The following is a 144,179-nucleotide window of genomic DNA, read 5'->3' as shown; positions in this document are numbered from 1 at the left end:
TGATGAGTTCTTCGTTTTCACTTTCACCAGGTTCTTTTGGACACTATATATTTTATTCAAAATAAGAAGAAGAAAAAAGACCAATTGGAGAAGGGATCCAACAGTTGACTCCCCCCAATCTAACATGGTCACCCTTCTCCATCAACACAAGAACCATCCAATGAAAATCCTATTTTGAACCCATCCTTGGACGCATACTTGTTTTGATCGCAAATGCACAGTTGCCTAATAGCAACACCTTCCACTCTTTGTTGCAGACTCATGTAACATGGGGTAGAAACAATAATGATAACAGATGGATAACTACGCCTGTAGAATTTGAAACATACCCGAATTCACCAATCCTCGGTCTGAGGCACAGTTTTGCTTAATGTTTTTCAGCCTGTCCAGCATCAGGAGACACAATGGGCTGATACTGAGGTGGCAATGTTGGAGGTGCAGCTGCCTGTGAGTAGTAGACTTGTGGGCGCGTAGGATCAGCATACTCATATCCAAAGTTGCCAGCCAAATTTGCGACAGGCTGCGGTGAGGGGTGGTGGTGCGATTGAAGGACATGGTGGTATGCCATCCCAGCATATCCAGGTGCTGGAGCAGGCGTAGCGGCAGCTGTTGTTCGATAAACACCAGGTTGTTGCAATTCAGGCCTTACAGCCATCTGAGGAATTGGCACGGTCGGCTTTGGCGTTGTGTCAACAAGGGTGGGAGGTGGCAAAGTGACTTGTGCACCAGGAGGCATGCTATATGGCTGATGTGCATTCTGCTGCATAGGAAGGTAATACATCCCCGTATTTGGGTCGAATGTAGGTGCCTGTTGCGGCCTCGGCACAGTCTGGGGTGCCTGCTGAGGAACAGGATGGTGGTAATAGGACTGGATTGGAATGAAGGTGCCAGTGGCAGGGTTGTGGATGAAATGCTGATTTCCAGCAGCAACAATCTGCTGAGGAGCTGGTTGTTGTGGTTGCTGCTGCTGCTGCGGTGGCGGATGTTGCTGCGGTGGCTGAGGCGCATGCATCTGGGTAAGGACATATCCAGGTGGGACCTGTGTTGCGGCGGCAGCCGCGGCAGCGTCCGGAGCTGATACAGGGAGGCGGTAGCTGGCAGCTTCCGTTCCCACCGGCATGTCTCGTTTCAAGTCGGCCGGAGGAGATCTATCATTATAGTAGACGGCTCTGAAACAAGTGACCAAACATACAAGGAAAGCAGTCTCTCATGTACTAGTGGATAATCAAGGTCTAACAATATGTATACGTTTTATAAAATTGGTCATGTCAGCTTACCTGTTGGTGGGATCAACAACCGGCGGAACCTCCTGCTTGAGAGGTTGTGGTTTCCGACCTCCGCCACCGTGATCGGACTTGTCATCGTCAGAGAACACTCGACTGGACGCCTCAGAGGGCGACATGCCGGTCATGGCAGGGATCGGCACCTGCTGTTGAGGTTGTATGTATGGCGGCAGCTGCTGCTCGGAGATCCCCATCTGCGCGAAGTGATCCTCCACGGCGGTAGGTTGCATGATGCGGGCGTCCGACGGGCGGTCCTCCGGCCGCACGCGTATAGGCGGAAGATTCGATAGCGACGGGGCCGAGGAGGTAGACCCGAACGAGGAGTTCTTGTCCAGCATCGGCGAGTCTGGCACGGATTGGACGTCGTGCGGGTGCCTCCCTGCACCGACGGCGGCAGCGACGGCGGTGGCGCCGGCCGGGAGCTTCGGCTGGCTGGCGCGCTGGTCCTCCGTGGGAGCCGAGTTGGTCACGCCGCTGCGGGAGTGCACGGAGAAGTCGTCCTCGAGGCCGAGAAGACAGTTGACGGAAGCTGAATCGGTGGAGATCCCCCTCGGGATGCCGTCGAGGGAGCCGGAGATGGCGCTGTTGAGGGCGTCGACGAACCAGTTCTCGGACTTCGAAGAGTCGTCGAGCAGGGAGCCGAGCGAGGACGAGGACTCAGGCTGGGCGGGGAAGAGGAAGAGGCGGATCCGGGAGGTGCGCGAGGATCCCCCGCCGGAGGAGGTCGCAGCGATGCGGTCGTACTCATCGACGAGGTTGTCGAGGTCCTCGTCCGTAGAGACGGAGATGAGGGAGTCGAGGTCCTCGTTGGGCAGCTGATACTTGAGCGTGAAGGGGTGGCCGCCCAGCAGGGACCGCGAGAGGCGCGCGTGGACGTCGGCGAGCGACGCGTGCCGGTCCACGGCCACGATCCGGGTCTCCCCGCCCACGTAGCAGAGCGACTTGTCGGTCGGGCGCGGGACGATCCGGCCCCCGAAGCTGCACATCAGGCGGAGCCGGGCCCCCGCCGCCGGCAGCCGCCGCCGCCGCCGCCGCGGAGGACGGGAAGGGCTCGTCCCACGAATCCCCACCCCGGCTGCGTGGAGAAGACTCCGTGGACTCGGGGTACCCGGGCCCAGGGCCGGGGCCCCCAACGCCGGCGGCCGTCGCCGACGGCAGCGGCTCCATGAGCGAAGCGAGCGGTTGAGGAGGGGAGGGGAGGGTGACTTGCTGCTCTGGCTGCGCTTGTTTCCTTCGTGGGTTTTTGGGTGGGGATTTTATTGAGATTTTGGGGGAAAGGGCGAATATATGAGGGGGAAACCAAAGAGGAAGCGAGGATGGGGACGGAAGGACGAGGGCGTAGTGGGGCCCGCGCCAGGAAATATCGCTGGTTAGGCCGCGTTTAGCTCGCGAAAATTTAGTAATCTGGGTGCTGTTTATTTCTCAAAATTTTGCAAAATATTTCAAGATTTCCCGTCATATTGAATCTTTGACGCATGTACGAAGCATTAAATATAAATAAAAAATAAAACTAATTACACAGTTTATACGAAATTTACTAGACGAATCTTTTAAGCCTAATTAGACTATGATTGGACACTAATTATCAAATAACAACGAAGTGCTACAGTACCATTTCCCAAAAAAATCCGTCCACTAAACAAAGTCTTGGTTACTGTAGCACTTCCGTTTTTATTTAGCCATTAGTGTTCAATCATGGATTAATTAAGCTCAAAATGTTCGTCTCGCGATTTCCAACCAAACCATGCAATTAGTTTTTTTTTTTACATTTAAAACTCCATACACGTATCGTAAAATTCAATGTGATAGTTACTGTAGTATTTTTTAGAAAAACTTTTTTGAAACTAAGCGAGCCTTATTACGGGAGGCGGTTTTGCGGCCTGTGATCGGTCCCCCCTGCCCCCTCTCGCGGCGGCGGCTGCTCCCGCTCCCTTGCATCTAGCTCGGTTTTTTCTTCTCCTCGCTTTTCTGTCGACGCCATGGCGAGCGCCAGCTAACCTGCCGAGTTGTTTTTCTTCTCCTCGCCATGCGGCGTCTATTATTTGATTGATTATTGTTATTTATTATTCTAATTCTAACGGAGAACTGCATGCTAGCTTTGGACTAGCCCACCAGAAAATGACCCTCGATTAGTGAAAGTGTTATATAAGCCCTCGAGTAGTCGAGCTATGCCAAATGCTACAATGTTACATACTCCCTCCATCTACACGCCATAAGATCTGTGCAAATCAAACTAGCTTAGTTTTTAAAAGTTATAGTAAAAAATATTAATATTTATGTCTCGCACCGGTAGATTTAATATAAAAAATATATTTTATAATTAATTTAATAGTACTTATGTTGTACCGTAAATATTAGTGTTTTTTATATAACTTTGGTCAAGCTTTAAATTATTTGACTACTCGAAAAGTGAAAATTTTCATCCTTTTGAAGATACAGGGAGTATGTCTCGTGGGCAATATCGCAATACCAGTATCACATTGAGATTGTACGGCACAGTGGTGGGAGTTTAGGCCTTTAGTGATTAAACCTTGAATCAATTGTTCAAAAACTTTTATCTAACTCATTTGCATTCTCCCATCTTTAGATTAAGAATAACAAGAGCCATGCTCTTGAGATGAGGGAAATAGGAGGTGAGACAATAGACGATCTCGATCTATAGTTCAAAATTTAAGCAATACATTAGTTTTATCGGGTAATGGTTAATTAATTAAATTTAAAAATCATCCTGAATTGCTTAATGAAACAAGTGACACGATATACAAGATTGGGACTCATACCGCCTCATAATTACAAACATAGCCATCAAAATCTTCTATACTCATTAGGTCGACGCTCCTTTGTGGCAATTGCCACCAAGTTATGTTCACCCTAACCTAACTTTGGCTAGTGTGGCATCTCCAACCTGTCTCGTCGCCTTTTTACTTGGTACAGCTATGTATTTATTCATATACACACGCACACCTCACGCACCTCTAGGTATACATCTAGGCCTACAACTATATACAGCTAGAAAAAAACATATGTTTATTGAGATTAGTAGGTTGACGACAAACATGTATGAACTAATTATTGTGGGCATCATGCATGGGAGCCAACAAAACTCATAATTAGGGCAAGCCCTGGTGAAACACTAAGAATCTGTCCACTGATCGATTACTAACGGATGGGTAGCCACCAGACCCACTAGCCGCATCCTCGTTCTGTTGGCAGCTCAATACTTATTGTCATTTTGCATATGGGTCATATGCAGGAGAGAAATGAGTATGTAAATTGTCACATGACCTTCCTAATGCAAGTTTGCAGACATTACAAAACACACCAACACATGCTTGCTTTGAGATATTGTTGGTTTTCAATTAACCTACTTATGAGTTTTAAGGTAGGAGTAGATTATTGTATTTTAAAGTAGATTAAGATCTTGCAAAGGCAAAATGAGAACTATTAGAATGCAACTACACAAGTTAAATCTTATAAGATCATCTTTTTTCTACTTCTATTCATCTTAACACGGTGTTTGCGCAGATGATCATATAATTTTTTTTCCATCTAAACTACGTACAGACAGACAACCAAACATACTGTAAATCTGTAATCACCTCCATGCTTTCAGGTCATCAGGTGAGCTTGGCTCCTGATAGAAGCCAGGCTTGGATCTTCAATTGTAAAACAGCATCAGAGTATTATACGAGAACAAAAACCCAGAACAGGAATCGAGGCCTCGATGGCTCGATGCCATTCCTTTGCTTTCAAGCACACCGGGTCGGCGTCGCTTTGCGCCTGGTCCGTCCGCGCCAGCTCGAAACATCAAATCCGCAACAGGGTTCGCTGCATTTGACACCCAGCACGAGCACGACCTCAGAACCGTCCTGCCAGGCTTTCTCCTCTGCTCGCAGCGGGCCAATGGAAACCCGCCCACAGAAAGCCGGAAAATACACATGCAAGATCCAAGCCCTGCGATTGGACGCCTTTCACCTCCTCGGGAATTTCAAACCGCTGGGAGGGTTCGCGGAGCGATCAAATCAGATCCATCGGTGACGATGAACTGTAGCGTAGCGTATTGTACAGTCTTGTACTAGTAGTAGAGTGATTAGAGAAGGCTTCAAGCGAAGGGAACTGAGGAGTTGTTTCCAGCTTCTTTTTTTTTTTAGAAACCGGATTTAGAGCCCGTTTGGCCGGGCTCCTAGCGGCTCTGGCTCTGGCTCCTCTGACTCCTTCCCTGTCCATCTCCTGTGGTGACACTGTTCATCAGAGCCGTTTTTCTCTCTCCTCCTTTCCTCTCTCACCGACAGCGCCGGAGCCGGAGAAGCTCGTTTTTTTTTCTCCTCCGGCTCCAGCTCATGCGCGCTACAGTGTGGGAGCCAGAGCCGGTGGGAGCCCGGCCAAACGCGCCCTTATATTTCATGTAGATCTCTTAAAGTTTACATTCCAGTTCTTACAAAAACATCCTTCAAAAAAGAAAAAAGAAAAATTACAGCTTAGTCATGTAAGATCCCCCGGTCCTCTTCGCCGTCGGTGGTCGGAGCAGCCACTCGACAAGCTCCCGTCGCACCAAAGGTTAGAGAGGAGACACACCGAGTGTGCAGCTTGAAGCCGAACTCCTTCCCAACGAAGAAACATCACAATTTTTCATTGCCACCAAGAGTAGCACATCGATATGCTTTCTAGACGCTAAATGTCCTGGCTGAACAAGATAGCCACCGGCCATCACATCGCCAGGAGACAAGGAATCTGACGCCTTAAGAATCGCCAGCGACCCCAGCTCACCGGACGACGACTCAACCCGAAGGGGGAATAAACCACCAGAACAGGTGGGAACCAAAAGCCAACCCGATTTCTTGGAGCGTTGGTACACATACCTCCCAAGAATCCCGTCGGAAAGGCCAGCGTCACCCGTGCCAATCTCGAAGGAGACGAGGGAGGGAGAAGAAGACCCTACAAGATCTGAAGCAGCCAGAAGGTCTCAAGATCCGGCAAGCTTATGCCTCAGCGGCCCTTCGCTAGCACCAGAACACTCACCAGCGAGGTGGAAAAGAGACCGGTGAAGCTTATTCCCTAACGGCGTCATGGCCTCTACCAACAGCACGCCGTCTGAACCTAAACTACCTAAGCTCGGAAGGACTATATACAACAGCCACATCAATCCTCGTATGCCGATTCGGCCGCCGGATTGGAGTGAGAACGGAGGAAATCGGCGCCGGAACTGCATCGCCTCTCCTTCGCCTTCTCTCACTGTAGCGGTGGAGAGGTTTGGGAAGGGTCTGGACATAGGAGTTGTGCATGCAACAGTATTATAGTTCGATGATAACATTGATATGAGGCGGCATAAGTTAGGCATCGCGTACAGAATAATGTACTCCTGCTATGCTACGCTAGCGACCAGCTGGGGGGAACCAATGCACAGTTCTGTTCGGCTGGTATTAAAGTCGGCTAATAAGCCGGCTGAAGCTGTTTTGTTGTGAGAGAAAAATACTGTAGATTATAGCTGATAAGCTGGCTAATAAGTTGAAGCGAACAGACCTAAGCGTGGCAAAAGCGTACGATACGACAAGCCAGCTGAACTAGTCATCGGCCTTCAGGCGGGTATGCTTCCTTTGTAGTTTAGGTCTTGGATTGGAAAAGGATATAGCTAGATACTGTACCTTGTTATGAACTCGTCATGATGGATGGGTATATATATAAATATAATAATATCCATTTGGTAAACCTAAACGCTGCTAACCGCTGGTGCTAATTGATTGGTCAACTTGGGTGATGCAGGAGAAGCGCCCCCACCCCCCAACCCAAAAAAAAAGAACAATATCGCTTGCTGACGTGTCCCGAGATGATACAGCAGCATGACAGAATTCAAGGGAGACAAAAAATAACAATTTTTGGCTAACGCCGAAACAGTAACACACCAAAGGATGCAGTGGATCGAGCAGGCAAGTCTCTCTCTCTCTCTGGTTGTATATTTGTCTCTGGTCTCTCACATCTGATGTCGCCGTCTCTCGTCTGTCGACGAGCGAATGCTTGCACGCATGCACTAACGGAGGGCACGGCTTTGAGCTCAAGCTTTTCCCATTAATCAAAGGTTTATATTTGTCATCGGCGCAACAAAACGAATCAGAATCATCGCCTAGGGGGTCAAAGCCAAGCACTACGAAAAAGCAACGCAACTGCATGCCGGGGGAAGAAGCATCAGCGCGTGCACGAGCACGAACGGCGCCGGCCGGCAGGGGGAGCCGGGGAGGTGCGGCGTGGTCGCGTCCAGCCACGCCACTCACTCACTCGAGGGCAAGTCGCTGCGTCGGCCCATCTATCTACCATCACAGTCCATCGGAGATCACCATCGCCGGCCCTACATGTGCGATCGTGTGACAGGTAGCCAGTGGGTTACGAAGAAGCCCGGGCACAGTGACCGCCCGCATGGAAACGCCAGCAGGCAGGCTCGCGTCGACCACCAGGAAAAAAACGTCGCGTTCAGGCCAGGCGCCCGAACCGACCCCCCGCGCGCTGGCGATGGCGAACCGACGAGCGCGCCCGACGCCGGCCCCGCCGTGACCGCGACGCCCGCTTCTCATCCGCGGCGATCCCGTACGTTGCGCGCGTCCGCGTGTGCGTGCGATCGCGGGGAGGGCGCCGGGCGGTGGGGGTGCGAGCGCGACCGCGCGGCTGCGGCTGTTGGATGGCGCCCGGCCCGCCCCGGATCCCGGACTGCGCGCCAGGCCGTTGGGCGGGCCGCGGTAGGAGCACGACTTTGGTTCCGGCTGTCCAGATGGCTTCGTCGGAACGGCCGAGCGTGATTCCAGCTCAACTTGACACAGATCGCTTGCAGTTGCAGGGGAGAGGATCCAGATGTCACCGTTTAAAAACCCAGGGCCCTTGCACATCAACACTGTCAGGTTTACTTAGTTTTTTTTTTATTGTTTATACGACCAGAGTACCTACTACTACTACTAGTCCTGTGTGGAATTCCAGGAGAACAACCATACTGTGTTTTTTCCCTGTTCGTTCATAGAGTCGTAGAGATCAGCCGTCTAATCAGCTGGTAGAGTGCGAGGTGACAGTGTTAGGGGGTAATTGTCTTGCCACGCGCGTCCGATCGATAATGATGTCCAATTCGTCCCATGCCGGCTCGTTTCAATTTCGATACAGACTTGTAGAAAGAGAAATCACAAGAGTAGTTCATACGGTGGTTGAACGGAACGGAGCGAGACGAAACTAAACAGTGGGTTGAGATACCCGTCCAAATCTTGTGAAATTTTTGCATTTTGATCCCTTTTAAAAATATTTTTTATAAAAAGACCTATACCAAAACGTTTGCTGAAAATAGACTATTTTTAGACGTCTTAGAACATGACGCCAAGGTATGAGGGTCGGCGTCGACTGACACGACGCCGAGGTCTTGCCACATCACGGACGACCCCGGTCGACGGCGACACGGTGGCGCATGGGGTCCGACACGTCGGCGTTGTGTCAGCCAACGCCACAGGCCCAACCTCGACGCGGTGGGACTACATGCCGAGCTATTGGCACCATCCGGCGTGCGGCCCAGGCGGCCCAACAACGCTTCGTGGCCCAATAACTCGGCGCGGTCCGACTCAACGCCGAGGTCTGGACTCTTGAAGACGCGCCGCGGCCCTCTTCTTCTTCCTCCCTCCATTCTGAAAACACCGGCTCTGCTCTCTGTTCGTCTCCCCCCACGGCCTCCACGAAACCCTAACCCCCAAATGCGACCCTAGGTGCCCGGATCTCGTCTCCCGAAACTTTCTCGAGGTAATGGTCCCTCTCCTCCTCCAATCTATCCGCGTAGATGTGCTTACATTGTCTCTAATCATGTGGAATCATGGGTGTATGGTGTTTTGGTATATGTGTATTTGCATTTGCAAAATGTATGGCTTAGGTTGATTGAGTGCATTGTTGTTTAACTATTTTATGTGCTGAACATGTTATGTTAGTTTGGTTTCTAGTTATTTTGGTCATTAGGGTTCTTTGTTTATTGTAGGTGTCATTAGGGTTAGTTATTTGTTGGTCATTAGGGTTAGTATGTATTTTAGTTATTTGTTGGTCATTAGATTTTAATTTTTTATGACTAGAAATGATTATGTTGTTGGGGTTGAAAAAGATGAAATGATATATTTTAGTTTCTACTTATTGGATTGAAACTCGCATGATATATTGATATGTGACACTACTTATTGTGTGATGGTTGTAGATGGATAAATTAGTAAGGTTGCATCATGGAGGCCGTATTGTTAGGATAAGAGATGATAGTTTGGAATTTCTGGACATGTGTGAGGAGTTGTTGATTTTTTCTGAAACACCATCTTTGACCCAGTTAGTGGAGCGAGTGAAGGTTAAGTTAGGCTGTGTGGGGGTATTAACCCCTATACCCTTATGGCTACGTTTGGACCGGCCCGGACCAGGGGGTCTGGCCCACTAGAAGATGACGTGCGGCCTAGCCAATCTGTTCGGAGTCCCGCGCAAGGAATCAAGGCGGATTTGGAGATCAAGCAAGATCCTGGTCGGTTAGAATAGGAATCCTTATCCGGCCACCTATGACAATTGTAACTGGTTAGGATTAGTTTCCAGATCTGTAACCCTGCCCCCCGGACTATATAAGGCGGGTAGGGGACCCCTCTAAAAACATCTCTCGTTGACATACAACAATACAATCAGACGTAGGACATAGGTATTATGCCTTCACGGTGACCGAACCTAGATAAAACCTCGTGTTTGTCTTGCGTCACTATCTTGTTTGTAGCTTGCGCATCTGTCTGTCAATAAACTACTACCTTGGGCATACCCCTAGGTAGACTGCTGACCATATTTCGTCGATAGTGGCACGCTAGGTAGGGGGTGTGCGTACTGCTCTCTAGGCAAACAAGATGGTCATCATCCCTGGTTCCATGGCTACGCCGAACGGCCTCACGTTCACTATCAGCCAGATCACCTGGACCACTGGCTCCGACGACTTCATCGCCATGACCATGGAGGAGGCGCGGATTCAATCTGCGTCGACCACTGCTTCACCTACATCAGCTACAACTCCGACCACGGTGGATCTGGCTCTGGCCACGCCAGCATCGTCTTCAGCCATGCCGACAACCCACTGTTCGCTTCCTCGCTACAAAGGGAGGCAGATCGACAACACCGACCTGCTCGACTCCATCGATCGGGTCAGCACCAAACTTGTTGAAACCCTAGCTCTGGTAAGTTCGATTCAAAGTCAACCTAATGAGCAGGTAACCACTACCCACAACAAATCTACCCGACCAGCTTGGGCCAGTCGTCCTGCACGACTCGGTACGGATCTTGTGGTCACATCTACTCCTGAAGGGCGCTCCGTTCATCGCCGGCCAGCCCCCGCGATGGGTCTCCGGCTCTCCGAGTACGAAGCCTCGATGGAGAACTACCATGCCCAGCCCTACGGCCTGCGCAACTTCGTCAACATGGTCCAGATTGAGGATTATCAAGAAGGATCAGTCCACACAGTTCAAGAGGGTGGCTCAAGCTCCTCGTCCGACATCGTATCTAATGGCTCCATCCACACCGAGCTCTAGCATCATGACAATGAAGGCGTTGAATACGATCTGGATATCCCAGACCACGCCTCAGGGTTCCCACGATTCCCATCCTTCCCACCAATGCGAGGAGACTTGATCAATGTTGTCAGTAATAACGAACCACCGGCAGTTGGTGAAACAGAACAAGAAAGGCTAGCACACGAAGCACGCAATATTGACTGGTTTGATCACCGACAAATCGAAGCCGAGGCAGAAGAGGAGGCATGACGCATAAGGGTCCAGCCACATGACCTTAACAATGCCTTTGATAGGGTGGGGGACAAGCAGGTCTTTAGGACTCCAAGCACCAACGTAGCTGTTGCTATGGCGACAATGCAACGATTACCCAATACCCCAGAAACCCAGGTAGTTCATGATGATATACAAGCTTACCTGATGGCTGCTATGGCACAGACCGCAGAGATTGTAAATCAAGCACAGGCTCCATCCGTCTTAGTTGAATCAAGCCACTGCCGCCAGTACTCAAGTCGCTCATAGCCACCCAACCAACGTGGCTCGCACAACAATGATCCATCAGACAACCGTCAAGGCGGGAACGGTGGCCATGATGGTGGTCGGGACGACAACCACCGTGACTACTGGGACGACAACCGCTGAGACAACCGCGATAATCTCCATGATAACCACGGTCGTAGGGTTAACCAGGGTGGCAACTGAGATTACCGTGATGGCAATAACAATCTCCGCCACTACCTCGGAGAACGCGATCTACGTGATCACATTAACCAAAGAGCCAACGATCGTGCATCCCACAAAAGCTATCGCCATATGAAATATGATACTTGTTGGTGTTTTGGACTGTGGGGGTCCTCAACCAACCAGTGAATTTGTTCTGCGTGTTCCCAATCTTGGATGGTGATGCAAAGAGACACAAGGTTTATACTAGTTCAGGCAATCGATGCCCTACGTCTAGTCTAAGAGATCGATCTTGTATTCCTTGCACCGAAGTGCTCGTAGTAGGGGGTTACAAGCTAGGTGAGAGAGGGAGCTAGTCCCAGGTCTCGACAAGGTGTCGTGTGGGCCGCTTGAGACGTTGCTCTCAGGCGGCTGGGATGTGTGCGTGTGTTACAATGTGTTACCGGGTCTCCTTCCTCTCTCCTAAAATGGCCCAAGTCCTCTCCTTTTATAGCATGAAGGGAGGACAAAGACGGTACATGAGCTAACTATATGGTGTCGTGTGAATAGAGGCGGCGTGTCCGAGCCCTGTAGCCTGTTCCTGTGGCGGCGTGGTCGTTGGAGTGGTCCATCCTTGGAGCACTGGGGCAGCATGGTCGTCCCATCCGATCCTATGCGTCGTGGGAGCCCTAAGACTGCCTCGGAGTGGGTACGGCGGTGAACATGCAAACCACTATGGACGGACTATGCGTGAGGCTGAGACTTGGTCGGTGCCGAGGCTGCACCGCAGTGGAGGGGTCTCGGTAGGCGCGAACCCCAAGATAGCCGAGACCTAGGTGTACAGTGCTGAGGCCTCGAGTGGGTAGCTGATCGTGGGCACAGCGTTAGGACACAGTGGTCGGTAATCCCCGCCCTGTCCCAGCTGGTATGGTGCTGATCGTGGACACAGCGTTAGGACATAGTGGCCGGTAATCCCCGCCGTGCCCTGTCCCGGCCGGTGTGGCGCTGATGCGACCTCAGGTCCCATTGGTCATTCTGTGGCATTGAGCCATCATCCGGCTGAGATTGCAGGAGTGGTTGAAGCATTAATGAGACATGACGCACTGTCGGGAGGGTCGGTCGAGGCGAGGGGCGACGGGCTGCGGGCAAGCCGGCCTCGAGCGACACGGAGAATGAGGCCTTGAGCGAGATGGAGAATGAGGCCTCGCGTGAGATGGAGATCGGACTCCTTGCCGAGGCATGCCGCGAGAGGCCTCGCGTGATATGGAGAATGCACCCCCTACCGAGGCCTTCCGTGGAGAGCCTCGCGCGAGGCGAAGTTCATGTCAGGATGCCGAGACCTCCTGCTCGAGGCTCGAGGCAAGGAGGAGGAGGGCCCAGTGGGCTCGGTCGTAGCGAGTGAGGGGCCCACGACTTATCTTCTAGTTTTATTTTTTGATGGGACTTTAGCGACCCTTTTGATTGTTCGCTCGGGGTACCCCATTGTAAGGTACCCGACAGTAGCCCATGAGCCTCCGGGGGAGTGCGTGCACTCTCCCTAAGGGTTTGCCTAGGCTTGGTTCGTACCCGCTCCCGTAGGAATTGGGTTTTGTATCTTGGGGTTCCGGTGGGTGCGTGCGAGCGCACCCGCCGGGTGTAGCCCCCGAGGCCCTGGAGGAGTAGAGTTACTCCTCCAGGGGCTTTTTTATTTTTGTGTTGAACGAGTAGTTCTTATTGCATTTTCCGAGCCCCTAAGCGCAAGTTCGGGTTGTGGGGGTCTCGGCGAGGCTATAGGAAAAAGCCCTCTAGCCTCCGCATAGAGCGAGAGGTTCGTCAGGGGGCCCCCTGACTTTGGGTATGACCCTCACGCTTCCTTTCACTTAGAAGGAGGGATGGAATGTGCCAGGCTACCCTCGATGGGCACGAGCGTGGACACTTCCGGTGAGCTGTTATCAGGTAGTCCAAGTGGAGGCCCGATCCCTGTTCGCTAGGGGACGGCTAGCGGTCCAGAGACGCACTCCAAGAGTACCAGAGGGTTTCTCTAGTGGGTGCCGAGGCCGTTCGCTGGGCCCTGGTGGCTCGGTGCCTCCCTACGGTGGGATCCCATTCGGATACTTCCCTGCCGGTCTCGGACACGACTTAGGATGCCCCGAGCGACTGTTCATTCGAGCCTGGGCCATTTGTAGGCTCGCCCCGAAGTCGTCCCTGACTTTGTTGCCCTGGGGCGGCTATTGAAGCCTCTTGGAGGCCCAGCCTTCGAACCCATGGACCGTAACAGGATCGGTGCCCTTTATCGTGTTTTGTAATGAAACCTCTAGCGTGGGCTTGGACCATTTGTCTTGGTCTTCGGGTGCAAGAGGAGCCCCCGAGCCTCCGCTTAGAGCAAGAGGGCGATCGGGGGTCCCTTGACTTTTTCATCCAACCCTCACATGTCCTTTTCGTTCGGACGGAGGGTTTGTTTGCCGAGCCTATTCTGGTCTCGACAAGGTTGTAGGAAGAGCCCCTAGCCTCTACGTGGAGCGAGAGGGTCATCGGGAGTTCCCCTGACTTTTTATACGCCCCTCGCGCGTGAGGGTTTGTTTGCCGAGGCCCCTTTTGGGCGCGAGCCCGAGAGTTGGGGTCTCGGCGTATTTGTAGGAAGAGCCCCCTAGCCTCTGCACAGGGTGAGAGGGCCGTCAGGAGCTCCCCTATCTTTTTGTTCGACCCTCACGCTTCCTTTTCACTCGGAAGGAGGGTTTGTTTTGCCGAGCCCCTTTGAGTGCGAGCTAGGGTCGCTGGGTCTGGGCAAGGTTGTAGGAAGAGCCCCCTAGCCTCTGCATAAAACAAGAAGGCCATCGGCGGTTCCTCTGACTTTTTGTGCGACCCTCATGCTTCCTTTTTGCTCAGAAGGAGGGGTGGAATGTACCTCGCTACCCTCAGTGGGCACGAGCGGTGGCACTTCTAGTGAGCTGTTATCGGGTAGTCCAAGTGGAGGCCCGAACCCCGTTCGCTAGGGGATAGCTAGTGGTCCAGAGACACACTCCAAGAGTACCAGAGGATGTCTCTAGTGGGTGCCGAGGCCGTTCGCTGGGCCTCGGTGGCTCGGTGCCTCCCTACGGTGGGATCCCATTCAGAGACTTTCCTCCAGTCTCGGACACAACTTTGGGTGTCCCAAGCATTTTGCTTGCTTGGGCCTCGGCCCCATATGGGCTCGCCCATGGTCGTCCCTGACTCTGTTATCCTGGGGCAGCTATCGAAACTCTTTGGGGCCTAGCCTTCGAACCCCTGGATCATAATAGGTTCAGAGCCCGGTTCCTTCATACAAAAGGAATAGGCCGCAGGGAATATCTTCCCTATTGGCTCGGCACGAGCGGCACGCCTTTTGAGGCGGTTTCATGGGGAGTCGAAACGACACCTGCTGTCATAGTGGCCGAGCGTGGCGTGGTGGATGGGACGTAACTGTCCTCGCATTTAATGTGGGAGACATGGGCGCGTGGGCCGGCAAAATCGGCTCGTGGTTAACCGCACCGGATCGGGGGAAAACCTCCCCGATTTCGTTGCATGTTCGTTTCGCCTCCTCCCTGCATAAATACTCGAAGAGTCTTGCCCCTCCTCGTCTTACCTTACCTGCATTAGCACCGCCCCCGTCGAGCCATCGCTAGAGCAGCGGGTGCCGGGAAGAAGAGGAGAGAAGAGCGAGCCTAGGGAGAAAGCGAGAAAAAAGCGAGAGCGTGGGAGAGAGAGAAAAAACTCACCACCGCACCCGATTCCTCCATCGCACCCATGGCCGGCGACATCGTCGTTGTTGAGGCGGACCCCTAGGACCCATCAGACATCACCGAGGAGACGCTTCAGTCGCTTGTCGACGGTGGACTCCTTCGCCCGGTGACAGACCCCGCCAGGCCAGAGTGGATTGCTCTGTACAGTGAGCCGGAGTCGAGGCCTTGCGATGGCTTTGTCATGAGCTTCGTCTCCTTCCACGAGCGTGGCCTTGGCGTCCTGGCGGACCAGTTCATGCGGGCGCTCCCGCACTACTATGGCGTGGAGCTCCACAACTTCAATCCCAACTTAATCGCTCAGGCGACTATCTTTGTTGCCGTCTACGAGGGGTATTTAGGGATTGCTCCCCATTGGGAGTTGTGGCGGATATGTCGGGTAAGAGGAAGGCGACGAGGGTTGGCGGCTGCACTCTCCAGGTGCCCCAGGACCGCTAGCACCTCTACATCCTGGCCCAGCTCACGTCCTCCAACCGACGGTGGTACACGAGCTGGTTCTACCTTCGTAACGATGACGGAGGACTTCCCCCTTACACTGGGCGGATTGTGGGGAGCCGCCCAGAGAGATGGAAGTGGGGCGTCCCGAAGGACGACCAGCCCAAGCTGGAGCCGCTCCTGGAGGGGCTGGCGAGGCTGTGGGGCCATGGCCTCACCGTGGCTGTGGTCATGGCCGCCTTCCACTGCTGGAGGGTGCTGCCGCTGATGGCTCGGTGGCGGCGGCTATTTGAGATGAGGCCGGGTGAACCTATGGAGGGCATCCGGATGTCCTCCTCCACCCTCTCCGATGAGGAAATTCTTCGTCGGGTGGGGGAGACGGTAGAGGCGATGTTGAAGGGTGGCAACTTGACCCCCTTCGCGATGTGACCGTCGCGGGGGTTCCTGTCGCTGGTAAGTCGTGTGCCGCTATAGCCTCTGAGCCTCCTCAGTCTCCCCTTACCCCTTGTTCCCTTATGTGTGTTTGTCGTTCCTTCAGGGGATGAGGGACGTGCGCTCCTCTCCGCCGCCCGTTCCCGAGGACGCGGGGCGACGGGCGATCAACCACGCTCACACCGATGTGCAGAAGAGGCGAAAGGACACCAAGGCAGCGAAGCACACGAAGCACATCCTCACGCGTGAGGAGCTGGATAAGCGCCGCCATCAACAATGGAAGGATGGTCTCCTGTTGGAGGAATCCCTGTCGACGTCGTTGTCGACGGAGGCCTTGGACGAGAACGATAAGGGCGAGGGAGGGCGAGGTCCCCTAGACCACCTTCCTGACATCATGGAGGTGGCGCTCGAGGCGTCGGCAAGCAGCCCGGCACCCCCGAGAGGGGGAGGAGAAGCGGACCTAGGGCCAGCGGTTGTCCGCTCTGGTGCCGAGGCCGACACGCCTGAGGCACGGGCGTTAGGCAAACGCGTCGTTAGCTCGGTGGGCTCGGTGGCCGTGGTGGAGCAGGTGGTGGTGGAGGCGGCGCCACCGCCCCCGCAGAGGACCGAAGGGGCACCGAGGTCCGCTGAGGACCGACCGGCGCCGATGGATACGGAGGTGACGCCTCTGCCACCGCCTCCACCGTTGTGGATGAGGTTTGCCGTGGCGAAGCGGTTGCCGCCCCATTCAAAGTAAGTGTATTTTTAGTAGCATCATAGTGCCTTCCGTTTGCTTTTTTGGTCTCACGCTGACCCTGTAGGTTAATTTTCCTTAGTTGGAAGCGGCCTACGGACGACCTTCCCTTGGCACCCCTTAAGGCGCTGAAGGCGAGCCCTGGCTCCTCCGCCCACTGGGTGGCGGAGGCACAAGCCGCCATCCACCGCGGTGCGGCGTCGGTGAGGGTTGACCTGAAAGAACCGGCCAGCCCAAGGAGGGGCTGCCGAGGCGGCCCCTACACCAACGAGAGAGGGAGTGCTCCCATCCCATGGGGGCAAGGCTCAAGAGTCGGATGGGGCCAGGCGTGCCCTTGGTTGCCGAGGCCCCCGGGGTCTCCAAGGCTGAGGCGATGGAGGACAGGGCGCCCAAGACCGCTGAGACCTGCAGTGGCCACGGCCGGTGTTTCTGTGTCCTCTGAGACCACGATGGCGGAGGCTGGAGCCCCCAAGGCCATCGAGGCCATAATTGCAGAGGCCAGAGCCCCCGAGATCACCAAGGCCGTCGTAATGGTGGCGGGCCCTCTGTCCAGGAGGCGGAGATGAAGGCGCTGGAGGCCTCGGTGGCGCCCTTGGCTCAGGGGCCGCTGTTGTTGTGAGAGAGCGCCTAGGAGGTGGAGGTCTATCCGATCTCTTCCGACGATACCTCCTAGGCACGGGAGGTGGTCGACGCCGAGGATGCCGGTGCCATGGAACAGCCGGCGCCGATCTTGGACGAGGGAAGTTCGGCCCTCGTGCGGGCATGACCCAAGCCTTGCGGGTGGGACCACCCATGGGTACTGTGGTGGAGCCGGGACGACCCTGAGGGGGAGCCTCTATTCACCCTTGAGGACGTAGCCGAGGGCGGGTGCTGGGGCACCTTCGAGCAATACCGCCAGCTGGCGGAGCGATCACTGTGGATGGCCTTGTCCGTGGTGGCCGACAAACTACCTAGAGTCACCCAGGTTCACGTTTTCCTTTCTCGCATGATGTCGTTCTTTTCTCGGTTTTGTCGCAATTGATGACCTCTGTTCTGCTTCCTCAGGAGCTCGAGACCCGGTCCCTCAGGAAGTTGGCCTTTCTCCGACGGGAGAGGGGCATCTAGGACCAGCTTCAGCGGCAGAAGGGCCTTCTTGCCGATGCTAACGAGCTTCTGTCGGCGCGAAGCGCGAAGGTGGAGGACCTCCGCCTTCGCTGTGCCGACGCGAAGGAAGAGGCGGCCACAGCCCAGACGTAGCTCGCCCCTTTGGCGGCATGGGTCAAGGAGCTGGAGGAGGAGCTTACCCGCACGGTCAGTGATCGGGATGCCTTCAGGTCCTAGGCCAAAGAAGCAACGGCCTTAGGCAAGGCCCTCGCCGGGCAGCTGGGGGCAGTGGAGAGTGCGCACCAGCTGACAAAAGGCGCTCTAAACGAGGCCCTTGCTGCGGTTGAGGCCTCGCAAATCGAGGCTATGGTTTTGAAGGGGACGGACGAGGGTGAGTTGCAGTCCCCTTGTTTTGTTTCCTTTTCCTTATGTTCGCTCCCTGGCTTCCTTGTATGACGCAGAGCTAGGAAGTGAAGCTTCTAGGGCGGCCGAGGCCTCTCAGGCCGAGGCCCAGCGGTTGAAGGAGAAGGCCGAGGCCTGTCAGGCCGAGACCTGACTTTGGGAGCAGAAGGCCAAGGGTGAGTTCTGTGGGCTTCCATCCCTAACTTAGGTTGTTCTTTCTCTCGCTCGACCTTATTCCATTTTTCGTAGTGTAGAGTCAGAGGCAGAGGCAGAGATCATTCGGGCTGCCGAGGCTTCCAGCGTGGTACAGACGATGCTCGAGATCGAGATCGGGGAGCACAAGGCACTGAAATGTGCTGCCCTTTCCGCCTACGAGGCCTTAGAGGTCGAGGGGGTTCAGTCAGGTAGCTCCCTTGGGAGCCGCTTGATTGCGCTGAGCAGCCAGATGCGTGAGCGGCTCCGAGGGGCGCTGCACACGGGTGTCAAGCGGGCGTTGGCCGTCATCTCCTCTCACTACCCTAGCGTCGACCTCCCGGCCATCAGTGATGGCTATGTTCTGCCTAACGATGATGAGGAGGCCGACGCGGTGGTCACGAAGCTGATGGAGGCGGCGGAAGACCCTGGCACAGCGCTGGCGATGCTCTTCGAAGAGGAGGTGGTTCCTCCCCTACCATCTGGCGGTGCTGAAGGCCATGAGCCTTGATCTGGGCCTCGGGGGCTATGTAAAAATAGAATAGGGGTTATTTTTTGTATCGTAACGCTTGTGGCCATCGAGGCCTTTATTTTTGAAGTATTTGTGTTTCTTAGTTGTTTTTCTTATGTTTTCGAGCCTCTGCCCTCTGTTGCTCCTGATAGGATTTCATTTGCAAAACACCCCCTTGGGGCCTAAGCCATCCCTTGAGCGAGAGGTAGTGAGGGAGTGCCGTAGCTCGGAGGCGTAGGCCGTCTCGCGACTCTACCGGCCTCTTGCTTAGGAAACAGACCTTGGTCCTGAGGAGTTTTTACAACTGATTCGTCAGAGCCTGCTAGGGACTTGGCGTAGGAATTTTTGTGAAAAACAACTGAAGAATGGTGCGTGGGACCTAGGGGACACCTAGGGGGGTCCCCTATCTAGCCCTCGAGGGAGGCTTGGTTCTGCCGAGGTAGAACCGAGTCTCCCTTGCCGTGTTACTGTATTGCCGAGGCCTACGATGGGTTCGGGGGGTTTCTTGAAAAATTAGACCAACTAAAGAACGCTTTTAATTGTATTTCGAGAAACGACATATACAATGCTTGGAAATTTAGGGATAAAAGCGACGTAGCTGTTCTATGTTCCAAGCGTTGGTGAAGACTTTGCCCTTCTCGTTGGCCAGCTTGTAGGTCCCAGGTTTCAGCACTTGGGCGATGATGTACAGTCCTTCCCATGGCAGGGTTAGCTTGTGGCGACCCTTGTTGCTCTGTGCTAGCCTCAACACCAGGTCGCCTACCTTCAAGTCTTGGCCTCGGACGTGTCAGGCCTGATAGCGCCACAGGCTCTGCTGGTATTTGGCCGAGTGTAGTAGCGCGACGTCTCGGGCTTCCTCCAGTTGATCAAGGGCGTCCTCTCAGGTGGTGCGGTTACTTTGTTCATTATAGGCTTGCAGCCTTGGGGAACCTATATTCCAAGTCGGTGGGGAGGATGGCCTGGGCCCCATAGACTAGGAAGAAAGGCGTGAATCTCGTGGCTCGGCTTGGAGTGTTCCTCAGGCTCCAGGTGACCGATGGGAGTTCGGCTAAGCCATTTCTTGCCAAACTTTTTCAACTGGTTGTGAATCCTTGGCTTGAGGCCTTGTAGGATCATGCCGTTGGCACGCTCTACTTGGCCATTGGTCCTTGGGTGTCCTATGGCTGACCAGGCCACACAGATGTGGTGGTCGTCGCAAAACGTCAGGAACTTTTTGCCTGGTGAACTGTGTCTCGTTGTCGGTGATGATGGTGTTGGGGACCCCAAACCTGTGGATAATGTCAGTGAAGAACAGCACCGCCTGCTCGGATTTGATTCGATTGATCGGACGAGCCTCGATCCATTTGAAGAACTTATCGATTGATACCAGTAGATGGGTGTAGCCCCTGGGGGCCTTTTGTAGAGGCCCGACCATGTCAAGCCCCCACACTGGCGAACTGACCATATGATGGGGATGGTTTGCAGGGCCAGGGCCAGGAGATGTGTCTGCCAAGCGTAGTACTAGCATCCTTCGTAGGAGCGTACTAGCTTGGTAGCGTCGGCAACCGCCATCAGCCAGTAGAACCCTTGGCGGAAAGCGTTCCCTATGAGCGTCCGAGGCACCGCATGGTGCCTGCAGGCACCTGCATGTAAGTCCCAAAGCAAGGCTTGGCCTGCCTCGGTACTGATACACCGTTGGAGGACACCTGAGGGACTTTACCTATACAATTCGTCATTGTAGAGGGCGTAGGTCTTGGCTCGGCGCGCAAGCCATCGCGCTTCGGTTCTGTTGTCAGGAAGCTCCCCCCGATCAAGCCAATCGAGGAACGGGACTCGCTAATCCGCGTCCTGATCAGTCTGCGGAGGCTCGGCATTGACTTCCATGACCTCAGGCTCGGTCAAGGGGGTCTCGACAGTAGAGGGGGCGTCAAGCTTTGCCGTGGGTTCCATAGGTGGGCCCTCCTCTATTGCTGAGGTGTAGCCAATGGAAGGTTTGTGGAGGTCTCTAACGAAGATGTTCGGGGGGGACCGGGCCCGTGCCGAGGCCATCTTTGTCAGCTCGTCGGCGGCCTTGTTGTACTTCCACGCGATGTGATTTAGTTCGAGACCGTCGAACTTGTCTTCTAGGTGTCGTACTAACTTGCAGTAAGCCTCCATTTTGGGGTCAAGGCAGTTTGACTCCTTCATCACTTGATCTATGACGAGCCGCGAGTCACCTCGGACGTCGAGGTGCCGCGCCCCAAGTTCGATGGTGACTTGTAAGCCACTGATGAGGGCCTCGTATTCGGCCATGTTGTTGGAGGCGGCGAAGTGGAGCCGCACCATGTAGCGCATGTGTACTCCGAGGGGCGAAATGAAGAGCAGACCCATGCCCGCCCCGATCTTCATCAGGGATCTGTCGAAGTACAGGGTCCAGCACTCCGTCTGAATTTTGATAGGTGGCAGTTGGGTATCTGTCCATTCAGCCACAAAATCGGCCAAGACCTGAGACTTGATCGCCTTTCGAGGCGCAAAGGTCAAGGTTTCCCCCATAAGCTCGATAGCCCACTTGGCTATCCTACCTGAGGCCTCCTGGTTATGAACTATCTCGCCCAGGGGGAAAGATGATACCACAGTCACTGGGTGCTGACTCGAAGTAGTGATGCACAGTTTGCGCCGGGCCAGGACCACGGCATAGACCAGCTTCTGGATGTGGGGGTAGCATGCTTTGGTCTCGTAGAAGCACCTCGCTGATGAAATAAATTAGGTCATTGGGTGGGTCAGAGTATGCCCCTCTTCCTGCCTTTCTACCACTACGGCAGCGCTGACCACTTGGGTCGTTGCGGTGATGTAGAGTAAGAGGGCCTCGTCCATGGCCAGGGGTATCAGGAATGGGAGGATTCGTGAGCAGTGCTTTGAGTCTATCGAGGGCTTCTTCAGCCTCTGGGAGTCCAAGAAAAACACTTCGGATTTTCTCAAGAGTCGGTACAGAGGCAAACCTTTTTCACCTGAGGCGTGAGATGAAGCAGGCTCAGGGCCGCAAGGCATCCCATGACCCTCTATACTCCCTTGAGGTCTCTGATTGGTCCCATGCTGGTTATGGCCAAGACCTTCTCTAGGTTGGCTTCAATGTCGCGTTCTGAGACTATGAATCCCAAGAGCATGCCTCGAGGGACCCCGAACACACACTTCTCGGGATTGAGCTTGATGCCCTTCTCTCTAAGGCATTTGAAGATTATCCTCAAGTCATCGACGAGAACCTCAGCCTTTCTGGTCTTGACCATGATGTCGTCTACGTAGGCCTCGATGGTCCGCCCAATGTTGTCGCCAAAGACCTAGGGTCATGCACCGCTGGTACGTGGCACCTGCATTTCTAAGGCCGAAGGGCATCGTCGCATAGCAGTACATGCCGAATGGTGTGATGAAAGAAGTCATGAGCTGGTTGGACTCTTTCATCTTGATTTGATGGTAACCAGAGTACGCATCAAGGAAAGACAGGGTCTCACACCCTGCAGTGGAATCAACGATTTGATCGATTCGAGGTAATGGGAAGGGGACCTTTGGATAGGCTTTGTTCAAACCGGCATAGTCTACACACATTCTCCATTTCCCATTTTTCTTCTTGACTAACACGGGGTTAGCCAACCACTCTGGGTGGGACACTTCCTTGATGAACCTGGCCACCAAGAGTTTCTGTATCTCCTCACCGATGGCCCTATGCTTTTCCTCGTCGAAGCGACGCAGGCGTTGCCTCATAGGTCTAGATCCGGCCCAGATGTCCAGGGCATGCTCGGTGACCTCCCTTGGTATGCCCGGCATGTCTGAGGGACTCCATGCAAACATGTCGGCGTTCGCATGGAGAAAGTCGATGAGCACGGCTTCCTATTTGATGTCGAGGGTGGCATTGATCCTCAGCGCTCGGTCGTTGGGGCAGGTGGGGTCGACCGGGATGAGTTTGATGGCCTCAGTGGGCTCGAACGCCCCCGCGCGACGCTTGGAGTTAGGCGCCTCGCCACTGAGTTGGTCGAGGTGGGCGATGAGGGTCTCGGCCTCCACAAGAGCCTCAGGCGTACTCGATGCACTCGACGTCGTAGTCGTATGCATGTTCGTACGCGGACTCAATCATGATGATACCACTGGGGCCTATCATCTTGAGCTTGAGGTAGGTATAGTTGGGGACTGCCCTGAACTTGGCGTAGCATGGCCGCCCCAGAATGGCGTGGTAGGCTCCCCCTGAACCCGACTACCTCGAAGGTAAGGACTTCCTTGCGGTAGTTGGAGGGGGTGCCGAAGCAGACAGGGAAGGTCGATGCGCCCGAGGGGTCGCGTGCGCTTCCCTAGCACGATGCCATGGAAAGGTGCGACGTCGCCTCGGAGCCACGGACCGGTCAATCTCCAAGAGCTCCAGGGTGTTGGCGTAGAGGATGTTGAGGCCGCTACCTCCGTCCATCGACACCATGGAGAGTTGGGTGTTGCCGATGATCAGGGTCGACAACCAGTGGGTACTACTCGAGATTTGGAACATGGTCAGGGTGGTCATCTCGATTGAAGGTGATTGCCTCTCGAGACCAGTCGAGGTACTGGGGGGTGGCCACCTTGACCAAGAAGACTTCTCGGCATTCCCTCTTGCGCTACCGCAGCTGTAAGGCATGCCAAGGGCCCACCGAAGATCATGAAGGCGTTGCGTACCTCGTGGAACCCAGTCGTCCTTGTCTTCGTCCCGGCCACCGGCTGCCCTTCTGCTTGGCGTTTTTGTCGAGGAGCCTGAGCCTGGCGTAGTAACGCCGCAGCATGGTGCAACCCTCAAGAGCGTGCTTGACCGGGCCCTGGTGGTAAGGGTAGGGTTTCTTGAGCATGTCGTCGAAGAGCCTAGGGCCTTTGAAGCCTCGGGGGTTCTTGCATTCTGCTGGCCACTGACTAGATCAGCCTCCTAGGACCTCCTACTTCCCCAGGCACCCCTTTTTCTTTCTCTTGGGGAGGTGGGAGGCTGAGGCCTCGGGGGCCTCAGTCCCTCCGCTTACCCTTGGTGTCAGTGTCAGGGAAGATGGCTCCAACAGCCTCTTCACCCGAGGCGAAGCTGGTGGCAATGTCAAGGAGCGCGGCACATTCCGACCTAACTCTTGAACCAAGTCCCGACAAGTGGTGCCAGAGAGGAAAGCCTGGATGATCTCCGAGTCGCCGACGCTGGGCAACTCGGTGCACTATTTGGAGAAGCACCGGATGAAGTCTCGAAGAGACTCGTCAGGCTTCTGGCGACAGCTCTTAAGATCCCAGGAGTTCCTAGGGCACACGTATGTGCCCTAGAAGTTCCCGACGAAGACCCTAACCAAGTCGCACCAGTCGTGGATTTGTGAGGGAGGAAGGTGCTCGAGCTAGACTCGCGCTGAGTCTAACAAGAGTAAGGGGAGGTTGCGGATGATGACTAGGTCATTATCCATGCCACCTAGCTGGCAGGCCAGGCGTTAATCGGCAAGCTAGAGTTTAGGGTTGGTCTCGCCGCTGTACTTCACGAGATTGGCTGGTTGCCGGAACTAGGCAGGGAAAAGAGCAGCGTGGATGGCCCTGCTGAAGACCCAGGGGCCTGGCGGTTCAGGGGAAGGACTGCGGTCCTCCCCACTATCGTAGCAACCGCCTTGATGTGGGTGGTAGCCTCGAGCAGGCCCCTCATTGTCATGGCCTCGTCACCTGCTGACCACCTCATGGTCTCCCTGTACCTCACGTCGATTGCCGAGGCGGTCTAGAAGCATGGGGACCCTGTGGGCTATCGGTGCTCGGTCGGGCTCGGGACAAGCCGGGGCTTCCCTGTCCTACTGAGGCGGTGCCGTGGGTAGGCTCGAGGCGCCCCCGTGTCGTCGAGAGGCGGAACTCTCAGCCTGCTGAACCGCGGCGGTCTCTAGGAGATCCCAGAGCTCACCGCGGACCCACCGCCCCTCCATGGTAGAAGGCTCGGGCATTGCGCGGACCAGCATTGCCGCAGCCGCGATGTTCTGGCTAGCGCGATTGAAGACTGGTGGTTGCTCACTCCCTTCATCGTCATGGATGCGGTGATGCACATTGCGGGCCCTCCGTCGGGCTCCCCTGCCTTCGCCGCAACCTCGTTGTTCCTGTTCGAGAGAGTCTCAAAGCTGCTGTAGAAGGAGTTGGTCTTGTTCGACCTTGGCCTAGAGCTCATGGTGCTGTTCTAGGTCTGGGCACTGAGGTCGTGCAAGAGCAATGTTCTTATTTTGTGTGGCCGATAGGACGGCACGTGGAGGTGTGGCGGCGCCCGCACCTGGGCGAAGCGGGGAACGGCTACCTGCCCCCTCGTCCTCTTCACCCACCCTTGGCATCTCGAGCCCGACGTGAAAACACTCATGAGTGGGGTCGTAGGTGCCTTCGTCGTCAGAGTCGGAGTAGCCGAAGCAGTAGTTGCTTGTGGCCAAGAACTGGCGCAAAGCCCCAGGGTCGTGGAGTCCAGAGAAATCCACTCCGTGCCATGCCTTGTCCTCATCCGAGGAGTCAGCGTGGGTGCTCAGGTCGAGAGCAAAGCGCTGGTGGCGTTCCGAGGGATGCTCGTGAGCGGCAGTGTAAGCGTAGGCATAAGAGGTGGCGGCATTTCTCAACCCAAAGGGGTATGGGGATGGTGCTATTGCTAGATTCTGCTCCGCTAGGGTCGGTTCTTCAAGGAGTGGTGGAGCGGAGCTTGACGACTGGGCATCGCTGCATGCCACCAGCAATTTTCCTTTGTCCAAGCTCAGGCTAGATAGGTCCCCAGCCAGAGACCCTATGCCAACAGCTGGTCATAGGATATCGGCGGGGGGTGGCATGCTGCCCCAGATTCGCGTAGCGTCGGGGTGGCCTTGCTCATGTCATGCCTGGTGGGCGCGGCGAGAGCGGCCGCCTAGGCGCCACCTGCGCCTGGGCTACCAATGCGTAACTTCATTGTTGGATGGTGGGGCTCGAGGAGTGAGGAGTACCATGTCGTACTCATGCCCTAGAGACATGAACTCTAGGCTCCCGAACCAAACCATGGTGCCAAGACGCAATGGTCGTGCGGGGTCTGCCATGCGGAACCTGTTGGGATGATGAAACTAACACGCAGAGGCCCCTACCTGGCATGCCAACTGTCGGTGTTTTGGACCAGGGGGGTCCTCAACCAACTAGTGAATTTGTTCTGCGTGTTCCCAATCCCGGATGGTGATGCAAAGAGGCACAAGGTTTATACTGGTTTAGGCAATCGATGCCCTACGTCTAGTCTAAGAGATTGATCTTGTATTCCTTGCACCGAAGTGCTCGTAGTAGGGGGTTACAAGCTAGGTGAGAGAGTGAGCTAGTCCTAGGTCTCAGCAAGGTGTCGTGTGGGCCGCTTGAGACGTTGCTCTTAGGCGGCTGGGATGTGTGCGTGTGTTACAATGTGTTACCGGGTCTCCTTCCTCTCTCCTAAAACAGCCCAAGTCCTCTCCTTTTATAGCCTGAAGGGAGGACAAGGATGGTACATGAGCTAACTATATGGTGTCATGTGAACAGAGGTGGCGTGTCTAGGCCCTGTAGCCTGTTCCTATGGTGGAGTGGTCGTTGGAGTGGTCCAGTCCTTGGAGCACTGGGGCGGCATGGTTGTCCCATCCGATCCTATGCGTCATGGGAGCCCTGAGACTGCCTCGGAGCGGGTACGGCAATGAACGTGCAAACCACTGTGGATGGACTGTGCATGAGGCCAAGACTTGGTCGGTGCCGAGGCTGCACCGCAGTGGAGGGGTCTTGGTAGGCGTGAACCCCAAGATAGCCGAGACCTAGGTGTACAGTGCCGAGGCCTCGAGTGGGTGGCTGATCGTGGGCACAGCGTTAGGACACAGTGGCCGGTAATCCCCGCCGTACCCTATCCCAGCTGGTATGGCGCTAATTGTGGACATAGCGTTAGGACACAGTGGCCAGTAATCCCCGCTGTGCCCTATCCCGGCCGGTGTGGCGCTGATGCGACCTCGAGTCCCGTTGGTCATTCCGTGGCATTGAGCCATCGTCCGGCTGAGATTGCGGGAGTGGTTGAAGCATTAATGAGACATGACACGCTATCGGGAGGGTCGGTCGAGGCAGGGGGCGACGGGCTGTGGGCTGAGCTAGCCTCGAGTGACATGGAGAATGAGGCCTCGAGCGAGATGGAGAATGAGGCCTCGCGCGAGACGGAGATCGGACTCCTTACCAAGGCATGCCGCAAGAGGCCTCACGCGATACGGAGAATGCGCCCCCTACCGAGGCCTTCCGTGGAGAGCCTCGCGCAAGGCGGAGTTCATGTTAAGATGCCGAGACCTCCTGCTCGAGGCTCGAGGTGAGGAGGAGGAGGAGGGCCCAGTGGGCTCGGTCAGTAGCGAGTGAGGGGCCCACGGCTTACCTTCTAGTTTTATTTTTTGATGGGACTTTAGCGACCCTTTTGATTGTTCGCTCAGGGTACCCCGTTCTAAGGTACCCGACAATACTACCCATGACCCTCTGGGTTTGAAGCAGTTTACTCCATACCTTTGCCAGGTCATATGGCCCAAGAACTTCAAGCTCAAAAAAACTTTAGAAGTACGACTGGTAAGGAGAACCCCGAATTATGGGTCATGCTCTACGAAAACCACGTGCAGATCAGCCATGGCTGACGAGCACGTCATGTCTAATTACTTCCCAGTCGTCGTCAGCCATGCAGGCCACCAATGGCTGGTCAGCTTGCCGGTGAACTACTTTGATTCTTGGCAAGAGCTCAAGCAAGCATTCATCGACAACTTCATTGCTACTTGTGAGCAACTCGGCAACAAATATGATCTACAGCGGATTCGAGATCGCAAAGATGAGCCACTGTGCGAGTACGATCCGACAGCTTCTTGGAGATGCGCATCAAGGTCCCAGTCAATCTCCTACAATGAGGCAATTGAGGCTTTCATCACTAGTCTCCTGCTTCCATGATGCCCTAAGGGACAAGCTCCTCCATAAGAGACCTGAATTAATCATAGCGCTCCTGGCCACTGCTAAAAAATATGCGGATGCCGATGATGCTAAAAAGATAATCATCGAAGAAGCAGCAAGGGTTCCATGCTCCGACCACCGCCCACACCACGATGACTACCGCAGCAACCATGGTCGAATGACAATTTTGATCGCCACAACCAGCGCAATGATTCCCGAGACCACCGCGACCAGCGTAATCAGCGGCGTAATCACTAGTGACTGATTACAGGGGCAAGCGTGCTCGAGAAGACGACGGTGAGGTCAACACCATTAAAAAAGGTGGCGGACGATGCAACTACAAAGAAGACTATGCCAAAGCATTGAAAGGACCCTGCTAGCTCCATCCCAAGTCAAACCATACCATAGAGAATTGTCGTGTCCTCAAATCTATCTACACGCGCCAATAGGCTCTAGATACATCCGACAAGCCTAACGACGTAGGGGAGCAGCAGTAACGAGGACAACGATGATGAAGACGTAGATCCCCATCACAAGTATGTCAAGCCAACCTGATCGCGTCCACACCATCATTGGAGGCAAAGTGTCCATCAAGACCAAACGAGAACTGCAAGCTGCTCGCCCAGCGTTTGCTTGAACATGGCCAACGCCGACAACCTCATTGCTAATCTGTGGCTCCCTCCTTGGTCTCACTGTGAGATCTCCTTCAGCAGAAAGGACCAATGGGCTTGCAATACCTGAGCCAGGACATTTTCCTCTAGTTCTCAATCCTTGTATCAACAAGGTTCAAGTTTGATCAGAGTGCTGATTGATGGCGGACAGTTCCATCGATATACTATTCAAGAATAGTTTGCCAGCCTTGAAGATAACCCAGGCTGATCTCAAGCCATATGAGGCACAATTCTAGGGTGTTCTCCCTGGACAGAGCTCCACACCTCTCGGACAGATCACGCTACCTATGTCAATTTGGTACCCTGGACCACTTCCACACCGACTACATTAACTTTGTGGTTGCTGACTTTGACGGCACCTACCATGCTATCCTTGGTCGACCAATGCTCACCAAATTCATGGCCATACCTCACTATAGGTATTTGGTACTCAAGATGCCTACCGAGAAAGGGGTTCTAACTCTCAGGGGCAATGTATACGTAGCTTATACCTATGAGGATGACAGCTTCAAAATAGCGAAGGCTCACGACCTCTCTATTCACATGGCCGAGACCACGCTCGACGCCAAGAAGACCCCAGCCGACCACATGGAGATCCCAAAGCTTGAGGCCCCACGCAAGAATGTCAAGTCCAAAGAGCACAAAGCGATCCTGCTGGTCGATGGTGATCCCAACAAAACAGCCCTTATTGGGGCTAACCTGGATCCTAAAGAGGAAGATGCGCTCATCAGGTTCTTGAGGAGCAACGTGAGTGTGTTCACATGGAAACCCGCTGACATGCCTGGTGTACCTTGGAACTTGATCGAGCACTCCTTAAATGTCGACGGTAAGGCCAAACCTATCAAGCAGAAGCTACGACGTTTCGCTCGCGACAAAAAGGAGGCTATTAGGGTAGAAGTTACATGGCTTTTGGTAGCCAGATTTATCAAAGAAGTGTATCATCCGGAGTGGTTAGCCAACCCGATTCTTGTATGCAAAAAGAATAATGAATGGAGAATGTGCAGTTGATTACACTGATCGCAACAAACACTACCCTAAAGACCTCTTCGACTTACCTCTCATAGACGAGGTCGTAGATTCAACTGTCGGTTGCGAGTTGCTTTCCTTTCTCGATTGCTACTCTGGTTATCACCAGATCGCTCTCAAAAAGGACGACCAGATCAAGACATCCTTTATCATGCCATTCGACGCTTACTGCTACATGACCATGTCGTTTGGGCTCAAGAACACCGGGGCTACCTACCAACACGCCATACAGGCCTACCTCAAAGACAAGATAAAAGACAACCTTATCGAGGCTTATGTTGACGATGTAGTTGTTAAAACCAAGGAAGCATACACCCTTGTTGACAACCTCGAATGTACCTTTGCAGCTCTTAACACATTCTAATGGAAATTAAACCCAAAGAAGTGTATCTTTGGTGTTCCATCTGGTATATTGCTCGGCAACATCGTCAATCATGATGGCATACGCCCTAACCCAGAGAAGGTAAAAGCTGTCTTGGACATGAAGCCACCCAAAAAGGTAAAGGATGTTTAGAAGCTTACTGGATGCATGGCTGCCCTAAGTCATTTCATATCAAGATTAGACAAAAAAGGACTACCATTTTTCAAGCTGCTCAAAGCATTCGAGAAGTTTGAGTGGTCGGAGGAAGCGGACGCTGCCTTTACATAGTTGAAACAATTCCTTACATCACCTTCGGTCCTCACTGCTCCCAGAGAAGATGAAACCCTCCTGCTTTACATTATGGCAACCAATATATTTTGTCAGTGAGGTACTCAATGAATCCAAGACCAGGTACCCACAGATTCAGAAACTTATCTACGCCATACTAATCACATCCGAAAAGTTAAAACACTACTTCGATGGATATCGCGTGGTGGTCATGACTGAGTACCCTCTAGGAGACAACATTCACAACAAGGATGCAAATGGGCACATCAGTCAAATGGGCAATGAAGCTATGCCCTTTCTCCTTGGAATTTGCAAGCCGTACTACGATCAAGTCTTAGGCACTTGTTGATTTCATCAGTCGAGTGGACAGACTTAAGCACACCTGCCTCTCAGGGGCCTGGTGAGTATTGGAAGATGTACTTCGACGGCTCTCTCAACATCGAATAGCATAGTAGCAGGAGTCCTTTTCGTGTCACCATCCAAGGAGTAGCTCCGATACGTCCTCAGGAATTTATTTCCCGGCGTCTAATAATGCCGCCGAGTACGAAAGCATGCCTACATGGTCTGCAGCATTGTGGTCGAGCTCAGGTGTCAAACAGTCTCTATGTCTATAGAGACTCAGCTCTGGTCATCAACCAACTTAACAAGGACTAGGGATACGACCAGCGAAAAGATGGATGCATACTGCAAATCGATCAGAAAGCTAGAAGGCGAGTTCTATGGCATCGAAGTACTCACATGTGGTCTAGGGACAAAAATCAAACAGCAGATGCGCTATCAAAGTTAGGATCATCCCGAGCCAAAGTCCCACATGGCATGTTTGTTCAAGACCTGCTCACGCCTTCCATCGAAGAAGAAGATCCTACGGTCGACAAGCCTCTAGACCAGCCATTGGTGGCTACGATTCTAGCGTCAAACACCACCGAACCACCTCTGACCACTAAGGAGCCTGACTAGAGAGTGCCTTTCATCAAGTACCTAATAGATGGTAGTGGTTATATCAATCGTACAAAAAATGAACGACTAATGCGTCGCAGTAAACAGTATCTACTAGTCGATGACAAATTGTGGCGCAAGAATGCAAAGGAGGAAATCTTGATGAAGTGTATAACCCAAGAGGATGGTGAACATCTTCTAGACCAAATCCACTCTAGCTCCTATAGCAACCATGTGGCCTTGAGAACGCTGGTTGGCAAGGCTTTCCAAGCAGGGTTCTATTGGCCATCAGCCGTAGCCGATGCAGAGAAGCTAGTCTGCCATTGTGAAGGTTGTCAGTTCTTCGCCAAGAGAATCCACATACCAGCACACGAGATTCAGACAATACCAACCTCTTGGCCCACATCCTCAGCCTTGTCTGGATCTACCTCCTTTGGGTATCCAGCCTCTAGGCGCTTGAGATCGATCAAGGGGTAGTGAGCACGTACCATGCTTAGCACATGTGTGCCTGTGTACTCACCTGCCTCCTTCACGAACTCCTAGAACCATCCCCATGCCTTTCAGCATCTCTCAATCAATCCTAGCTACAGCGTCCTTGGCACGTCCTCTGCTAGCACCGGATCGATGAGGTTAAGGACCGACAAAATGGCCGTTGCCACCTCCTAGCTCCATTTTTTTCAGGTGCCACGATCCTTGGTGATCTCTTGGCACTACACCTTCCAGCTGTCATGGTCTTTTATCACGGCCTCTAGATACTTCTTCGCATTGATTTTTATAACTGCAAACCATACATGCTGTTAAGATGCTATATTACGCCAAACTACGGCAGGCAACAAAAATGGGCAATGGGGTTTGGAAAACTTACCTTTTAGCTCCTCTGTCATCTTGGTTGTGCGGTCCTGCTGCTACGACTGGTCTTGCTCCAGTTTTCTGTTGTCCTCTTTTAGGCGATCACACTCCATGACTGCACAACTGTTCTTCTCGTGGAGATGGACCACTTCGGCTTCTAAGCCTGCACTACAGCTGTTACTAACAACAACGCAACAGCACTTGTCAGTAGTCGTTGTGATAAAGTGGCTACTTACTTGTTCTTTCCTACTCTTTTATTACTGAGCTAGATGACCAAGTTTTGGTTCTAGGACTCTTGCACCGTCTTTTCATGGTTGGTGGCTTCAAGTCGCTAGGCGCAAGCGTTCCACCTCCATCGTCAGCTCCTTGTTGCTTGCAGCGATCCCCTCGATCTGGTCGAAGCATTTCTTGTGGTACCTTGTGGTCTTCATTAAGTCCTATGTGCATATAGCTAAGTAAGATAGCTGTGACTAGACAGTGAGATCAGGGGGTGAAGGGAAGCTTACCTGCACTTCTGTCACCAGTCGTTTCCCTGCCCATTCTACTTTCTTGGTTTCTTTGACCTCTGGGATTTCCTCATGGACAACCCATTGGTCGTTCTGCCAACACGACACATACACATGTTTTTGCTTGTCCTACGGATGGCCTAGGACCTCCTCCACTTCGTCCTCTTCAGGCTCTTCTTTGGGTCTCGGTGCTGGTCCTAGCGTCAGCAACTTCTGCAATCATCAAAGCCTTCCCACGGGCTTCAACGTCGGTGAATGTGGGCTATGTTCTCACCTCCGATTGTTGCTCCTTGGTCTGCTCCATCACCCTCAACGCTGAAGTCTTGCCCTCAGCAGGTCTAGTGCTCAAAGCACTCATGCCCGGCTTAGTTGGTCCCTCGACCACCTGCTCGGGGACTGTTGTCTGACTGCTCCCTTGCTGAGGCCCCAACGGATCTTCTGCTATGGCTTCCTCGGTGGCCAGCTGCTGGGTAGTCTGCTCTGAACTTATTTGTGGAGCCACAAAACTTCCGGCTAGCTGGTCTAGACTTTCTGTGGATGCTGAACTAGTACATCCAAGAAAAGTTCAGAAGGCAACCATATTCAATGCAAATTGCTAACTTATAATAAGGTTACAAATACTTACATGTTAGAAGCGCGAAATGATGTGGCGAATGCGCGTCTCTTCGACCGCACTTGCTCCATGTGTTGTGCGGGTGACTCCTGGTCTCCCTCTACATCCAGCGCTATCGCTGGGCCTTGGTGCCCGACACCTCCACCGCTTGTCCTTTGCACTACAGTGGTCGATGGTGTGCTTGGTCGGGTTGTCGCTCCCGTTGTCGGTCATGTTCCTCGCCCAGGTACTCCCGAGGTCGACCTGGCTACATCCTTCACCGCCATCGGCAATGTGGGTCCCATAGGCGCAGAGGAGACACCCTGCTCCATTGACTCCAGTTGTTTCCTTCTCTTTCAAGGGACAAGTCGAAAGGTGTCTACATCCTCTCCCTCCTCTATGTCATCGTCCGACCAGGAAAAAAATCAGCCTATCGATGCTTGCTGGCAGGTTTCTCCTTCGGGCCCTCCTCGGGCTCATTGATACTTAGCTGCCCCTCGGTGAGCAGGGTGGTTGCTAATCTCTTCTTTGGCTATTTGGGGGCAGCTGGCCGCTTACCAGCGGCTAGGGCCGCTACCTCCTCTCTAGCTCCGAGCACCAGCCTAGTCGACGTCCTCGTCTTCGATCTCGGACGCTGGTCTAGGTGGTGAGACCAGCTCCTTGTGGCCACTCTACTCTAGGGGGTGGCGATGCAAACACTATCGCTCTATTCTGATCATTAACCTAGGGTAGCACAAATGGGTGAACACAGTAAGTTTCCACTTATCCTACCACAATATAAACTATGGGTACAGGGCAAGACAAGTTACCTTTGGGGGAGGTCAGGGCCAGCTTGAAAGCGTGCTCGATGTCGTTCAATCTGGCATAATTTGGATCAGCTAAGTTAAATAGCTCTCCAATTCTAGATTTGACTTTGATTTTGTCAAGCGCCTCCTGCCTCATCCTCGTCGGGTCCGCGCTACCTTGATATTCATAGCCAGGATGTACTCTCCTCTGGTAGGGCTAGATCCATCGGCTGATGAAGTTCCCGACCATGCTTGGACCATCTAGTCTCTTCCACGGGATCATTCCAAATATTTTTGGAATCTGTTCTAGGTGCTCGGGCTTCTCTGACCAGCTTGTCCTCTTCTTCGGAATGTACCCCACATCGCACAATGTAATCGTGTTCGGCTCTTTGTGGATGTAGAACCATTTCTTGTACCAGTCGTCTAGCGACGTGTTCCATGGGCAGTGTAGGTACTAGGCTTTCATGCTGTCATGGAGGTTGAGGTACACACCCTCGGCTATCTTCGAACCACCACTTCCTTTCTTCCGCAGACAGAAAAGATGGCAGAAAAAATCAAAATGGGGCTGGAAGCCGCCATATGCTTCGCAAAGATGTATGAAAGTGGCGATATGGAGGATCGAGTTGGGATGCAGATTGCAAATCCCAATCTCATAGTAAAGATAGAGCCCCTGAATAAAAGGATGTACTGGAACCCCAAATCCCCACTTAAAGAAGTCTTCGAACATCACTGATCTTACCTGGTTGTGGATCGGGGTACCCCTCACCCTCTAGCGCATGCCATCCTGTGAGCTCCTTGTTGTGGAGTACCCCCATGGTGATGAGGTCTTCAATGGTCTGCTCGTTGCTTCTCGATTTCCACCACTCCTTCGCCATGACTCCTGCTCTCTTCTGCGCATCGCTTTTTGCCATGATTCTAGCCTTGCTGATGAACGAGGAAATGGCGGAGGATTGATTGGAGGTAATTTTGGAGGTATTAGGGCTGGCGAGAGGAAGAAGATGGTTGCGGCTGCGAATGGCAATGGGGTTCAGTAAAAAGTAACTTACCTATCTTATACTGTATTTAACCCAAGAGTTATGCCATTTCGTCTACCCGAGATTCTTGGAAGACATGCGCACACATGCCGTAGACGGTTGTTTTCATAGCCTCGAGATCTATGCCAATATATGCGCCTCTTCGTTGCCCATGTGGGAGGGCCCACGCTGACACACCTACTTATAGGTGCCACATAACTGTTTTCTTGAAAAGACAAAAAGACAGAATGACGTGCTATACTCGTCTACTTCTTTGATCAGACGTGTCAGATTGGACTTGACAGAGCAAGTAAATAAATAAATACACAAAAAATAGTACAAGTGGCATATGGTTTTTCGCCACACTTCTCGTGCAAGGGGACTGTTGTAACAACCCGGGTTTTTGGAGAAGCCAAAAATACAACCTTTTTAAAAATTTTCCTGTAATCGTGTGAAGCATGTAAACAGTTAGGTCAAACACTGAGTCAAACCCGCTAACGAAAATGTTGCATGCATATAGAATTGTTTGTAGAGATTTGCCGAAAGCTCTTTTGTTGCCTCATGCTTGAGTCTTGGTTTCATTTTGGAGAAGCACAATCTATAGCAACTCCCTTAGGATTCCTCGCAGGATTATTCTGACTCTCCCGTGAACCTCTCTCATTCTATAAAAACCTAGGACCAACGAGACCAAGTCTCGACTGTTTCCCTTCTGGAACCTTCCTAGAATGCTCACCTGCCTGTGCCTCCAAATGATCGCCATGTCATACCGGCTGTCACATCAATGTCACGGACATCGGTGCATCATCACGAACCCTAGAACCAGTTTAGGAAATCCCTATCTCCTTAATCTCTTGACCAACAGGTTGCACTGCATGCGTGCATGCACCTATACCTCGTAACTTAGTTACATGAAGCATGTAAGGCTAAATCAAGAAGTGGCACGTATCCATCCTGTATCACCCAATGTCATGCTCCTAATAGTCCAACTAGGTGAACAGACATGCCGGCTGGTGTGCTTGTTCCTCTAATCACGTGAGCTCCTTGCTTCCTCTGTATACACAGCCATGCAAGGACTCCATATGTGTATATACGTGTATACATGCCAATGCCTAATAGCAAGTATCCGGAGCCCAGCTTTCCTTTCGACCTATCACCATCGCGGCTCAGCCAGCCACAACAGGCCGCTACCCAATCCTCTCTCACATGCATGCTCTTGTACGTCATGCCATGGGTCCCAAGTGTCACCGCAAGGAGGAACTAAAGCTACGAGCACTGTTGCCTCCAGTCGCTTTTCCCATCCCACGTCGTCTCCTTATTCCTCCGTACAAGCCCTGCTCTTCTGCTGCCGTCAGGAGCCATAGCGTCTGACTCTAGATGCCCCTGCGAGACCCCAGCTGTGAGCCCCGCTGAGCCGCGCCTCGCGCCGCGAATCGTGGAAGCAACCGCATTGAGCCTGGATGCCCTTCTCGAAGCTTCTCGCGTCGCTCACCTACCCGTGGCCTTAGATGCGGGCCACGTCGCGCCGACCATCAAATCAGCGGCACGGACGCCGGCGCTCCACCGTGAAGCCCTAGCCTTTGGGCTACAAAACCCCCGGCCAAGGCCTCGCCCTCACCATCTCCCTTCCCTGCCTGCCACAGACCTCTCCCTCTCATCTTGGCCTCACCTCCCTCCAAAGCATCATCAGCAAGCATCGACTGCGTCCATGGCGTTGCCGTGGAATCCCAGGCTCGCCCCGCCTCAGCGCAGCGGTAGCTGGCTCCCACGATGAACTCCGCTGTCTGAGCCGACCATCCACGGCACTGCTCCGTGCTCGCCTCCACGCGGAGCAGTGGTCGCCACTGGCCGTGCTTCCGCCGTAGCCTGGGCGTTTCGCCACTCCTCTAAGCCACCGTCGTCCTCGCTGAGGCGTCACCGCTGACACCGCAGCCATGGTCTGGCCATCCCAAGCCATCCGAGATGCCACACTTCTCCGAACTCCTGTCGCCGCAGTTGACCCTATCCATGACCTCGTCGTGCCCATGCATGGGAACGCCGTCGTGACCTCGGCGCCGAGCCCGCTTCACCTCGGAGCAGCGCGCCTGCGCTGTGACGACGCCACCATCAAGCTAGCATCGCGCCACCACGTCCACAGCCGTGACCTCGCCATGGACCGTGTCACCACTCCCGCATCGAGCCACCATCACCTCGTCGCCTCTCCACGGCAGCACCTCACCCTACACCGCCATCCTCTCTTCGCCGCCACCAATGGTGAGTCACCGCAATCCCTTGCTCACCATGAATACCGAGACCCACCGTGGCGCCGTGCGCTTCCATGCCGGGGGAACATGAAGGTAGAGCTCTTCTGCTCCTGGACACTCACATCATGAGCACGCACGAGCAGTTGACTAGCCAAGCCAAATTGACATGCGATGTTGGAGAACGCTGGCGTGATCATCATGACCGTCATGGTCAAGACCATGCCCCGTCAACTATCGCCGTTGTATTCCAGCCGCCCTAAGACAGTAGAAGCAACGCGAGCCCCTGGACCAGCCTTGTCTCGATGTGAGACGTACCGTGCGCTGGCTGGATGTCTGAGCCAAGCCCGGGAGCCGACACCCATCCCCGCCTCACCGGAGTCATGTGCTCCCATGTCGCCCCCGATGGCAGAGATGCCCCTGCCCTCTTCGGCCACCTCACGTCATGAGGACACGCTGTCGAGAATCACCCTCACTAATGCCTCATCGTTTGCCATCACACCGCTGACCCACGCTGCATGCCATGACCTTGCCAACTACGGACATCTTTGGAAACCTACAGCACTGGTTCGTTCTCGACCAAGCGACAAGACCAAGATAGTGCCCTTCCTGCCCATCACCGTAGATGCGCGTGTCGCTGAGCAGCCCTAGCCCCAGACCCTGCCTTGATGAGCGGCTTGTGGGAAAGTACCAAGACCAGCCGGCCCAATGCCCAGCACCAGCACCCTCTCTTCTCTGTTGGGCCGACTGCGGCAGCTGCAACATCGGCCCAGTGGCCCCGTGCTAGCCCCCTCTCTCTTCCTTGCAGTTGGGCCAACAAACAGGCCGGCCTACCTTTCCTCTTCAGCGTAAGCCAAGCCCGTCAGTAGCCCAGTAGTGGCCCAGTAGAAACCGTGGCCTCCCTCCTCTTTTTTTAGGAATGGATTTAATCTCCTGAAATTCATAGAAAATTCATATGTTGTCGAAAAATTATGAAACCAGTTTCATAATTTTTCTAAAGATGAGCACCACGATGTGGACCAACCCTTAAGTACTCTTCGACCACCTCGGCAACCTTTCCGACCACTTTGGCAATCTCACCGACCACATTGATGACCTCTCCGACCTTTCCGACCATGTTGGCAACCTTTCCGACCACTTCGGCAATCTCACCGACCATGTTGATGACCTCTCCGACCTTTTCGACCACGTTGGCAACCTTCCTGACCACTTCGGTAGTCTCATCGACCACGTTGATGATCACTCTGACCACCTCCATGAGCTCTCCGACCACCTCGGCTAGCCTTCTGACCACCTCGGCCAGCCTTCCGACCACGACGATGATCTCACCGACCACCTCGGTGACATCTCTGACCACCAACGAAAGCCCCTTCCCACTCATTCTTATACTCGTTCGTCCACTTACAATACATGATCTTGATCTATCTATATCTATCTACACCATGCCCTTGTGTAGGTCTGCATATCCCCAACTATAGAATGTGCTACTCCTCAGTCGTGTCGAGTTGTTGCGTCTTCGGTCGTGTTTGGTTCTTATCGCTGATTGTTGGTGTTGTTGCCTGTGTGCCGAGCCTTCGAGCCAGCTAAGGGATCATACCTCGTTCGGACGTTATGATCACGGGATCCATCTCGCCATGACCGTGATGCCAAGTGTAACTCGACCCAGTCGCTTTTTAGTTGGCTTCATAGTACCACGAGTGTTAGCTCCTGCCTTCGGCCCTTGAACATGGTCGCGATGGATTCGATATCGATATCAATATCGATGCGGATATCACCTGCTCACATCGAGCCTTTCGCGACTTAGCCTATGGGAGATGACCTAGTAGATAACAATCGTGGAACGATGGATGCCAACACATGTTGGTATAGCATGTGGCCACTGAGTTCGCCTCGCCATGACCATGGAGCTACTGCCACTCAGTTGCTTTTAGTTGCTTCTTCAGTGCTCAAGACCTTGTATGCTTGTACCCTGTTTGACCATCACGTTTCTCCGATTCTCACGGTGACAACCGCACTGCTTCGGATCTGAGAGGTATCTCAGTGCCAGTGCACCCAGGTCGGGTACCCTACGAGTGGTCTACGCACTTAGGTGTTTGTCGCTCCTTCCGATGCCCTGTCTTCTGTTATGGCATGTGTGCCGGAAGGAGTAGACCTCCGTTTTATGCTGTTATTGCCCTATTAGCCCACTCTGTTCGATCCCGCCTTGTCCATGGTGATTGGATCAAAGACCGGACTATCTCTTTTTAGTTAGCGAAGCTATAGTCTATGTCGTACCTTAGGACCCGTGCGTGTTGACCCGATCGGCCGTCTAGAGGCATCTCTCCCGAAGATGTGTCTGAGAACATGACATGGATGTGCATAGCTAACCCCACTTCTTTTGTTTTGCTGAGCAACTCTCTTGTCGGTTCCCGATGTTATTGTGTCAGTGTGGATCAAGGGGAACCGTTGATGTCCAATCTCTTTGCGCTACCGCATTCTACCATAGCGGGCGAGCCGAAGTACGTTGGAGCTAAGTAACAATAGTGTTAATCATTCTTGTATGATACTCATGTCCAATTGTGACTTGCAGGATAAGACTATAAAGAACCGAACCCCATGTCGTTCTTTCCTTACTTGGCCCGTCCTCTGATTCCCGTCAACTCCATGATGCCCGAATCGAAAGACCGTGAGCCATGGTGCTTGCTATGGATAAGCCTTGGTGGCTTAAACCAATTATCCTACAGCCGTTCCAGGCTTGGCCATGACTTAAGCTTATGCTTAGCAAACCACCACTTGTGATTCTTTGGCCTGAGGAAATCAGACAACCGCCAAGAGGGCTAAGCCGTGTATCTCTTATTGCCTCAGCTGGTGTTATTGGATTTTCCTGCAGTCTTGTCGTCTTTTTGAGTGTTGAGTGCTCTCTTGCCTTGCGTGTCGCTTCGCGGAGTAGCTGACGAACGGACCAAGAGAACGTGGACAACGACAAGGACTGCGGAATGGAGTCAACGCAGGAGGAGGTGACCCCGCTAATAGAACACCAACGAATGGAGAATTGTACCACTACTACCTCTACATCGCAGGTGTCATGGCAGCACCCTCTTTTAGAGAATCCTATTAGACATTGCATAATATCTAGAACTGCTAGCGCTTATAATTATTCCTTTGATAGTACTTTGATGCATGCTACTACCTGAGCCATTATTACCCTAATGCAACCCACTCTATCACGTCACCCTGCTTTGCGCATTCGCTCACTTATATATGCTTACTTGCCTGCTTGCTTGCATATTACACCACTATACTTATTATTAACTCCACTTCGCATTATATCTGGGATGTGATGTTGGTGGTGAACCCTAGGAATGGTTTGGCTATGGGTGCCAGGACTTGGTGGTGTGTGAGCAGTGCTGCGTGTGTCTTGGGTGCGTGGAGAGTGAGGGTTGTGTCGACCGAGCTAGGAATAATGACGAGCCTAGGGGCGAGTCTTGCCATGTGGTGCTACCTGGGCATTTGGATGTGGAATACCTGTGGCAGGTAAATGGTAATTAGAGGTGTCCTTGGGTGTGAACCTCGGAGAGGTGAAGCCTGGGGTAGAGGTGCTGTGGTGGCACGTAAAATGGAAACCCTGATGGAGACATTCTGGCTTAGTCAAACCCTAAAGACTTACTAGAACTCAGACTCACCGGGAATCCTTTACATCCCACTCGCCCTATATGGTGCGGGATGGTCGAACTACTTGGTAGAACAATGCCACTACTGCTAGGCAAACGTGTGCAAGGAGGTATAGGGTACGCGGCTTGCCCCCACACCCTTCTGAGACTTTAGGAGGCCTTGTGGACCTGGCTCTTGACACCCGGACGGGCCCTGGCTCTATCTACGACTCACAGTATCAGCCATCCCAGACTAGACTTGGGAATGTTCCAGGGTTGAGAGGTAGGGTGGCATCGTTCTAGGCTAGCAAGCGGTCCGGAATCTGCCTAGACGGGGCACCGTCGAGGATGGCTATCTTGTGGGTATGTAAAACCTCTGCAGAGTGTTTGGTTGATCGATCGATATATATGCCGACTTGTCGGCTATGGACCTTTCCTGGGTTTCGCTTAAACTAGATAGGAGATGAGTCCTTCCTTCCTCTCTCTAGGTTTGGGGTATTTTCCTGGCCGTGAGCCAGGAGCTACGGGCCAGTTGAGACAAGTGCCTGAGAGGGAGTCGGCCTGTCGACCCGAGTGTGTGAGATGAGATGTGGTGATGGTGGTGTGGTTATGGTTGGGATGGGATGGTGGATGGATATGGATGGATGTGGATGTGTGTGGCTAGGAATGTGTTAAAAACTAGGATATTATTATTACATTACTACTGTTACTTACTTCTCATGCGCTAGGGATGCAAACCATAGCCAAATGTTAGGATTGCCAGATCCTCTTGTTTTATCTTTTCCACTAAAGCTCATCGGTGCTGACCATGGCCTGCACACATCTGGTGGTGTGCAGATTTTCCTGCTTCTCAGAGATGCTGACTTTAGAAGGATTAGGAGGTCTCGTGCCTACGCTCAAGTTTGGTTCGGAGATGGAATCTACGCTGCACTACGCCAACTCTGATGATGCCCTGTGAAGGGGGAGCCTTCACTCGATAGTCTTCCTGCTAGATTAACTCTAGTAATAGGTGTGTTCCCCAGTGATGTAATATCTTGTATTCTCATAATCTTACGATGTATGACTATGACATTGACTAAAATATGATAATATGATGGAATCAGTTCTTGGTTTATCGTATTATAATTCATTCTGTGGATTTTCCCTTCGTGGAAAAATCGAGGATGTTTCAGTTGGTATTAGAGCCATACTTGACCTTAGGACGAGACCTTTAGTACCAAACACTAGTGTAGAAGCCAAACATTCTATCTATAGTGGAGTCATAGCTACTAACACTTGATTCCCCGTCTCTACCTTGAATTCTACTACTAGCTGACTATACCTGATCTAAAAAGTTGACCACTAGGAAATGATTCCCTTTGTCATCCATGCAAGATTGATAGATGTGTGAGACTCAAAGGCTTAGGAGTCACCTTAAGTCAACACTATGTATATAGGAGTTGTAATGCTGCTTGAGTGCTTGGATCTTTTTGCTTCTTATGCTTCTTGTGATTATATTGCTTGAGTGAAGAATATAAAAGCTATTTTATTTACACAGTGACTCTAGGACCCTGGCTAACCTAGCAGGCTATGAACCAAGACTGCCATATGACTAGACAAAACCTCTAGAGATCCTTGGACACCCCGTACAAATTTGGATTGAGTTATCGAAGAAAACAAAAGGACGACAATTCCTTTTGCAAGGTTCTATGGAACAACTACCCCGATCAAGAAGCAACACCCTGCCTCTTGACCGACCGAGCAACACCTTAATCTCGGGGATGAGATTCCTGTAAGGAGGGTGGACTGTAACAGCCCGGGTTTTTGGAGAAGCCAAAAATACAAACTTTTTAAAATTTTTCCTGTAATCGTGTGAAGCATGTAAATGTTAGGTAAAACATGAGTCAAACCCGCTAACTGAAATGTTGCATGCATATATAATTGTTTGTAGAGATTTGCCGGAGCTCTTTTGTTGCCTCATGCTTGAGTCTTGGTTTCATTTTGGAGAAGCACAATCTATAGCAACTCCCTTGGATTCCTCGCGGGATTATTCTGACTCTCCTGTGAACCTCTCTCATTCTATAAAAACCTAGACCAACGAGACCAAGTCCCGAACATTTCCCTTCTAGAACCTTCCTAGAACTGCTCACCTGCCCGTGCCTCCAAATGATCACCATGTCATACCGGCTATCACATCAATGTCACGGACACCGGTGCATCATCACGAAACCCTAGAACTAGTTTAGGAAATCCCTATCTCCTTAATCTCTTGACCAACAGGTTGCACTACATGCGTGCATGCACCTGTACCTCATAACTTAGTTACATGAAGCACGTAAGGCTAAATCAAGAAGATGGCACGTATCCATCCTGTATCACCCTAATGTCATGCTCCTAATAGTCCAACTAGGTGAACAGACATGTCGGCTGGTGTGCTTGTTCCTCTAATCACGTGAGCTCCTTGCTTCCTCTGTATACACGGCCATGCAAGGACTCCATATGTGTATATACGTGTATACATGCCAATGCCCAATAGCAAGTACCAGAGCCCAGCTTTCCTTCCGACCCATCACCATCGCGGCTCGGCCAGCCATAGCAGACTGCTACCCAATCCTCTCTCACATGCATGCTCCTGTACAGTCACACCGTGGGTCCCAAGTGTCACCACAAGGAGGAACTAAAGCCAGTGAGCGCTGTTGCCTCCAGTCGCTTTTCCCATCCCCACGCCGTCTCCTTGTTCCTCCATACAAGCCCTGCTCTTCTGCTGCCGTCAGGAGCCATAGCGTCTGACTCTGGATGCCCCTGTGAGACCCCAGCTGCTGAGCCCCGCTGAGCCATGCCTCGCGCCGTGAATCACGGAAGCAACCGCACTAAGCCTGGATGCCCTTCTCGAAGCTTCTCATGTCGCTCACCTGCCCGCGGCCTTGGATGCGCGCCATGTCGCACCGACCATCAAATCAGCGGCATGGACGCCGATGCCCCACCGTGAAGCCCTTAGCCTTTGGGCTACAAAACCCCTAGCCAAGGCCTCGCCCTCACCATCTCCCTTCCCCACCACCATAGACCTCTCCCTCTCATCTTGGCCTCACCTCCATCCAAAGCATTGTCAGCAAGCATCGACGCGTCCATGGCGCCACCACGGAATCCCGGGCTCGCCCCGCCTCGACGTAGCGGTAGCTGGCTCCCACGATGAACTCCGCTGCCGAGCCGACCATCCACGGCACCGCTCCATGCTCGCCTCCGCGCGGAGCAGTGGTCGCCACTGACCGTGCTTCCGCCGCTAGCCTGGGCGTTTCGCCACTCCTCCAAGCCACCGTCGTCCTCGCTGGGGCGTCACCACGACGCCTGCAGCCATGGTCTGGCCATCCCAAGCCGTCTAAGATGCCACACTTCTCCTAGACTCTGTTGCCACCTCAACCCTGTCCATGACCTCATCGTGCCCACACACGGGAACGCCATCGCGACCCCGGTGCTGAGCCCGCTTCGCCTCAGAGCAGCGCGCCTGCGCTGTGATGAGGCCACCATCAAGCCGGCATCATGCCACCACGTCCACAGCCATGACCTCGCCATGGACCGCATCGACGCTCCTATGTCGAGCCGGCGTCACCTTGTCACCTCGCCATGGCAGCACCTCACCTTGCACCACCATCCTCTCTTCGTCGCCACCAACGGTGAGTCACCGCAATCCCTTGCTCGCCGTGAATACCGAGACCCGCCATGGCGCCACGCGCTCCCATGCCAGGGGAATGCGAAGGCGGAGCTCTTCCGCTCCTGGACACTCACATCATGAGCATGCATGAGCAGTTGACCAGCCAAGCCAAATTGACATGCGGCAGTAGAGAACACTGGCGTGATCATCATGACCGTCATGGTCAAGACCATGCCCTGTCAACCGTCGCCGCTGTATTCCGACCGCCCTAAGATAGTAGAAGCAACGCGAGCCCCTAGACCAGCCTTGTCTCGATGTGAGACAGTACCAGTGCGCTGGCTGGATGTCTGAGCCAAGCCCGAGAGCCGACGCCCATCCCTGCCTCACCGGAGTCACGTGCTCCCATGTCGTCCCCATGTGTGGAGATGCCCCTGCCCTCTCTGGCCACCTCACGTCAGTGAGGACGCGCTATCGAGAATCACCCTCGCTGACGCCTCTGTCATTTGCCATCGCACCGCTGACCCACGCTACATGCCACAACCTTGCCAACTACAGGACATCTTTGGAAACCTTGTAGCACTGGTTCATTCTCGACCAAGCGACAAGACCAAGATAGTGCCCTTCCTGCCCATCACTGTAGGACGCGCGCGTCACGAGTAGCCCTAGCCCCAGACCCTACCTTGATGAGCGGCTTGCGGGAAAGTACCAAGACCAGCCGTCCCAATGCCCAGCACCAGCACCCTCTCTTCTCTGTTGGGCCGACTGCGGCAGCTGCAACATCGGCCCAGTGGCCCGTGCTGGCCCCCTCTCTCTTCCTTGCAGTTGGGACGACAAACAGGCTGGCCTGCCTTTCCTCTTCGCGTAAGCCAAGCCCGTCAGTAGCCCAGTAGTGGCCCAGTAGAAACCATGGCCTCCCTCCTCTTTTTTAGGAATGGATTTAATCTCCGAAATTCGTAGAAATTTCATACATTGTCAAAAAATTATGAAACTAGTTTCATAATTTTTCTAAAGACGAGCACCACGATGTGGACCAACCCTTAAGTACTCTCCGACCACCTCGGCAACCTTTTTGACCACTTCGGCAATCTCACCAACCACGTTGATGACCTCTCCGACCTTTCCGACCACGTTGGCAACCTTTCCGACCACTTCGGCAATCTCACCGACCACGTTGATGACCTCTCCGACCTTTCCGACCACGTTGGCAACCTTTCCGACCACTTCGGCAATCTCACCGACCACGTTGATGACCTCTCCGACCTTTTCGACCACGTTGGCAACCTTCTCGACCACTTTGGCAGTCTCATCGACCACATTGATGATCACTCTAACCACCTCCATGAGCTCTCCGACCACCTCGGCCAGCCTTCTGACCACCTTGGCCAGCCTTCCGACCACGACGGTGATCTCACCGACCACCTCGATGACATCTCCGACCACCGACGAAAGCCCCTTCCTGCTCATTCTTATACTCGTTTGTCCACTTACAATACATGATCTTGATCTATCTATATCTATCTACACCATGCCCTTGTGCAGGTCTGCCTATCCCCAACTATAGAATGTGCTACTCCTCAGTCGTGTCGAGTTGTTGCGTCTTTGATCGTGTTTGGTTCTTATCACTGATTGTTGGTGTTGTTGCCTGTGTGCCGAGCCTTCGAGCCAGCTGAGGGATCATACCTCGTTCGGACGTTATGATCGTGGGATCCGTCTCGCCATGACTGTGATGCCGAGTGTAACTTGACCCGTCGCTTTTTAGTTAGCTTCATAGTACCACGAGTGTTAGCTCCTGCCTTCGGCCCTTGAACATGGTCGCGATGGATTCGATATCAATATCAATATCGATGCGGATATCACCTACTCACATCGAGCCTTTCACGGACTTAGCCTGTGGGAGATGACCTGGGAGATAACAATCGTGGAACGATGGATGCCAACACATGTTGGTATAGCATGTGGCCGCGAGTTCGCCTCGCCATGACCATGGAGCTACGCCACTCAGTTGCTTTTAGTTGCTTCTCCATGCTCAAGACCTTGTATGCTTGTACCCCGTTTGACCATCATGTTTCTCTGATTCTCGCAGTGACAACCGCACTGCTTTGGATCCGAGAGGTATCTCAGTGCCAGTGCACCCAGGTCAGGGTACCCTACTGAGTGGTCTGCGCACTTGGTGTTTGTCGCTCCTTCTGATGCCCTATCTTCTATCGTGGCATGTGTGCCTAGAAGGAGTAGACCTCCAGTTTTATGCTGTTATTGCCCTATTAGCCCGCTCTAGTTCGATCCCACCTTATCCATGGCGATTGGATCAAAGACCAGACTATCTCTTTTTAGTTAGCGAAGCTATAGTCTATGTCGTACCTCGGACCCATGCGTGTCGACTCGATCAGCCATCTAGAGCCATCTCTCCCGAAGATGTGTCTGAGAACATGACATGGATGTGCATAGCTAACCCCACTTCTTTTGTTTTGTTGAGCAACTCTCTTGTCGGTTCCCGACATTATTGTGTCGTGTGGATCAAGGGGAACCATTGATGTCCAATCTCTTTGCGCTACCGCATTCTACCATAGCAGGTCGAGCCGAAGTACAGTTGGAGCCAAGTCACAATAGTGTTAATCATTCTTGTATGATACTCATGTCCAATTGTGACTTGCGGGATAAGACTATAAAGAACCTGAACCCTGTCGTTCTTTCCTTGGCCCATCCTCCAATTCCCGTCAACTCCATGATGCCCGAATCGAAAGACCATGAGCCATGGTGCTTGCTATGGATAAGCCTTGGTGGCTTAAACCAATTATCCTACAGCCGTTTTGGCTTGGCCATGACTTAAGCTTGTGCTTAGCAAACCACCACTTGTGATTCTTTGTCCTGAGGAAATCGGACAACCGTCTGAGAGGGCTAAGCCATGTATCTCTTATTGCCTCGCTGGTGTTATTGGATTTTCCTGTGTCTTGTCAGTCTTTTTGAGTGTTGAGTGCTCTCTTGCCTTGCGTGTCGCTTCGCGGAGTAGCTGACTGAACGGACCAAGAGAACGTGGACGACGATAAGGACTGCGGAATGGAGTCAATGCAGGAGGAGGTGACCCCTGCTAATAGAACACCAACTGAATGGAGAATTGTACCACTACTACCTCTACATCACAGGTGTCATGGCAGCACCCTCTTTTAGAGAATCCTATTAGACATTGCATAATATCTAGAACTGCTAGCGCTTATAATTATTCCTTTGATAGTACTTTGATGCATGCTACTACCTGAGCCATTATTAACCTGATGCAACCCACTCTACCACAGTCACCCTACTTTATGCATTCGCTCGCTTATATATGCTTACTTGCCTGCTTACTTGCATATTACACCACTATACTTATTATTAACTCCACTTCGCTTATATCTGGGATGTGATGCTAGTGGTGAACCCTGGGAATGGTTTGGCTATGGGTGCCGGACTTGGTGGTGTGTGAGCGTGTTGTGTGTGTCTTGGGTGCAGTGGAGAGTGAGGGTTGTGTCGACCGAGCTAGAATAATGATGAGCCTGGGGCGAGTCTTGCCATGTGGTGCTACCTAGGGCACTTGGATGTGGAATACCTGTGGCAGGTAAATGGTAATTGGAGGTGTCCTTGGGTGTGAACCTCGGAGAGGTGGAGCCTGGGGTAGAGGTGCTGTGGTGGCACGTAAAATGGAAACCCTGATGGAGACATTCTGGCTTGGTCAAACCCTAAGGACTTACTAGTACTCAGACTCACCGGAAATCCTTTACATCCCACTCGCCCTATATGGTGCAGGATGGTCGGACTACTTGGTAGAACAATGCCACTACTGCTAGGCAAACATGTGCAAGGAGGTACGGGGTGCGCGGTTGCCCCTACACCCTTCTGAGACTTTAGGAGGCCTTGTGGACCTAGCTCTTGACACCCGAAGGGCCCTGGCTTTGTCTACGACTCACAGTATCAGCCATCCCAGACTAGACTTGGGATATTCCAGGGCTGAGAGGTAGGGTGGCATCAGTTCCAGGCTAGCAAGCGGCCAAAATCTGCCTAGACGGGGCATCGTCGAGGATGGCTATCTTGTGGGTATGTAAAACCTCTACAGAGTGTTTGGTTGATCGATCGATATATATGCCGACTTGTCGGCTATGGACCTTTCCTGGGTTTCGCTTAAACTAGATAGGAGATGAGTCCTTCCTTCCTCCCTCTAGGTTTGGGGTATTTTCCGACCATGAGCTAGGGGTTGTGGGCCGTTGAGACAAGTGCCAAGAGGGAGTCGGCCTGTCGACCTGAGTGTGTGAGATGAGATGTGGTGATGGTGGTGTGGTTATGATTGGGATGGGATGGTGGATGGATATGGATGGATGTGGATGTGTGTGGCTGGGAATGTGTTAAAAATTGGATATTATTATTACATTACTACTGTTACTTACTTCTCATGCGCTAGGGATGCAATACCATAGCCAAATGTTAGGATTGCCAGATCCTCTTGTTTTATCTTTTCCACTAAAGCTCATCGGTGCTGACCATGGCCTGCACACATCTAGGCGGTGTGTAGATTTTCCTGCTTCTTCAGAGATGCTGACTTTAGAAGGATTAGGAGGTCTCGTGCCTACGCTCAAGTTTGGTTTGGAGATGGAATCTACGCTGCACTACGCCAACTCTGATGATGCCCGTGAAGGGGGAGCCTTCACTAGATAGTCTTCCGCTAGATTAACTCTGTAATAGGTGTGTTCCCTAGTGATGTAATATCTTGTATTCTCATAATCTTATGATGTATGACTGTGACATCGACTAAAATATGATAATATGATGGAATCAGTTCTTGGTTTATCGTATTATAATTCATTCTATGGATTTTCCCTTTGTGGAAAAATCGAGGATGTTTCAACTATCGTGACTATCCTTGTGCTTGGGGACTGCCTAGACCATCATCGTGCTCGAGGACTGTCTAGATCACCATTGTGCTCAGGGACTGTTCAGACCACCATCGTTCTTGGGGACTGTCCAGACCACCGTCGTGCTCAGGGGACTGTCCAGACCACCATTGTGCTCATGGGACTGTCCAGACCACCATCGTGCTCGGGGACTGTCCAGACCACCATCAGTGCTTGGGGACTATCTAGACCACCATCGTGCTCGAGAACTGCCCCGACCACTCTCCTAACATTTCTCGGAGACCGCTCTCCTCGGCTACATGTGATTTGCACTCACATATAGTTGAGAGGCATTTATTTAGACCTTGCTATAAGGCTAATACCTCACCTTCCAGCAAGCTCGAGGACTACATCGATACGATGCACCTACCGGTGCATCTCGTATTGCTTGTACGACGATTGGATTCTCAACTTCAGTGGGAATTCTTTTTAGACCCTAGCACCACATGCCTACGTCACTTACTACCAGGCTCAGGGACTAAGTGGGCACACTTCATCCTTGCGGTGAATGTGCTTATTTTATCGACCCCTACACTCTGACTTTGGCCATAATTACTATTGTACAAGAGTCACTTACATTTCTTTTCAGAAATACAAGTGGGCACACTTCATCAGGAAAGAATCTTTTTTCTTTTTTCTTTAGAGCACTATGCATTCTTCAGGACAATTAGAATCTTCGGCTATAGTCGTGGTCTACTGCTTTCTATTCTGACCAAAATATTAGCACATTCGCTTGGTCAATATTTCAACCAGTTGGAGATGACATGAAGACAGATCGCATTAGTCGAAGGAGATCAAATGGTGTGTCGCAGCATAATACATGGTGCTCGAGGACTAGCTGTGGGGGTATTAACCCCTATACCCTTATGGCTAGGCTTGGGCATGGCCCGGACTAGGGGGTCTGGCCCACTAGAAGACGACGCACGGCCCAGCCAATCTGTTCTGAGTCCCGCGCAAGGAATCAAGGTGGATTTGGAGATCAAGCAAGATCTTGGTCGGTTAGAATAGGAATCCTTATCGGCCACCTATGGCAATTATAACTGGTTAGGATTAGTTTCTAGATCTGTAACCCTGCCCCCGGACTATATAAGGTGGGCAGGGGACCCCTCTAAAAAATCATCTCTCAATGACATACAGCAATACAATCAGACGCAAGATGTAGGTATTACGCCTTTACGGCAGCCGAACCTAGATAAAACCTCATGTTTGTCTTGCGTCACCATCTTGTTTGTAGCTTACGCATCTATCTGCCGAAAAACTACTACCTTGGGCATACCCCTAGGTAGACCTGCCGACCATATTTCGTTGACAGGCTAGAATGAAGGAGACGTGCATGTTTAGTTTGAAGGTGTCATAGATGTTGGGTCATCAAAGGGTCCTCAGATCAAGCGGTTGCTTAAAATTACAAGCGAGACTAAATGGAATGATTACAAGGCAGTTGTATTGGCCTCAGAAGTGCGATCTTTGGATTTAGTAGTAAGTAAGGAGTCCGGCTTAGGAAATAATAACTTCGAAGCATGCCCATCTTCCCCCGCTCACATAGGTTATGGTCCTTTGTCTGAAGAAGAAATACTTGTCACACAACTAGGCTATGGTGGTGGTGAAGTGTTTGGATCGCTCGAGCGTGATGGAGGTTGGTTTGAGGGTGGTCGAGATGAGGAGGAGAATGCGGTTGCCGATGGTGAGGGCAATCATGATAGTGATGAAGAGGATGATGATTATGTAATTGGTGATGTAGAAGAAGGTTTGGACGACGCTAGCGGAGACTTTTCTATTGAGGATGAGCTTAGCGATGAAGATGATCTTAGTGGTGAAGAAGACTTTGGTGATGCTAGGGCTACAAACCAGTTTTGACATGGAGATAGCTGGAGATAATGAATCCTTCGTAGAAGAGATAGCCGAAGACTCTAATGACGATCGCCCTGTTGGTCATCTCAATTTTAGGGAAATAGAGATATTGTCTAGGGTCTTGCCTTGTAGAGATCCACTAGTTGATGATTTTGAGGACCTTAGTCATGGTCACTAGGGCAGTAGCTGATGTTGGGCCAAGTGATACAATAGTGCCTGATGTTAGCAGGTTGCCTCATCATACAGAAGGGCATATTGTTTGCTACCATGGATGAGTTGAAAACATGGTTGCAAGAGTGCTCCTATTGTACACAACCGACCTTTTAGGGTCATCAATTCATTCAAGGAGAAGAGGTACACTATTGCTTGTGAAGAACAATAGTGTGGTTGGAGAGTATGTGCTAGGAAGACGAAGGTAGGCAAATGGAAGATTACCTCAATGAAGCAACCACATGTTTGTGCCACTACTGAGGCAGAAGAGAACCATCTGTAGCTCAATTCTAGGTTTATTGCAAGGCAGTTATGTCCCCATGGTGAAGCATATGCCAACCATTATGGTGCCCGCATTGGTTGAGATCATCTTCCAATGGTACAATTACTATGTCAAGTATGGAAAAGCATGGAGGGCAAAGCAGCGTGCACTAGAAATAATATTTGGAAATTGGGAAGAAGCTTATGAGTGCCTCCCTGTAATATTGAACACAATGAGGGCTGTAAATCCTAGGATGCACTTCGAGTATTTACCTAAGGAGGGTGAAACAAGGAATGGTAGCTAGGTATTTGGAAGGGCCTTTTGGGTGTTCAGGCTAGAGCATTGAAGCATTCAAGCATTGTAGGCCCGTCGTCTCAATTGACGGGACCTTTCTTACAGGGAAATTTGAAGGCACAATGCTTGTTTGTATTGGGACAGATGCAGAAGACCAGCTTGTGCCATTGGCCTTTGCGATTGTTCGGAAGGAGGACACGGATAGTTGGTGTTGGTTTCTCAGGCTAGTAAGGCAAGTGGTAATTGGTCTGGGATGTGATGTTTGTGTGATATCCGATAGGCATGCTGGCATTCTGAATATCGTAGAACAAGAGATTCCTAGGTTACGGCCAAATACATCACCGGTGGTGCACCAGACACCTTGCTCAGAATCTTATAAGGCGTGATCACACAAAGGACAACTTCAAATTATTTGAGGAGGTTTGCAGGCAGCAAGAGGATTAATTATTCAAAGACAAGCTAGATGCCCTGAAGTTAGCCACAAATGTTGATGGCAAGCAATTCTTGAGCGAGTTGATGGCGTCGAAGGATAAGTGGTCACTTGCATATGACATCGGAGGTTGGAGATGGGGCTTCATGACTAGTAACATGGTAGAGATGTTCAATAGCCTTCTAAGAGGTTGTCGTGGTCTGCCTATGACTGCTATTGCCTCATTCACCTTCTATAAGTTGAATGCTTGGTTCATTTCGAGGAAGAAGCATGCGAGGTCTCTATGGACAATAGGCAAAGCTTGGCCACTTTTAGCATCTCAGGAACTAGCTTTCTCAAAGAAAAAGTCTAAATGACAGAAGGGTTCATGTTTCGATCCGATCAACCATGGATATGAGATTCTAGAGGGTGGTGGAACTAACATTGGTGGTGAAGACCGGGGTGCTCGAAAACATAAAGTAGTGATCAATGAGAACAAGTGTACGTGTGGAAAACCGACTATATACCATAGGCCTTGCTCCCACATGAGTATAGCCTATCGCCTTTGTGGCAGAACCTCCTAAGTTATAGGGCCCACATGCATCCTGTCACTGTCCGACTGACCTTTGACATCTATGCATATGTTTCCATTAACTTAAAAAGACTGTCGGGTGTCCTCGGGGAACCCCGAATCATCCACAATTTCCGAGCAGGATCACGTTACAGAGTCAATGCAGTATTACAACATTTATTCAAATATATGTACATCAGAGTAAAATAGCGGAAGTCTTACGATAACTTAGTTTACAAACTAGTTGTTTCAAACCTTACAAACTAAGTTCGATAATTATTACAAACCATAGTAGTAGTGGAGTGGCATAATTAATATAGACATATCACACAAAATAAACATCCTGCCCAAGGATCACACATTTACTTCTCGTCGTCAGAACGAACGATAGTCATGCAACACGATCCAAAACAGATCTGCTCATGAGGCTCACCTGCAACAAGGGGTCAATGAACCCTGAGTACAAAAGTACTCAACAAGACTTATCTAAAATATTAACTGATAAACTCAGTAATGCAGGCTCAAGGATTCAAGATATAGCTTTAACAATGATCAAAGTTCTTTTGCGTAAAAGCTCTTTTAACAACATTCTTTATATAGAAAACTTCTCAAGAATTATATACAAAGCTGACACGATCCGCACTGAGATCATGAAACTTCATATTCAACACCTTCACAAGCCTTATTCAAGTTCCGGTTATTAATACTACGATGATGAACAGTGAGTTGAGTCTCCTTAACCGAGGAGCAACGACGATTCGAACCGATTAAGAACCCAGCTAGGGATTCCAGACCACACAACATATGCAGGTCCCCGACCTACATATACCAACCTACCCTCGGATCCCCTAAAACAAGAATGGGTCCGCGCCACCTGAGAACATAGTACTCCACCATTCCAGCCCATGGCCACGTGGGTACACGCTATTCCCGCCATCTCTCCACTCCCAGTGCACGAGTAGCCATTCTCGTAATAGAATTGCCAAGTTCAGGCTTACCGGAGTATGTGGTTAGTACTACAAATTCTCACCTCATGCAATTCAACAACGGACGTGCCTTAATCGACATAGGTGGAAAGACCCTGCTCACAAGACCTCCATGTCTGATGGCTCACACTCACTGAGTCCGCCCGGTCTAGATTTATTACTCCACATTCCCATATCACATGCTAACATAATTAACCAATGTTCCATTTAAAACTTGCAGGTGGCAGGTAGTCACCCGACTTTCATCGTTCTACGCATAGCTAAGCAAAACTAGGCATATACGAGTTGAAAAACTGGTAATATGGTAAACATAGAATAACAAGGGTGGTAATGCACCAATTAGGCTTTTACTTAACTCCTAATCACTTAATGCAGTAACGGAAAGCAAAAGCGAAATTAATTTGTAAAACATAAGGTAGGGTTGTATGCATCCGGGGCTTGCCTTCGTTGACGGAAAAGTCCGGTTCCTGCGACGTTACACAAGGATTCGATCCGACCTCAATAGACGGATTAACCTCCTCAACTAGCTTGATTAACTACCACATTTTCACCTTCGTTCACTACACGTAATAACAATGCCATGTTTAACCTGATGTGGAATACGAAACATGATGCTCGATGATGGATGCAAAATTAACAATTTGAATACAACTTTCCTTCGCGGTACAGTTGCAAGTCAAACAACAAAATATTTTTCATAACACATACATCAATTGCCAAGGACCATCATCAACTAAGGACCCTAAGGTCATCACTCAATCCAAAATTTCAAACAAAACCTAAATCATTAAAGGTTACTATTTGCTTTTATGAATTAATTATTTAATTCAAAATTATGAAATAAATCAACTTATTCTGATTGAGCTAAAATTTTTTGTAAATGTTCATTACCTGATAACTAAGTGGCAAAACAATTTTCATAATTTTTTGATAATTAATTAAGCCTAGAAAAATCATGAAAGTCATTTATTAATTAATTGAGCAATTTTTATCATACCCCAAAATATTGAAAATCAATATTTCAAATTTTTTTTATATACTATACATCATAGAGAATGCACACAAAAATTTTCATAATTTTTGGAGCTCTAAATAATTCTACACAAAAATAACAAATTACAGTACTATTCATTTAATTCTGAAAAATAGAAAATCCACTTAGAACGATGAGTCACTGACACCCGGGTCCCACATGTCATCTTCAACCTCCGACATTGACCACGGCAGCGATGGCTCTGACCGGCGAATTCTCACCGCCGGTGAGACTAACGGTGATGGTGAAAGCACTACCATGTTCCCTACACCACTACGCTCCGATTGGTGGCACAAACGAGCCTCGACACTAACTGGACCAAGCACCACGGCGGTCATGGCGGACAGGACGGCACGGCCATGCTACACCGGCAACACCAGTATGGTAGTGATTAAACAAAGGACACAGGAAGCATCAGGAGCTCACCCCGAACGCGTTGGAGCCAAAGACCGAGCCGGAGGAGCAACAGCAAGGGGGTTCGACGATCAGCGCGGGCACGGCGGAGCAAAACGTCGTCGGTGATGGTGTACCGGTGACTGCAGTGGTCAAAATGAACAACCAACTATGGAGTAAGCACCACAGTATCGAGACGAAGCCATAGGTACATAGAGCAAGGACAGCAGCTCACCTGAAGGGCGCTGACCATGGAGATGCGCTTGCGACGGGAAGGTCGCCGGCCGCGAAGAAGAAATACGTGGACAGCGAGTTTTCGATGGAGATAAACTGAATTGGCAGGGCAGTTGGACGCGTAAGGTTAAGGTGAAGCTAGGACTAGCTTATCAGCGACGGTGGAGCACGACAACGACGGTATGGGCTCGCCGGAGTGGAGCAGCGGCTGATGGGAAAAAAACAGAGGGCGAAGGAAGAACAACGACGACGGCGTCAGAGCTTTATAGGGCGGCCAAGGAAGCAAGGAGAAGCCACTGACGATGCCTTTCCCGCGCCAGCGCGAAGCCAAGGCCGCCACGCGCACGCCTGGAAACAAGCCGAAGCTCGCCGGCTGGTGTAGCGCAAGCGGTGAACACTGTTCACAGTAATTACAAGTTTGCCATTCGCCAAAATTCACAAATTACTCTCAAATTTTCATAACAACTCAAAAATCTCCAATAACAAAAGTTGTTCAAAATCAAAAGTTCTACAACTTTGCTTATATAACCATCTCCTAATTCGGTCTAGATTTTGAAATGAACTTTTGAATTTGAATAGGGAAATTTAACGAATTACGCCTTTTTGAATTACTCAAAATTTTTCTAAACAACTTGAAAAACTCCAAAAACAAACTTTGTATAACATGCCAATCTCTACACTTTTGCTTTTGGGCTCAACCCCAAAATATACTTAGATTTTGAAATGGATTTTTTCAGGGCAGGATTTAAATGTCGAAAAGCGGGGTTTTCTTGAAAAATTCAAAACCCAGACAAACTTTGAACTTGAGTCAAACTAATACAATTCAACACTCATTACACAAATGTAAACTTGTTTTAGTAAATGCACATCAAAGTTTTCACCAAATGCCAAATGCTTTGCAATGCATATGATGACATGTCAGATTTTAATATTTAAACACCCGAGGTGTTACAATCCTTCCCCCTAAAAGAAATCTCGCCCCGAGATTCAAAGCCATAGGGTAAGTAATGGAAAAGGAAATGTGTCAATCCAAAACATCCAGAACTTGTCCATAAAACAACTGAGGTTCCTTTACAAAACACAACTTGTACCACCGAAGTCAACTAACATTACTCTATTCTATATTGACGCTAAAAACTCTGGAAACTTTTCTAACAAGTAATCTTCTGATTCCCAAGTAGCTTCCTCTTCTGAATGTTGATTCCATTGTACTTTATAGAACTTGATTGTCCAGTCTTCGAGTAACACGATCTTTCTGATCTAACACTCGTATAGGATATTCAGAATAAGTTAAATCCGGTTCTAGTTCTACTCCTTCAACTTCAACATTCTAGTTCAGGCACTCGGAGACACTTCTTCAATTGAGAAACATGGAACACATCATGCACAGCTGCGAGATGTTCAGGTAGTTTCAAATGATATGCTACTTTTCCATACCTTTCCAAAATTTGACTATGGTCCAATATATCGAGGCTCCAACTTTCCTTTAACACCAAAACGGGTAACTCCCTTCATTGGTGATACTTTCAGATATACAAAATCTCCTTTATTAAATACCAATGGCCTCCGCCTTCTATCCGCATAACTCTTTTGACGGGATTGAGCTATCTTCAAATTATTCTAGTATTTGCCTAACCTTGTCTTCTGTTTCTTTCACAAGGTCAATTCCAAAGAACCTTCTTTCTCCAGGCTCAGACCAACTTAATGATGTTCTGCACCTACGACCATAGAGTGCTTCAAATGGAGCCATTCTAATGCTTTCCTGATAACTATTGTTGTATGAGAACTCGGCCAAAGGTAAGCATTCATCCCACTTATTGGAATAGTTAAGGACACAACACCTTAACATATCTTCAAGTACTTGATTGACTCTTTCAGTCTGTCCATCAGTCTGCGGATGATAAGCTATACTATACAGTAGTTTGGTACCTAACGAAGCATGCAAGTGTTTCCAAAAGCTGGAGACAAACTGTGTACCCCTATCTGACACAATAGTCTTGGGTATTCCATGGAGACTCATGATTCTTGCTAAGTACATTTTGGCATATTGGATCGTAGGATATATTGTCTTGACTAGGAAGAAAATGTGCTGACTTAGTGAGTCGATCTACAATAACCCATACTGAGTCAAATCCCTTTGATGTCTTGGGTAGACCAACAATAAAATCCATACTTATATCCTCCCACTTCCAAGATGGAATAGGTAATGGTTGTAATTCACCAGCAGACCTCAAATGTATAGCTTTCACCTTTTGACAAGTATCACACTTTGCTATATATCTAGCAATCTCTATTTTCATTTTAGTCCACCAGAATCTTTGCTTCAAGTCATGGTACATCTTGTTACTTCCCGGATGGATTGATAACCTAGTAGCATGTGCCTCATCTAGAATTGACTGCCGCAACTCAGGAACTTTTGGTACCACCAGGCGATCCTTGAACCACAACACATCTTCATTGTCAATACTAAAGCATTCCAGCTTTTCCATTCTTGACTCTTTCCTTGATATGGGCTATACCCTTGTTTTCCTTCTGAGCAGCAATAACTTGATCTCGAATAGTGGCTTCAACAATTATGTTGGTCAAACTTCCTTGTTGAATTACTTCTACATTCAACTTTTCCATTTCTTGACATAAATTCAAACCCATTGTTCTCACTGTCAGACAATTGCAATAACTTTTGCGACTGAGGGCATCTGCAACCACATTTGCTTTTCTAGGGTGATAATGTACTTCCAAATCATAATCCTTAATCAGTTCTAACCATCTTCTTTGTCGCATGTTCAACTCTGACTGAGTAAAGATATACTTTAAGCTCTTGTGGTCTGTATACATATGACACGTATTACCAAGCAGGTAATGCCGCTAAATCTTTAGAGCATGAACCACCGCTGCTAACTCCAAGTCATGAGTCAGATAATGTTCTTCATGTTGCTTAAGTTGCCTAGATGCATAGGCAATGACTCGGCCTTCTTGCATCAACACACATCCAATACCAATACCTGAAGCATCACAATAAACATCAAACGGCTTCTCGATGTCAGGTTGGGCTAACACTGGTGCGGTGGTTAACAGTCTCTTCAAAGTCTAGAAAGCCTCCTCACAATCTGATGACTAGACAAACTTAACTTGGTTCTTCAACAATTCAGTTATGGACTTTGATATTTTTGAGAAATCTGGAATAAACCGACGGTAATACCCCGCCAGACCCAGAAAACTCTGAACTTGATGAACTATGGCTGGCGGTTTCCAATCAAGCACATCTTTCACTTTGCTAGGGATCAACTGCAACTCCTTCGGCTGACAAGACATATCCAAGAAATTGCACTTCCTTAAGCCAAAAATCACACTTGCTGAACTTGGCATATAATTGATGTTCTCTCAAGCGGGTCAGAACAATTCTAAGATGTTCCGCATGTTCTTTCTTATTCTTGGAATATACTAGGATGTCATCAATAAACACCACTACAAACTTGTCTAGCTCAGGCATGAATACTGAGTTCATTAGATACATGAAATGAGCTGGAGCATTTGTCAAACCAAAAGACATTACCAAGTATTCATATAATCCATATCTTGTGGTAAATGCCTGTTTTGGGAATATCTTCAGGCTTTATCTTGATTTGGTGATATCCTGATCTCAAATCTATCTTGGAGAAAACTTTGGCTCCGGCCAATTGATCAAAAAGCAGATCTATCCGAGGTAATGGATACTTATTCTTGATGGTCACTTCATTCAATGGACTGATAGTCGACACATAACCTCAAAGTCTCATCTTTCCTTTTTCACAAAAATTGCCGGACATCCCCAATGTGAAGAACTAGGTTGGATAAACCCTTTCTCAATCAATTCTTGTAACTGAGTTTTCAACTCGGCCAATTCCTTAGGTGGCATCCTATAAGCTCTCCTGAGAAATCGGAGCTGTTCCAGGTTGTAACTCTATATTGAACTGTACATCCCTATCAGGTGGTAGACCAGGTAAATCTTCAGGAAACACATCCGGAAATTCACACACTACCTGGAATATCTCTAATCTCTTTGACAGCAGTTGCACAAATCTTGCCCACTGATTTTCTTAGGGTTGGAAGTTGGATAAGAAGTTGAGAATTATTATCAGGCAAACTCACTCTTAAGGTCCTATTCAAAGCATCTATAACAGCCTTATGCTGATACATCCAATTCATTCCCAAGATTACATCTATATCCTGATCCTTAAGGATAATCATGGTAGTGGGAAAAATATGCCCACCCAGGTTTACGGGTACCTGGTATACCATTTCCTTAGTACACAGACGTCCCCCGGGCGACTGTATAAAGAAACTTTCCTTTGTTGCCCCTAATCGAAATTTCATGCTTCACGACAAATGTTCTATTGATGAATGAATGCGATGCGCCTAGAATCAAAAAGTATGACTATAGGGTAATTGGCAACAGGAAACATACCCATCATCACTGGCTCCCCTTCCGGAATTTCTCTAGCTTGAATATAGAACACCCGTACTGTCTTCCTCTCATCTTTGCCCTTCTGAGCATTCTGATTGTGGTTCTTATTTGGTGCCTGACCCTGTTGTTGATTGGCAGGAGCCTTCTGATAATTTTGATTAGCCTGCCTAGGATATGGACATTCCCTAGAGAAATGACCAGTCCTTCCACAATTGTAACACGGATAGTTGTGACCCTGGGATGTTGGAGCATTGCCACCAGAAGCATTGGTTGACTATGAACTCGGATAGGTTATAGCAGGACAGATATTTGACTGTTGCCCGGCTTGGAACTGCGGCGGACAATAAGGAGGACGATTATGCTGTACTAGATGATAAATCACCCTCTGCCTCTTCTAATTTCCCCCAAAAGATCCAGACGGCACACTCTTTTTCTTTTTGAGCTCCTTATGCTGCCGATACTTTGACTCTGAAGCAATTGCAATATTTACTGCCTCATGATAAGTAACATTGGTGCAAGTGGTCATCATAGTCTACAACTTGGTATTCAGGCCTCTTATAAACCACCTCTTCTTCTTAGGCATCGGTATTGACATGTTCGGATGCATATTGGGACAGATGATTAAATCTTCCCACATACTACATCACGCTTTAATCTCCTTGTTTCAAAGCAAGGAATTCAACTAGCTTCATAGCCATCACTCCTTCGGGAATATAATGGGCTCGGAAGGCTGTACGGAACTCAGCCCAAGTTATTGGAATGCTAGCTGGTTGCATAGCCACTAAGTTTGCCCACCAAGCACTTGCTGCTCCTCTAAGTTGTTGGGCGGCAAATGTAGGTTTCTGATACTCCGTGCATGGGATAAGGTCAAATTTCTGTTCCATGGTTCGAAGCCAGTCATCAGCCTCCAGTGGTTCATCTACCTTGGTGAACACCGGGGGTTTTGTATCCGTGAAATCCACATATGTAGCCTCCTATCGGTTATGGTGGCATCCATGGTTTCTGTACATCTGATTCTGATTACTCTGAGCCATCTCATGAAGCAAACGAGAATTTTCAGCCGTCACATTGACAAGTGCAGTTATAGCATCAGCTAAATTGGTTGGAACTGGTGGTGGATCTAGAATACCATCCTCATCTTGTGAAGTTCCCTGGAATAAACGAACCCCGTGTATGACGCATCTGCTCATAACAAACCAAACTTTATTCACATGTCTTTATTGAATTGTACCAAAGCTTACTCTATACACATTACATAGAGTTTACTAATGTACAAACAAACCCATGAGTACGAAAACAGAACTACATGACTTAACTAGAGCTACTATTATACAACTCTACTCTTTTCCTCAATTTCTTCAAACTTCAGGCTCAGTATCCATTCTGGAATTATTACCGCCTTCATCATCACTTTCATCGATCATTACTAATTCTTCAGGATCTTCTTCTTCTTCCTCTCCCGATTCATCATCATCGGCAAGGATGACACCGGGGTCCATGGCATCAGCTTGAGGCTCATGATTCAGATTTAGTAAATTGCTAAGCCTATGAACTTCCTCATGTAGATATGTATTATGTTCTTCTAAATCTTCTACATAGACTTCTAGCTCATGAGTTCTAGCTCTAGCTACATTTTCCCTGTGCCAAGCTTCATTTCTTCCTTCCACCGTACGAACTAACATACTTTCGTAGTTCCTATGCACGGTGGTGAGCTGCCTCAATTGACCCTGTAATTCTCCTATTTGTATAACATCCAAAGCCCTATCTCTAGTAGATTGTGCTAACTCCATAGAAACCCTCAGTATCTCTGCCTGGGGATCAGGCCTAGTACTGCTACTGCTAGCACCATCATTTCTAGGGGCAAGTTGGTGACGAGGAACTCCTTTGGGTCCGGTGGACTTACGGGGCATCATCTTGGCATGAGCCATACTGTCGGAAGCCAATTTAATCCAAGTAAGATCATTTGATCAAAATCCAAAAAGTAGCTAAGATGGATTACATTCCTCAAACCAGACTCACTACTCAACTCTAGACTAAGAGGTGAAGGAAGTAACGAGTGAATTATTCATGATGCATGCATCGTTCTTACGAACAAAAACATCAAAGTTTATAATGCACATAAACAACATTTATTTTTATATAGGGCATAGTATGATTACTACTCCACCACACAAAAACCTTTTAATCAAATAGGGAATGGTGAGAAAGAAATTAGATAAGTCAGAAGCAATTTAGACCAAATTATCAAGTTAAATTTAGTCATCCCAAATCATTTTGAAGTTTTTGTAAAACAATACAACAAAACCCATGTAACGTTGCTCTGATACCATTCTATGGCAGAACCTCCTAAGTTATAGGGCCCACATGCATCTATCACTGTCCGACGACCTTTGACATCTATGCATATGTTTCCATTAACTTAAAAAGACTGTCGGGTGTCCTCGGGGAACCCTGAATCATCCACGATTTCCGAGCAGGATCACGTTACAGAGTCAATGCAGTATTACAACATTTATTCAAATATATGTACATCAGAGTAAAATAGCGGAAGTCTTACGATAACTTAGTTTACAAACCAGTTGTTTCAAACCTTACAAACTAAGTTCGATAATTATTACAAACCATAGTAGTAGTGGAGTGGCATAATTAATATAGACATATCACACAAAATAAACATCCTGCCCAAGGATCACACATTTACTTCTCGTCGTCAGAACGAACGATAGTCATGCAACACGATCCAAAATAGATCTGCTCATGAGGCTCACCTGCAACAAGGGGTCAATGAACCCTGAGTACAAAAGTACTCAACAAGACTTATCCGAAATATTAACTGATAAACTCAGTAATGCAGGCTCAGGGATTCAAGGTATAGCTTTAACAATGATCAAAGTTCTTTTGCGTAAAAGCTCTTTTAACAACATTCTTTATATAGAAAACTTCTCAAGAATTATATACAAAGCTGACACGATCCGCACTGAGATCATGAAACTTCATATTCAACACCTTTACAAGCCTTATTCAAGTTCTGGTTATTAATACTATGATGATGAACAGTGAGTTGAGTCTCCTTAACCGAGGAGCAACGACGATTCGAACCGATTAAGAACCCAGCTGGGGATTCCAGACCACACGACATATGCAGGTCCCCGACCTACATATACCAACCTACCCTTAGATCCCCTAAAACAAGAATGGGTCCGCGCCACCCGAGAACACAGTACTCCACCATTCCAGCCCATGGCCACGTGGGTACACGCTATTCCCGCCATCTCTCCACTCCTAGTGCGCTGAGTAGCCATTCTCGTAATAGAATTGCCAAGTTCAGGCTTACCAGAGTATGTGGTTAGTACTACAAATTCTCACCTCATGCAATTCAACAATGGACGTGCCTTAATCGACACAGGTGGAAAGACCCCGCTCACAAGACCTCCATGTCTGATGGCTCACACTCACCGAGTCCGCCCGGTCTAGATTTATTACTCCACATTCCCATATCACATGCTAACATAATTAACCAATGTTCCATTTAAAACTTGCAGGTGGCAGGTAGTCACCCGACTTTCATCGTTCTACGCATAGCTAAGCAAAACTAGGCATATACGAGTTGAAAAACTGGTAATATGGTAAACATAGAATAACAAGGGTGGTAATGCACCAATTAGGCTTTTACTTAACTCCTAATCACTTAATGTAGTAACGGAAAGCAAAAGCGAAAATAATTTGTAAAACACAAGGTAGGGTTGTATGCATCCGGGGCTTGCCTTCGTTGACGGAAAAGTCCGGTTCCTACGACGTTACACAAGGATTCGATCCGACCTCAACAGACGGATTAACCTCCTCAACAGCTTGATTAACTACCACGTTTTCACCTTCGTTCACTACACGTAATAACAATGCCATGTTTAACCTGATGTGGAATACGAAACATGATGCTCGATGATGGATGCAAAATTAACAATTTGAATACAACTTTCCTTCGCGGTACAGTTGCAAGTCAAACAACAAAATATTTTTCATAACACATACATCAATTGCCAAGGACCATCATCAACTAAGGACCCAAGGTCATCACTCAATCCAAAATTTCAAACAAAACCTAAATCATTAAAGGTTACTATTTGCTTTTATGAATTAATTATTTAATTCAAAATTATGAAATAAATCAACTTATTCTGATTGAGCTAAAATTTTTTGTAAATGTTCAGTACCTGATAACTAAGTGGCAAAACAATTTTCATAATTTTTTGATAATTAATTAAGCCTAGAAAAATCATGGAAAGTCATTTATTAATTAATTGAGCAATTTTTATCATACCCCAAAAATATTGAAAATCAATATTTCAATTTTTGTTATATACTATACATCATAGAGAATGCACACAAAAATTTTCATAATTTTTGGAGCTCTAAATAATTCTACTACAAAAATAACAAATTACAAGTACTATTCATTTAATTCTGAAAAATAGAAAATCCACTTAGAACGCTGAGTCACTGACACCCGGGTCCCACATGTCATCTTCAACCTCCGACGTTGACCACGGCAGCGACGGCTCTGACCGGCGAATTCTCACCGCCGGTGAGACTAACGGTGATGGTGAAAGCACTACCATGTTCCCTACACCACTACGCTCCGATTGGTGGCACAAACGAGCCTAGACACTAACTGGACCAAGCACCACGGCGGTCATGGTGGACACGACGGCACGGCCATGCTACACCAGTGACACCAGTGCTGGTAGTGATTAAACAAAGGACACAGGAAGCATCAGGAGCTCACCCCGACGCGTTGGAGCCAAAGACCGAGCCGGAGGAGCAACAGCAAGGGGGTTCGACGATCAGCGCGGGCACGGCGGAGCAAAACATCGTCGGCGATGGTGTACCGGCGACTGCAGTGGTCAAAATGAACAACCAACTATGGAGTAAGCACCACAGTATCAAGACGAAGCCATAGGTACATAGAGCAAGGACAGCAGCTCACCGGAGGGCGCTGATCACGGAGATGCGCTTGCGACGGGAAGGTCGCCGGCCGCGAAGAAGAAATACGTGGACAGCGAGTTTCCAATGGAGATAAACTGAATTGGCAGGGCGGTTGGACACGTAAGGTTAAGGCGAAGCTGGGACTAGCTTATCAGCGACGGTGGAGCACGATAACGACGGTACGGGCTCGCCGGAGTGGAGCAGCGGCGACGGAAAAAAAAACAGAGGGCGAAGGAAGAACAACGACGACGGCGTCGGAGCTTTATAGGACGGCCAAGGAAGCAAGGAGAAGCCACGACGATGCCTTTCTCGCTGCCAGCGCAAAGCCAAGGCCGCCACGCGCGTGCCTAGAAACAAGCCGAAGCTCGCCGGCGGTGTAGCGCAAGCGGTGAACACTGTTCATAGTAATTACAAGTTTGCCATTCAGCCAAAATTCACAAATTACTCTCAAATTTTCATAACAACTCAAAAATCTCCAAAAACAAAAGTTGTTCAAAATCAAAAGTTCTACAACTTTGCTTCTATAACCATCTCCTAATTCGGTCTACATTTTGAAATGAACTTTTGAATTTGAATAGGGAAATTTAACGAATTACGCCTTTTTGAATTACTCAAAATTTTTCTAAACAACTTGAAAAACTCCAAAAACAAACTTTGTATAACATGCCAAGCTCTACACTTTTGCTTTTGGGCTCAACCCCAAAATATACTTAGATTTTGAAATGGATTTTTCAGGGTAGGATTTAAATGTCGAAAAGCGGGGTTTTCTTGAAAAATTCAAAACCCAGACAAACTTTGAACTTGAGTCAAACAATACAATTCAACACTCATTACACAAATGTAAACTTGTTTTAGTAAATGCACATCAAAGTTTTCACCAAATGCCAAATGCTTTGCAATGCATATGATGACATGTCAGATTTTAATATTTAAACACCCGAGGTGTTACAGCCTTAGACGTGTTGACGCTGAGGTCCCTCCCCGTATGGCCAGCGGAGTTCTCTTTGAGGAACCTAATGAGCACCTAGGAATCCTCAGTTCGAGCCATTTCTTGACGAGAGTCAATGGCCTACTTATGATGGCCCCAAGTATGTGGCTGATCTTGGTTTACTCTAGGAAGAGTAGAGGACCTAGGTGGTGGAAGCGGTTCAGGATGGACATGGACCGAGCCATGAAAGGTAGATCAACCATGAGTAAGGTTGGGACACATTTTGTAGAGGACACCCAAAAGAGTCATTGCTCTGGTTGCCATAAGACGAGGCCACAATAAGAGAAAATGATCCTGAACTACTTAGACAACTAGGTATCCACCAAGCTAGCTACTTGAATTGCTTTGTGTAATAGTGCATTGGTTTACTTTTGTTTTTTATTGTTATGTTACTTTGTACCACATACACATGCTTTAACTTATACTAATGCTTTGGCATTCCTTATGTTGCAGGATGGATCGGTTCCCCCTTCTTGATCCAAGGTTCGATGAGCACCACCGGGCTCAGAGGATCAAGAACAGAGAGGTATATTCAATAATTCGTATGAAACAGTGCATTATTCATCTTTTGCTCTATAGTCCATGCTCTTTATAAAGTGAAATGAACTAATACTTTTTCATGCTTGTCTTTTTTTTGCAGGTTTTGAATGTGCTGAGGCCAATGACACATGAGGCCTCTACGACCATGGTCTACGACGAGAGGTACATGCCCCTCCTGAAGCTAGCGAACCTTGCTACCATTGCTCATGTTTGTCATCGAGGCACGCCACCTTTCAACCCAGCGGCGCTGATGGCATTGATAGATCGGTGGCGTCTAGAGACACATAGCTTTCACCTACCGTGCGGGGAGATGATTGTCACTCTCAAGGATGTTGCCATGATCCTTGGAGTCAAAATCTAAGGATTCCTAGTGACAGGAGACACGAGAGTCTGAAGGATGGCAGCAGCAGGTTGAGCACTTCTTAGGACTTCCCCTAGCGGCAGTTGAGGATGGCAAGAAATGGCGCAGCAGTGGGGTGTCCCTGAGGTGGCTTCGTCAGTAGTTTTGGGAGTGCCCACCCAACGTAGACACCCAGACCATGACATACTACTATCGGGCCTACTGTCCTGCACATGTTTGGTACGGTTCTCTTCCCTGATGGCACTGGAGACACGGCGTCCTGGATGTACATCACTGTGCCTTTAGAACTGGGAGGATGCCGGCAATAGGAGTTAGGGCTCGGCTATACTTGCCTTCCTGTACTGTCAGCTTTGCGAGGCTTACCACTGTCCTAGAGGCGCACACGCTACAATATCAGGGTGCATCACACTATTCTAGGTAATAAAGCAAAGTTGTATAAGTTTCCACTACAATTCAATATTTTTTCTTAACAAAAGTGATTAACATGCAAGTTTCCACTCTTTTTTGTAGATTTGGATGTGGGAGAGGCTTCTAGTTGGGAGACCTGCATTAGCTTGATCCCCCACAACCTTGGTTTCCTTAAGGAGACACAGTTGTCACCCCTACCATGGCACACCTCTATGAGCGAGCCCACTGGAATTTACCACGTGTCACGCCACGCATACATCAGCTTCACCAACTGAGCTAGGACACCCTTTTGCCACAGCATGTAAGTTTCCCACCCTTTTGGCCTAATCAAGGATATGTGTACAAATTGAGTGTCAACTAGTTGATGATGACGTTGTGTATAGGTTGAATGGCGCCCATATCGGCGGAGGCAAGTCATGGATCTCAACTTGAGCTCCTTGTGCACGGTAGATGAGGACATCTGGACGATGAGGACCCCCCTTATTTGTTTCTATGCAGTGGAGTACCATCTCCCTCACCATGTAGCACGGCAGTTTGGTAGGCTGCTGCCTTCTTCCGCCCAAGGATTTCTCCACCAGGTTGGTCAGCTCCACAAGTATGTAACATGCAATATTTTGTTCGTTTCACATGAATGAATCATTGAGTAGGCCTTCATATTGCCGCTATGGTGTAAAATTTGCAGGTTCAGCAAACAAAAAAAGAAGAAGATCACCAACTGACAATTGGAGCACCAGCGCTACATTGATGAGTGGATGTTGATGGAGCAGAACAACATGGGCATCCACGCCATCCATTGTGACAAGGCATTCAATGATTACCTTGTTTGGCTTGGTCAATGAACAAGGCTTCAATTGAGGGCTGCTTGGATAGAGCAAGACATTGCTGACATTGCGAGCGAGGATGAGGGCAACAACCCATATGACCAAGCTACCCGAGAAGGCAGGCAAGTTGAGATCACCCCTACGTTAGCCAGAGCTGTAAGTGATACAACTATTTCCATCTCTAAGGTCTTTACTGTGATGGAGACTTAAATTCTTGTTTTTATTGCATAGAGCACGGAGATAATGAGGATAGTGGCTGAGCAAGGAAGGGCATTGATGATTCCTGTGGGCGATCCTGATGAGGCCTCCATGTTACGACAGCACATTCAGGTAGTCTCCTATCATTCAGTTGATGTTACATCTTTATATAGTTTTGCGACCAACCCCACTTACAATAGTGCTTTCAAAATGCAGCGTGCCATGCATCGCCTCTGAAAGGTAGCTGCACGCCTTGGATGTAGACGTGCCCCGGATGTGGCAGTCCCACAACAGCTTGGTGCTGGACCTTCTACTGCACATGTTGGAGGGACTTCATCTTCACATGGTGCACATGTTGGCGGGACTTCTTCACATGGTGCAGCAACTAGTGCAGAGGGTGGTCAAGGACATGGCCTTATGATGATGAAGGAGAACACCAGGGAGAAGATGATGAAGGACAGGGAGAGTACTATGAGCATAAGTATGATGAGATTGGCATGTCCCAGCTTGAAGATGCACCCCAAGGAACTCAAGGCCCCTCCGGTTCTGGACGTCCACAGAGGACGCTTAGACCAGTGGACAGGTACACTCCTAGGTACCTATCCGTTTGGGAGGGGAAAGCGTTACGCTCGCCGTCCATGTTAAGGTACATCTTTTGATATGGTAATCATGATACTTGGCTCATATTTTAGCAAACACCAAATAGCTATGTGAAGGTAGTCTCATTAATGGTTTCTAACTTAGCTCAATATCCGCTAAAAGTTGTGAAAATGGACTACTGTAGGAAAAAGAGAGACAAGGAGAAAATGATGGAGCATTAGACAAGGAGCGAGCTAAAAGATCCAAAGACTTCATATGCTTCTTTTGTGCATGGACTATGTATGCATTGGACCTTATATAATGCACTATGTATGGACCTTGTACTATGTTTGGACTATGTTGGATGATTGATGAAGCATATGTATGGACTATGTATGGATGTTGAATGTGTTGGACTACGTTGGATGTTGAATGTGTTGGACCATATGTATGTATGGATGTTGAATGAATGTGTATGTCGGTGTGGTCATTTGTTATGTGAAATTCTGTATGCTCATGTATTCTGTCATGTATTTTGTGTATTATGTGTTATGTGTATGCTCAGTTCATTGTTTTTTGGTGAACCCAGGAGCTCGGCATCAATTGAACACACGCCGAGGGTGGGCACCTCAGCGTTTAGTCAATTGATGCCAACCCTGGTGCATACTAGAATCATTTGCCTCGAAGCGACGAGATGCCCAAGCTTGGTGTTTCGTAAATTGACGCCGAGCCATTAATCTCGGCGTGAAAATATTAAACGCTGAGGTAGGCGTGTGGGCTGACCCAATGACGCTCGTGGCCCAAACGTCAGCGTGGCTCGACTTGGCGCCTAGCTATCCGATCTTGGCATGGGCCGACTCAGCGCCGAGGTTCGGCCGAAACCTGGCATGGGCCGTGGTGATCCAAACCCTAGGGTTGGCGTGGGCCAACTCGACGCCGAGCCTCAGCCCAACACTTCATGTAAACGGTCGAGCCGAACCCTAGGGTTGGCGTGGGCCGAATCAACACCATGGTCTACCTCGGCGTCGTCTGACTTGACGCCGAGCCTATAAATCATAAAAAAGAAAGAATAAAGTATTAAAGACAGAGGTCTTCTAAACCTTTGGTATAGGTTGAAATCCTATTTGCATGATTCAAATGAAAAATCTTTCTCAACGATTCCTCTTCTAGTAACACGAGTTATACTAATAAGAGTAGACATGCTATATTTATGTTTGTTCCTGCAGGAAAAACCGAAGGTTGGTTCGATTTCAATCCCCTATTTTTAGAGAGAGTCAAATCTTTTTTTAGTTTGGAAATCAACCATAGTACATGAAACTTAGAGATAGGTAAACTGCAATTTATGAAATAGCGAATGCACAACGATTACACTCACATCAAAACTAACAATGGTATGTCGCAAACTAAACCTAGCATGCCTTAGGGGATTGAAAAAAACAAGTGATACAGACATTGCAAAGGTACTACGATTACACACTCACATGAAAACTAATAATGGCATGTTGCAAACTAAACCTAGCATGCCTTAGGAGATTGAAAAGAACAACTCATACAAGCATTCCACATTCGGATTGACTAACAAAGGTTGGTCCTAATAATGCTCCCACATATTGAACTGAGTTGCGCCTTCCCCATAGTATCCTCCAGTTGATGGCGGCGGTGGAGAAGGAGGCCCGTGCTTCTTATGGTACGGGCACTGGCAGTACGGATTATTGCATAGTGCCTCCTCTGCATCATTGCTGTTGTCGTCGTCCGACTTGTCCCTGTTACCACTTCCAGGGCCATACTCTAGGTCAAAGATGCGTCCCTGTAGATATGTGATGTACTGTTGATGGGGATAGATAGGAGGGTCGACCCATCTAGTGAAGCCACAGTTATCTGAACAGCTTGAATCCTGAAAACCCATCTACCAATAAGTACTACTACAAACCAAATGCAAATCTAAAAAAGGAGAGAGTTCGAAGGAAATACAAATCCTCACGGGCATCTGAAGAAACGACGACCTCCACCGTCACAGTCGTTGTACATCTGCACAATGCAATCTAAACCGTGGTGGCATTTTGGCCAATCTTCAATGCGCTTGTCGTATGATCTAAGAGGTCTCTCACGGGTGAAGTCACTCTTCCTCTCCAAAGGAAATTCCTCTATTGGTTCTTCAAAAGAATCAGGACCTAGAGAACCCTCCCACACAATCGGAGGTCCCTTCCTCACCCCCTTTCCTCTCCCTCCGCCGAAACCCTTTCCACTCAAGGAACCTCCGCTCGACATTTGCTAAAACTAAACCAGAAAACAAGTTGTGTGGATGTGGAGCAAGACATGAAGCACTATATATAGAGATGAAGGCAGGTTCACCATGAATGCTACTTGACAAAAAACTTGTGTGCGTACTCATTTATTGAATCTGCAAAGGCTAGATGCTTCATCTGAAAAGCCTACAACCATGACTGGTCATTTCATCTGAAAAGGCTACACCTGTGTTTTGTCACTTCATCTAAATGCAGTACATCACTCTGATATTAATTTATTGCGTATACAAATACAACAGTAAACGAATCTAGGCTTTTCAGTGAGTTTTCAAATAGACTTTTCATTGATTGCAACAGTACTTGTAGCCCTTTCAGTGACTACAACATCACAAGTAGCCTTTTCAGTGATACAAACAGTAGCACTACAGTCCTAGGATAGTTAACGAAGTACAGGGCATAAGACCATCTGAAATAAAAGTATAGTGTATTACAACATAATAAAAAAAGTCCAGGGAATAAGTTCATCTGAAATAAAAGCAGAGTGCATTACAACATAGTAAAAAAAGTCCAGGGTTACACGACATCGCTCATGAATAAACCAAATACCTACTGAGTGCAACGAGGCCACTTTCCCTTTCTCTGGACATCGGGATTCTCCTCCATCGCTGCCTTCGCTCGGCGCACACGCTCAAGCTTCTTCTCCCTCTCCGCCCTGTACGCAGCAACACGCCTCCTTTTCTCCTCTTCCTTATGCTCCTTTTCTATAGCCTCCTATCTGCGTCTCTGCTCAAACCTCACCTTAACCTCCGCATCCCACTCCTTCAGGCCTTCTAGATGCTGCTTGTCCGACTCCTTGATCTCAGTGTCAATCCACTGCTCAAAGTCACACAGTGGTGGAACGGTCTGCAAGAAAAAAAAAATTGTTACAAAACAAATCAATAAGCAATACTTAATATCACAAGAAAATTAATTAACACACAATAAAAATTCCTCACAATCGATGTACGGCGCTGTTGCTTTGTAGGTTCCCATGCATAATTGGGACACATCTAGTACCTCTGACTATATGTTTCCTCATCTTCAGAGATGTCTACCTTGCAAGGATCACCACAAAAGCATATGGGTCGAGAAACACCTTCAGGGAGAGGCTTTAGGTCGTAGGGATTTACCCTCTGGCGACCATAGCTACAATTGAAAGAATTTAGTCATATTAACGGAGAACCAAACCTAAACCTAGAGTTTTCTATTTATTGCACAAATAATGAATAAACATTGGGATTACCTTGGAATACGAGCTTTACCACGCCTTGGCATCCTAACATTACGTAGAAAAAAAATCAATCCAAAGTACCTTGCAACGAATGTAAAGCTACTAACACTAAATCACCATAACTCCCAAATAAGCTTTTCATTACCAACCCTAAGCAAATTTGAATCCCAACAAACACAAAATTTAACTCAATGATTATAAACCAGAACATATACAACAACAACAACCGTACATTTGGGTCATTCAATCATTTGAACCACCATACATTGCACGAATGACATGAACATGAACCAAACCTATAATGCCAAGTTAAAAAAAACACAAACAACCGAATCTAAATGGATGAAATGAAAGAGGGAAAAGAGGAGTACCTTGGCAAAACGTCTAAACCCTCGATCTGGCCTCCCAAGAGCTGGATTTAGTATTTAGGGTTCGTGGGAAGAGAGAGGGAGTGGGAAATGGCCACCTGTTGGTTCTGAATGGAGGGAGGAGGAAGAAGGGGGCCACGGCGCGGCCTCAACTGACCGAACCTCGGCGTTGAGTCGGGCCGCGCCGAGGTTAGCGTCTCGGCGTCAGCTGATCGCACGCCGACCTCTTGGCCCACGAAGCGTTGTTGGGCCGCCTGGGCTGGGCGCCGGATGGTGCCAAGAGCTCGGCGTGACTCCCCACCACGTCGAAGTTAGGCCTGTGGCGTTGGCTGACACGACGCCGACGTACTGGGCCCCATGCGCTAGCCCCGGAGTCATCGGTGACGTGGCAAGGACTCGGCGTCGTGTCAGTCGACGCCGACCTTCATACCTCGGCGTGATTTCCTAAGACGCTTAAAGATGGTTTATTTGTAGCAAAAGTTTTGGCACGAGTCTTTTTATAAAAAATGTTTTAAAAAGGGACAAAAATGCAGAAATTTCACTCCAAATCTTTGGCTGCCTGTCTACACCTCTCCTTTTCTTTTTTTTCAAGAGCAAGTGCGGCTACTTCTCTCTACATCGTAGTTGCAGCAGGCTGAGACGTTGCTGACCAAAAGACGAAGGATCATGTCGCGCGCGCGGCGCGCGTAATTGTCTTCCTGGTCTTGCTTAGGAAAGCACTTCCTCTATGACTTTGTTACGTGGTTAACGAATAAGGACAGTCTGATGTTTGCGTGACCTACTGTTGTGCCGTCCCAAGAGCAAATCCTTTTGTGTTTTTATATAGAAGGCACAAGAAGGGGAGTTAAGAATCCGACGATGGCTACCTGTTCATGCTTAATTTGGCCGTGACCTCTGGAGCATGCAATGCTGATGCAACGGCTCGCTTGAATCTCCCCGGCCGTGTGCAAGAATGCCCAAGCAACTCTACAGGGGGAGAGGCCGAAAGTTCATTTTTAACCTCTAGCCTCTCTTCTCAAAATGGTCATAACAAAAAAATTTAGAGGGACTCTGGGATCAGTGTTGTCGGTCACACCTGGACTCCACCCGCATGCCAAAATTTTTTGGAGGAACTCTGGGATTAGTGTGGGGGTCACACCTGGCCTCCCACCCTCGCTAGAGATTAGCGCAGGGGAGAACGAGGGTTTCCACAGGAGAATAAGAACGAGAACGGAAGAGAAGGCGTAACACTGGGCTCTAGCAATTAATTCTGGAATAAGTTGCCATTAATTCATCTCCATACAGTGTTGCCTGCCGGGTATTTATACACCGTACCCGAGGGCGAGGCGAAATTACACAACGGCATACTGACATGGGCGACACGCTTACATTTCCCCAGGGGTACACCTCCACAACGGCGCCATCAGCGCCGCCTCCTGATCCGCCGACGGATGTCTTCTCGAGGCTTCAAACTTTGACCCGACGGCGAACCTACAGCTCCACAAGCCGTGGTTGGGAGACCATCGCCCTGGTCTATCGAGGCGGCACGCCGAAGGTGCTTCCCCCGACAATCAGATCCATCCTTGCTCGTACATCAAGTTGTCATGATCTTCAGATAAAGCGAAAGGCAGTCATACTATACAGAAAGCAACCTCGCAACGAAACAACTTGGATATGTACCTATGTAAGTGCGAGCATAGAGAGAGAATTGTCTGCAGATCAAAAACGAAAACATTTGCTATATTCGGAAGCAAATGTATATAAAGTATGAAGTGGTTATGAGCCTGCTTGGCATAGTTTCACCAATACTTCCATGAGCTGTTCTGAGCTATTTTCTTTTTGCCAAACACTGTTTTTCATAACAGCTTACGAGATACCTTTTTACACATTTCTCACAAAGGAACGGAGAAAGGTGAAGATAAAAAAGTAGCTTTTTACACATTTTCCTCTCTAAGCCATGCAAAAGTTGTCGGTGAAGCAGTTTCATCAAACTTTTTTTTTTCAAAATAGTTTAGCTTCATTGAAAAAGCTACTGATTTGCATTTGTTGCCCTGTGGGCAATACGGTTTTATTATCCCCGAGAATTGATTTGAGTACTTGTCTGCAGATTTCAAATCGAATGTACTGTAAGCATGATACGTATAAACAGATGACGTACTGCAGTTCAGCACTCGGTCTGCAAATGGAAACTGTCGATCGGATACAAATGCCCGTAATCCTAGGCGACCCAAGAAATATCTCCGCGACGGAACACATTACCACCAGACGATAGCAGCGTCAGTAGCTATGCTATCCGTCGATAGATAACTTATCTATCAGCGTAGTGCCGAGTACTCCACAGTGGCAACTGGACTTGCAACAGTCAATAGGCGACCTTTGTTTGTTGACCTGAACGCGTATCGCTCTCAGTGACTGACTGCAAATAAATCGAGAGGCAATTAGTCAGAGGTTTCTGTACGTAGCACTCACTAGTACTAGTATTTCTTCGTTGCAGAATCGTATGCAGCTCCCAGTCTCCGCATGCATGCGTGCATCGTCGCTACCAAACCAAACAGAAGGGCCGGCCACGAGGCCACGACCGTCGCGAGTGCCGCGGTCAAAAGTCGCTGCTGGATGGAGCATCGACCGATAATTGGGAGGCAGCAGTAGCGGCGGCGGTTGGTCTTCATCCTATCCTATGATAGGGAGGCGTACCTGGACCTGGGACGTGGCCGCCGGCTGGGGACGACGGCCTCCCACCTGCTCTGCTTCTCCCTCCCCCACACGCCCCCGTCTCCCTCTAATTCTATTCTACTAATCCCCTTTTTCTCGGCTGAAAATGAAAACTACGGCTCCGATTCCACCCTCTCTCTTTTTTTCATTCAGGTTTGCTGTGTGCCTTTTGCCAGAACACATTAACCGTCCTGTTCACTTGGCTTATAAATCGTATTTTTTTAATTAATAAATAGTATTTTTCTCTCACAACAAATCAGTCAAGAGTATTTTCACGTGGCCATGGCCCAATCGGGTGTGTGTGGTGGTGGGAGGGTGATGGATCTGTGGGAGCAGATCACCTTGCATGTGGGACAGTGAGAGCCGTCGTTCCTTCGGCGGCGGAGAATCCATCCTTTGGAGCAAAGCGACAGCGAGACGCGAGACGAGACGCTGAGGAAGCAGGCGTATGCTGATATCCCCCCGTATCCAGAAAGATTAGTTCCAACTATATAAATACAAACTTTGATCTTCAGGCCTTCAGGGCAGTATCCTGTATGGCACGCCACGGACGAGCTAAGAATCGTGCGTGTACGTATCCGAACAGGGGCCCATTTGTAATGTAGTAACTTACTTTCTGGGACATCCAATCCAAGGGCCGGGCCTACTACCTAGCTTGGGGGGCCGTGCTTCCACGCACGACTGCACGAGCGCGCGTGATCAGGCAAGGGCATGTTCACTTGGGGCTTATCGGCTAGAGTCTATAATATTTTTTTCTCAAAATAAATCAGTTAAGATTAACTTATCAACCAGCTTTAATATCAGCCGAACAAACCCAAATGTCTTCCTCGTCACTTTTCACTTTGGGAACGTCTCACAAAAAAAAAACTTTCATTTTGGGAAGTTATTACTTTTGCACGTAATAATATATACTCCACATGGATTAAGATACCTTGGGTGCTGAATTGCGCTAACTAAAGGCTGATTTGTTGCGGCTCCCACACCGGCGGCTTCTCCACGAGCTTCGGAGCCAGAGCCGGCAAAGCCATATTGAACGCATCATATGTGAGAAGCGCTTCTGGTGCTGGATAGGAGGATCCAGAGCCTAAAAAAGTGGCTTCGCCTCGGAGGCTCAGACGCCGGCGGAGGAGCCACGAGCGCTCCTAACGGGCCCTAAAAAATTTTCATCGAACTTCGCTTAGCCTATTTTACTGTGTCTAACAAATGTCTATCTAACCGCATCAAATTTTGCACTCTAGTTTTAACCCTACTCTGGAAATACTTAAAAACAAGAATTGCATGAAAGTATAGTGAGGTGACAAAACTTGATCCCCTACCCCACCCCCACCCCCACCCCCAACGGAAAAACTACTCGTAGTTTGCTGAGCTTTTGTTTGACGATTTGAGAGCATAAAAAAAAAGGAGAAACGGAAAAATGATAACCCATAGGCCTCGTTCGGTTTACCCCATATTCGACTTGTTCGGCTTCTTTTTCCAACCGGAACAGTGCTTTTTCTCACAACAATTCAGCAAGAACAGTGTTTTTCAGCTAGTTTCAGCCAAAATTTTGCAAGCCGAACATGACGTTTCAACTAAAATTTTGCCAGAACAGTGTTTTCAGCTAGTTTCAGCCAAAATTTTGCTAGTCAAAGACATGCTGGCTGAGGGCGAGGCATCCAGTCACGCCCTTTTTGGGGGCTATAAGGGGTCTGGCAGTTGGGCCCTGCCACCAGCATGTCTTTGACTGCTGAGGTGGAGTGCCACGTAGGCAAAACCAGGGTCCAAATCCACCTGGGGGTAAAACAACCGGTTTAGTAATTTTAATGCGTTGAATACCTAGTTTTATATGTCAGGGGTTAAGTAAGCAGGAGTTAAGTAAGCCACTCAAGATATGTCAGGAAACTAGTTAGACTTTTTCCAATACGCGACCATGGTTCCAATTGCAAAATAGCGTTTTGGTGCAGGCACCGAGAGGATGGAGTGGATCCCGGAGAATAGCTGTTTCACAACACAGTTTGGTGTATCAAAACCTTGTTTGGCGTTTAAATAAAAAAACATATTTGGCAAGTGGGATGTGATAGTTATTTATTTTGCGAGTACAAAAGATAAGACATGCACAGATGCACTATTAGGGCGCGTTCAGTTCCCAAATTTTTTTGAGTTTGACTGCTGTTTCGCTACTGTAGCATTTTCGTTTGTATTTGGTAATTATTATCTAATTATGGACTAATTAGGTTTGAAAGTTTCGTCTCGCGATTTCTCACCTAACTGTGCAATTAGTTTTGTTTTTCATCTATATTTAGTACTCCATGTATGTACCGCAAGATTCGATATGACACTTTGAGTTGAAAATTTTTGGAATCCTTATTCATCCTGTTCTATGCGGTCCACGTCTGCGAGAGAAAGTGATCCCCGGTCGAGACTTTTTTTTATTCGTAATAATAGCCAACAGACGTTATACTTGTCATCTGAAATATTAGCTACGTGACGCCGTGACGGGAAAAATACATAATACCGGACGAGCAGAGCTGTTAACCTGTCATCTGAAGCTGTTGCATTGCATCCAGATTCTTTCGAGGCGAGACGATAAGAGACTCGCTCGTGAGAGCCATTAGGCCAGGACGCACGATGCTTTAGCCGTTGACTTTCTTTCGCTCTTGTGTTATTCATTCATTCGCATAGTGGTACATGTCATTGACATTCGACCGGATTAGTTTCTTTAATTGTCAGATGCGACGAAAGCCAGATGTATGCGCACGTATCTATGTTCTTATTCCCCACCAATGCAGCGGCTCCCCACCGTGGTCGCACAGGATGGAGATGGAGCACTAGTGGAGGTAAGTGTGCAGCAACTCCTGTTTCCTCCCATCATTGCAGCACAAACCTCTGAATTTTGGCTGTAGATCACTTAATCTAGAGAAGCTCGCACATATATATATATATAGTATGGGCTCTAGTAATAATCTTTGGCGCTGAAAGTGACATGCTACAGTTGTAGCTTTGGATTTGCTGGAGGAGGGAGATGATAGATCGAGGGACAAGAAAGCACTAGTCATCTTCTTGGAAAACAAATTCTCGTGCTGTTAGCTAGTTTGGTTGCTCCATCAGCTCCTAGTCTCCTATAGACCTTCAAATTATGAAAGTAACCGGCAGGCGAGCTTATTTTAAGGACATACTAGATAATAAGGATTCGCCATGGTAAAAATGATGAGCTCGGTAAAGCGAATCTGGATATGACATGTGGCTCGCTTTTGCGCAAGCAAACGAAATGCTTTCCGTAAGCCAAAGATGCAACGGCGCGACAACGCTGAGGTGGATCCTACCAGGCAGCATATCCCCCGCGGCCCCACCTGTCACAAGGCAACTCGAATCTCCCGTCTCCCTCTATCATGCAACCACGCCTGAGCATATTGTTTCTAATCCCGCCGTAATATCGTCCTACTTGCTACACAGGAAGCGAATGAATGTCTAGCGTGTCAGACTTGAGAGGGAGCAGTAGTGATCCCGCGCCGCTTCGGACGGACGTGGTCCACGCCGCCGGCCGCTTCTCACGTGCGTCCTATATACTAAGTTCGATCTATTTTCAAAGTATTCAGATATAACCGTGGTAACATATAAAAGAAGATAACGTGGTAACATATAAAAGAAGATAAAAATAAAATATTTGAAATAGACGTATGAAATGAATCACTTACGAAAACGTGTTAAAACATTTAAAAACCATTACAAAACATATGTAACATTCAGATAAAACACTTGCAAATATACATAGGAAACACCTAAAAACACTTAAAATGCATGCTTGCAACATGCATGTATATGCAACATCTAGATCTATTTTTGCAACATCCAGACAAAATACTTGCAACGTTCGTCTCGAACAGATGATACACTTGGAACATACGTGTATAGATATTACAACATATGCAACATCACGATCTACTTTCTCAACATCGATATATAACATTTGCAACATATCTCACAAGCATCGAAAACACCTAAAACATACTACTCCCTCTATTTCTTAATATAAGCCATATAAATTTCTAAAGAAAATTCTAAAATATAGGTACGTATCAGCTCTCACGCCGATTAGTTTGGAAACCTTCTCACCGTATATAGCACATGCCCCAATCAATCCCTTAGATTTAGGAAGCAATCTGATTGGAAGAGAGAAGATGGCCTGATTTTCTTTTTTTTCGATCTCACATCCTTCTTCAAGTCGTACGTTAATATTAGTGCTAAAAACTATATGGTTTATATTAAGGAACGGAAGGAATATTACACTTTATATTTTCAGCGAAGCATCTGCTCGCTGGTCGGATAAACGGAGGCCCGTGGAGATTGTCTGTGTGGAGCTCGTAGAGCTAACGAGCCTCTAGCATGTCGTGCTCTCCGGGCACAGCACGGCCAGTGGCGGGAACGGCGAGGGCGAGGACATGGTCCCACGGGGAGAGCGAGCGGGCCGAGAGAGGCGTGGGCGGCCAGAACTTCTCGTACAGTTCCACGTGCGTGGGGCCAGCGTGCACGTCAGAACTTACGTGGCAATGTGTACCAGCGAGCTCTGCCGTGCTTGTGCAGTCTTTCGACTCGTTGGCTCGGTGCACTTCCAGCCAGTAGTTGATTACTTGATTTGGTCAAGCTAGGCGCAAACGCTACAGGGCAGTAGGGCACGTTTGTATCCCTCACTTGTATTTTGCCTTGTCTGGCTGGATCAAAGATAAAAAAAAAAGTGATTGGTTTACTTGCTCACTGTTTCAGTTCTTATGCTTTTATTAAATCTTTTGTTCCCCAAGTCAAGCAAACTAATTTCGTTTTTCTTCCCCAAGTCAACCAAACGTGCCCCTCTCTCTCTCTCTCTATATATATATATATGCATCAGAAAATAAAAACAAACAGACCAGAGTGACACGCAAAGTGAGGTCGTTGGTAGGCTAAGTGGGCTAGATTGTTATGGACTACGGAGTAGTGCCCAACATCGGCCCGCGGGATGCTCTAGCACTTTCGGCCCAGCGCGAATCCGGTTCTTCAGTTTGGGCTTTGTTCCAAACGTGCCGCATGGGCTTCGGTTGATTCTACGTGGCTGCCACCGCCAAGCGTCGAGCAGAGAAGACACCCGTTGCGGCGCGTCGATCTCCAACGCCGGCACGGAGCTCGACTCCACACACACACAGCCCCCGCCGCTACCGCGAGGCTCGATTTTGAACTGAACTAAACATTCTGGAATTTTTTTTAGGGTTCCGAGGTCTCTCTTTCTCGCGTTTCCCCGTCTGGTCTTCCCCGTTCGCCGCGAAAGCGGTACAGAGGCCGCGATCTTTGCCGCCCTCATCCCTGCTCCCGTCTCGCCTCCTCTCCTGTGCCTCTCTCTCTCTCTCTCTCTCTCTCTCTCTCTCTCTCTCTCTCTCTCTCTCTGCGCTCCCAGGGCACCAAAGTCACCTCCATAATCAGGTGAACTGTTTTTCCTCTTTTTTATTCATTTTTGTTTTCCTTCCAGAAGGTATTGTTGGTTTGCGGCTTTACTCTCTTTGTGCCGTCGGTGGTGCCAGTTGAAATGTAGTTCTTTTGTCTCCGATCATGGTCGGTCGCACTGCGATTTCGCTTCTTGTGAGGGTTTGGTGCTTGCGGCGGTGGGGATTGGTGTGGATTTTCGTCGAACGGCGGTGGGGGATATTTGCGGACTTGCGGTTTTCTCTTTGCATTGTGTCCCGTGCCCCCTACATAAATCTAGGATGTGACAAGTTCTCTCGAAGAACATAACTGAAACAAACCTAGCATCACTCAGGCCCCGTTTAGATGCTCCCCAAAACCCAAAAATTTTTATGCACCGTCACATCGAATCTTACGGCGCATGCATGGAGTATTAAATGTAGATGAAAAAAACCAATTGCACAGAGAAATCGCGAGACGAAACTTTCGAACCTAATTAGTCCATAATTAGACACTAATTGCCATATAAAAACGAAAGTGCTACAGTAGTCAAAATCCAAAAAATTTTGGCCCTAAACGGGGCCTCAGTTTTGGTGACACGATCGAAGCAGACTACTCTTAGCAACCCATTCAGATGAATATGCTCTGTGCTGCACTATGCCACTTCATTGCAATTTTGAAATTTTAAGCTGATGAAACTCATGTATATGGCCACAATACTGTCTTCAGTGTATTGAGATTCTTCATACACTGGTTGTATTCATTTATTGCCAACAATACAGGATGCGGGAGGCACAGCTGGGCTCCCACACGATTCAGACCCACGGAGTGAGACTGGCCAGAAAGCACACGCACGACTGGGTTGTTCTGATTCTTCTGGCTGCACTGGTGGTTGCCCTGCATTACGCTCCCCCGTTCAGTCGATTCGTCGGGAAGGATATGATGACTGATATTAGGTACCCGGTGAAACTAAGCACAGTACCAGCGTGGTCTGTCCCTGTATGTTTCTGAACATTTTGCTTCCAATTCTGTTGTCTGATAACTCACTCCATTCAGCACTGATGTGGGGCGTTCAACCTTTTGCTAGATGATCTCTATACTCTGTCCCTGGCTCGTCTTCATATCCATATATGTTGCCAGGAGAGACGTTTATGATCTGCATCACGCAGCACTAGGTTGTTTGAAATGCCCCTGTTATCTTCTGTCTTTAATTATTCAACGCCCAGACTTGCTGATTAACACGTTGCTGAGTAATTCGTTCGTGTATAAATCCTCCAGGTGTCCTTTTCGCTGTGCTGATAACTGCAGTTTTTACTGATGTGATAAAGACTGCAGTAGGGAGACCAAGGCCAGACTTCTTTTGGCGATGCTTTCCTGATGGAAAGCAGGTATACTTCCATGTGTACATTTGTGTGTATATAGTTCATTTCATCCCTAGAGATGCTTTTCATAGTTTAAGATTAACACAGTGCTTCTATGGTACGTTTGGTGCAGTTATACGATCAGGTGACTGGTGATGTGATTTGCCATGGTGAGAAAAACTTCTTAACGGATGGACGCAAGAGCTTTCCTAGTGGCCACACTTCGTGTAAGTTTGCACTAATAAATGCTCATAGACTCTAGCATTTAGATGGATAAGCTTGCTTGTCCAAGTGTAGAGCTAATAATTGAGGTATAAAATACCGGTACTAGATTGTCAACAAATGCTGCGTTCATTAGCAGTAGTGGCACGGATCTAAATATTTTACTGCATCTGTAGCGATGTATGCCTGGACCTTGACCCAGAAAGTTTGTATCCTTATACTTTGTCTTTGTTACTATTTGTATAATTTCTTCTTATCTCAACCAAGTGATTATCACGAGCATAGAAAACTCAGAACGTTGTAGCGACTAGTACAGCTATGTTTTTTACGCCTGATTGGTCAGTGTCTGAAAGTATTTACATTCCCATGGTCTTTTGCTGGTCTTGGATTTTTATCACTCTACTTGTCAGGCAAAATTAAGGCCTTCGATCGCCAAGGTCACGTGGCCAAACTTTGCATAGTGATCCTTCCACTTCTTCTTGCTTCACTTGTTGGGGTTTCAAGAGTAGATGATTATCGACACCACTGGGAGGATGTGTTTGTTGGCGGCCTTATTGGTGTGTGCCTAACCTCTTCTTTTTTCTTCTGGATTAAAAGCTTCGATGCCAATAGTAAGCAGTAACCAATCTGAATTGATGTTGTACAGGATTTATCACGGCAGTGCCGTGTTACTTGCATTTCTTTCCTCCTCCATACCATGATCAAGGTTGTTCAATATTTCTTACTAAACAAATTCTTTTCAATAGTACTGCTTTAAGGGTTTGCCCTGCTATCAGTGATCCTCTTTCTTGAACATTTTCCATTGTTAGTTTTGTTTCTATAATTTTAATTTTCCTTTTTGGATATGACGGTCTTTTCTTTTCGCCTTCAGGCTGGAGACCATATGCATACTTCCACATGCCGGAAGAACTTCAAGCCGCAAATTCAAACAACGCACAAAACTAACAGTCCACAGGTGGTCATCAAATTGCCATGTCCGAGCAGCAGCATAACAGGACATCAAGAAACGATTTGGAATCTGGAAGCGTGTAACATGCCTCCTGCACTTTTACTGAAGTAGCAGCGATGTACATTGTACAGTAAGTGCAACCTAACCTTCTATGCGTGTACTCGACATGTGTTACAATATAGAATTAGAGATATATATAGTTTCTTCTTACCCAGTGTTACACTGGCTTCATCTTGTGTGAAATCAGAAGCTAGTAAGGCCTAACCTAGATGTTCCAGGCCTACCTGTGGCCAAATTAGTTGTAAGAGTTGCTAGTGGAGGTACTGATTAGGAACTTATTCCAGTTATGAAAGAGCAGCAGAAAGTAGAGTTGAAAATGACAAGCACATCTCCTAAACATTCTGGTCCAGCTTGCACCGTCCAATGGGTTCCAAGGCCTATTCTTCTGTTCGTAGATATACGGCCAAATATATTTGTTTTGTCTCCCTATTTGGATGACCAAATGGATTCCTGGTCTTATTTTTTTTTCTCGAACGTGCCTCAGGGTGTTCATTAAGCAGGAGGAGAAGATAGTTTACTTGAAATTACAAATAAACGCCATGGTAATCCATCGATTACCAAAGCACAACGGCTCACGGGCAGCAAACGAATTTGATTTACATACTACTATGCTTGCGACGGGAATGACCCATGGAGACTACATCAGTGTTAGCGAGGACAGGAGGTGCTTGTATCCTGCCAAACACCACTCCTCGGCCTCGTCCAAGATCGAGCAAGCCAGACCAGCCGCGTCAGTGAAAACTCCATCAAAAGTGTGCAAGTTCCTCTCCTTCCACAGTCTCCAGCCAACCAGGAAGAAGTGCGAATCGAACCCCTTTCTCACCGCCCTTCCTGGTCTTATTCATAGTTGGGTTGAACAGATCAACACGGATCGAGATCTTAGTTGTTAAGGTAGAGGCAAAAGCACCACCACTGAATCCTGTACTTTACAACGGTGATAGCAGCAGCTGCGGTCTGCAATATCTTAGTATGTTACCTGTTGAAAAGCATTCTTCGGATTTTTAATACAGTTCCCCCACGCATAAAAATTGCTTTGCATTTTGGCATATCGTGTTAGTGTATGAAGTCTTTGCCTTTTCGGCGGAATCACACGGGACTTTCCGTTCGATGTGTCTAGCCACAATGCATTATTGTTATTCATTAGCCATGCTTGATATTTACAGCAGTTAAAGGATTCCTATATAGAAGCCGCTTGCTCAATTAAACGTTCCAGCAAAAACAAAAGCGTGCAGCAAAGCGAGGCTTTTATATTCACTTTTTCTGTCCAAGCTGATGAGTATGTGCAAGATGAGATTAATCTAGCACGGTGGCTAAACATGGAGCATAAGCATAACTGCCGCATGACTTGAAAAGAAAATGGATGACCATGTTTAAGAAGCTAACTGACGAATAACTTGAAAAGACGGCCAGCTTTCAGAATTTATGAGTGGGCCAACATGAGTACATGCGTCGGGCAAATATGCGGAGAAAATCGTTTAGGCGCCATGGATATATTTGTGGTTGTCGACGACAATGTAAAGAGACTGAAAATAGCAAAGGGAAAAGGGAACGCGCGGAAGCTATGCACCTTTTTTTTTTTTTTTGAATTACCAAGTTTTGGGTTACACAGCGAGCGGTTTTCTGCAGCTCTAAGCTGTGCTCGATCTTCTGCATCTGCCTGAAGCCCTGAACCCCCCCCCCCCCCCCCCCCCCCCCCCCTCTCATTATACAACTTCAGAGTTCAGATGGAATTGCATTCATACTTGGCTGCTAAAACAACCTTGCTATGCATTCTCTGTGAACAACCTATCGTGGCGTCTGTGCTTCACTGTTGACAGCCGTTTGAACGTCATGGTTACAAGCTGTTTAAAAGGTGTATCATATACAGGTATCCATCACTTGCGTCTTGTGAATATGCTGATTCAGTTCAGGCAGATACTTTGTTAACTTCATCACAGTGAGCACAGTCAAACGATATGCCAAAACGCTGAGTCCTCTTAGCTTAGCTTGTGAAAGATTTCACTTTCACAGGCAGGCTCGAGAGCTTTGGAATGCACCTACTTTGAGCCTGGAATTCACTGTGCTTTCAAGTAGCTTTTAGAAGTAACAAAAACAAGACCCACGTATAATTATTTATGTGACAGATTGACAGTACAGGAAGAAAGTGAGACCAAGGCCACTGCTTACTAAGAGACAGCCTCTGCTTACTACACAAAGCAAACTGAGAGACAGCCTCTGCTAACTAAAGTCCCCTTGACCCTGTTCACCCCTTCAATGGACAGGGCAGGGCAGCGACATGGAGGCTCCGATCCACTCTGCGTGCTCCACTCCTACTCTCCCCTCCAGGTGCCTCTGCTGAGTGTCTTGAGCAGATGGAAGGACTGACAAAAAAGAAAGAGTAACAAAGCTAAAAACACTCACTTCTCTGCTTGTTATGACAGCTAATTGTTGCTCGACTCCTGCGTGCGCGCGCGCTCGAGCATGGACGACACTAATACCTTTCGTGATCGGCAGTAGCTGTGGCAGGCGGGTGGTGGTACAAATCCGCGGCGGCGGCGTCCTCTCTGTGGGCAGGCTGTTCACGCTCGTAGTAGTTGTGGGCGACGCCGCGTGCTCCATCGGCGGCGGCAACCGTGCCGTTCCTACCGGCGGGCGGCTTCAACGTCCCGTCCGCCTTCTCCTGCGTGCCGGTGGCAGCGGCGCCGGCCCCGGCGGCAACGGTATACGCGGGGCCTCTCCTCACGTCGTTGGACACCTTGCGGTCCGCCTCGGCGCCGGCAGCCGCCCCGTGCGCGGGGTAGCTGTTGCCGTTATAATAGTGGCCGCCGTTGCCGTTGTAGTGGTGGCCGCCGTTGCGCTGCGCGGGCTGGCCCCTGCTCGGCGGAGGCGCGCCGTGCTTCGTCGGCGGGGCGTGATAGTGGTCGTCGTCGGTGCGGGGCGTGCAGAGCCAGCAGTCGATCGGGAGGCACATTCTTGGATGCGGCGGCGACCGGTGTTGGCCCTCGACCTCTCTACCCGGCTGCCTTGCTCCTTGTTGCTTGCTTGCTTGTAGTGGTATAGTGGCAGAGAGGGAGACGGACAGGTGTTGGATCGGAGTTGCTTGCAGGCCACTAGCACTAGTCTTGGCGTTGCTTCTTGGTGGTCTGGTACGATACTGGTGTGCCGCTGCGGGGGCGCATATATACGGGCGTCGGGTGCCGAGCAGCTTGTACGTGAAGCCGTACGTGAGGGCGACCGAGCAACAGGCCAACAGCCGTGTGGCCGTGTGGGTGTGGACACGGAGGGGAAAGGCAGTTAGGCGCGGGCGCGCGGCCAGGTGACTCGGACTCGCCGGGGCTCTCCTGGTCTGCCACAGGTCGTATAAACACGTCCGTTCCCTATGTACACCAGTTCAGTTGAGTTCACCACCGTGTCGATTCGATCCAGCCTCGGTTCGGTTCACACGTCGACGTCGTCCCACCACAAACACTGTCGTGGCGAGGGCGAGGTGACCTGACGTCGGGTCGGTCCCGTGCGTCGTCGTCATCGACATTCGACGACAAGGCCGGCCGGACTGTGTGTGATGGCCGAGTGCGCGTCCCCGTCGCGGGTGCCTGGCCGGCGGGTTCGCGGCAGCCGCCCAGCAGCGGCGGCGTGATGCCGCGGAGGGTTCAGCTTCAGCAGGTGGGAGGGAGGCCGGTGGTGCGGCCCGCTGTCAAGTCCACATCTTCTCGGCTCGATGGTACTACCCCGTCCATAAAAAAAAATACAATTCTAAGATTCCAAAGAATCAAACGGTTTAAACTTTGACTAAAATTATATAAAAAGGTGCTAACACTTATAAAAAAATAAATACCATTAGATTAGTTATAGAATATATTTTTATAATAAATTTATTCGAAGACATAAATGCTAGTATTATTTATTATAAATTTGGTCAAACTTAGGCTGATTTGACCAACACAGTTCCTATAATTGTATTTTTTGGACGGAGGAGTGCTCGCCAGATAAATACCACATCCCATCTTGCCAAATATGTTTTTTAACGGCGAATGAGGTTTTCAGCATGGCGAATGCCCGGACGTCCGGACGGACACCCGCGTTCGGACGCCGGGCCTGCTGCTCCATTTCACATGTGTTCGCATGCTTGCGGAACCTCGTGCCTTCTCATACGGACACTCACACCCGCATGCACAACAGCACAAGGGGCCGCGCGCCCCTGCCTCCGTCTCGCTCCGCGTCCCGCGCCCAGGACCCCCGCGCCCCTGCCTCCATCCCCCTCCGCTTCCCACGCGCATGCACGACGCCCTAGCAACTGCAGCAGACGGGTCCCGCTACAACATGTGTAACACCGGATCTACTTTTTGCAACATCTAGATAAAATACTTGCAATATACGTCCAGAACAGCTGAAACACATGCAACGTACGTCTGAAACACTTGCAAAACACCTAATAGTCATTGCAAAATATATGGAACATCTAAAAATCCTCCTTGTCCATGATACTTACTTGCAATCAATTCATAGTCTTCCCAAGTAGCTTCTTGGTTGGACCAATGAATGAGCACTTGGGGTACCGCTGCATTTCGCCTTTCACCATGCGACGAGATATGATAGCTATTGGCTTAATCCGAGGTTTCCCTTCTAGGCCCACCAACGACAGTTGAGGAGACATTGCTTGCTCTCTTCCTAACCTCGCTTTGAGTTGCTTCAATGAAATTGGAAAGGAGGATGGAAGCAATGAGCGACCCTGACTTTATTAGGTTTATGAAAACTCGCTATTCAACACTTGCAACATACGTATGAAACACTTGAAACGTACTCTTACAACATGCTTGTATATGCAGCATCTAGATAAAACATCTGAAACATACGTCTGAAAACACTTGAAAACATACGCTTGCAACATGCGTATATTGTCATTGCAACATATGCAACATCTCAAATATACTTTGCAACATCCAGACCAAACACTTGAAACATAAGTCTGGAACGCCTGAAACACGGCGTCGCCGACGGCCACGGCCTACCTGGTGGGGAACTACGGAAGCCAGCAAGCTCAGGTCAGGGATGTCGGCCCGTCGCTCCTCCTGCGATTCTCCCGTGTCTGCTCGCTTCCCAGGCTCGCGCTCGTCGACGCGACTTCTCTAGCGCTGCTGCTGCTCGGCCGCAGTCGTCCAACATTGTCCACTCGCGGGAGATGGGGCGCGGCGCGGCCGGGATTGGGGTGCGGCGTGGTGGGGGAAGGGCACAGCGTGGCTTAGGACGGACGTATGTGCGGTGACACCGCGCACCGATGCGAGTGCGAGTGGGGAAATTTTTAGCGATGGAAGATGGAAGGGACGTAGAGGTGCCGTTGGGCCTGTCTGCTTTGCAGACCCAGGAAGGCAAGCATTTGCAATGAGGTTTTGATACACCAAACTGTGACGTGAAACAGTTATTCTCCGGTTTTCACTCTATGTCCCCATTATGGTCCCGTTCGGCTTGCTGAAACTGACTGAAAAAGAAGTCGAACAAGCTGGTTTTAAGGTAAGCCGAACGGGGCCATATATATTGGACCAATACCCTATTTTAGAATCCATGATTTAGCCTGTTCGTTTGTTGGTTTCAGCCAGCCCAAACCAGCCAGCCAACAGTGTTTTTCTCTCACAATAAACCAGCACCAGCCAGCTCAAACCAGCCCAGAAACCAACCAGCGAACAGACCGATTATAGTTATTATTCTTCTATGGCCGGAGGGAGGATATTACCCTACCGCTGCATGCCTGCCGATCTCGAGCGTCAACTGCGTAGTTCCACCAGGCTATCGCTAGCACGCATCGCGAACATGGTTCCATGCGACGACGGGCGGGCTCCTGCCGTGCCACAGGGGCACAGGGTGCACTGCATCCTCGCTCGTGTTTCACGGAGAACCTGACCTTATTATTCAACAGGCCATGTTGAATGGCCTAGACTTTGACCGCTTGACCATTTTTGCATAATTCATCGTAGTAGTAGTAGTGTGTTGCCTTCGGTTGGGGCCAGTTTAAGTTCCTGCACCGCGAACGCTTCAGGCTCACTCAGGGGAAATGACGTCATCGGCCTCCAAAAACAATCACGCAAATGACGCCGAAATTTGCCCGAGACACTGGGCAACAAGCCAGCAAAGAGAGACAAATCGCACTAGCATTAGGCACGAGGGCCTGCCTATAGCGGCGATGCATATATATGCTAATAATATCCGCGCACTAAACAAATGGATAAGATAATCACCAGGAGCGTAGCATACTAGCATGGCGATGTGTTGCCGCGCGCCTGGCGCCTTTATTATTCCCTGCTGGCTGGGCGGAAGGAATGATTGGAAAGAACGAAAGAAAGGGCGATCGACGAGTAGATCCGTGGCGCCAGAAAGGAAGGAACACTTGGATCGCAGGCGAACCGGAGCTTGCCAACAAGGCGAATAGGCGATGGATACGCACTGAAATGGATCCCGGCCGGAGGTGATTGTCCACCGAAAGTTTTCATTAAATTGTAGATGCTCTTCATGAGCAGTCATTACCAACAACATCTCCCAAGAAGGTTCAACCGTTGGCATCTTGGCTGAAACTGGCTGAAAAATAGTGTTCTGACTGTTACGGATGAAAAAACAAACCGAACAAGCCGAATATGGGATAAACCGCTATAGTGCGAACCGCATTGGTGGAGGTTATGATAATTTACATCGCGTGGAGATTGCGCGGGATTAAAAATGTGAAAAAGAGAGTGTAATATTCCTGCAAAGTGGTTATCAGAGAGGAGCTGTCTGTAAACTAAACTGTTACAAGATCTCTTTTGGAGTTCACTAGTAGTATGGCATGAAGTTAGTGCTGCGGCAGCATCTTGGTTTAAGAAGAGAGATAATCTCGTGGAAGGATTGTTTGGATAGAAAATTCCTTTTTTGCATATTCATTGGGAGTTGGATTGGATGGAACTTGGCATATACGAACAAAACTAGCGGCGCCAGCCGGCCAGAATAGGAAAGGCTGCCATGCTCATATATTCTGAAGAAAAGTGCTGATTTCTTGGATCAGGTACTCATGTCTCTATATGCTTATTCCTTAAGTCATTTTATTCAAAAAAGTAATTATACCAAGGCAGGTACTCGCAAAAAAAAGTTTATTTCAGTACTGCAACAAAGGTCTATTGAGGGTACGAAAATCAACAAAAGCATAGCTAGTGATTCTTTAATGTAGGAATTTCATAGGAATTGTGTAGGAATTTCATAAGAATAGGTTCAGAAAAACACATGAAATAGGAAAGTTTCCTACAATCCAAAGAGAAGCTAAAAGTACATATGTATGATTAATTCTTTGCATTAGAGTTAGATTGCTTTATACCTTATGCAGCACAACCCAAGCAAGATAGACGTATTGTGCATGGTGTTTTGTTGTCCTATACAGGCAAGACACATTTTTGGTAATAAAATTATCTTTAGTTATTACTTTCTTCGACCCAAATTATAAGACATTTTGATATTTCTAGATTTATAGCTTTTATTATGTATCTACATATAACATATGTCTAGGTATGTAGTCAAAGTTATGAATCTAAAAAATCCAAAATGTTTTATAATTTTAAATGGAAAGAGTATCACTTTGTCACATATTTCTAGTTACAGGTATCGGGTTGACAATATTTCATTTTTTTGTTCCCATTGCTAGTGGAAATCTATATTATTTAATACGATCAAATCTAGCGCAGTAGTTAGTACTGCATTAGGCTGGCTTTGAGAACAAATCTGGCGTACTAGTAAAATGTGAAAAAGGGTATTCATGGAAAGTGGGTATAAGAGAAAAGCTGCTTCTCAATTAAACAGTTAATTAAGATCTGTTTTGGAGTTAACTAGGACATGAAGCTAGTGCTACATAGCATCTTGGTTTAAGAAGATATCGTGGAAGGACCGTTTTGATAGAAAATTCCTTTCTGCATATTCAGTGCGGGTTGGATTGAACAGAACTTGGCAATTGGCATAGAGATGAACAAAACTGGCGGGGCCAGATTAGAAAAGGCTGTCATGTTCATATTCTGAAGGGAAGAAGTACTGATTTCTTTGATTAGTTATCGATGCCTATATGCCTCATTATATTCGAAAAAGTAATTATACCCAAGCAGGTCCTCGCAAACATAATTTATTCCAATACTGCTATAAAGATCTATTGGGGATACGAAGATCAACAAAAGCATAACGATTCTTTGTTGTAGGGTAATGAGCAGAGTTATAACCCACCGCAATTGAAGAACGTCACCAGATCGAGATTGATTATCAGGAAGGCCATGTTTTGGTTCCCAAGAATTGAGAGAAATTGGAGAGCAATCTAATAATGAAATGAAAAACACTTTTTATATATGGTTTCCAATCAATAGGATCCAACACATGCCCTAAGGTAATTTGGGTTCTGTAAGTTGAGGAGAGAAGCAGTTCTGGCTGCAAAGGCTAGAGCTGCAGCCTCTGCCATGATGACTGTTGACTGATGAAATGTTTGAGATGCTGGCCTTGATGAATTGATTGTGCCTGATACAGGTGGTTATTGATGATGAGCACACCAAGTCCTGCTTCTATGCTTGCTGGCGTAGTTTGATCTGAATGCAAACATGCATCTGTGAAGCATCTTGGTCCAGGTAGAAGTGCTGGAATGGTTATCTTGTAGCCTGGAGGAGTGGAGGCGTTCCCTGTTGCATGCCCTGTCTTCTCAGCTGCCTGGTTCTATATCAGCGTGAGCCCAGTACCCCAAGGCCCAAGGCCCAAGGCTACAACGCAAGCGAGGGTCTGCTGCTGCTAGAGCGTGCCAAGAGTGACGCGTGGCTGTGTCCATTCTTTATTTTTTTAAAAAAGAATTATAAACAATATTTATTTATAAAATTATCACATCTAAAACGTATTTTCAGATCTAAACGGTATGGCCGCACCGATCTGCTAAGACCACAAGCTTTTTTCATCTATTTATCTAATTAACTCGTGTCTTAACATTTTAGGATTTAAACGATTTATAAAGATATACAAGAGGACATTATGCATGTTGGCGGAATCGAACTACCACGCCTGATTCTTTACCTGTGTCAAATAAGTTCTGATCAAAGTTGAGTAGATTTTGTAATTTATTTAGTGGTTTCGAAAACACTAACTCTATTTAAATATGCCAACATTAGAAACTTCGACAAGTAGCCCAACCTAGACATATTTTTTAGCCTAATTTGAAATTAAATAGCTTCAATTTTACAACAACTAATGATGACACTATAGTTAAAACGGAACAACAGCCCTATCAAAATTTAAAATATTTAGAAATTATCATTCTTAAAAAGAATTCTCAAATATAAAGATTGCACCAATCCGCTAAGGCCACGAGCTATTTTCATATGTTCATCTAACTTAATTAACTCGTGTCTTAATATTTTGGGAATTAATTGATTTTCAAGGTACACAAGAGGACATTATGCATGTTACCAAAATTGAACTACCACGCTTGATTCTTTACCTATGCCAAAGTTTTGATCCAAGTTGAGTAAATCTTGTAATTATTTAGTGGTTTAGAAAATACTAATCATATATAAAAATTCCAAAATTGGAAACTTTGATAGGTAGCCAACTCATGCATTTTTTAGCATAGTTCAAAATTAAATACCTTGAGTTTTACAACAATTTATAATGGTATTATAGTTAAAATTGAACACCTGCATATCTTGTTGCAGTCCTATCGAAATATTAATATATTTGATGCTCGCTGTCTAGTTATATTTGAGTAAAGAAGGAGAACATATCGAATACTTTTTCTAAGATTTAGGAACTTCGAGTTCTCTCATTGTAGCATTTAATATGTATCCTACTCTGGAATTAGATATCTTAAATATATATAGCACTTGTTCTTATACATGTCACCAAAATAGAATGTTTACACTATGTATAGCGCACATTTCAAGTCTAATTATTAGAAAATAGTAGTAATATCAGAAAGAGCTAGCGGCGGCACTATCGCACCAATCGTTTCGTTTGTAGTGCGGCGCTTAGTTCTGTTCACGCCATTTCTATTGGCGTGATAAATAGCGTGCCTTGTCAACACTTGCCGCTAGCGTGACGAATTTATCGCACCAATATGTATAGCACGGTATTATTTATCGCGTCATGCGACTAATAAACTAACTAGATATGAAAATATCTTGTAATGTACAACCCTATTTGGTATCCGGGTACTAATAGTTATTCAGTACCCCGCGATCCCCTGCACCTGACGTTTTGTGAGCGGAGGCGGCGTGTCCGAGCCCTGTAGCTTGCCACTGTGGCGGCATGGTCGGTGGAGCGGCCTTGTCCTCGGTGCACTGGAGCGACGCGCCGGTCACGCCTGATCCTGTGCGACGTGGGAGCTCCTGTGATGACATGCGCGCCTTCTTCTGTTGGAGACGTGCTGGTCGCTGTATGTTTGACCGGCGCGGGGAGCCGAGGCTGGGCAGAGGCGACGACGTGGGTGTGCTGACTCCGAGGATACAGGAGCTTGGCCCTGTGCATGACGTGGGAGCTCCTGCGGCTCGACGCAGGGTATGGTGCGTTATGCGGACGACGTGCCGGTCACTGTATGTTTACAACGTAGAGAGCCGAGGCCCAGTCGATGTAGAGGCTGGACCGTCGTGGGGGGCTCGACGGGCACGAGTCCCGAGGCTACAGGAGCCCGGAGGCGGGTAGCCGAGGCTCGGAGGGAGCAGTTGGTCTTGTACGTCGATTCCAAGGCTACAGGGACCCGGACTTGACTCTCCACGCCGCGCTATCCTTGGAGCAGGTGGGGTTAGGCAGCACAGTGCAGCACGGGTGTCAGTCGTGGGCACAGTGCCGAGCACAGCGGCCGGTAACCCCTGCCCCATCCTGTCCCGGACGGCATGGTGTCGATGTGACTCCCATCTCGTCGGCCACTCCGCTGTATCGAGCCGTCGTTCGGCTGACGTCGCTGGGAGTGGTTGGACGCGTTGGTTGGATGTGATGTCCTCGTCCGAGGCCTTACGGGCGGGGCCTCGGGCGAGTCGGAGAATCGGTACCTCGTCCGAGGCCTTACGGGCGGGGCCTCGGGCGAGTCGGAGAATCAATACTCGTCCGAGGCCTTGCGGGCGGGGCCTCGGGCGAGTCGGAGAATCGGTACCTCGTCCGAGGCCTTACGGGTGGGCCCTCGGGCGAGTCAGAGAATCGGTACCTCGTCCAAGGCCTCGTGATTTCATTTTGGGCCGAGCCCGCTTCGGATGAGCCCGGATATTGCTTGAGGTGGGCCAGGTGGCCCAGTCGGACCTCAGACAAGGTGGGGGTTCGCCGGTGGTTGTCTCTTGGATTTGATTTTTACAAGGTCTAAGCGATTTTTTGGTTCTCCCTTAGGGGACCCCTTTTTATGGTACCCGACACTACCTACAAATCAAACTGTCATAAATCTCTTCCAAATATAATCAGGCATGGCAAACCCTGCAGTTATCAAACATTTATCAGCCAACTAAACAAATTCAGAATGGCAAAATAACCTTCACTAAAGACTTTACTATATGCAAGGTATCCTGATAACAAATAATTACATATATGTTGATGGGAAGACCTACCTACCTTCCAAAAAAAGCAAGTGGACCATAAAAAATTTGGTTATTTGCGCCGGAACTCGTGTGACTAGGAAAATATCAATTATTATATGTAAATCTAGCAAATTAAAGTAAGGTTTCTCGTCACAAATATTGGCATATGTAGACGCAAAAACCTCTTATCCTCCAATATGACAGGAGCAAACAATAAATAATTAAATTATTTGCACACTACCCTAATCGAAATCTTGCCATGTGTGACCTGAAAAATCTAGGGAACCATGCATAGAAACCTAATGTGTGCCCAGAAAAAGCTTCAACTATATGCAATCTAGCAGGGAATTAGGTTCATCATTGATAATCCGTATACACATGCAAAAACACCTGTATTCCCATGATAACGAACGAACCATAAAAACCTCAGTTATTTGCATCTAACATATGAATGCATATTTTATCATGTGTGACAAAAAAACTAGTGAACCATAAAAAAACTCAATTATTTGTAGCTAAACTAGCCTAACCACAAAATTCTCATGTGAGAGCAGAAAACTTCAATTATATGTGATAATATAGCAAAGAGTTGGGTTCCTCGTCGTAAGATGAACTTACAATTTTACTGGACTCCTACAAACGGTGGGGAGAGAAATCACATGCACTCTGTAGAGTGAGGCGCAGGATCTGGATTTTGAGTTCTGGAGTTTAGAAGCATAATTCATGTGAAGAGCACCAGCCAAGCTGTGCATGTGGGGAGAAGTAGCAGAAGGCAGGAATCACAACGAGTCGATGTTGGAAGTCAGCAGGTGGACGATATGGGACGTGCAGCTGTAAATACTAGTAGACCAAATTTGTCTACGATTTATGCATGAACTGAGTTGTAGGAACACTTGCATGCAGTAAATATCTACTACAAAATTGATATTTCCACAACATTCGTCCGAATAAAATCTTAAAATACATTGATCTGCACATACTAGACTGCCGCAGAATGATCAGAGAAATTGGATTTTCAGGGGTTACTAAATAAGAAAATTTATCAAATGAAACGAAATTAAGAGCTGTGAATAATCATCCTCGGCTACAAGAGCCAAACCCTCCCTCCTTCTATCACTGTTATAATACACACAATGCAGAGCACAAACACCTTAGAATTCCAAATAAACATTTGGTTCCAAGTATTAAAGCCATATTCAAAGTTTTTAGTGTCCTAGATGCTTGCACAAACTGCATCAAATTTGTAAAAAATGAATCATAAATGCAGATTAAGCTCCTGGAAAGGGAGAACAGGAATTTGGCACAACAAATTAGGACAAAAACCTAAATCCAATCACCACTTGCACTAGCCACGGACTAACGGAGCAACATCATAACAATCGAAAGAACATGAGGGTGGAGAGGCACCTTAAGTGTGAGAGGAGCTCACAGAAAATTAATCCAAAGAAATCCAACTATTGATTTGAGGAACTACGAGCTGCTGCAAACGGAGGTGGATGCTTGGTGGCCATCGTTCCAGAGTAAGAACCTCTCACAAGTGGAAGAAGAAAAATAAGAAATTAATGTGGAAAAATAATATCCCACAGGTGGAAGAAAAATCAGAAATTAAAGTGCAAGAATCATAAATGTGAACCACAACGTGACAGCTTTGCTCGGCGTTGAACGTCTGCTGGCCAAGACGTGAACTTCCCGCGCGTCTGATTCTCCAACACTCTCAAGCAGCCGCAGCAGACCGCGGCTGACGGCGGCAAGGCGCGACTTGGCGGTGTCTCGTCTCCGTTCTCTCAAGGATGCGAAGCAGGGCAGCGCGGGTGGGCTGTGGGGTGGCGCTGGCGGGGGTGGTACGGAGAAGGCGAGCTGTCAGGGTCCGGCGGAGGTGGCTTGAGGAGGAGTGCCGACGGGGTTGGTCCGGAGCAGGCGAGCGGATAGGGTCCGGCGAGGGTGGGTTGAGTTGCGGCGCCGGTGGGGGTTCGTCCGGAGCAGGCGAACGGATGGGGTCTGAGCTATTCCTGCAACTGCAAAGAACGTGGGTGGGGGGTGGGCGGAGGGGGGTTGGCTGTGACGCCGCTCGGACCTCGGTCACAACAAAAATGGGCCGGGCCTAGGAGCCTGAGCGGATGGAGCCTAGCTGACGTGTGCTGGGTACTAAATACTATTTGGTACCTAGGTACCATATATATATATATATATATATATATATATATATATATATATATATATATATATATATATATATATATATATATATATACACACACACACCGTCTCGAGCAGCGCTGCTTCCCCTGACCCATGGCCCTAGCTCCACGTGACCCCACAACCAGTGAGGGAGGGTTCAGTTTCAGCGTCGTTCGTGAACTTGCGTTGGGTGCGCATAATTTTTTTTCCCCGAAAACCTTGGGTGCGCATAATTTGAAAGCCCCGTCGTATGAGGGAGAACATGACAAGATCTAGGAATGTGCACAGAAAAACTGCATGATCCATCATCCATGTACAGCAGACCAGCTGAGCACGAGTCAGCCACCGCCAGGGTCGAGGTGGAGCTAAGCTTGACCAAAGCACTACCTGGCTGTCTGGTGTCTGCCTCAATTCGACAATTAACTATAACTAAATCTAAAACTAGTCTGGCTGATAAGTCATGATAAAATACTATTGGCTAATTTATTGTAAGAGAAAAATATTGTTCGATGATTAAAAAATATGGCTTCTAATCAAGGGAACAGAACGTATATATCTTTTTTTTTTTCTTTTGTCGTTGGCTTTTCCTCGTCGACCAGTGAACCCTGCAAAAACCAAGAGGCATGGATATACTACTAGTAGGACGCTCTGTGGATTGGGGACCGATCCACATCCAGCGATCCTGTATTCTTGTTGGCACGCAAACAAGTCGGGGAACCTGACTGCACCGAGCTACTCTACTGAAATCATGGTGTGGGCTACGCGGCGCGACATGCATGCATTTCGCGGGGAGCATGATGTGGTTGATCTGCAATTCCTACGGGATGCAACGCAAGACAGGTAGGTAAACGGCCGGCGTGCGTAGGGCGCAAGACGACACCGCCATCCTTGAATTTTGTAGGCAATGCTGTACTCTAATCAGGCCCTGTTTGGATGGCGTTTTTTTTTTTTGCAAAATGCACTGTAGCACTTTTCATTGTTATTTGGCAATTAGTGTCCAATCATAATCTAATTAGGCTTAAAAGATTCGTCTCGTGAATTTCGTCTAAACTGTGTAATTAATTTTATTTTTTATTTATATTTAATGCTTCATGCATGTGTCCAAAGATTTGATGTGATGGAGAATCTTGGAAAATTTGGCAAAATTTTCTGGAACTAAACTGGACCTTAGATTCCAAAAATTTTCAACCCAAAGTGTCACATCGAATCTTGCGGCACATGCATGGAGTACTAAATGTAGACGAAAAACAAAACTAATTACACGGTTAGATAAGAAATCGTGAGACGAAACTTTCGAACCTAATTAGTCTATAATTAGATACTAATTATCAAATACAAACGAAAGTGCTACAGTGGCCAAACAGTACCCAAACCAAAAAAAAAATTGGGAACTAAACGCACCCTCAATACTGCCACAAATGTACAGTAGGTGGCGTTTGTTTCTCGTAACTAAATGCACTCCAGTGATCGATCGCGTTCGTTAGCTTGGGAGCACACATGGCGCCAACGCATTTTCAAGTGCAGAATCTCTATGGCCTGGCCCGCATTTGAAGCGTGAGATTTTTTTCTTCTCAGTGAGTAAAATTAAACTTTTATAGGATTCCTGCTGTGAACATAAAACGGTGACAGTGTGATCTTTAGCCGATCCCACAGAAACTGCATACCTAATCAGCCATCGTTTGCCTTGTTTCCGTCGCTCTGAATTCGCTGGCTGTGCTAGAAACCAACCTCGTTACGGTGTCAACACTAAGGGCCTGTTTCGTTTTATCGACTAAAATTTAGCTACTAAAATTAGTGACTAAATTTTAGTCACATCTATTTAGTTCTAGTAACTAAAAGTGATTAAAGGCCATTAAAACAGTTCAACAAATACCAAACTACTCCTAATGATTGTCCAAATCAAAATGGAGATCAGCGATAATGAGGAACAACCCTTCAGCCTGTTCGTTTGGCTGTGGCTTGTCGTAAACGATCGTAAATTTTCAGCCGGAACAGTATTTTTCTCTCACACAAACCAACCAGCAGTACTTCTTCACGAACCAGCAACGATACGAACCAGCCAACCGAACAGGTATCCATGTGCACTTTAGCCTACTTTTAGGTACTCTTGGATGACTAATGTAACTAAATTACTTTAGTTTTTTTTAGTCAGTTTGTTTGGTACTTTAGTGGCTAAACTGACTAAAGTTTAGCAGATAGACTTTAGTCGGGCTAACCAAACAGGCCCTAAACATGCATAGTATTATATCACATGATCACAGGACACATCACATGTTCACACTTGCTCCTACGTGCGCTGCTGTGCAGAGCACGGTGTGGGTAATTTACGACCAACGCCGTAACAGACGACAGTAATCCTGTACGACGATTTCTGAATAATGATTCTGTACCGTGCTCCTAACCCAACGACCGAAATGATAACTCATCGCCACCCCGCGGCCCCGCCATCTGCTCGCCTCTCCCGGTCCCGGCCAAGAGCGTGCGTGGCCTCCTCCTGTGCCCACCCCAACCTCCCCGTCTTGCGGTTACAGCCAGGCTCCATAAAAGCTCCAGTCCGCTCGCCGCCGCAGGGCGAAGTCCAGCACCGAAATGACGTGATTCCCATTCCATTCACCCTCGTCACTGCACCTGCCGCCGCGGCCGCGTGCCGCCCTTGAAAAATCCCACCACCACCTTCCTCTCCCTCCACTCGTTCCTGCTGCCCCCGACACTCTACTTTACTCCCCCACTCCACTGCCCCAGTCCTCTCACCGCCAGCCATAGCGGCAGCACAATGCAGCCGCCTACCCTTCTCCCGCTCGCCGCCGCCGCCGCCGTCGCCGTCCTCCTACTCGCCGTCGCTCCGACACCCGCCGTCTCCCGCCATCGCCACTCGTCCGCCGACACGGAGACGCTCGATGTAGCCGCCTCACTCTCCCGCGCCCGCGCCGCGGTCTCCACCGACGCCATCTCGCTGCACCAGTCCGCCGCCGAGGCGAAGCGCTTTTCACGGGAGGGCGGCGACAACGGCGGCGGCCTCACGCTGCGGCTCCACTCCCGGGACTTCCTGCCCGAGGCGCAGCAGGGGTGGCGGCACGAGACGTACCGGTCCCTGGTGCTGTCCCGCCTCCGCCGCGACTCGGCGCGCGCCGCGGCGCTGTCTGCCCGCGCGACGCTGGCGGCGGACGGGGTGACCCGGCTGCACGACCTGCGGCCCGCGAACGAGTCCGCGGTGTTCGCGGCGTCCTTGGCGGCGGCGGCGATCCAGGGCCCCGTGGTGTCGGGCGTCGGGCAGGGCAGCGGGGAGTACTTCTCCCGCGTGGGCATCGGCAGCCCCGCGCGGGAGCTGTACATGGTGCTGGACACGGGGAGCGACGTCACCTGGGTGCAGTGCCAGCCCTGCGCCGACTGCTACCAGCAGTCGGACCCGGTGTTCGACCCGTCGCTGTCGGCCTCCTACGCCGCCGTCTCCTGCGACTCCCCGCGGTGCCGTGACCTCGACACCGCGGCGTGCCGCAACGCCACGGGCGCGTGCCTCTACGAGGTGGCCTACGGCGACGGCTCCTACACCGTGGGCGACTTCGCCACCGAGACGCTCACGCTGGGGGACTCCACGCCCGTCACCAACGTCGCCATCGGGTGCGGCCATGACAACGAGGGCCTCTTCGTCGGCGCCGCGGGCCTGCTTGCGCTCGGCGGGGGCCACTCTCATTCCCGTCCCAGATCTCCGCGTCCACCTTCTCCTACTGCCTCGTCGACCGCGACTCCCCCGCCGCGTCCACGCTCCAGTTCGGCGCGGACGCCGAGGCCGCGGCGGCGGACACCGTGACGGCGCCGCTCATCCGCAGCCCGCGCACGGGCACCTTCTACTACGTCGAGCTGTCGGGGATCTCTGTGGGCGGGCAGCCGCTGTCCATCCCTGCGTCCGCGTTCGCCATGGACGCCACGTCCGGGTCCGGAGGCGTCATCGTGGACTCCGGCACCGCCGTGACGCGGCTCCAGGCCTCCGCCTACGCCGCGCTCCGCGACGCCTTCGTCCGGGGCACGCCGTCGCTGCCCCGGACCTCGGGGGTCTCGCTGTTCGACACGTGCTACGACCTGTCGGACCGGACCAGCGTGGAGGTGCCCGCGGTGTCGCTAAGGTTCGGCGGCGGCGGCGCGCTGCGGCTGCCGGCGAAGAACTACCTCATCCCGGTGGACGGGGCCGGGACCTACTGCCTGGCATTCGCGCCGACGAACGCGGCCGTGTCCATCATCGGGAACGTGCAGCAGCAGGGCATCCGCGTCAGCTTCGACACCGCCAAGGGCGCCGTCGGCTTCACCCCGAACAAGTGCTAGCCTGGCTTCTGGGTTCTGGGTGGCTAACCGCCTTGTTAGCCACGGCGTTAGTAATGACTAGCCGGTGTTTAATTAGCGGGAGAGAGTTTTTCGATGGGGCGTAATTAAGGGAGCGGTGGGACCTGCCCGGTCTGGGGACGAGCGAAAGGCAAACGCGAGGACAGACGATGCCATGCCAGGCTGCCAGCCTGTTCGGCGCGGGTGGGTCCAGTATGGATGGGTGTGCATGGGATGTGCGTGCGTGGAGCCTTGTCACGCCGAAATGAGGTCATGGGGCTCCAAGTTTAGAGTATTTATTTTTATTTTATTATTATGTCAAGAAAATGGAAGTTTCCATCCAGCGGAAACAATCAGATAAGTATGCATGTTAGTACTAATTTGAAGACTGCAGCAGTAATCTGTGTTTTTGCAAGTGTACACCACAGGACAGCAATTGGTAGAGCAAAGCGTGCATGCTTAGGTACCGTGGCGTTGTCGGCGCGTCTCTTCATGGGGCCGTAGATATAAACTTTGGTAGCCACCGGCCGGGATCAGGTCACATGCGTCAGGCTGTTGCTTAACCTCCTGTAGCGCGGCTTTAGACCCTCCAACAACTGCCACTCAAAATACAAGACTATTTATTCTTTGGGTAGTTTCATACCTATTTTTTTTGTCTTATGTAATAACAAAATCCAAAGGAGAACCCTTTCTATAAATAGTTCTTCAGAAGAGAGAATATTTATAAAATATGTCTTTCATATAGGTACCATTGAAGATTATAGGTATTATATTTTTTGACACATTTTAAATTTGGGTTCGGTGTCCTCGGAGACAGCCTCATGCGACGCAACTTCACTCGTGCTTTCCTCCACGACAACATCGGACCCTTGTATTTGGCTATTTGCTGGGAACTTACCACCCGTCCACCCGATTCCCCAATTAGCAGGGCTCGTTATGATTATCTTGTGGGGCCCGATTATCATGACGGTGACGAGGACAGAAGCGAAGCGAGGAGGAAGTAGATGAGATCGAAGCAGGCCCTGCGCTGCTGCCCTGCCCGCTGTAGCGCTGCGTCCGGTGCCCCGCCCGTTACTGTTGGGTAGCAGAGCAGCAGTGTTGAGCTCATGTTTAGTTCTATCTCAACTTTTAAAAAGTCGCTACAGTACTTGTCACGTCAAATATTTGCAGCCCGTGCATGAAGCATTAAATGTAGACGAAAAGAAAAACTAATTGCACAGTTTGGTGGGAAATTACGAGACGAACGTTTTGAACCTAATTAGTCCATGTTTGAACACTATTTATCAAATAAAAACGAACATGCTATAGTAGCCCAAAATCCAAATTTCTCCGACTAAACGAGAGCTCATGCACCTGCTGCATGTGAGCCCTCAACGTCCCAGATGCCTCCGAAAGAGGTTGTCCGTTGTCCCCACCGTTCCATGCCTGCCTTCCACTCGAAGGATCAAGGGTGGCGTAGCTAGCCGCCACACATGTCATTCTAACGATCCCTAACGTTGGATTCCAGATCGTTGATGCGAGCAAATCGCCATTCGTCCACACCCTTATTAAAAACATCATTAAACATTTGTAAACGCAAGAGAAAAACGGTAGAGTATAGATGTACAACCTACAGTGCTGTTACGGTGTTTCTCTATGGCCTTGCATGATGTATGTGTGAGCATTTGTCCCGTGCATAGATCGTTTGAGAGTAATGGCTCCGTTCGACTTACCTTACATCTAGTTTATTCATCTTTTTTTTTAGCTGAAACAGTATTTTTCTCTCGTAATATTTCAGTCAAGTTTCAGTAAGCCGAATGAGGCCAATGAACGTAATTGCTACTACTTTACGAATAGGGCCGCGTTTAGTTGTCGGCCCAAGTTGGCGCCACCGGAATTTAGATCACTGTAGCGCACTGTAACATTTCGTTTGTATTTGGTAATAATTGTCCAATCGTTGACTAATTAAGCTCAAAACGTTCGTCTCGCAAAGTACAATCAAACTGTGCAATTAGTTTTTGATTTCGTCAACATTTAGTACTCCATGCATGTACCGCAAGTTTGATGTGACGAGGAATCTTCTTTTTGCATAGTGCCAAAGTTTGAATTTTGGTGGAATTAAACATGGCCTAGGCTAATCACGCGCTGCACCAGTCGTTCTCAGATAAACAAGGCGCAAACGCTCTAGTTTTTGCATTACAGTCGTACTCAAATAACCTTGCTTGGAATTACTGCCGAGCACGAGCAGTCCTGGTGAGAAGAAAACTGCAGCGCCAAAGACTACTCAAGAGTGGGTGGTACGTCGCTAACAATCTTGTTTAGTGCTCACGCACTCATGCTTGCGATCATTAGCGGAGCCAAGATGAGCACGGGAGGCTAATCAACAGAGATTTAGAATAAATATTAAAGATTATCGATAAAATCACGTTTTTTCTACAAAATCACTCTCACAGGAGCGCTACTGACCCCCTAGCCCCCTGGATCCGCCACTGCTTGCAATCGATTCGCATCCCAACCGCCTACTATGCAAAGAAAATGACTGCGCGAGAATTCAAAACAAAGCCTCGTTCGCTTGTCGGGAAAAAAAGACAAAATACTGTTTTGATGGATTTATTGCGAGATAAAATACTGTTTCAACGGAAAAAAAATTAAAATACTGTTTGAGCTAGTTTATTGTGAGAGAAAAATATTATTTCGACCGAAAAAAAAAACCGATGCAATGCATTATGCATGCATGCATCTGGACTGGACGTGCCGACGTGCCGTGTTATCAAGAAACAGTGGCCCGATTTGAGAGTGAGAGGGGCACAAGATTCTCCGGTGGTTGGTAACCGATCTCCCGTTAGTTTTGTTTTTTAATCCCTCCCCTCGCCCTCGTGCTCTTGTTGTGACGCTCCTGCAGTCCTGCGGGTTCGCTTTGATCGACCAAGAAGTGGGGATTTGTTTGGACGGAGACGGAGAGGGTAGGTCGGCATCGCTAGGTGGGACACGCGTGCAGTTACTCTCTTACGGTGATAAAATTGGTTTCAGAAAAGTTGAATATAATAACCCCCTCCCTCACAAAAATAAAAATAAAAATTAGCGAAGGACCTGGAGCGGGAAGACGCAATTACGTGAGCAGTTAAACAAACCTGCAGCGGAACAGCAGAAGGGTGCATCACGCGGCCATGGTGACGCCGCTTGATAACGTTTGCAGTGCAGCACGGCTCCTGTGTAGTAATAGCGAAGGACGATGGAGTACTGGAGCCGCCAGGGCGGGCATGCATCGCTGATGATGGCTCCAGAGCAGCACTGCACAGCTCACTCCCACTGCACCCAGCTGGCCAGCTCCCATCGTGTTCGATGTCCTTGTCCTCCACGCCTCCACGGTCGGAATCCAAGGTCCCTCGACACCACACCACCATGCAGCATGTCCCAACCCCGTCCGGTCCGCTGTGCAGGCCAGCTTTGCTCTTGCTCCTGCTTTTTTTCCTCCAATGTTGAAAAAGGAAGCTAGAAATGTGTCTCGCTTCTTGCAGCGTGCCATCGACCCACATCGATTTTTTTTACAAAACTAATTTTAAATCTAACACTGTCTGTTTTTTTAAGCTAACACTTTTGGCCGCGCCTATTATACGGTCAAATGCCTGTACCGCGTCATGCATGGTGACACGGCAGCGGACTGACGTGGCGACAACCATAATCACGACCGGTGACGTGGCAGGGCTCTGCCGCGCCACCGATCTTGGTGCGGCAGTGCCACGCCACAGAGCATGGCGCGGCGGGCCAAATAAATATTGCCCGCCCGCCCGCCGCCGCGCATCGCCCGCCGCCAGCGCCCGCGCCTGCCCACACCGCGCCCGCACGCGCACGCACCCCTGCCCGCCGGCACGTCAAGGCCGCCCGCTCCTAAGATACCTCCCTCTTGTTTTAGGATAATTAGTGATTTAGGATAATTAGTAATTTAAGATAGTAAGGGTTTTATGATTGTTATTGATTTATGATAGTCTGTCAAATTTAGGATAGTTAGTGATTTAGGATAGTTAGGTTAGTGAATTTGTTTGTAATTTACGTAGGTAGTTTTTATGTTTGAGGTTGTGTGTTCTAGTATAGTTAGGATTTTAGGTTTAGGGATTGATTAAGTATTTATTATTTAGTTTATAGTTAGTTATTTAGTTAGGGATTTTGGGTATAGATACTAGTTTACAAATATCGGTACTTACTAGTGCGTGATACGTCGATTTTGATGACTTCATGAAGTTTCGTCAAATGCTTATATTTCTAGTAAAGTTGTTTATGTTACTAGTGCGTGATATGTCTGTTAATGTTACTTTGAATATATACATGTGCTTTCATATTGTGTTCGTATTGCATAACAAGTAGTTCAAATTTTGCAATGCTACGTAATGTTAATTTGAATACTCTAGCGCTTAGTTTATCAATTTGTAACAAGATGGTCCCTACCACGCAACATCCGTTGTACCCCATTCTTGAGGTTGAGTACGACGACCAGCACCGAGCACATATCTTGAGTGACAACGACGCAAAGGTGGCCTTGCCTACTTTGAGGCCCCACACGCATACCAGGGCGCACCAGTGGGACGAGCGTTATGCGCCATACATACGGCGTGCCGGCTTCCTCGAGCTTATCCGTGTTGTCAACCACGGTCTTCCGCCCTTGACCCAGCACTACTTACTGCAGCTGTAGACAGGATGCGAGTGCATTTTTTATACGTAAATTTTCTTATAACAAATTTGAGGCAACTAACAGTCGTTCTATTCTTATAACAGGTGGAAGGCCTGAGACCCACTGCGTTTCACCTACCTTGTGACGAGATGACCTTAACCATGCAGGACATGAAGGGCTATTTTTGGCCTTCTATTGGGGGGATTTCCAATGACAGGGATAGTTGACAACGATCACTGGAGGGAGCTGGTGGCTTAGTTTACTGGCTTTGTTCTACCGGACGACGAGGCTTCCAAGAAAAATAAGTGAGAAATTGAAGCCTATATAATACTTGCATTGCTTTTCTATAGCCATCGGGTCTCATTTTCTTTGGTAAATTTTAGAAAAACTATTGGTGTTTTGTCGTCCTAGATCATAGAGTGCTTTAATTACTTAGACCCATAGGCTAAGGAGGCTCAGATCGATAGGTTCACTCAAGTGTGGCTCTGGCACTTTCTTGGTGCTTTTCTCTTTTTAGACGCCTCATGCAACACCATCAGCTAGATCTTCCTTAACATACTATGCCAGCCGTGGGAGAACATAGCGGCGTACAGCTGAGGCAGCGCAGTCTTGGCATAGACGTATCGACAGTTATGCGTTGCCTGCCGTCGCACCTCAGGGTATGCGAACCTTGGAGGTTGCTTGTACCTACTCCAGGTTTGGTGTTGGGAACGATGGCCCGTTGGGAGGCCCCTTAGTACTGGTTTACCAGTAAGTACTTCGGTTCATTATATTCTTCGATATGGTTACATATGATGAGTTTATTAATGGCTAATTCATTATCGTGTTCAATGCAGCAATAGAACAGGCAGGATACACTCCCTATAGCTCTGTTTATCTAGACGGAATCAGAGTTAGTTAAAGGAAATGCGAGGCGCATATACAGGGAGTACACGAACGGTCTCGACGTCCTGACACAGCACCAGGTTACGCTCTCTTTACTATCATACATGTGTCTTATTTGATCTACACTATATCACAGCCTAACTCAATTACGAAATGTTCAAGTGCATTAATGTCCTTGGGATGCTCTGGAGCTCTAGTACTATCTCAGTCCTATCACTAGAGACGAGTTAGAGGAGTATCGCTACAATGTCCCTCTTATTTTCTTTTACGTGGTCGAGATTCACTTGCCCGTCAGGGTCTACAGACAGTTTGAAAGAATGACAGGCTGCCCACCACCGCTTTACTCCACCAACCAAGGATTGCACGGGTGCATTATCGATTAATAACAAAACTACAATTCAGATGTGTGTGTGGTACAACTAACATCGTTTTGTTGCAGGTATGACCGCAGAAAGAGATACAAGACCAAGGATTGGCGCGTGACATACAACGCGCACATCCACTTGTGGGAGACCAAGGAATGGCAGCCGGTCCATGTGGGTCCTCCACATGACCAGCACACCTTCGACGAGTACCTGCATTGGCTTCACAAGTCTACGAGGACACATATCAAACCCCCGTACACTGAGGAGGCGATTGACGAGGACTTCAGAGGAAGATGTGATCGAAGATGTGTACGACGTTGCCACTAGAGAGGACACACAACTACAGAGAGCCCCGCTACAAAGATACGTGGTAAGATACTTGAATGGTACAATTTATTATCCATTTGATATTAAGTATGTATACTAAAACTGTTCAATCGCGTTTATGTACCTAGGCGACACAATTGCCGAGGCTGTCCAACAAAGCAGCGTTCCGGCTTCATGAGTCTAGAGGGCAGGGGCCAGGCGTTCTCGAGGCTTTTGTGGAGGTAAACATAAACTAGTCCGTTCCGAAATTATTTCTTTAGTGTATATGCGTTTAGGAAATGCACCTAACTTTAACGTCTATTTATGCAGAAGGTGAAGAAGAGCTGCAAGAAGCTAGCTCTAAAGCTGAGCTGCATGGACACTCCTTATGAGGAACCGCCACTCCCAGCGTGGTCGGGTGGCACGTTGAAAGGTCCTAATGGCTAGAGGGGGTGAATAGCCTAATAAAAATTTCTACAACAACACTTAATAAAAATGGTTAGACAATTATGAGGAGAAGCAAGGGTTGTGCTAGCCTACTCAAAACGTAAGCCACCTACCACAATTCTAGTTTAGATAGTATCTATTCACACAATAGCTATGACACTACTCTATGTTAGTGTGCTCTCAAAAGCTAACTAAAGAACCACACCAACCAAGCAAGCAAGCTCTCACAACTAGCTACACTAAAGAGCTTGACAACTAGTTTATGGTAATGTAAAGAGAGTGATCAAGAGGGTTATACCTGCCTTGTCGAGAAAGGAACCAATCAATCACAAGGATAACTAACAATAAAGACCAATCACCTCAGAAGTCAAATGATGAACATAATGATTTTTATCGAGGTTCACTTGCTTACCGGCAAGCTAGTCCTTGTTGTGGCGATTCACTCATTTGGAGGTTCACGTGCTAATTGGCATCACACGCCAAACCCTCAATAGGGTGCCACACAATCAACACAAGATGAGGAATCACACAAGCCACGAGCAATCCACTAGAGTACCTTTTGGCTCTCCACCTGGGGAAAGGTCAAGAACCCCTGCACAATCACCTTGATCGGAGCCAGAGACAATCATCACCCTCCGCTCAACGATTCCTCGCTGCTCCAAGCCATCTAGGTGGTGGCAACCACCAAGAGTAACAAGCAAATCCCGCAGCGAAACACGAACACCAAGTGCCTCTAGATATAAACACTCAAGCAATGCACTTAGATTCTCTCCCTAATCTCACAAAAATAATGAATCAATGATAGGAGATGAGTGAGAGGGCTTTGGCTAAGCTCACTAAGGTTGCTATGTCAATGCAAATGGCCAAGAGTGAGAGCTTGAGTCAGCCATGGGGCTTAAATAGAAGCCCCCACAGAATAGAGCCATTATACCCCTTCACTAGACACAACACGGGGTGACCGGACGCTCCGGTCATATCGACCAGACGCTGGACCTCAGTGTCTAGTCACGCAATGCGTGCCACATGTCCTATCTCTTCAAATGTTGATTGCCCGATCTTAACGGTCAAGTGACGACCGAACGTAGCAGCTCAAAGTGACCGGACGCTGAACCCCAGCGTCCGATCATTTCCAGTAAGCATCTAGAGACGACTTTTCATGACCGAACGCGTCCGGTCATGCTTGACTGGACACAGCCAGCGTCTGGTCAGTCACCCTCAACACTGTGTGTTGCCACATCAGCAGGACCGGACACAACCTTCCAGCATCCGGTCAGTTTGTGACCCAGTGTCTGGTCAGAGATCGACGCTGCACGCCCTCTGCTGCCACTGACCGGACACGCTGGTAAAAGATCCTAATATGGCTAGAGGGGGGGGGGTGAATAGCCTATTTAAAATTCTACAAATCAACTAGAGCAATTTGATTAGTATGACAAATAGCGTAATGCAAACTTACTCTTACTCTATAAGGGTTGGAAGCCACCTATTCAACAATTCTAGTTGCAATGATTACTTAGGCACACAACTTCCAAAGTATTTACTCACTAAGAGCTCTCAATCTTGCTACTCTAAAAAGCTCAACTAGATGAATATAAATAATAAAGCAAGCTCTTAATTCTAATTACACTAAAGAGCTTGTATCAACTAGTTTGCAAGAATATAAATAAGTGAGTATGGTGATTATACTGACGTGTAGGGGATGAACCAATCACAAGAAGAATATATAGCCAATCACCGAGAGAATGCCAAAGACAAGAGACAATTGATTTTCTCCCGAGGTTCATGTGCTTGCCAACACGCTACGTCCCCGTTATGTCGACCAACACTTGGTGGTTCGGCGGTTAAGAGGTGTTTCACAAACCTCGTCCACATGATAGGACACCGCAAGTACCGACCCACAAGTGAGGTAACTCAATGACACGAGTAATTTACTAGAGTTACCTTTCGGCACTCCGCCGGGGAAGGTACAACTCCCCTCACAATCACCGAAGGCAGCCACGAATAATCACCAACTCAGTGCCGATCCTTCACCACTGCTCCAACCGTCTAGGTGGTGGGAACCACCAAGAGAAACAAGCGAAATCCGCAGCGCAACACGAATATCAAGTGTCTCTAGATGCAATCACACAAGCAATGCACTTGGATTCTCTCCCAATCTCACAAAGATGATGAATCAATGATGGAGATGAGTGGGAGGACTTTGGCTAAGCTTCATAAGGATTGCTATATCAATGAAAATGCGCAAGAGAGCTCCCTTGAGCCGACCATGGGACTATAAATAGAGCCCCCATCAAATAGAGCCGTTATACCTCTTCACTAGGCAAAACGCGCTCTGATCCAGACGCTCTGGTCATACTGACTAGACGCTGGCCCTCAGCGTCCGGTCGCTCGATGGACGCCACTACGTCACCAGCTTCAAACGCTGTTCGTCAGAGCTTACTGGAAACGACCAGGACGCTGGGGCTTCAGCGTCCGATCAGTTTTGACCGGAGCGTCCGGATCAGCTTCATAGCCAGTTGAAATCTGACGAACAGCGTTTGAAGCTGGTGACGCGTGGCGTCCATCGGGCAACCAGGATGCTGAGGGCCAGCGTCCGGTCAGTATGACCGGAGCGTTCGGTCAGAGCGTGTTTTGCCCAGTGAAGGGGTACAACGGCTCTATTTGATGGAGGGCTCTATTTATAGCCCTATGGCCGGCTCAAGGATAACTCTTGCATATTTTCATTGACATAGCATCCTTATGAGCTTAGCCAAATCCCTCCCACTCGTCTCCATTATTGATCCATCATCATTGTGAGATTGAGGAGAGAATCTAAGTGTATTGCTTGAGTGATTACATCTAGTGGCACTTGGTATTCATGTTGCGCTGCGGATTTCGCTTGTTTCTCTTGATGGTTGCCACCACCTAGACTGGTTGGAGCAGCGGTGGAGGATCGGCACTGAGTTGGTGATTGTTCATGGTCGTCTCCGATGATTGTGAGGGGAGTTGTACCTTCTCCGGTGGAGCGCCGAAAGGTAACTCTAGTAAATTGCTCAGTGTCATTGAGTTACCTCACTTGTGGGTCGGTTCTTGCGGTGTCCAATCATGTGGACGAGGTTTGTGAAATACCTCTTAACCGCTGAACCTACCAAGTGTTGGTCGACACAACGGAGACAGTAGCGTGTTGGCAAGCACGTGAACCTCGGGAGAAAATCGATTGTCTCTTGTCTTTGGCATTCTCCCGGTGATTGGCTATATATTATCTTAGTGATTGGTTCATCTCCTACATGGCGGTATAATCACCCTACTCACTTATTTACATTCTTACAAACTAGTTGATACAAGCTCTTTAGTATAATTAGAATTGAGAGCTTGCTTTATTATCTATATTCATCTAGTTGAGCTTTTAGAATAGCAAGTTTGAGAGCTCTTAGTGAGTAGTTACATAGCAAATTTGTGTGTCTAAGTAATTATTACAACTAGAATTGTTAGGATAGGTGGCTTACAACCCTTGTAGAGCTAGAGCAAGTTTACATTACGCTATTTGTCATACTAATCAAATTGCTCTAGTAGATTTATAAATTTTTAAATAGGCTATTCACCCCCCTCTAGCCATATTAGGACCTTTCAAGTGGTATCAGAGCCGTAGTCACCGTTTGATTGAAGGCTTAACAACCTCGGTGTCAAATTATGGCTCAAGTTGTGTTCAACCATGTGGGGGGCAAACCACCATTCTTTGATGGCACAAGCTATGATTATTGGAAGAGAAAGATAAGTGTGTATCTTGGTTCAATCAATGATCAAGTATGGGATGTAACCGAGAATGATTTTGCTATCATTAATCCCGACAATCCCACCAACCAAGATAAGTCTAACAAGCAATGCAATATAATGGCTCTCAACACCCTATACAATGCCCTTTGATCCAAAGGTGTTTGAGCAAATCAAGGATTGTGAAAGAGCAAATAAAGTGTGGAGGAGATTGGAGAAAACCTATGAGGGCACACCGAAGGTGAAGAGTGCCAAGTTATATATTCTTAAGGACAAGTTGATAGGTTTCAAGATGAAAGATGATGAGAGCATATCGGAGATGTTCCATCGCTTGCAAGTCATTGTCAATGATTTGAAGGTTTTGGGAGAAAAGATCAAGAATGATGATGTCTCTCATCGGTTCTTGATGAGTCTACCTCCAAGGTTTGAAATGTTGAGAATGCTAATCATAGGAGGAGGATTAAAGGAGATCACCCCCAACCAAGTACTAGGTGAAGTCATGACACAAGAGACATACCGTATGGAAAGGGAGGGGAATAACAAGGAGGACAAGAAGGAAGATGAGGACAAGAAGAAGAAGAGTGTAGCATTCAAGGCTAGCTCATCATCATACAAGAACAAGGGCAAATCAAAGAAAGAGTCAAGTAATGATGAGGATCTTAGTGATATTGATGATGAAGCTATGGCTCTCTTTGTGCGCAAGATGGGCAAGTTCATGAAGAAGAAAGGCTATGGTGCAAGAAAAAGAAGAGATCATACCAAGAGCAAAGAATATGTGAGAAGATGCTATAATTGCAAGAGTCCCGATCATGTGGTAGCCAATTATCCTTACAATAGTGACAATGATAAGATGAGAAGAACAAACACAAGAAGGACAAGAAAGAAAAGAAGGAGAAGAGAGAGAAGAGGATGACCTTTGAAAAGAAGAAGAAGGGTGGAGGCTATGTGGTCACTTGGGATAGTGATGGCTCATCGGATAGTGATGACTCTAGTGATGATGGCAAGAAATCAATCAAGAAAGCACTAGCAAGCATTGCCATCAACGACAAGCCCTCCATCTTCGACACTCTATCAACATGCCTCATGGCTAAGCCTACCAAGGTAAAATATGATGAGAGTGATGATGATGAAAGTGATTCTTGTAGGAGTGATGATGAAGATGAGGAGTACTCCAAGGAGGAGCTCATGGACATGTGTGAGCAAGCGCACGCTTGCAATGAGATGAAGAGAAGGAGTGCAAAGAATTACGTAAGAGAGTAAAATTTCTTGAGTAATCCTTTGATGAGCTCAATGCCACTCATGGTTTGATTTCTGGCAGATAGGGGTATATTGAAACGAAAGGTTTGATTTCTGGCAGACAGGGGTATATTATAGCTACTCTAGGTACCGATCGAGGCTATTGCTTTCTTCCTATGCGCAGTGTCGGCCCTAAGGGTGGGGCAGGAGGTGCGACAGCCGAGGGCCCTCGCGGGATGGGGGCTCAAGCCCAAATATATAATATTTCATACCTTTAGCTATAGTTTATTAGGATTTAGTATTAATGAGCAAAAGGAGTCGTCGGCCTCTTTCTTTCCAGGAGGCAAGGAGCCGAGCCGCCAACACCCACACACGCGAACATAGCGATCGCGAGTCACGACTTCCGAACTTTTGGCGAGACGTGAGACTGCGAGAGACGCAGCGCCGATCACCAGTTCACCACGCGATCACCAGCGCAGATCACCGAGGCACTGACGCCCGAGTTCCAGTCTTCCAGAAGCCAGACGACGGCGGTCCAGATGACGGCGGCGACCAGGCAGTTGAGGCAGGGCTCGACGAAGACGACGACATCTGATCTTGGTTATTGCCTTCTGCCCTTTTTGTGATTTGTGAATCTTGGTTCTGAATAAGTTCATGTCCAAATTATCTAGGCCCTAGGTTTTTTTTCGTTGTTCAATTTTTGTCTAGTACTTTATACTCATATAGTCATGTTTTTCTTGTTATTTAGGTCAGATGTTAAAATTTTAGAATGTTACTAAAAAAATATTTATCGAGAGAGGCCCTCGCGACGATGTCGTTAGAGGTCCTCAGAATGCTAGGACCGGCACTGCCTGTGCGTAAGGCGTACGTACAACATTAGTAAAGGCGGCATGCTCTATACTACTGCTACTGACATGAATTCGGCACGCACCAGGCAATACCTGAATTCAGGTGTACCACTCGAACTCGAATAGCTGGATCTTGTACTCTGAGCTGGGAGTAGCTTTGGTGCGGCCTTCCCGTTCCCGAATCTGTCAAGTGCTCGGTACAACATACTAGGCCCTGCGGTCGTGAATGCACGGGGATGGAGAAAGTCCACGATAATTGCTCGGTGTACGCCACGCCCTGGAGTCAAAATTGGGAGAAAAAGAAGGGGCTTTCCTCTGGACGGCCGCTGGTGGGGTTGGTTGACACTTGACGCGCCGCACGAACATGCCCCGCATCACTGCGCACGTCGCGCCTGCCTGCCCGGACAATTCTCGGACGCGGCGAAGGCGCGCGATCCGAGGGTACAAATTAAGCAGGAACGCTCAGCTCTGCTGCTTGGTTAGCAACCACGGAGATTGACATTGGACACGCTAGCTGAGACCGGGACGGGAAGAGAGGATCGAAAGAGAAAGCGGCTGATTATAGCGCGTCAAAAAGCTGGCTCAGATTCGGGACCCCCCGTTCTTCAATGTCACCGCATCGCTTCCCTGTTTCGCTTAAAGGATCGTGAATTATTTACTACGGATTGATTTGATGTAGCGCGAGCAAGTGAACAGGCTATCCCTTCCCCGCGTGCACTCCCTCGCGCATCACGGATCACCGGTACGGCGTACGCTATCAGATCCACAGCGGTCTTCCCCGCTTCACCTTGTCTGTCCCCTTCCTTCCCCCACTATTCCTCCACCACCTCCATCCAGCTGTTTCCAGGCTCCACTCCAACGCACGCAGCGAAGAATTTTTTTTCTTGCAAAGCCCCTAAAATCCTCGTCGCTACGGCCAGGGGATCACCCAATGCGGCTGCTCCCGCTGCTCCTGCTCCTCCTCGCCGGCGCCGGCGCCGCCCGCGCCTCCGACGACCCCTTCCTCTCCGGCGGTAGGCTCCCTAGCTCGGTCCCCCCTTAACAGAGTTTAATTCAAATCGTGCCGCAATGCAAACGGCGCAAATGCTAACGCTGTGGGTGGCGCAGCTGCGAACCACAGCTACAACATCGACTGCGGCGGCGCGGCGGACTTCACCTCCACCTTCGGCCGCCGGTGGCTCGCGGACCAGTTCTTCTCGGCGGGCGGGGCCGCGGGTATGGTCGCGGAGCCGCACCGCTTCCCGCAGCCGCAGGAGCGCACGCTCCGCTTCTTCCCGCCTTCCTCGGCCGGCAAGTCCTCCTGCTACTCGCTGCCGCTGCCCCCGGGGCGCTACTACCTCCGCCTCTTCTCCGTCTACGACAACTACGACTCCAAGGTCCGGACGCCGTCCTTCGACGTCTCGGCTGCCGCCACGCTCGTGCTCTCCTTCCGCTCGCCCTGGCCCGAGCCCGCCGCGCGGTACGGGGCCTACTCCGACCTCATCTTCCCGTCCGCCACCGCGCCGGCCTCCGACGTCTGCTTCTACTCGCTCTCCACCGACGCACCCGTCGTCGCCTCCATCGAGGTCGCACCCGTCCACCCGCTCGCCTACGACGGCGCCACCACGGGGGCCGACCTCATCCTCGTCAACTACGGCCGCGTCACCTGCGGGAACAGCCTCTTCGGACCGGGGTTCACCAGGGACGCCGACGCCTTCTCGCGGGTGTGGCAGGCGGACGTCGATTTCCGGAACAACGGCCTCAGCTACGACGCCATTACTGCGGGCGGGAAAAAGATTTTCGGCAGCAACCAGCCGCCCAACTACTTCCCCACCAAGCTGTACGAGTCGGCGGTCACCACGGGCGGTGACGCCACCAATGAGATCGAGTACCTGATGCCGGTCGACACCAGGCTGTCCTACATGGTCTGGCTGCATTTCGCCGAGATCGATGCTGGGATCCGCTCAGCTGGCCAGAGGGTGTTCGACGTAGTGCTGGCTGGGGAGAACGTGACGAGGATCGACATCTTCAAGCAGGTCGGAGGCTTCACGGCGTTCAAGTGGACCTACATTGTCAAGAATCTGACAAGCTCCACGCTGAGCGTCAAGCTTGTGCCAGTGGTGGGACGGCCGATGCTGTGCGGGCTCGAGAATTATGCGATGGTGCCACTTGAGATGAGGACGGTGCCGAGCCAAGGTGATCAATTCTGAAGATTTTTGGCTGGACTATTGAAATGTTAGGATACCCGCAAAATTGCCCCCTGCATCTGCCCTCTCAGCTTCTTGCGTTGGTTTTGGCAGTGGCTGCAATGAAGGCGTTGAAGGAGTCGCTGAAAATTCCTGCGAGGATGGGTTGGAATGGTGACCCTTGTGCACCGAGGGAGTGGGATGCATGGGAGGGAGTTACTTGCCATCGCGGTGACAAAGGGCTTGTGATAACACAACTGTAAGTACCGTTCTTCTCCATTGCAATGTGTTTTATTGTGAGCATTTCTGGTTGTCATCTAGGGGTTATTGGCCTTCCATTTTTGGTCACAAAAGTGCACTAACGTGACAGTGAGCATTTTTCATAGAATAGATTGGATTGACTGGAAAGGAAATGTTTAACAGACAAGCAGATATTGGAAAAATTCTAATTTTCCTATCTACTTGAACACTTAGCATTTGTTAGTTGCACGTGGCACTGAAATTTCTAACTGCATAATTGAAGTTGTAATTTGGTTGCTTGAGTTACAGGTCTTTCGATTATTTAATTTGAGTTCTTGTAGCTGCCAGTGTCTTGTCTATAATATAATAAATTCTGTACATCGGCATCAGTATGTGAGATTGAATGGAAGGGCCTGTGGATTATTTTCCTTAAAATACTATTCTGGGTTGAAAGGTTTAAATGTTTGTGGTTACAACTTGTATGATGTTGCTGTTGCCCTCTACAGGGATCTGGCGAGTCAAGGACTAAAAGGTTACATCACTGATGAAATAAGTCATCTTAAAGACTTGGTAAGCTTGTAAGTATCATTTCACACACCAGTTGAAATCAAATTTGACTCAGGTCATCCTTGATATTTATATTATTTTGCATATATATAATCCTGACTTTGTGTTGATAGCAGTAGCTTACAGGCGGATTTCAATTATGTGCATCTTAGTTTAGCTCTGTTATAGGAGTATTTTTTAATATAAGAGAAAATCAAATAAATAAAGTATCATCTTTGTATAGCAGTTTGTGTCATTTTAGTTTGGCATTGTTATGAAAATTCAGACAGAGAATAGCAGTGCAGAACATCACCTGTGGAAGTGAATGAAATTTGAAATTTTAATTTTTAAGTTCGATAAAATCAAGTGCATGTGGTTACAACAGGAAAGTATATCAAGAAGTTTTAGTCTGTAGACCACACCTTGAATAACAATCCTTGACATGGGCATGCATGGAAACATGATTGGGATGAGCTGAATGGCTATGTTGCCGTTCATGTGTGCTAGGCTGCTAGCACGCTTAAAATGGAAAGATGTTTCAATAAATAAAGTGTCATCTTTGTATAGCAGTTTGTGTCATTTTAGTTTGGCATTGTTATGAAAATTCTGACAGAGAATAACAGTGCAGAAGATCACCTGTCGAAGTGAATGAAATTTGAAAATTTAAGTTAGATAAAATCAAGTGCATGTGGTTGGTTAGATAAAATCAAGTGCATGTGGTTACAACAGGAAAGTATATCAAGAGGTTTGAGTCTGTAGACCACCACGAATAACAATCCTTGTTCCTTGACATGGACATGCATGATAACATGATTGGAATGAGCTGAATGGCTATGTTGCCGTTCATGTGTGCTAGGCCTAGGCTGCTAGCACGCTTAAAATGGAAAGATGTTTCTCAACAAAAATAATGTACCATTTCATGTGGATCAGGAATGTTAGGCAGTAGGGCTTGGGCACAAAATTGAATGGCTCTGAAGCTTCCATTATGGGGTCTGAACCTATGGGAATAGGTTCATATAGTCTCTCCATCTCTTAAAGTTTTCAGATCCCTGGCCCTCACAATTGATTAATCACATCTCAACTGATTAAGCTCGCTGACTGGACTGGCTTATTGTTTTTCTATGTTTGGATAAACTATATTTATAAAATCTTGCTCTATGAACAGCAAAAAAAAAAAAATCCATTAGTACCTGGCAACAGTTTTTATCTGTACAATTCTTCTATTGTCTGTTTCCTTCTTGGACAGTCGTTTGTTCAGTTGTTCCTTTTTTCTTATTAATAAATTTTTACTGTGGGGGCCTCCCCTGCTGTATTTATGGTAAAAAACAGTTTCTAGTTCATATGTACTACATTCTACTATTCTTACTCTTTGCTTTAAATGGTATATATCCATTTCTACAAACTATGAGTACAAATGCTAAAGGATATGTTGAAAATGTAAGTTGTTTTGTGAAGAGAGTTTTACCTGTGTACCATTAAAAAAGATGACCCTTTCCTACATGCCACTAAAAAGTTCGGACGCATCCAGGTACCATGATACTTTACTTTTTTTTTTTTTGTCTTCCAAGCCATTCCGTCCACTTTCAACGGTAACGGTGTCCATCTGTGTTGGAAAAAGTCCCAAATGCCCTCGGGTCTGAACGCGGTGCTGTGCCGAAGTGCAGGTGCGAGCTCCATGTCCGGCCGTCGGGGAGACGCCGGTGCGAGCTCCATCTCCGCGATTCCCCACCTGCGTGTGCTCGGGCGCCTCTGCCCCCACATCCTCCAACAGCCGCGGGTGCAAGCGAGCGCTGCCCCCGCCACGCACAAGCTCCACGCTGGCCAGCTCCAGCCTCACCGCCCGGCTGGCTGCGGCGTCCTCCATGAACCGTGGGTCGAAGCGCGCGCCTCGCTCCGCGTGCACAACAGGGAGCGGTGGGTGCACGGAGCGCGCCAGGAGGCGGACGCCCCACACGGCCTTTGCGGCAAGGAAGAAGGCCTGCAGCAGCGGCTCGAGCAGGACCTCATCTTGGCGTTGGTGTCCAGCTCGAAGTCAGGCATGGAAAGCGCGGTTGAGGAAGCTCTCGAGGTTCGGGCCGGGGCTGGAGGGGCTGCGGAGGTGGGTGGACAGCGCGCGCGCGGTCCAGACGGTGCGGCGGGGCGCGCGTCCGGCGGCAGGGGCGCCATCTGATGTAGCTTGGGTAGTCGGGTGCAGTGGCTGTTGCTGCTCTGTTCTAGCTCGGGCGGCGGCGCGCGCATCTCTGAGGCCGCGGCGGCAGCCGGACTCGTCTATCTGCCCCAGCTCAGGCAGCGGCACGCACTTGTCTCAGCGGCAGCGTCTGCAAGCAAGCAAGGTCGAGCCGCATCTCTTCCTATGCAAACAGGCAAGTAAGGGAGCTGCAGCGGCCAGCGGCACCATGTGTCAGGTAAAAAAAAAAGGAAAACATGGCAGCAGGGGCGCGCGGCCGGCGGGGAGCGTGCAGCCGGCGGCGGTGCGGCGCGAAGGGGCAGCGGGCTCCAGCCGCGTGTGGCTCCTCGTCTCCAGCCCTGCCCCTCAGCAGAGCAGCAATGGCGATGTAAACGCTCCACCTCGATGCTGTACGTGCCCGCCGGGAAGTGGCTCACGGGGCCTTTCAACCTCACCAGCCACTTCACCCTCTTCCTCCACAGCGACGCCGTCATCCTCGCCTCCGAGCTACGTGCGGGCAGCATCCAGCTCGGGTGATAGATTGAGGAGGAAGAAGGTGCCCGGGTCACTTACAGCTTGGCCCCACCGGACAGAGAAAAAGAGGTGAAAGGACAGGGTTGAGAGAAGGGTATTTTGGACATCATCACCGGCCGGGCACACATGTCAGGGCTTTCAAACGGTAGAAACCTAACAAAAGGTGAACGGAATGGCTTAGAAGACAAAAAAAAAAAGTAAAGTGTCATGGCACCTTGGTGCGTCCGAACTGTTTAGTGGCCTGTAGGAAGGCCATCTTTTTTAATGGTACACAGGTAAAACTCTCTTTTGTGAATTTGTCATACTGCCTTCTTGTTTTGTTGGACCTGCTTCGCAGTAGGTTATGTTCAATATTTATCATTATCTAAACAATAAACTATTATGTTTAACATTTCCAAGCTTTCAACCTTTCATACATTTGCCATGAATTCTTTCTTGTCTATGGAAATGCCCTTTTGGCTTATTTCTTTACTTAACAGTTTGCAATCCAGGCATCCAGCCATGATTGTTAATGTGCTATCTTCTGTTTGTTCAGGAATTTGAGCTATAATTCACTGACAGGAACCTTACCACCTGGTTTAGGTCAACCTTCACTTGTGTCACTGTAAGTACACAAATTATTCCATTTTATAAGATGAAGGTGTGCTTTCATTGCAGTTAACGTTCTTCTGCAGCATTATAGTAGTACAATAAGAATACAAGATACATGTTGCTGAAACAGCTGGACAATGGCTGCTGAACATAAGAATACGAGATCATGATTTGTTACACATAACCAACTTTATACAAGTAAATAGAATATTAAATTAGTAAATGTGCTTTAATATTCTATTTACTATTCTCTTGTATTTACTATTTCAGCTCATGTTTAAATCTTTAAATTCCCTTGTTGACAACCAAAATTGTCCATTTTGTGAAGTTGTCAAAATGCATTGCGTTCCTTTTGTTGAGACGGTAAAAAAACATATATGGAACGTCTAATTCGGAGTTTGGATGAAGGAGTTATACCCCCGGAAAGATGCTCCGTTGTCGGGAGTTCCGACCCAAGTCGGGACTTCCGGGAAGCCTGAAGAAACCTGCTCGGGTGTCTGGGGTTATTCCCACGTCGGGAGTTCTGACCCAAGTTGGGACTTCCGAGTTCCGACAGACCTAACAAAAAACCCTGTTCGTATCTGGCCTTTTGGATTCCGATCCGAACTGTTCCAAACTTGTGGGAAACTTGGAAAATAAGGCTTGGAGAGGTTTCCTACTGGGATAAGACCACCCCCCTCTATATATGAGAGGATCATGGCCGATTGAGATCCCATCTATCTAATCGTCAAAAATACAACATATCAACTCCTTTTGCCTTAATTCCCCTCTCTCAACCCCTCCTGCTGTTCGGTGACGTCTCTCCACGAGATCCATCGGCATCCTAGGCGGTCTTGCTAGGTCCTAGGAGATCCTTCACGTGCTCCTCCCTGACGGATCCTTCCGGGAGTAGTTCGGGAGCTTTTCAGCCAAGAACGGGCTCTACATCGGTCTTATCGGTCTCTATATCGGTTTGGTCGATTACGCTGCGTTCTTGCTGCATTGCAGGTTGATCTACAACCTCTTTGGGCGTCCAAGGCCCTGCTGGTGTGTTGGCTTGGGGTCATCTTCAACGTCAACATCCCTAAATAATATTTGTCTATGATCTTGTAACTCTTGTGCTTATACAAAACCTTGTGCTCTTATACATCATAAGCTTGTTTGATATGAGTGTTTCATTGTGTTCTTAGGGATATTTCATCAAATGAGTTTACTGGAAGCATTCCTGGCACCATAGGTTCGTCCAAGTTACAGACTGCGTAAGTACATTTTGAAGCTACTATTGAATTTGTTTATGACCTGTTTCAGCAGTTCTTTAGTAATATATGAATATGCATGTACCAGTATAAACTTACTAGCTAGGACTTCTCATGCAGATTACTAAACAACAATCAACTCGATGGGCAAGTTCCAGAAAGACTTTACTCAATTGGCGTGCATGGTGGCGTGATAGAGTAATATATGCTTAGTTGCTTACTAAGTCTTGTAAACAAAACTTCCACTTCTTACCTGTGATGTCACATATGGTTAAAAAAGAGTTACTATGCTCTGGATGAGAATCATCATTATTCATTAGTCTATTTTATGCCAGGCTCCTGAACAGGTCCAAGAATGAAGGGTTTAGGTTCTATCATGTTGAGTAATGTATGTATTATGATATTATCAGAGTGGAGTAGACCAAATTTTCAAAATTATGTGCTTACCGATATAGGTCTGACTGCGATCTATCCAATCCTGAAAAAGGAACTGATTCGGTGATAAAAGACTCTATTTCTTAGGAACAGATGGACAAGGCTTTGTTTACTTTATCTGGGGATAAACGATTAACTGCACTGTGCAGCTTTATTTCGAATAAATTTATTATTCTTAGCGCTTTCCTCCAAATTAGGGAGTTTAGGAGTGCAGAGAGTGAGCAGATAGATAATGTACTGTGCTAGTTAATACAGGATTGACATATACTTGTGGTATGAATTTTTGATCTTCTACCAACATGTATTCTTCTGGCAGCCTCTCAGGTAATAAAGGTCTGTGTGGTGTGCCTACCTTACCTGCTTGTGCATTATTCTGGGAGAAAGGAGGGTTGAACAAAACTGGCAAGATTGCACTTGGAGCATCGTTTGGGTTTCTTCTTCTCGTCGTACTTATAGTGGTCTACATACTGTGCATCAGAAGGGGGCCATATGACTATGATTTTGACTTCCCTCAAGATTTGACATGTAAGTATTATTTAATTAACTTCCCTCTTCTTAATATCTTCTCTAAAACTTCATATGTGACTGAACTTGCTTAGTGATCTGTAAGTATTATTTAATTTACATTGCAGCAAGGCAGTTTATTTCTCTTGTTAACCATTATCTTGGTTCCTATTTACTTTCTAGGAACTTCTTGCTGTAAGAAAGATAAACCATTCAGCTCTAACTTGGCTCATATAATTTTTATGTATCTTCAATAAACTGTAACTTGATGGCACTGTCTGAAACTTACTAAATTCTGCCTACAGCCATATCGGCAATATCAGCAAAAAGGAATAGGTACCAGAGGGCAAAGTCCGTGATGCTTGCTGAGATGGAGGCACATAACCCAGATGGTTTCTACACAAACGGGAGCCCTCACTGAGTGACGTGCTCAGAAATTGGTCTCACTGATAGCTATATTTATTGTGGGAACACTCATGGTGGTTGGTGGCATGAAGGAAGTATATAGGTTTTGAATCAATTTTGCCCGTGTCACCAGCATGGCGGCCTTGCATCTTCACTCAGGTTCCATACCATGGCAGTTACACTCACAGTTTGAGATATTCGAAATGTAGCATATTGTGCTTGTATCCTGTAATATGGGGCGTATGAGGCAGTCGTTGTAGTTCCTGTAGTGCACCGATTCTTTTTTACTTACTCGCGGAGTCTCCAAATAGTGTAGCTTACGCTTGTGCTCTCAATGAATCATGTAAAAGCAACCAGGACTGGGAGTTTGTGACAGATTCGAGCGTTGTAACTTGTAAGCTGGGGGTCAAGGCTTTGTATTAATTTTTTGTATAGAACTTGACATGGTGTTACTAACCGACTTTGGGCAGGTGAGAGGATCATAGCTTGCATATCTTACTTGGCCCGTTTGCCTGTGAATGGCTCTTGTGTGGGATGATTCTCTCCTCTTGAGTGCAGGTGTGGTTTGTCAATAATTGGTTGCATCTTCGTTATGGTTGCATCTTCTGTTTTTGTTGTGGATTTTTTTTTTCAAAACATGGTTATACATCTATATAATGTCCTGTAAGGTTTCCAATTTTTTTGGATATTTTTTTCTGTTTTTTTCTAGAGCGAAATCTATTTTTGGGAGCTTCTAAAGAAATTCCCACGAGCTCCAAATATTTGATTTGGGTTAGTCATGTCTCAAATCTCTTGGAAATTTCTAGGATTTTTTAGAAGCTTATATTCATTTTAACTAAAAAAGAGGTTCACACCACTTTTAAAACCATTTCAAACCAAGGCAGGGATATAATTAAATGGTTTTGTTAGTTGATTGAGAGTGTAGGAGTAGGACTTTCAGCTTCAAAGCTTGAAGAAAGAAAATCATACCAAGTTTTTTTTTAGCGAAATCATACCGAGGTTTCAGAGGTTTTTCTTGAGAGGAGGTAATAATTCATAGGTAAAAAAATGGACCTGTTTTTTTAGCCCACAGAAAAGGCCGACGACACAAAGAGAAGGCCTAGGCCCAGTAGCCCAACTCAACCACCCATTCTATCCAACAGATCGACGCCGTCCGATGCGAATCGAGCGTCCCCACGCCGCGCGCACCAGCAGCGTCGACAAAACCCTAGCAGCACACCAGCTATATAATCCTTCTCCCCACTGCAGCCCGCCGCCTCCACCCGCTCCCCCACCCAGAAAACCCTAGCCGCCGCAGCTGCGGCCTCCCAGGTAAGCAGGAGCGTCCACCGCCGCCATGAAGCGCAACCCACGCGTCACCAGCTCCCGCCGGAAGTGCCGCAAGGCGCACTTCACGGCCCCGTCCTCCGTCCGCCGCGTGCTCATGTCCGCGGCGCTGTCGACGGAGCTCCGCCACAAGTACAACGTGCGCTCCATCCCGATCCGCAAGGACGACGAGGTGCAGGTCGTGCGCGGCACCTACAAGGGCCGTGAGGGCAAGGTGGTGCAGGTGTACCGCCGCCGCTGGGTCATCCACGTCGAGCGGATCACCCGCGAGAAGGTGAACGGCTCCACCGTGAACGTGGGCATCCACCCCTCGAAGGTTATCGTCACCAAGCTGAAGCTCGACAAGGACCGCAAGGCGCTCCTCGACCGCAAGGCGCGGGGCCGCAACGCCGACAAGGCTAAGGGCAAGTTCACCGCCGACGACGTCGCCGCCGCTGCTGGTGGTGCCGCCGCCACCGGTGCCTCTCTCCAGGAGATCGACTAGGCGCTTCGCTGGGATATGATGGTGGTCGTACCGCCTTTTCCTCCTTATCGCTCTAGTTTTTGCTATCAATGATTATGTGCTAGGAGTTTTAAGTTACTTGAAAACTGCTTTATGCCTCGATGAGAGTTTTGGAACTTAATATGGTTCTATGTTTGTCTGTGATCTGAGATATGAAGAACTCATTATATGGTTAATATCCCTTCGTTGTGGGATCTCTCCTAAATGGTTGCTGTGCTTTGGCTTCACTCTATTGCTTATCTAATGCAATCTAGTGGTTTTTCTTGTCTGTTGAGAGTTTGCTAATTTTATATTGTAGTCTGTTAAATAAATTAGCTTGAATATCGTTTGTAGGTCATATTTCGAATTATATCTACTTGTGAGGAAGCAATTTAGGTTAATTGTCAATCTAGTTGTTTGAAGGTTTTTAATTTGACATGATTTATTTACTTTTCAATGTACCCATTCCAAACATTTTTCATCAGCCATATGTTTGTAGTAGATGCCTTAGGGCCTGCTAGTTTGATCCCAAAACCAAGGGGATTGGAGGGGACCCCCCTCAACCCTTCTAATCCCCTCCAATCTCTTTAATTTTGGGATCAAACGAACAAGGCCTTAGGCATGTTGTGTCTGGAAGGCTGTGTATGTTAAATTCACATGCTTCTGCTCTTGTTTTCATTGTGATCAAGTTACAGTTTACATCCAGCATGATTATGCAGGTAATTTGTTGGTGTCTGATTATGTTTGCTAGCTAATGTTAGCCTAGACCTTGTTAGCTACTGGAATGCTTCCCTGTTTAATTATGTTTGTATTGTAATAGCTAATTTTATCCTAAACCTTGTTAGCTCCTGGTATGCTTGCCTGTTTAATTATGTTTCTAATAGCTAATGTTAGCCTAAACCTTGTTAGCTCCTGGTATGCTTGCCTGTTATTGAGTGCTAGCAATCTTATGCTTGCATTTGTTCTGGAAGATTGTGCGTTCACAGTAGACGTGGTTCCAAGTGCACGCACTCTTAAATAATTATGTTAATACTTCAATTCAGTATCATGAGGGGGCTAATGAGTGTTCTATGTATAGCTTGTTTTTGTTTTGAACCAAATTGTTCATTTTGAATGAATGGTACTTGTTGAACTGGGCCATGCTGAATGCTTGTTGAATCTTTAGCGAAATATATGATATTTCTGTTAGTGTGGAAACTCGTTGACTGCCCCTGAATCTGATTGTGTCTCACCTGACATATGTGTAAGAGCTGCTTAGATGTGATTTGCTCCGGTGTGGAGATAAAGAAGGAAGCACTGTTCATTTCGTTTTGTTCATTTGCCTATGCATTGAAATTGTACATACCCAGTATATTACTCTGAGATTGGCATTGGTAATACGGATGCTCGTCTTCGGCCTCTTTTCTTGCCCCAGCCCCTCCCGCTCAGATCCTTGGAAAATAGTAGGAATTTTTCTGACCTGTTTGGAATGCACTGGAAAAGAAAAATCCACTCAGTCCACTCAGATCTTTTCGTTTTTCCTTCGTGTATGATGACAGTGCTCGTGAAGAATTAAAGAAAGAAGGCAGCATGCCACATCAAGAGCTTGTGTTTGTCTGTCGCCAGTGGTAACCCCATGGCGTTCCCGTTTGTACCACCGCCATCCAGAAGCGCCGCGCTCCTGGTGGGCAGTACTCCTGGTGCCCCTGTCATGGCTGACTTGATCTGCTTCGTGCCCTATCGCGTCCATGGCCTGCCCTTTGGCTTCTGCGATTGGTGGATTGGTGAGAATGATGAACAACACGAGAGGATAAAAATGATAACGCGCACGAGAGAGATCGATGAAAGAATTGTATAAAAAATTGAAGGGCGAGAAAACTAACTTAACCATCTATTGGTCAGGTGGTATTGTAAGTTACCTAAATATGCCAATCAAGGAAAGATCAATTTGTGAAGGTACATGGCTATCTTTCATTTCTTTCTTTTTCCCTTTGGCATCTACTCCTATCTCATTATTATTGAGTTCTTTGTATTTTTAATTCCTGTTTTCGAAGCACCATCTCTATTTGTTTTCTGTGTTTTTTCTATCCTCCATTTTGCTATTTCATCTCCGTCCCTGAATTATAAGACATTCCAAGAATCTTGGAGAGTCAAATGATCTCAAGTTTGACTAAATTTATATGATAAGATAATGATATTTATGATACCAACTAAGTATCAGTTGATTCTTTATTAATTATATTTTCATAGTATACCTATTTGATGTTATAAATCTTTATAATTTTCTCTATAATTTTGGTCAAACTTAAAATGCTTTGAGTCTCAAGATTCTTAGAATGACTTATAATTTAGAATGGAGGGAGTACATTCTATTCCTGTGTTATTTTTCTTTTCCTGTGTTTTCATTCCTATGTTCCCTCTTAAGGTGTTGCCCTTGTCTCGCCACAGCATGCCTTCTCCATCATCCCTAGCCACGTCGCCCACACCCATCCTTGTCCTTACCTAATCCCAATTGGACAAAGAGGTGGACTCCTTTCTCTCGTTGTCGACTATGTACACTGTATATCTCCCTTCACTTTGCACGGCCCCTCAACCAACCACCATTGTCAAGTCGGCCATTCTGGCCGGACGCCTCCCCCCTCTAAAGCCACTAGCCATGACCCCCACTCCCCTAAAAACTATAAACCATAACTCGAAGACATTTTGCCCTGTTTGCCACTTGCTTTGGCTACCGCCCACAGTTGGCGGCGAGGCAACTCTATGTGGCTCCACCAACCTCCGGTTCGTCCCGCACGTCCACCTCACTCCCCCCTCTCGGGCTCACGAAGATCATGCATGTGATGTGTGCCAAACAAAGGTTTCGCAAAAAAAAAAAAAAAAAAAAAAAATCTGGAGCCGCTTGCCGTGGCCCACACTACTTAGTCATGTCTCATGTGTATGATAATAATGGTGCATGCATGTATATGCAATGGCCGGACTTTTGGGCCCCTATTTTTGAAAGTCTATATAAGTAACTCCTATTATCTGTAGTATACCTTTTTCTTCTCCTTCAACGTATTACCAGTACCTTTGAAAGTGGATATGTGAGAAGGGCTGTATCTCCTACATTTGAGGGAGAGGGTGTGGATTTTGAGTAACTATTTAAAACTTTTAGATATTGAAGATAGAGTGAGTAATTTGTTAGTGCAATCACAAATCCTTATATTGTACTCCCTCAATTTTAAATTATAAGACGTTTTGGATTTTTTAGATACATAGATTTTGCTAGGGACTTAGATATACATTATGTCTAAATATATAGTTAAAGTAGTATATTTAGAAAAGCCAAAATATCATATAATTTGGAACGGAGGGAGGGAGTATGTTTTCAGTACTAAGGATGAGATAAGTAATTTGTTGGAGATAGTCGTTGGCTGCGTGAGGCTGTGATTAGGCCAACTAAAAAATAGGCCAGATGGCGGTTATTGTTGCTTGGCTGACCATGTGATGTATTCGGCTGGCAGAGAATGCAGCTGCTGGGCTGGTGGCCCAGCATCGGCCTAGCTGTTGGCAAAATGGCCCAGGAAGGCAGCGATTGCTGCCGAGTATAAAAAGGAGAAGATTCTCAAAAAAAAAAAAAGAGGAGAAAACAGAGAGGCGAGGAGAGCGTAGTCTCGCACATATAAATCTTCACATACATATATTTGGGCGTGCAACAACAAGTGCGTTCGGCTGGTCCGGTCTCGGATTGTTTTAGCTTATTCTCCCTCACAGAACACTATTCAAACATCCACAACCATCCGAGCTACAGTGCCCAAAGGTACCAGCCAGAACGCACTGAAAATCACCATATATATCTTACAAAGTGCGCATATTTGTAGCTTCAAGCAAACGAACTCAAATAGGAGTAAATACATGTAATGATACAGGGACAACCAAATTAACCAGACAATAAAAAGGAAAACAGGGCAAAACACATCACTGCTATAACTACTAGCAGTACTCACTTCGTCTACTTCGAAGACGAGCTCGGCAGCACGGTGTTTGGAGTTGCGCTTTTCGAGTCCTCTTGGAAGTTCTGCATGGATGTAAAGGAGAAGACCGAGTCCTCTTGGAAGTTATATGTTCCGTGGATGTAAAGGAGATCTTCTCGGGATGCCTTCAAAAAGAATCTTTACATTTGTGTAACATACTGTGCCAGTCGTATAAATTTGTCTCCCTTTACCTCTTTCCACGAGATCGACCTCATAGTACAAGTCCCCTAGCTGACAATGTGCCATGAGCAGCCAGATGAAGGTGAGGAGCTCCCCTCCCGTGCTCAGCCGGCGAGCATGCTCCTCCGGGCGGGACTTCCCAGCTGCATAGATGAGCAGCCGCACCCATGTCTCCGCAAGCATTTGCAGCGCTGCACGAAGATCCTCCTCGCGCTTCACCATGTCTTCCACTAGGGAGAAAGCTTCCCCAGTCAAATCGAACGCATTCTGAAATGCAGTAGATTGTGTTGGCAAATTATCCAGAAAAATCTCCTTGCTACCACGAGATCTGTCTCTGAAACTCTTGGTGGCTCTTACTAGTAAGTCATGCACGGAAACGCCTAAGTTGCCGAGTGTTAGGTGCTTTGCCGAGTGTTTTTTTTCGGGCACTCCGCAAAGACGTCTTTGCCGAGCGTTTTTTTTTTTGACACTCGGCAAAGAGGCTATTTGCCGAGTGTTTTTTTTAACACTCGGCAAAGAGTCTCTTTGCCGAGTGTTTTTTTTTTTGACACTCGGCAAAGAGCTTCTTTGCCGAGTGTTATTTTTTTTACACTCGGCAAAAAAAATTTCAAAGCACATTTTGAAGCAGTAAATTAATTCAAATGAAAAAGTTTTCAACTACAAAGTTGTATAACTCATCAAGATGTACAATGTTTGTTTTGGTCTTTTCTTTATATGACAAAGTGAAAATAAATTTGTTCACAAATCTAACATATCTCTCTTGTAGTTTATGAAACTACAAGAGAGAGATATAAGATTTGTGAACAATATTAGAACGACCATGTCGGATGAACAGATGACCAAACAACCAAAATAAACTTTGTAGATCTCGAAAAGTTATGAAACATTGTAGTTGACAACTTTTTGATTTGAAAACATCTTGTCATGCAAAACTGTGTTTGAATTTCAAAATTTTAAAATTCAAATTTTGTAAACGACCTCGGATGGAAAAACTTCCTAAACTAAAAGTGTAGATCTCGAAAAGTTATGAAACTTTATAGTTTACAACTTTTTGATTTGAAAACATCTTGTCATGCAAAACTGTGTTTGAATTTCAAAATTTTAAAATTCAAATTTTGTAAACGACCTCGGATGGAAAAACTTCCTAAACTAAAAGTGTAGATCTCGAAAAGTTATGAAACTTTGTAGTTTACAACTTTTTGATTTGAAAACATCTTGTCATGCAAAACTGTGTTTGAATTTCAAAATTTTAAAATTCAAATTTTGTAAACGACCTTGGATGGAAAAACTTTCTAAACTAAAAGTGTAGATCTCGAAAAGTTATGAAACTTTGTAGTTTACAACTTTTTTATTTGAAAACATCTTGTCATGCAAAACTGTGTTTGAATTTCAAAATTTTAAAATTCAAATTTTGTAAACGACCTCGGATGGAAAAACTTCCTAAACTAAAAGTGTAGATCTCGAAAAGTTATGAAACTTTGTAGTTTACAACTTTTTTATTTGAATTCGTTTAGGGCCTCAAACATACAATTTACACTCGGTTTAGTATAATATATTGGGAACTAAAACGGAATCCAGACACAAGTGAGAGTGTGGTGTAGTGGTAGAGGAGGTATGTGCACAGCGGAAGGTCTCGGGTTCGAATCGCGTTGGCCGCGTAGCCATGAAATTCACGCGAAAAATGTTCTAGATGAGTGGGCGCTGGCTGGTGGGGGCCTCTATCGATAAAAAAAAATTCCATTTTTTTTGGGGGTAAAAATTCCTATTTTTTTCGGGTTTTTTTTTCGGTTTCAACTTTGCCGAGTGCCAGGCTTTGCCGAGTGCCCGATAAAAGACACTCGACAAAGTTGGCTTTGCCGTCACTTTTTTTGGCGAGTGCTGTTCGCCGAGTGTTACACTCGGCGAACCATTTACCGAGTGTTTTATGCCTTTTGCTGAGTGTTTCGGGCACTCGGCGAACTCAAGGAGTCCGGTAGTGACGTTGCCTCCAACAGGTAGCAATGCAGGGTGCATGACCAGCAGGAACATCATGTAATCAGACATCCCCTTGCATGAATCTATAAGGAGACGCATCTCCTGCATTATCCCTCCCATGTGTCTTGCCTTGAACAGGAGCAAGTCTGTCAAGACGTGCATCAACAACAAGGCCTCCTCGAAGGGGCGCCCGACCACACGATACAATTGAGAAGGCATTCTTAGGGGCTCCAAGTGCTCTCTATTGATCTCTTGGAGGATGAGATTCTTCGTTTCAGTGGTAACTTTGGCATGCCTGATGTGTCGAATGCTAGTCCAAATCTCCTTAGCTCCAACCTTAACCATCATTTGAGCTATCCTCGACCTATCGTCAGCAACACAGGAGTTTAAGAAGTTGTATTGCCCAATTGAGTTTGACCACCATGGCTTCGTTTCTGGCTGGATCTTCGCAAAGATAAACCATGGTACTCTGGCGAGGATACTGCATCCTCCATGTCTATCTTGGTCGGGTTCCATGGACACCAATGCCCGTGGTGAAATAATGGCAGCAAAAGCCTCCAAGCAAAAAGCTCCTATGAATAATATATAGGTTACTACTACATCATCACTTCTTGGTGGAGACCTGTACTGCCTTTTCTTGTTGTTGCTCATCAAGAGGAACAACACAAAAGCAACAATTGAGGAGGTGAGGGAGACACATCGAAGTATGAGCCCACCCCTTGCTTGGATCACTTTTGCTTTTGTGTAGAGATCGTCGTACATCATGCTAAGCTCAATCTCCATTAAGCTTGAAAACTACTTGTGTGTATCTTGGTGTCATTGGTTGGCTGTAAGGAAACCGAAATAACCGTTGGGTGTCAGGCTCCATCTGGTATATTTGCCTTCCAGCAAATACCTCATGAACACCTAGATTGGAGTGAAAAGCACGCTTGACAATCGATGAATATTTCATATCAGTTTGAAGATGCATGTCTTCATGTCTATATACTCTCCTTCCGGATGATTCATTTGCAACTATGGTTGTCTGAGTGGAATCATCAAATACAATAATGCTGCTGTTAGCAGAGCTCTTGAGGCCTTTCTGGCTCCCACACTTGAGCGCCCATATCCTCTCCCCATACTTGATGACTCCGGCGACAAATACAAAGGCTGCTGGTATCACAAGCTGGTTATGTGCCATTGAATTCCATAACACAGAGAGAACTAGGCATACTTGGACCATCATGTTCGGCAAATGCCTCAGCCATAGCTCATTGTCCTCCAGTGCGAAGGCAGTCACAGTGTCTTGCCCGCCAAGGTGCACAAGAAGGAATGGTGCCCACAAGAGAGTGAGAGGGTGGCTTGGGCTAGACAATGCTTGGGATTGAAGGCATTCTTGGTAACATCTATCACCATTTGCAGTAGTAGTTGTGGTGGCGGGTAGATGTCTTGAGAGGTAACCTAGGGCGTATACAGCAATGAAGTCCGCTGATAGGTATGCAAGCCATAGTGAGAGCCTGAGCAGAGCATTACTGCTGCGGCGCCGAAGGCCACCAAAGAAGAAGAGCAGCAATTGCAGGGCGAAGCTTAGCAGCAACAATATCTGAATCTCCCAATCAACAATCACTTGGACAATGAGGCCGTTCCAAGCTTGGGCCATGCTTCTTTGACACTTCACTTGGTTAGGAGCTACACGTAAGAGAGGACATTCTAATTAGAACATCTTATGTGTGTGTTTCAGCTACACACTTGATTTAGTGAGTGTATAAATGGTCTCCTATATATAAAGAAAAATATGGTTGTCTCTCTACATATTTGCATGGTGTGAATAATGATATTATATTGTTTTGTGCTATAAACCAAATTGTTGTACAACAGGTACCAAGATGAACAAGCGTATATATAGTCCAACAGGTTTTTTATAATGTGACTATCAGTGCCCTGTTCGTTTGGCGGATAAGCCATGGCTGAAAGTACTGTTGGCTGATTTGTTGGGAGAGAAAAATACTGTTTATTGGCTGAAAAAGTACAGCTTATAAGCCAAACGAACAGGGCGCAAATGTATACAAAAAAGTTCCATTTGTGTCTGTCACACTTTTTAAAACCTCTGATCGTGATCCCACAAATACCCTATAAGTTTCATGTTGTTTATTTTTTACGAAGGACAACTTAGAAAGTTATCCTAAAATTCGCTTAGATAGGGAAAAGGTATATTTTACAACAGTAAACTTTGCTGAAAGTCTTGAAAGTAATGTAAACATTAAACCCAGACATATTGTACACCCTAAACCACCATTTGCTTTTGAATCTTGGGATGAGTTAAAGTGGTTTTGAAATTTATTGAATGATGTGCGCTGATGTGGCATAAGAATAAATTTCATCACGTTGTTCTATACTATTTTCTAGCTATATATGTTAAAAAAGTACATTTATGAATATACACGGTAACATAGTTGTGTAGAATGTTCAGTCATAAATATAATAGTAGGCGCAAAAGAGAACTTATTGCTATGTTTAACTTTTGAACCATTCTTTTTTTACCAACACAAAAGATTAGTAGGTGCGACCTGTTTTTCTTTTTATGTGTGGACGAAAACATTGCCCCCGCAAATAAAAACAGAATGACAATGTAGCAATTCACATGCTCCTAGAAATTCATTTCTAGGGGCAGGCCGTAGTGCCATCTGCCTGGAAATGGCCACTATTTCCGGTCCCTCCCCCCCTTGGAAATGGTGGCAATTTCTAGGAGCGGTTGGTTTCACCACCTGCCCGTGGAAAATCAGCTCGCACGATTAACCTTACAAATGTTGTACAAAACTCCAACCAACTTCTTCCTCTCCAGACACACACGGTGGTAGAACAGTGACGGTAGAGGGAGGTCCTGCCAAAATTTTCATGAAAATAAAAGGTGGAGGACTCCTCATTTCCTTGGAGTTGATAGCTATAGGATGTAAGCATGATGCCACATGATAAAATACCACAAGACGGTATCAAAATATATTAAAAATGGCAACATGCATATATCGCATCTCCGCGTATCAAAATATTCCACTTGCCAAATTCTGTCATGCCATGGAGTGGAGCTAGCGCAACAGATTATTTACCCGTGTAATTAAATATCATGGAAATGAGATTCCTGGAAGGTCATTCTTTTTTTAAAAAAAATGTTCCTAAGAAACAAGTTTATACTTGAACTCTTGAGGTACTTGAAACTGCAAAATGAAATCAAAGCATAATTAACTGGGAAGATGAATATACGTAAGCCGTGTATACTTGAGTTGCAGATTTGCTGTTTACCTTACAATGACACTCAGCTCGCATGCATCGACCGAGTTTCTTGCTGGATCCCTTGCATGGAATATTTGCACGCGTTGTTGGCAACTAAGGGTACGCAGGTTATGGTTCAAAATTTCCCCTCCTCTTATAGTAATAGACGACGGACAGCCCTGAGATGTGTCATAGATCTTATAACACATACATAAGTAAATTGATCTTTATTCCTTTCTTGTGCTCTTGAACCAAGCATCGACCACCTTTACAGGGACACAAGTAATGCTTCCTCAGCCTTCTTGTGTGCTCACAGCATCTATAACAGTGAGTCACTGTTGTTTTATGGAGGCTTTCCTGTAATTCCTTTCTTGTGCTCTTGAACCAAGCATCGACCACCTTTATGGAGGACACAAGTAATGCTTTCTCAGCCTTAACAGTGAGTCACTGTTGTTTAATGGAGGTTTTCCAACCAATCGAAACAAGAGAGCCATGAGACAACACCCATCGTCTCTTCGTGAAGAGACGACAAGGAGAGAGAGAGAGATGGGGTGAGACTTGAGAGAAAATGTAACACCCTGTATTTTCACTGTCAAGTCAAAAATGCCGGCTTAAGGATTATTACCCGACAAAGCGATGCCTTCTCAAGTAATGACCCAAAAATCAAAGTGTTGCAACAGAATAATAGTTAGGACCTTACAAAATTTGTTACATTTAATGGATATTTTTTTAACATTACCTAGTACAAAAATAATAGCGACACCATCACATTATACTCAGAATTTATTTGTATCATGTATTCTCATGTGGCTTCCTTTAGGGCATGTGCTTGACATATCTCATCATCATAGGTTATCTCTTTTCACCAGAAGGGGGAGAATTAATAGCAAGAGTGAGTACAAAGTACTCAGCAAGCATATAATAAATCAATGAAATGCAAGCTTAACCATTTGTCATATCCATTCTCATTAATAAATCATTTATCAAAATGTTGCATATTTTAGAAAATAAGTTAAGAAATCTATTATCACCCATATAGTGAGACAGAGCCTCCTATAAGCTCCCGTAGCCTCCATTCTAGGAGACATGTAACCTTGTGTAGGTTTGTATCGCTTTACCCATGATTACCTTGACCAATTTTCCATCACAGTTCCTTATGTATGACTCATGGTCAAGATACCAGACTTTTCCCACTTCCGTATATTATATACATCCACAACTATCCACGTGCGCTAATATATGTGCCTAGATGCACTTCATCGACATCTGATTGGGGATTTCATCACCCAACTCTCTCCTCACTTACCATAGGGAGTATATAACAACATTTATGGGTACCGGACTCGGCCCGTCCCAAACGAGTTCACTTGTCGATTCGGTTTCATACGGCCCACATAATGAGCGAGAAGGGTTTGGTCCTTATACATTCGTAGTCGATGTAGAGAGAGCTTGACCCACCCTAGTTCATCATCACATTCCATGAACTCTCTCTACACCGAATAATCATATTATCATCAATTAACCATTATTCATCATCATCATTGTTCATTCAATTTAATTCAGAAAATAGATTTTCATGCAAGTATTTTGGAAATAAGTTTGTTTATAAAAATCGATGTATCATCTACATGACTTGCCTGAGCCTCGAAAAGGTGACACCAAATCTGCCCGTATTCTCCGGTTATCTTTCCATTGTTCTAGCTTGACTCCTGTAATTGTAGTATTTATACATTGGTATTTAGTAAAAATAATACATGTAAATAAATTTAAACAGTCTCTCTAGGTAGCTGTGTGTCCTATCCTATAGTCAAGATACTCATTAGTGCATAATTTCAAATATATATATATATATGCTGTGATTTATATACAGTGAGCCACGTGCAATTAGTTGATCATTAATCGTTAGCAAACATTTCTAATCTGCCTTTGGTCGCTTCTTGTAATTAGTACATATATATGCTGATACTTAGAAAAACATTTGATACACAAGTATATATACACAACACTTACGTGATAAAGTTGTCCATCCTACAGTCAAGGAAATAGCTTCTGGGTACTTAGTATCAATTAAGTTGTGATTTATAAAGGAATACTGTATAGTTATGCTTAGTAAATCATTGAATTAGTTTAGTATATTGTTAAGCCCTTTTTTACTCTCACGTGAGCTGCACCTGCACCTAATTGAAGCCATCCACCGCTCAGTACTACTACTACTTTGCAGCCCCAATAGCACATCAAAAGACACACGCACATCTCTTCATCCTGTATCCTCTCGTCTCCCTCTCCTCTCTATCTTTTCCTCTCCTGCTACTCATGGTGCTCAGGCTACCTTTCCCGAATCAGCAACCATGGTTTGATTTCCTCCTCGATTTCTCTCTCAAAACCAAATCCAAGGACACTAGCAGCTATCTAACAATTTTTTCCCTTCGATTTCTTCCTCTGTGATGTGTGCAGGTTGGGCGACGGCGGCGGCGTGCTCCACTGAGGTGTCGAGCTGGGCAGCCATGCCGCCTAGGCAAGCCAAGAAGGCCTAAGCATGCTGATGCCATGGCCCGCGGCCCCTCGCGCCTAGCTGCCGGCGCCGCCGCTCCTGCTCACGAGCCTCACCGCTCGTTGCAGCTGCTCGCGCGCGCGCTCGCGAGCCTGGCCTCCCGCGATGCCATGGCCGGAGGGAGCTCCGGCTAGGCCTCTCCTCGACGCTTACAACCATGGCCCGCGGCCGCTCGTGCCTCTCCGCCGGTGCCGCTGCCCCCGCTCGCAAGCTCGGACACCCGCTGCAGCAGCTCTCCCTCGCGCTCACGAGCCCGGCCTCCCGCACCGACACCATGGCCGGCGGGAGCTCTGGCCAGGCCTCTCCAGACGCCGGCAGAAATGGCCCACGGCGGCTCGCGCCTCGCCACCGGCGCCCCCGCTCCCGCTCACGCTCTCGGACGCCCGCTGCAGCACGCGGGTGAGCGGAGCTCGCGGCCTGGGCGGCGTGCGGAGGACGCGGCCGATGTGCTGCCGTTGCTCGCCCGCATGACAGTGCTGCATGACGTCGGAGCTCCCAGACCGACGTGCTGCTGCTCGCCAGCTCGCCCGCTCCACGCCGTCCGTGTGCTCCGTGCGCCGCCCAGTTCGCCTGCTCCGCGCCGACCACGTCCTCGGCGCGCCGCCCAGGCCGCGAGCTCCGTGCGCCGCCAATGGCGAGCAGCAGCAGCACGTCGGGCGAGCTCTGCGACGGCCGTTGATGGCGAGCAGCAGCAGCATGTCGGGCGAGCTCTGCGACGGCCGTTGATGGCGAGCAGCAGCAACAGCAGCACATCGGGAGAGCAGAAGCAGCAGCAGCACGTCGGGCGAGCTCCGCGAAGACCGCGTGCTCCGCGCACCGCGCGGACAGGCCGCGAGCTCCCTGGCTGCGTGCTCCGCGCGCCGCCAAGGCTGCGAGCTCCGCGCGTTGCCCGGGCCACGTGCTCCACCGTCGGCTGCTCGCCCGTGTGCTGCTGCTGCTCGCTATGGATACGCTGCTCAACAATGGAAGATGGCAAGAGGAAGAGATGACATGTGGGGCCCGCGCATCAGTGACAGGAAAGGGGCTGCAATGAGATATACGTATTCGTATACGCTTGCAGCTGGGCCCAAAATCGTCTCCATACGTATCCTATGGCATTCTCATGAGAAACGAAGAATTATAATTGCATGTTTTAAAATAGGCGAATAGTAATGACGTTTCTCCAAACATAAAAAATTATAATGGTATGAATCCAAATAACCCTAGTGTTTTAGCCAAGGCTCAAGTATTTTTATGTATAGCTTTCTAACTAAAGAAGGAATGCTATTTATTGATCTGATAATAGTTGGCATATCTCTCTTGGCCCAAAATATTATTGGGCACCTAATTGTTGTGCTGCTCTAGAACAGATTAGAGATCCTCTCTTTGGAAGGTGCTTTGTGTTCGTAGTAGAGAGAAAAAGAAATATTCTAAGACGTGCCTGTGAACCTCACCTTAATCTTGATGATGTTTAGCTCTAATCTTAGGCTTATTTTCGTCATACACTCACTTCTTCTCTTGCAGGTCTTGGTTGCTTCAAATGTGCTTCCAGAGTTGTCTGCAAGCCCTTGGGCTCTTTGGTGACTTCCTCTCCTGGTCAGCCCCCTTCCTTCTCACCCGGTCACCCCATGTCGCTCTCCATGGTGATCAAGTCACCATCTTATGCTGGTGGAGAGTTGGTGTTTTTTTTTTCTTAAGCAAGGAGTGCATGAGGTGCTTTTCTGGAGAACTCAACTTTGAGTGGAGAGCCAGGAGCTGAATGGCTGCTACTTCGGTGGAGGTAAGCCCCTTTCACCTATACCTAGGGATGAAAACGGTACGGATATTTTCCGACCGTATTCGAAACCGAATCCGTTTACAGGGGTTGAGATATGTCCGTATCCGAGTCCGGATATTCAACATCCGATATCGTATCCGTATCCGAATACTCAAATCGCATATTTATGATGTCGATATCCAATCGTATCCTATCCGACATAGCTGACACTATCCGTATTCGAATCCGAATCCGGACAAAAATATGAAAACAAATATAATATCGATGATATCCGATCCGTTTTCATCCCTACCTATACCTCATGTGTACCAACCGTAAACTGTAGGCATAGTGTTGAGTGTACTAAGTATTTTAATATGCAAAAGAGTGGTGGCCTGAGTTCTTTTTGTGGACTGAACTTGTTCTACCAGTGTATATAAACACCACCATAGATTAATAATTGATTTATGCATTTTAATATCAAAGTGTACTAAATTGTCCAGCTTGTTGTAATTGATTTTCATTTACTGTGCACTTATCTATGATTAAATATGAGCTAAAATGGTGGGTCGTTACAGAAAATCAGTTATTATATCAATAGATACAGAGCCAACAGAAATAGTCTCACTATTATAAGAGTATGTGGGAACCTTATGTAAGAACAGGCCTGGCAAAAGAAGTAAGGTCTTGCTTTCCTTTATCATTCAAGTGTAGGACATTTGCCACGCTTAGTCCCCTTCTTCCCTTCCTTTGATCATGTTGTTTTTGCATGATGTGAATACGTTATAGAGCGGCTATCTCACTGCTGGAGATGTCCTTAATTACACTGGGTACATAACCAAGGCAGAGATCATTATCGGCTCCAAAACCAGCACCAATCCAAATTTCAGTATTGCCAATTTAATTATTATTACAGTTTTTTATTCCGTTGTAGACTGAAATTTTTATTCTAGCTTCTCTATGAGAGTTGCTCTCCACCATTTATCACTACCAGAGAGACCACATTCCATCCCCGACATCCATCCCGGCCTAGGTTAGGCCTGGCACTAATGTTGGCATTAGTTTCGAGCCTAATGGCTACGGGCGCTGGAGGCCTGTTAGTCCTGGCACTACAACACCAACACCCCTTTTGCAACAGATGGCTTGCAACGATACAATTCATATGTTGCAAGCAACATGGTAGCATCGTTTACTAAGTGTTGGAAGGCATCTGTTTGGAATTAGATGTTGGTACTTGGAAGCCATCTGTTTGGAGTTCTTCCCAGATGACCCAGCCGCCCGTTCGCGCCTTCCACCATCTGCTCTAGAGAGGAAGGACCCATTCATGTAGACTACTACGAGAAATTTTTATTTATATGCTTTGCGTAAACTTTGAACACATCTAAGTAATAAATGTCAGACTTTACAAACTGAATTGTTGGCACATCTCTTGCTTTGATAGTTATTTAAATGTCTAGTTTTTTTTATTCTAGATTGAATTCTTGTATTCAAAGTTTACTCTTTGGTAGACCATCAAGATATTGGTCTGTAGTTAATTCCCTATTTGTTTTTCTTAACATATACTCCGTATATAGCTAATTAATTTTTTTCACCATTTGAGACAATCATCCTGCAATTTTAATATTTTAGGATCCAAATATCCAATGGACGTGTTTTTTGTTGGATTAGGGTAAAGTATATTTTCAACCTTTAAGTTAGCAAGTCAGTTCACTTTTCAACCCTAAACTACAAAATCGGGTAACAAACACCCTTCCGACTATCGAAACTAGACAAATTTGGTCTTCTTCTTGGTTTTATAGGTAGTTTTCCGTTTGCTAAAAATAATAAAAACCTAGTTCGATCTCTAAAATTTCATAATTAATTATTTCAAATAAAAAATATCAAACTACTACCAATTTTCTTCTAAAAATGTTATCAGCTCATTAATGATCTATATATATATATTATTTGGAATCAATTTATTTCTGTTTCATTTACTTTTAGGGATCAATCTGGATTTTTAGGGATCAATCTGGATTTTTATTATTTTTAGAAATCATAAGACCAACTATGAAACTAGTTAGGGGATTAAATTTGTTTGGTTTCAACAGTTAGAGGGTGTTCATTACCCGATTCGTAGTTCAAGGTTTGCAATTTAAAGGTTAAAAATATACTTTTTCTATGCATTTTATTCGGAGGATGTTCATGTCAATCTAACTTTTTGTGGCACTGTGGCGTTTGTGCCAAATATCATGCTTTTAGCCTTATAATATGTGGAAGCTTATTGGATCAAGGTCGGTGGTACCCTAGTATCAGTGACTAATCTAAAAAGATATGCTAGGAGGAGCTTCTCTTCCTAATTTTCTATACTTAGGCTCTTCTTCTAAGCTTTAGTGGATACAAACTTATAGCAAGGGGTTAGAAGGAGCTCCATACATCCGGCGATGATAGCAGGGACTCGAGCCCCGCCTGACTCGGTGCTAAATCCACCATGCTAGTATGGCTAAAAATGGTTGATAAAAAGCTCACCATATATTTTTAAGTATAGTGCTGATAGAAATAAAAAGATTCAAAATTATAAATACGATAATAGTAAAAAACAATCATAAACGATATTACTTTTTTGGAAGCTATTACCGGTAAATGTGATATTCCATTTTCATTTTTAGCTCCAAACCTGAGCTCACAATAGGTCACACGCTGCAGTCAGTTGGGCCACAGTGGGCATGGCAATCCTAGCTGTAGAGGCGTGTGGGCGTGGTACAAAATTCTGCCGATGGGTGTAGATGGAGGTATTGAAATTTTACTGTTAGATTTGGAGACCACATGCCAACCCAACGGTGCTATGGGCTGAGAGATGGGCCTTGTGTTGGTTTCACGTAAGGGAACATAGATGGGAAGTGCTGGAGGAACCGGGCTGGCTGTGTCGTGTGTGGGCTGAGTCCTCAAAAAAAAAAAAAAAGGGAAATTTGTTTTGTATTTGTTGAAAATAGGATTTGGACCGGAACTGAATACCATACGCAAATCTACCTCAAGGAAACAAAATTTAGGTGGTATAAATTAAAAAAAATGATTTTTCAGTTTGAGTCGAAAGGTTTTGCCAGAATCGCAGCCATAGTACATATATGGATCAAACATGCCCAAAGACCTTGATTCTTGTTGCTATGGACCAACATTATTATGCTCTAATTGACATAATTATAGTGAATGCGCGGCTATCTAGGAAATTCATTTATCTATGTACTAACTTAAAATGTTGTGTATTCAAGTGCATAGAAAACATGACTAGCTGCATTCGTCTACTATTAATTTGCTTTTTTAAACACAATGTAATGTGAGAGTGTTGAAGACACTCACTATTCAGTTATATTATAGCATACCGGTTCCTGTGTGTAACAAGTTAAATCTCATGTAATAGATTGTCCAAAAGACAATGGCTTTGGCTATACTAAATCAACGTGACTCGGTAAGGGTATATCATCTATATTTAGTGTTTGCTTTCTTAAGCACAATTTGTTGAGCAGTCTAATGATGACATGTATGGATGCTATTTTTACTCAAAATATTTGAAAATATTGGAGACTAACACTATTCATATTTGACTCGTCTTGTATTCAATGTGCATCTATTTATTTTTAATACCAATTCGTATTCGATCCCATTTACGTACGCTCCTATCAGGTGATACGAAAACTTCATAAAAGCTAGTACTTCAGTCGTCCACAAGCGCACATGCTCCGCTGGCACGTCCGGCCGACCTGAATATCTGAAGCAGTCAGCCAGTCATCAGTATCTAACAGCGTGAAAAGTAAGTATCTTTGGTGTGGATGCATGCTGTACAAAGACTGCCATATCTTTCCGCTTCAGGTTTCAGCGCCATGCATATTTGTCAGTGATCAGATGACGCTGGTAAGATACGTCCACAGGAATCTCGATACGCAAACCTAACAGCCAACGGATGGTTTAAATGGGGATATTAAGTTTATTTCACCATTTCAGATATGGTTTTAGTAATACTACCAAACAATTTGTCGCGTGGTTACTTAGATCTGTTCAATTCAATTATAATGAGTCAGCTATTTTTTTTGGATTAATTATGCTCGACTTGATCTTATTTCAGTTAAATAAAATAAATTTGAAGTTCCATAACAAATACTAAAAGATCAAGTCCGCATGGGAAATTGACTCACTTTAAACATGTGGCTATTGTGCATACACATTGGAATAAAAAAAGAAGATTGTAGGCGGGCCACAATCGCCCTCCCCCCGCGCCAAGATGTGTGGAGTTGCAACATGCACAAGCACCTCCTCTATGTTAGCTACGCTTCATGGTGTCTCGGTGTAGAGGATCCCGTATGTCGACATGGCAGGAAGGTGACAACCCATTGTTGCTTGCATGGCTTGCATTAAGCTATTGGGGACATGTGTTTTGCTTGTGCATCAGTCGCCATGAGCGAGCCCACAGCAGTGATGCCATTGTTAGTGGGCTAGCAGCCGCACTACAATGTGGCTTGCGCCGTGTGGCCAGGAGAAGCCAAGGAGGCCGAGCGTGTGGCGAGGACCATGTGCTTAGGTTGAGGTTTTGGTGGTGTCTTGGCTCTTAGAAGAGATCTTTGAGTTGAGGACGACAATGCACACCCTACATATGGCAATATAGGAAACAAATATGCGGTGTGGAATCCAACAGCGGATGTGGGGAGGCTCCCACATGTTGTATCCTTCATGGTGAGATGAGCGAGGCATGGAGTCCAGTGGTGGATGTGACGATGCCTCGTGCGTTGTGTTTTCATAGTGACTACTACCGAGGCGGTCTTGGAGGGGTTCAAATATGGTGGAATCACCCTTTTGGCTGGCAACTTAGGGTTTGGTGCTGCCAGTACACTAAATCAGCCTTGGAGGGGTCCAGATATGGTGGAATCATCCTTAGGATCATGCCCAACGACAATCTTCTTGGTGTTATGTGATATGTTTCTCTCAATTTTTACTCATCCAGATCTACGACTGGAGTTTTCGATGACCCCCTTGGTGGCTTAAGGGTAACATCGACTTGGTATCATGTGGCGGTTATCCCTACATGGTGGTGGCTAGTCTACTGCACAATGAATAATTCAGCGTTGGTGGCTAGTGGTGTTGTTGACTGGCTTCTGTTGGTAGCAGAGTGCTATTGTAGTAGTTGCTGCCAGCTGGCAGTGGTGTAGAGCTGTGGTGGGCGCTGCATGTTGTTGTTTGCTCAACCAGCTACTGAGGTTTAGTTATTATTTGTGTTGCTTTTTCTTTTTCATTGCCTAATAGGTTAGGGGTTTTGTGCTCGTTTTCAAGGTTTATGTTTTTTAGGAAATGAAAATGAAAAAACCCAAAAATATGGAAATGGTAACGATTTCTATTTCTCCGGACCAAATTAGCGATTTACTCTTTTCAGTCGAAATTATCGATGATATCATATCTTTCTTTTTTGCTTATTCCACAATCTTTTGCTACTAAATCTATCACCTATGTATGGTTTATATTTGTATGTAAATATTTGAACCGCTTCTTCTTCCATAAAGATTCAGACAAAAGGTAAAAGGGTTTCAAATTAACAAAATAGAAGGAGGTTATTCAATAGCCATAGGAGGTTTCATTACTTTTCTTCCATTCAAATTAAAAAAAGCTAAAAAAAGGATAGCGAATCCTTATGGATAGTAAAGCACGTTTGTTAGTTAAAAAAGAAGTAATTCATGTTTGAAGACTTGGTTTATCGTTAACTGAGCGTAGCTTAGCTGTTTGGGTTTCTCAAACATTATCAATTACTAATGAATTATCGACGTGCTATAATAACAGTGCCGCGTTCATTTCTAGCGTATTGTTTTCAATTGTGTTTTCGTAAAAAAAAGTCCAAAAAGGAAACACAAGTTGGGCCTTTTCCATTCGTTTTTACTTTACTATTAGTTACCTCCTAGATTTTGGTGAAAATAGCTTTCAACAACTTCTT

The 144,179-nt window shown here is 47.7% G+C and overlaps 5 protein-coding genes and 2 pseudogenes across 8 annotated transcripts; 4 read left to right on the top strand and 3 right to left on the bottom strand.

The window, feature by feature from the left end:
- LOC136449612 (RAF-like serine/threonine-protein kinase PRAF) overlaps positions 1-2,570 on the bottom strand; it is a 2,704-nt pseudogene extending 134 nt beyond the window's left edge.
- Positions 2,571-80,737: 78,167 nt separating this feature from the next.
- LOC136451679 (putative lipid phosphate phosphatase 3, chloroplastic) lies at positions 80,738-83,506 on the top strand. Of its 2 annotated transcripts, none has more exons than XM_066452366.1 (8): positions 80,738-80,870; positions 81,632-81,848; positions 81,937-82,024; positions 82,128-82,237; positions 82,344-82,437; positions 82,843-82,989; positions 83,079-83,138; positions 83,304-83,506. In XM_066452366.1, the coding sequence occupies exons 2-8, from the start codon at positions 81,633-81,635 to the stop codon at positions 83,375-83,377; spliced, it is 789 nt and encodes a 262-aa protein (XP_066308463.1). In that variant the 5' UTR covers positions 80,738-80,870; position 81,632; the 3' UTR covers positions 83,378-83,506. The 2 variants fall into 2 exon arrangements, with proteins under 2 accessions (XP_066308463.1, XP_066308462.1); XM_066452365.1 differs by lacking the exon at positions 80,738-80,870 and adding an exon at positions 81,072-81,204 and having other exon boundaries at positions 81,438-81,848.
- A 2,018-nt stretch (positions 83,507-85,524) lies between these two features.
- Positions 85,525-86,553, bottom strand: LOC136451678 (uncharacterized). The gene is made up of 2 exons (XM_066452364.1): positions 85,919-86,553; positions 85,525-85,801 (listed from the first exon to the last, which is right to left on the bottom strand). Exons 1-2 carry the CDS (start codon positions 86,389-86,391, stop codon positions 85,684-85,686), a joined length of 591 nt encoding a protein of 196 aa, XP_066308461.1. The 5' UTR covers positions 86,392-86,553; the 3' UTR covers positions 85,525-85,683.
- Positions 86,554-99,682: 13,129 nt separating this feature from the next.
- LOC136451677 (protein ASPARTIC PROTEASE IN GUARD CELL 1-like) lies at positions 99,683-101,969 on the top strand (annotated as a pseudogene).
- A 12,741-nt stretch (positions 101,970-114,710) lies between these two features.
- On the top strand, positions 114,711-123,256 carry LOC136449610 (receptor-like protein 4). Of its 3 annotated transcripts, XM_066449712.1 has the most exons (9): positions 114,712-114,935; positions 115,030-116,097; positions 116,202-116,346; positions 116,834-116,905; positions 120,110-120,178; positions 121,335-121,403; positions 121,521-121,598; positions 122,152-122,360; positions 122,645-123,256. In XM_066449712.1, exons 1-9 carry the CDS (start codon positions 114,854-114,856, stop codon positions 122,758-122,760), a joined length of 1,908 nt encoding a protein of 635 aa, XP_066305809.1. In that variant the 5' UTR covers positions 114,712-114,853; the 3' UTR covers positions 122,761-123,256. The 3 variants fall into 3 exon arrangements, 2 of the variants coding, with proteins under 2 accessions (XP_066305810.1, XP_066305809.1); XM_066449713.1 differs by lacking the exons at positions 122,152-122,360; positions 122,645-123,256 and adding an exon at positions 121,736-121,751 and having other exon boundaries at positions 114,711-114,935; positions 121,521-121,629; XR_010758062.1 differs by lacking the exons at positions 122,152-122,360; positions 122,645-123,256 and having other exon boundaries at positions 114,711-114,935; positions 121,153-121,403.
- A 739-nt stretch (positions 123,257-123,995) lies between these two features.
- LOC136451676 (large ribosomal subunit protein uL24z-like) lies at positions 123,996-124,777 on the top strand. The gene has a single exon (XM_066452363.1). The coding sequence runs from the start codon at positions 124,081-124,083 to the stop codon at positions 124,552-124,554; it is 474 nt and encodes a 157-aa protein (XP_066308460.1). The 5' UTR covers positions 123,996-124,080; the 3' UTR covers positions 124,555-124,777.
- A 2,875-nt stretch (positions 124,778-127,652) lies between these two features.
- Positions 127,653-132,411, bottom strand: LOC136454349 (uncharacterized). The gene is made up of 3 exons (XM_066454797.1): positions 131,537-132,411; positions 130,638-131,484; positions 127,653-128,990 (listed from the first exon to the last, which is right to left on the bottom strand). Exons 1-3 carry the CDS (start codon positions 132,334-132,336, stop codon positions 128,628-128,630), a joined length of 2,010 nt encoding a protein of 669 aa, XP_066310894.1. The 5' UTR covers positions 132,337-132,411; the 3' UTR covers positions 127,653-128,627.
- Between the last annotated feature and the right edge of the window lie 11,768 nt (positions 132,412-144,179).

The sequence above is a fragment of the Miscanthus floridulus genome, chromosome 5 (assembly GCF_019320115.1).
Source record: "Miscanthus floridulus cultivar M001 chromosome 5, ASM1932011v1, whole genome shotgun sequence".
In the NCBI taxonomy this organism is placed as follows: domain Eukaryota; kingdom Viridiplantae; phylum Streptophyta; class Magnoliopsida; order Poales; family Poaceae; genus Miscanthus; species Miscanthus floridulus.
This window is presented reverse-complemented; position numbering and strand designations above follow the sequence as displayed.

Coding starts and splice junctions, on each gene's coding strand:
- LOC136451679 (XM_066452366.1), top strand. CDS start 81,633: ATGCGGGAGGCACAGCTGGGCTCCCACACGATTCAGACCCACGGAGTG. Junction 82,438..82,842: donor TCCTAGTGGCCACACTTCGT/GTAAGTTTGCAC, acceptor TCTACTTGTCAG/GCAAAATTAAGGCCTTCGAT. Junction 83,139..83,303: donor TCCTCCATACCATGATCAAG/GTTGTTCAATAT, acceptor TTTCGCCTTCAG/GCTGGAGACCATATGCATAC.
- LOC136451678 (XM_066452364.1), bottom strand. CDS start 86,391: ATGTGCCTCCCGATCGACTGCTGGCTCTGCACGCCCCGCACCGACGAC. Junction 85,802..85,918: donor GCTACTGCCGATCACGAAAG/GTATTAGTGTCG, acceptor CTTTTTTGTCAG/TCCTTCCATCTGCTCAAGAC.
- LOC136449610 (XM_066449712.1), top strand. CDS start 114,854: ATGCGGCTGCTCCCGCTGCTCCTGCTCCTCCTCGCCGGCGCCGGCGCC. Junction 114,936..115,029: donor CGACCCCTTCCTCTCCGGCG/GTAGGCTCCCTA, acceptor TGGGTGGCGCAG/CTGCGAACCACAGCTACAAC. Junction 116,906..120,109: donor CTTAAAGACTTGGTAAGCTT/GTAAGTATCATT, acceptor CTGTTTGTTCAG/GAATTTGAGCTATAATTCAC.
- LOC136454349 (XM_066454797.1), bottom strand. CDS start 132,336: ATGGCCCAAGCTTGGAACGGCCTCATTGTCCAAGTGATTGTTGATTGG. Junction 131,485..131,536: donor GACACCCAACGGTTATTTCG/GTTTCCTTACAG, acceptor GTAGTTTTCAAG/CTTAATGGAGATTGAGCTTA. Junction 128,991..130,637: donor CAAAAGGCATAAAACACTCG/GTAAATGGTTCG, acceptor ACTGCATTTCAG/AATGCGTTCGATTTGACTGG.
- LOC136451676 (XM_066452363.1), top strand. CDS start 124,081: ATGAAGCGCAACCCACGCGTCACCAGCTCCCGCCGGAAGTGCCGCAAG.